The 100,962-nt window shown below is 39.2% G+C and overlaps 1 protein-coding gene across 1 annotated transcript; it reads right to left on the reverse strand.

Annotated features, from left to right (window-relative positions):
- Positions 1-8,691: 8,691 nt before the first annotated feature.
- On the reverse strand, positions 8,692-74,109 carry LOC120533754 (speedy protein A-like). The gene is made up of 7 exons (XM_039760690.1): positions 74,039-74,109; positions 70,047-70,232; positions 69,655-69,713; positions 22,157-22,242; positions 19,579-19,750; positions 18,925-19,186; positions 8,692-9,037 (listed from the first exon to the last, which is right to left on the reverse strand). The coding sequence occupies exons 2-7, from the start codon at positions 70,222-70,224 to the stop codon at positions 8,973-8,975; spliced, it is 822 nt and encodes a 273-aa protein (XP_039616624.1). The 5' UTR covers positions 70,225-70,232; positions 74,039-74,109; the 3' UTR covers positions 8,692-8,972.
- Positions 74,110-100,962: the final 26,853 nt, after the last annotated feature.

A 100,962-nucleotide genomic window follows, 5' to 3' on the forward strand; every position in this document is an offset into this window, starting at 1 on the left:
TCTTCACTTGATTTTCACAAAGTTCAGCTGCATTTTTTAATAACATGGCCATCATGATAAATCAAAATGTGTACCAACGCTATACCGTATATTTTGTCGTATTAGGGCCTTAACCATCCATCCATTATCCAACCCGCTATATCCTAACTACACGGTCACGGGGGTCTGCCAGAGCCAATCCCAGCCAACACCGGGTGCAAGGCAGGAAACAAACCCCAGGCAGGGCGCCAGCCCACCACAAGGCGCATGCGTGCGTGTGCACACACACACACACACACGAGACAATTTAGAATCTGCCTTAACCATATTCTCTAATTTACATTCCTTATTATATAGACTTCCACAACTGTCCTACTCTTACTAATGTCAGGTACTGCAGCTCAACACTTCTGCCTTCCCTTTTATATTTAGAACCATAGGCAACTAGACGGAGTAAAAGACTGAACAGGAAAAATATTTACACTTTTAATTATCATGGATTATAGGTAACATACCCAAACAAAGTACAAATGTAAGCGTGGGAAAACTTCTACAACCTAATATACAATCTAGACATGTAGTTTCAGGCGACATAAACTTGTAGTTACACTTTATTTTATTTATTTAGCACTTTCATCATTTTTATAGAAACAAGCAGCCTGTCTGAAAATGGCTACCGAGCAAGCGGTCTTCTCAAGGACAAGAATGGCAGAAGGAAAGAGCTTGAGTGACAAAACTTATACCAGTTCCTGTCACATATCCCGGGTCAACTGGGCATGGTGGTACACAGTGGCCCTCTAATTTAATCCCAATCCACCAGGACCTGCTGCATACAAGTTCTTATTTCATCAAGACTCATGGCTAAATACCATGCCATTCCATCTAGATAGGTTACCCATTCATCTCAGACTAGCTGGCCTGATTATGCTCTACCTAGAGGGGATCCATCCATCCATCCATTTTCCAACCCGCTGAATCCGAACACAGGGTCACAGGGGTCTGCTGGAGCCAATCCCAGCCAACACAGGGCACAAGGCAGGAACCAATCCTGGGCAGGGTGCCAACCCACCGCAGGACACACACAAACACACCCACACACCAAGCACACACAACGGGCAATTTAGAATCGCCAATCCACCTAACCGGCATGTCTTTGGACTGTGGGAGGAAACCGGAGTACCCGGAGGAAACCCACGCAGACACGGGGAGAACATGCAAACTCCACCCGGGAAGCGAACCAGGGTCGCCTAACTGCGAGGCAGCAGCACTACCACTGCGCCACCGTGCCGCCCTACCTAGAGGGGATGGCTCTTAGAATGTTCTGCATAGAGTTATAATAAAGCACCTTACAGAACCAGTTACAAGTAGATGGATGGATGCCCTCAACACTCCTACCACAAATTCCACTCCCAAAGCAGTACTTAACAAAAAGGTTCTTAGCAGTAATCGCATTCCTAAAAGTTTGGGGAGTTCACACTGACTTGCTTTAAAAAACCATTTTCTTTAACTCACTAAATCATTCATAATTTGCAATTTACAACAATAATCAAAATGTTAATCTACTTCAATCATAACCACCAGACACAAAAAATGGTGGTACCCTTAAAAACAAAAAACACACAAATTGTGATGCCCTTATTAACAAGCAAAAATAAACAAAATGTTAACTGTATAATCCTAATAGCTGTACAAAGTCGTATACTACTGTATGTTTGGTAGACTGATCCAGATTTGCCCTCGTGAAAATGTGTGCTATAGAATCCATTTGCCAATCTTACTTATCCCAATTTAATCATTCAATTCTCAGTTCTTTTATTTCTTTCATTCACTGGATGTGTTTCATCCATACCAGTTATTTATCCTAACCCCCCTCTTAAGCATAACTACCATAGTAGTTAGTGAACTTTAAAGCCAACTAGAAGTTAATTTTAGAATCAGGAATGCTTGTAAAATGTCTTGGAACTGCCCAAGATCTTCTGACAGCTTTAGGTATTCATAGATTCCTCAGCTTCTGTTTATTATTTAGAGTCCACCATCCTTAGGAGCTTTTGGATTACACATCCTCCATGTAGGTCATATCTGATCATGCAGGAACCCCTGTTTGCTACCCCTTGACTTGAGACAGTTCTGCAGACATCATCACCTCTCTCATCCTGGCCACTACTTAAGCAAAGAGGGCTTACTAGTCTCGGCATTCTGCGTCTACAGGTACTGATAAGGCTCACTTTTATGCACATTTCAAGACATCAGACCCAGGTGTTTTAGTGTAAAGATAAGCTTAATGGAGTATTCTAGTAACATGTTTAGAATATAAAACAAAAGAAGCAATCAGAGCACCATTAAATTGTATGACACAAGTTTCCAGTCAGGTATACCCCTGCTGGCCTTGCCACGAAGCAAACTGCTAACATGCGGGGCAAAGTGGTTGTGTGTATTCACAAAAATATATGAAACACTGAGGCCCCCAATTTACTCACTCCAGTGAACCGGGCCTGTGTCACATGTTTGCTCAGCCAATGCAACTCACAGTCAAGTACCTGAGATCTTTGTTACTTTTTGAAGAAATTAAATCAGCGAAAGGAAAATATTTGTTTAGTAATACCTACAGATCATTGAGCCAAGAGAATACCAATACGTTACATGATGGTCAGGCACAATAATAAGAATAAACCTGAGTTTTGATGCCCCTTCTGGTCTTGGTGACTCCTTGACAGTATAAATAAATATACACTGAATGGCCAATTTATTAAGTTCACATTCCTTTTCCAATTATTTGACTGCTCTGTCAGAGACCGTGATTCAATGTACAAGGAATAATTAAAGCACATAAGCCAAGTCGAGATCATGTGCATGCAGTGTCGGTGGGCTTAACAAAAGGATTTTAACATGGCATGGTATTGGATTTAAAATCCAAAGAAATGAGTTACAAACAACAGCAACTCTGCTGACATTTTCCTTTGTAAGAAAATAATGGGTGTATGGAAAATGGGTCATTACAAAAAAATTGTCTTGTGGCATGTTGTTAGAAAAAGACTCATAATGAAAAGGGAAAATGAAAGGACTTGTTTAGAATATCGGAATGACCACAGTCAGTCAACAGAAAGGTTAACAGTGATAAAACACGAAGCAAAACATATACTGTACAAGTTTACATCTATCATATACAGTACCTTTCCACAAATAAGATATGTAAGCCAATAACCCAACCAAGTTCTACTAATGACAAACAGTAATAAAACAAAGTGCTGCTGCAGTGGTCTAAGGAAGACAAACTCTGGAGAGCTGAATCAATATCCCCTGCACTGCTGAACCTGCAGCTACTATGGATTTCTGCTGAACGGTAGGAATAGCATATAATGAAAATGCCATGAGGCAATAGATAAATCCCAGCCAGTGTCAACAAAGGAAACAGGGGGTAATGGAACTTGGGGTGTTCTTGGCAGACTGTGATGCCCCGTGTAAATGCACGTTGCACGCAGCTCAAACAGACCTCTGTAGTCATACCTGAGCGACCAGTGTGAGAGGACAGAGAAACACACACAAAAGCTTCTTAAGAAAAATAAAAAAGCTGTTATGTCTGCTATATCACAGTCTTGTGCCAAGTAATGCATTAATAAAAACAGTCCTTGTGCTCTGATACAATCAAAAAAGCAAAATGCTATTATAAATGAATTTAAAAAAAAAAAAAAAAAGTCATGATTCTTGTACTCTTCACCCTCCCTAAAATCACTTGGGGCAAAGAGACTTCACTTCAGCAGGATACGGACCACCAGCTCCCAACACTGCCTCTTCTTCTCAGGACTATTAGAGGATTTCAATTAGCAAGTGCTACCACACCATCTGTTCCCTCACAGGACTGTTAGAAGAATATTAGTAAAACTGACCCATTACCTATAGCAAGTACCTGTCCTCCACCTCAATAATCAGCCGGAAGACTTCACCTCAGGCACCGCATCACCTTCTTTCCCAAAAACAGAGCCTGCAGAAAGTTATGCTATGCTTCACCAATGCACCACACCAACAGATGTTCCTCTTGTTATAGCAGTGTTTCAGAGGTCTTCCCAGGATGTCTGCAGCCAATCCCGGTCAGACAACTCCCCGACCCTATTCATCGCATTCAATCTTTTCATTACAACTTTTGTTTCATGGGGTTTAAAATCCTCACATGGAACAGTCCATTCTTCTTTCCTGAACCCTCTCCAGGCCTTCACCTGTGCAGGTGACAGAGCATCCCCCAAAGAACACGTGTGCAGCCCAAAAGGTCTTTTACGTTCACACATTTATTTGCATGCGCTACCTTCACCCATGTAGTTCTCCTGTGCAGCTATCCAGCCCCTTCCACTGACACCGCACCGTCCTGCCTCATTCCACTGAGGAAAGTACAAAACTTTTAATATTCTAATCAAACTGAAACATAACATGTTGTTTAGAATATTTTATTTATGTATTTTATTGAACTATTGTCTTGTCACAACGGATTGGCAAAACAATACAACCCATCTCCTCTGTCCCTGGCTCTCTGCTAAGCCATGACACAACCTTACTAAAAGTACAGTGAGCTCTTTGACAGAAGCTGAACATATTTCAGAAGTGCTGTGAAATTTAAACAACAGAGCCTATCAGGTTCATCCCTTCATGGCAAACATGAACAAATCTGCAAGTAGACTATTCAGCAAAATAATGTTCCACTCCAATTCCATCTGAGCATACAGTACTGTATGTTGGAAAGGACAGGATAAGCTGTTCAGTGGAGACCCACCCAGATATTTTGGCTATCATCCCTGTATTATACCTTTGGCAAATTTTTGAATCCGTGTCTCAAAGACAGATTGAGGGCTACCTCGTTATTTATGGGCAGAGAGTCTACATAGAATATAAATGTATGCTTTATTTTCTATACTATTAGTTTTTGTATTTTTGTTGGTTCCTTTTTTGTGTGCAACCCTTTACTGAAAAAACAAAAACAACAAAACTAAAAGCAGTTTTTTTTAAATGTATTTTTGATGTATAAATGTACAGTTGAACCCATTCTATCAATCTGGTTACAGAACCCAATATTTGGCTGCAGTTGTAGCTTTGGGGCAGTACTGTAACTCTAAATCTGCTCCATTCATTGAGTTAATGCACACCTAGATATATTTTGAATAGTTTTAAACGAGACACATGTGTGTGATGTACAATTTTTAACTGCTCCCAGTGTTACCTTAGATTATCTAGGAGTGCACGCTTTAAAATAAGCTTATCCTTGAAATAATGCTAAAATCTTCATTATTATTATTATTACAGCATCTGATTTTAGCCATTAATATTTACAGGAGAATAGAAAAGGTGGAGCACTTAAGAAAATAGAAAAGATGAGCAGGTTTATTTTAAAAGTTATAGATCTACCCCGAATACAATGTGTCTACTGCATGGCCATATTTAAGGTATCACTTTTCAAAATATGCACATATTTGGTAGCTATGGAGGTCTCTATAGGTATATTTTATGATGATTCAGTAAAGTATATCTATACATAAAAAACGGATGACATCTAGTATTATTATGCAAGAAAACTACTATAGAATCTCGGCCTTAATGTTTCCGATTCTGTACAATGTTTGTCTGGCTATTTTGCAAAAATGATGCACCACTTTTATTAAACTGGCAATAATAAGTTTAATAATAAGTACAGTAATAATAATAAGTACAAAACATACACAGAGGAGTTTGGCCAATATTTTCTCTTTATGGCTACCATGCAGGTACAGTTCACTTGCCTTTTACTTCTCAAAGTAAAGGGTAGGCTCATCTGGTTCTGCATTCTGCAGTAAAGAATTAAGGCATTTACAGTATATGAACTGGACTGGAAAGTACTGGTTTAATCCATGCACACAACCATTTTATACATACACACAAAATCTAGAGGCACTTGAGAGGATGTGCCTGGAAAAACGGGATCATCTGCCCAAATCGAGGCATACAGAACCTTACCCCAAGAAGCCTCAAACTTGAAATAGGCTTCTACAAAGCACTGAATTAAGGGCCTGAAAATGTATATGACAGAGATTTTAATTTTTAATAAACTTGCTAACATTTCTGAGAATAGGTTTTTGCTTTGTCATTCTGAATTACTGTGTGTAGGCAGATAGGCAAAAATGGCAAATTTACCCATTTAAAATGAAATCTACAATACAAAGTGTAAAGAAAGTGAAGGGATCTGAATACTTTCTGAATCAACTTTATATTGGATTTACTTGTATTAATGTAATATGTTAAATTAAAATGGAACATATCATACTAGCTAACCTTAGACTAAGAGAGAGTTAAACCCTTAAAGGCTCATGACTGTATTTTTCACTTTTCTTTAATGCACAAGATTCACCCTTAGTGATTTAGTGGACATAGAGGGAAGGTCACTCTTAGGGGTGGCTGGTAATTGTGTTTTGGTTTTAAGAATAACTGTGGCAAAGGAAGACAGAAAAGCAATTATTTCTGCATGAGAAAATATTGGTGGTACAGTATATATACATTTTAGGAATGTGTTTTTGGAGTCATAATGATGAAAAATGTTCAAGTACAAAAGAGATACTGATAAGACCCCACATCAAGACCAACATAAGTACTATCAAGCCTGTCTTTTTCCAGACAACCTGATGATTTAAAGAGATTCAGATTAGCTCCCTTCCATTCTTCATAGCCATCATGTCTGCTTCACCTGCTATTTTTGAAACAGTCAAATAGCTTACCTAAGTACGTATACATACAGCATTCTGGTCTTTCTACATCTATTTTATGCACTTAACATGAATAAATTACAAATTTAATGACTTCTTTTAATTTGGGATATACAGTACTTATTACACTGCACTCACTATGGTTTCCTGCTTACATGCAGGGTTATTTTAATGTACTTACATTAATTGTAAACTGTTGCTAAATGGCAAAAAATGAGGGTAAGAGGCCAATATTGCTAAAAAGTGTTTTACAGGGATTTAAATATGATTTATTTTTCTTTTCATGTGTTGTGCTTTTCTTGACAAATCCTACATTTTTTCAGTAGATGCAAGATGAACATTATGAACTGATTTAGTCTGGTGCATGACAAAAAAAGAAAAAAAAATCTAATTATTGCTTTAAAAAATGTCAGTCAGGCACATTCATGTTTCACAGTGTTGTGTAAAATAAGGTATCCATTACAAAATCAGTTCATTGGGCTTTAATGCACTGTGAGCTAGAGAATTAAACCAGCAAATACTGCCTAACATAATTGTCATGAAATAGTGAAGGTACTCCTGCAGTTTACAGGTGAAGTGAAAAACCTCCACACACAAATCTCACGCCTTCAGCCTATTTAACAGAAATAAATATTCTATGCAATCACTCCAACTCACCCATACCTTTTTAGTTGAAGGAGTCCGGCTGCATCAATAGTTTTGCTGTTTCACCTTCAGTATAAATTCTATATAGACCTTATATTTCAGCTACATTAATACTGCAGTTTTCTCCAAAACCAATAAAAAATTAAATTTTTTTAATCTAAATAGTCACGCTTAGACAGTTCCATGGTTATTTATGCAAGATTCTCTGAACATCTCTCTAACCTTCCATCCTTCTATTAATTTTCAAACCTGCTTAATCTGTTGTGAAAGAGGGTCTGGCAGGGATTGTAACAGCAACACCACTGACATAGTGCAGGATAGAAACTAGGCTGCAAAGCCAGCATTGTCTGTGACAAGAGACTACCATCAATTGAAGACACTATGCCCCCAATACTGTTAATACAGCTCCAGAGATAAGGACTCCTGTGGCATCAATGCAAGTCTAGTGCATGGGGTGGAAGACTAGGTAGCATACCTGAAGCCCCCCATTCTATTAGGTAAGTCTCTTCTTGCTGCTACCTAACAGAGGTCTCGCTGATCAAATTGTGAAAGGGCACTGCCAGGCCCTTCTAACAGAAAGAATTTCAGGGATTACATGGGGCTGCTATAGTAGTTTTAATAGAATGACACAAAAAAAAGATCCTTAATCCTTTCCTATCCCCAGATGTCACATCATCTGCAGAGTTATGGGGTGCTGGAACATATCTCAGCAACATTCAACATGCAGCAGGAATTAACCCCAGTTGGAGCAACAAATATTCTTTTATTAATGGAATGACTAAAGTATTCAGGCTGATCTTAAAAGCTAACAGTTACAAATGCTGCACTGCCAATATTAAAAGAGAGCAAATTATCAAAATACTTTGTATTTCCATATTTTAAAAAAATTGCAAATTGATGTTTACTTTGGTAATTGTGACTTCCACAGATAAGTATTTGCCTGACATTTACTAGACACAGATTCTCTCTATCACCTATCTAGTGGGAGTATCACCTAGTCAAATAACACCACAGCCTTTCAAGTCCTACTAAACAGGGCAGGGAATTAACAGCTTGAAACATGAAACACTATAATAATTAAACTCATTCAAATACCAAGTAGTTCATCTAATTTCATCTGATCTGTCTTTCTGCTACTAGCACCACAATTATCAGTTGCACTGAACACTTTTTCTGCTAAATACAGAAAGAGTTTACAGCAATTAACAGATCAAAAGCAGAAAAAAAACCCTCAGAAGCAGATAGAAAAAAAAATTATGTATTTTTTCTGTACTGTTTAGATAATAAAACATTTATAAACCACATGTGAATATTTTTAAAAGTGCATCTGATAATCAATATAAACACACAGGCTAAAGTGCAGCCAATTCATAGTAACTTTAACAGAAAGTGTAACAGCAGTGAAGCAACAATAGCTTTACTGCACCAGCAAATGTAGAATGGATGACCTCGGAAATTCTTATTGAAATTTAGGAAAAGTTCTTAGACAATCACACACTGCTCAAGCACAAGCTGAATGTATTAGGCTCCTTAGCAAAAAAGGACTCCACAGCCTATTCATATGAACTCCGTTTTCAGGACCAAGTTCAACAACAAAAACTCAAAACCAGGCAGCTGTTCATATTGATGCGGTTATTGATTTCCAGTTTGCTCACAACCATGAAAGTCTGATTCAACCACTAGAAGTCTTTGAGAAGCTAAAAACAAAAAAGACAAGACACAAGGTTATGAACACATAGGTTATTATCAGTCATCACTGCAGCCTGACCAAATTAAAAGCAAATCAACACATTTCAATATTTGAAAAAAATGTAAATATACCATTTATATTTCAAAATTCAATATATACTAAAACCCAAATTATAGTTCAAGAAGCACTTTAAACAAAAGTTAAGCAACAACGCATTAATTGACTTCAATACATCTTACTAAAACATGCACAAGTGAAGAACAATTAAAAAAAAATTACACAGTATATTGCAAACACCAAGGAGGATTTTCAGCTTTAAAAAAATTGCAGCAAAAGCCACCCCAATCCAAACAGGAGGATACCCCAAGAAAACACATACAATGAAGCAAGGAACACTGTCTTGGGGATTGTTCTACTACAATCTGGCACTCTTCTACAAGAAATTCCACTTGTTTCAATTGGGACTGAAGACGACTGAAAGCATTTTTGCAGGTGCCTCCCAAGAAATTACCTCATAATCTTGAATAGCAAGTGCCAAGGCAGCAGCAGAGTTTGCAAACTATAAAACTAACAGTAAATGATATAACCACTGTCACACCAGAAGATGCATTACTCTGAATCCAAACATCTCCTGTTTAAGTTAAGCATAATCCTCCTGACCATGCTTGTAACATGCTCCTGTCAGGACTCTTGAACACAACCTTTTGTGACATGTTAGCAATAGCAATAACTTGGTCATTCCCCGAGGTTTATCATCCTGCCACTTATCAGTATTTATATGCAGGCCATTGTCAAAAATTCACATTTATTTGGAAATACACATTCTATCATAAATTCTTGATGTTTATTTAGCCTTGAAGGAAAGATTGCATATATGACTAAAATAGACTAGCTCATAAGTCAAAGTGCTTACAAATAAGATGACAGAGGAATCTACAATTAGAAAAAGGTATACAGTATATACCTGTACATGTTCTTTAACTCAAAGCTATATTTTTGTTTTGAACACCCGCTAGGCTCTCAGTTGAATTGGCAGTTGCATATATTCAGATTCCAAATTTTTAAACCAGTACGGTGACATGAATTGCCTGGACACTATAATATTTATACATACAGTGGCATCATTCAGAATTAAACACAATATACCTCAAAGTTCTTGAACACTGATGCTTCCTTTTGTATGATGTAGTAGGTCCACTAGTTTTCCTATGCCATTAGACCTCTCACACATTCTATACATCAGCGATACTGCAGTCTCTCTGCAGACATTGGCCTGATCTCCATCCAATTAAGTCAATTTCCATTCTACAGACTTGCAAAAATGCATATGTTGGCAAATGTATTAAAATGTCAAGCTATTTCTGTCTACTGACAGTGGATTCAGTCCATTTAAATTATACCTTTCAGTACAATAAAAAAAGGATTTGCTGTTAGCTTCACTGGTTAAGAACTATGCAGCAACAATACAGTACAGAGCAAAGATAAATTAGTTAACTATAATAAATAAAAATGGATTCCAATCCTAAAAAACATATTAGGCAGAATAAGTAAGAGGACAGTTAAATTGACTGGCCAATATAAACTGATTAGTAGTGCAAATTACTATTTAGTATTGGTCATGCGTCGATTAGATGGCCTAAGATGGCAAGCCAGCTGAACTTTTAAAGGCCATGTGGAGGAAACCGTTCCACTTGTTGGATAGCAACTGGGCATACAGTTTATTGCTGGGGTGTGTGGAATTAGTCATAAGGGAAACTGGCTAGATTGAAGTGTGAGGCACCTAACCATTTCAAGTTTTACTTCTTGATACCCATGTTTCCAAAAATGTCATAATTTATATAAAGCCATGTCATTTGACAAGAGTGTCATTTTTAGGCTGACTGCTGCAGTTTTAATCCTTGATGGTCCGTAATATCATTACTGCACCAGAAAGAATAAAATCTATTGTGAACAGCTTTTTGTCTTTACCAGCAAACATCATATGATGTCTTGTGGGCTTTTGTTGAGGCATTTTTATTGATGCCTGCTATTTCCAATTAACATGGGTGTAATGTGGGTCAGCTGGATGACACTATTAATTTATTTTTTATGTCCTCAGATGACATCAGAGACTGGTCACCTTCATGCAGATGCAGACTACCAGCTCTTTACATACAGTAAGCATCATAGACTCTGCAGAGCTCATGGCAAAGGTAAATATTAAAAGAACTATTTTCCAAGGAAAAGCTCTCATCCCCACCACCTCCCATATTTGCAAATTCTTGCTAAATGTACTGAGGAATTCAGCCACTTCACCATTTTTAGAGAGAAATAAAAAGTGATATATACATATTTTGCTACTTTATAATAAAAATGATACAACTTGTTAACTAAGTTTTTGTGGATGAACCATTGCTTAATGGTTGGATTGTGTTTCACTTATTTATACATACTGGCCTTTTTACCCCATTTGAACACTCATCTCTTTTTAACTATCACGCCTTAATACGCAATAAACTGACACCCCCATAAAATCATCCCGGGGTGCGCTTTGCTATATGTATCACTACTTATGAAACACTGTATTAAACAATAGGTTGAATGTGTCAGCATTCTTTAACAATGAGAACAATTATATTGTTTTGTCTTAACCATACAGGAGGGTGGTAACACAACATTATCAAGATATATAGATTATACAGGTCTTGTACAACTGATGTAAATTGTAATCCATTTAGGAGATGACAAAGCCAGGCAAGAGATTTGCATATGAACCAATTCTTCATGTGCCGCCATACAGTATATGTTTAACTATATGCTTTGACCCAAACTGTAAAAATGTAAAATCACAATCTTTTTTTTTTTACATCTTTATTACAAATACAGTATATACATGACTTTTACACATATTTTTGCAAATAAACACATTGCTCAAATTATGCTTTTTTAGCAATGTTCAACTTTTCTTTTTTTAAAAATTGATTTTAAATAAAAAAGTAACCCATTATATGTCGTCAAGCCAGTGTTTGAAGATCTTCCACAGGATGCCATCTCTTCATACTGAAACATTAGATAACAGCTGATTATATTTCTTTATACTGGATTTTTTGAGATTAGCCGATTACATTGTATTATACTCTTACTTTTTAAAATGCAGGTATGTTTAATTCAAGAAAATGAATTTCCAAAAAAAAAACTGTTGCCAAATTTTAAAAACAGATTCAATTTCTGTTTTAATATGAGCTAAAGATTAGTAAGCAAGAGGTTTGTGAACCACTTGAGTTTACTTGGATTTCTACAGTTCATGCTTATGAAATGTGGTCTGATCAACTATGTCTGAATCACCAAACACAAACTACATAAACTAAATTACATAAAATAATGAACTACACCTTGTCAATATTAAACACATTGCTTAAACACTGACTGACAAAATATATATATATATATATATATATATATATATATATATATATATATATATCCTTGTATTTAGTAACAGGTAGAACATCCTTTAGCAACGATTTCCACCAAGACATTTCCTGTAGCTGGTGAACAGATTTCATTAGTGATGTGAAGAGAGAGGGAAAAAGACCAGCTAAACAAACAATGACATCAATTAGAGGTAAAAATGATTCACGGATTATGAAACTGGCTTGGACAAAAACTTAGTGCCGTAGGTCTCCACATCACTGAACTTTCAAACCACTGACCCAAGCATATACACTACCATCCCATACTATGAAGGTTTACACAGTGTGTTCAGTATTGACAAGAAGTGCCATTGAGTGTTGCTACTTTAAGCAAATTGTGTTGGTCAATTATAGTAATTTAGTTGACGATCTGACTGAGTTTATGTTATTGCAGAAATTTAGTTCATTCAAAATGATCTGCAAACTTTTTCTTGCAACTGTATATACAGGTGCAAACAAATAGAAACAAAGCCTCCTAGATTTTAGGTCAAGAGAGTTTAATCTGTAGCATTAGACCGAGGGCAACAGTGTCAGACATCATGCATCAACTATTTTTCTGTTAGAGGTCTTCTGTAAATGTTCCTAAAATGTACTATAGATATTTCAAACACCTTGTTCCATTATTATGACAAGCCTAAAGTTCTACATCTTTTTAGCCAATATGTCAAATTACATGTAATAAGGCAATACTGCAGTTATAATGATTCATGTTAGCATTACACTCCTATCAAGACTAAATGTTCCTTTTTAATACTCAAAATGCATCAAGGATATGAAATACTGCTTCAGAAATGTACTACTTAACATGCCGGTCACTGTTCAGAAAAATTTAGTTACCCATAATCAATATTTATTTGTATGGAAACTTTCATCAAGGTTAATATGGGCAATATGAGATGTCCAATATAGAATAAATGACCCATGATGTAATGATAAATACCTCACCTAAATGCACTTTTGAATGAAATTATGAAAACTGCTCTGGAAAGCTCAGAAACATTTTTTTTTTTATTGTTATACATTATGCATTATATGTCGTGAGTGATTTACTTAATGGCTCAGATATCCCCTTTACCCAGAATAACACTATAAATATATTTGTTTTCAATATTCTAGGAATGTGTATGCATATTGGTTAAAAAATACATGGGAGCAATAGGGAGCCTGTTTTAATTATAAAAAATAAAAAAACTTTCAACATTACTTGCAGTAAATGAAGAAAAAAATGACAGCTTTTCCCTGAACATGCTTGACAAGTCTTAAAGTATTTATATACTAAGGGAATGCAGAAAACAGAGCAGTAAGGAGCACAATGTGATAAGTGAAATTTTCACTGATGAAAAGACACACAGAGGCTAGGAAATACAATATGTTGTAAAGTAAAGGCAAATCAAACATTTTAAATACACCAGATAAATGTTGGTAATGTTCACTCATAGATCACCACAAGATGTATACATTTTTGTGGTAATTACACTTAATTTCTGGTTAAGCCATAGTTTTAAGTAAGGTCTCCCAACCTTCAACTAAACCCCCAAAAGTTTTTAATCCCAGTTCTAGCTTTATCTGATCATCATAATGAGTATATATATTACGTTGGGGACTGTGAGGTGCAAATTACATTATTTTTTTTATATATACAAACCGGATTCCAAAAAAGTTGGGACACTAAACAAATTGTGAATAAAAACTGAATGCAATGATGTGGCGATGGCAAATGTCAATATTTTATTTGTAATAAAACATAGATGACAGATCAAACGTTTAATCCGAGTAAATGTATCATTTTAAAGGAAAAATATGTTGATTCAAAATTTCACGGTGTCAACAAATCCCAAAAATGTAAATTTGAGCATAACGAAGAGCTGGAAGACCAATTAACACTAATTAAGTGAATTGGCAACATGACTGGGTATAAAAAGAGCTTCTCAGAGTGGCAGTGTCTCTCAGAAGCCAAGATGGGTAGAGGATCACCAATTCCCACAATGTTGCGCAGAAAGATGGTGGAGCAATATCAGAACGGTGTTACCCAGCGAAAAATTGCAAAGACTTTGCATCTATCATCATCAACTGTGCATAACATCATCCGAAGATTCAGAGAATCTGGAACAATCTCTGTGCATAAGGGTCAAAGCCATAAAACCATACTGGATGCCCGTGATCTCCGGGCCCTTAAACGACACTGCACCACAAACAGGAATGCTACTGTAAAGGAAATCACAGAATGGGCTCAGGAATACTTCCAGAAACCATTGTCAGTGAACACAATCCACCGTGCCATCCGCCGTTGCCAGCTGAAACTCTACAGTGCAAAGAAGAAGCCATTTCTAAGCAAGATCCACAAGCTCAGGCGTTTTTACTGGGCCAGGGATCATTTAAAATGGAAAACTGTTCTGTGGTCAGACGAGTCACGATTCGAAGTTCTTTTTGGAAATCTGGGACGCCATGTCATCCGGAGCAAAGAGGACAAGGACAACCCAAGTTGTTATCAACGCTCAGTTCAGAAGCCTGCATCTCTGATGGTATGGGGTTGCATGAGTGCGTGTGGCATGGGCAGCTTGCATGTCTGGAAAGGCACCATCAATGCAGAAAAATATATTCAGGTTCTAGAACAACATATGCTCCCATCCAGACGTCATCTCTTTCTGGGAAGACCTTGCATTTTTCAACAAGATAATGCCAGACCACATTCTGCATCAATCACAACATCATGGCTGCGTAGGAGAAGGATCCGGGTACTGAAATGGCCAGTCTGCAGTCCAGATCTTTCACCTATAGAGAACATTTGGCGCATCATAAAGAGGAAGGTGCGACAAAGAAGGCCCAAGACGATTGAACAGTTAGAGGCCTGTATTAGACAAGAATGGGAGAGAATTCCTATTTCTAAACTTGAGAAACTGGTCTCCTCGGTCCCCAGACGTCTGTTGAGTGTTGTAAGAAGAAGGGGAGATGCCACACAGTGGTGAAAATGGCCTTGTCCCAACTTTTTTGGGATTTGTTGAATCAACATATTTTTCCCTTAAAATGATACATTTTCTCAGTTTAAACTTTTGTTCCGTGATTTATGTTCTATTCTGAATAAAATATTAGAAGTTGGCACCTCCACATCATTGCATTCAGTTTTTATTCACGATTTGTATAGTGTCAACTTTTTTGGAATCCGGTTTGTATATAAACACATTTTAAACGAGGGTAAAATCCACTAATAGCAGGAACTGGATTCCAAATACAGTATACCTGTATACCCGAGATCACAGACCTTTCTATTGCTCCATATGACTGTAAGCATTGAAACAGACCTCCCAGCAATCATTCTAACTGTTCACATAAGTTACCTTTATGAAAACATGAAAAAACAGCCAACACATTACAATTGCAAGCCTATTCCAGAACACTAAATAAAATGAAAAATAAAGTTATTACTTAAAAAATATAAGGAGTACTACAGCATCACATTTAAATTCTTTTTTTTTTTTCCTCGTTTCTTATTGTTTCAAACAAATGATTACATTTTGTTCTGGACCTTGGTGCCTCCTAAGTGATCGCAGGAGTTTAAGCACACAAGTTTAACTTCCAAAGAAAAATATCGCTACACATCACCCCCATTCCCAGTACAGACTACATGAGTCTAATTGAATTTCTACCCAGAAATGTCAGTGTTTTAAAATGACATTAAAATGCCTTGCTGCTTCTCTATCTCATCCATTCATCAAAGCACTCTTACCAAGATCTGTAGAGTACCCTTAAAGAAAGGTTCCCTGGAAGCATATATACACTGGGTTACACAGGCATACAACAAGGGCTATAGCAGTGGTTCTCAACCTGTGGGGCCCCCCTAGGGGGGCGCGAAGTAACAAAAAGGGGGGCTCAAAGATGTGAAAAAAAGAAAACAAGAATCAAAAATATGAAGAAAAAAAAAAAAAACATCTGCTTAAACCAAAACAAATTAACTTAAACTACATTCTGATACTAGAACAATAAATAGAGTTAGATAAATGTCAATAAAAGTTAAGTAGGTATAATAAAATATGCATCTACATTTAAAAAAAATGTTTGGGGGGGGGCGATTAAAACTGTTATGAAAACTCGGGTCGCAAATACTTAAAGGTTGAGAAACGCTGGGCTATAGACTACAGTGCATAGGGGACTGCCCTCTATTGATCATTAAAAAAAATGTCAACAATTACAGTTACACATTTTATGTTTGGCACAAATGCAATCTATGCAAGTTAAATGTTAATGTAATAATGTTAATTTGTCAGCCTTAACGCATATGTGCAAAATGCAAAAGACAGACAGATGGACACACTTATTCCAAGTAAAGCTACTAAAAGGAATAATGCTGTATTGTATAGTATGTAGTAAGTACAACATTTAAAGTTGGAAGGTACACCGTGTACATGTTAGAATTGAAAAAAATGTTTAAATATAATAATTTAGCTATAGACTATTTCTGTTTGCACACAACTAGACTTACAAATTGTCCAAGCAGAAAGAGTAGCCTAAATAAGTAAATTAAAAAGGAAAACTGCAGTTCTGTAAAAGATATATACACATTTAACAGTAACCTTTGTAGAAAAGGAAAAAGAGAAAAGAGAATGATTTGAAACATTCTGAATTTACAAGTGTAGGAAGTAAAAATATAAATCTACAAGCATTTGGTTACATAATGTTACCAATTTGTTAAAGTTTGGTGCAACAAACCTTTGTAACTCACCTGTACTGTATTTGCATTATGGCATTACCACAATGACTGAAAAATCATATAGCATTTTGCACTAAACTAGCTCTCTGCAGTAGACTTCGGATTCATAGTATTTTAATATTATATTGCTTACTATTTAAATTCCAGGAGTTAGACTTGAGCAGGTTTTGGAAAATAATGGATGAAGTGATATATAAAGATCTAATATAAGAGAGTCTATTCCGGTCTCTAGAAGACAAGGCTAAATGTGTATTGTTTATATAACCCACACAAACACATCAACGTTTCTCTCACCCACCCAAACCCGCCATTCCCTCTCTCTCTTCTGTGCCCTATTACAGCACTTGTATCGGTGCAGGGTTGCCAGCTGAATTAGTACAAATGGAATTGGTTTTCCCTTCTTTCTAATTTGGCTGATGTAAGAAACTATTAGTATATGCTAAATACATGATATAAAAACTAGACAGAATTTCAATGAAAATACTGCATTGTGCATATATTTAGCACTTATTTTTGCATTTGTTTTCCATGTAATTTTGGTTCAATTATAAGTACTCTTCTTCTTTTATAAGTACTCTATATAGGTAAAAATTGAACTGAACATGGTGAATAACAAAATGTCAATATAGTTGGCTTGAGGGGTTCCACGTAATTAAAACTTTACTGCAAGCAGAGTCCTTCTAAGCCTTTATTCAGCACACACAATTTGTGTGTTATGCCTGTATGGTACATACTGTATGTTTAATACATATAATTCTTATTTAAAATGGAACACACCACTGAAGGTTTTTCATTCTGATAGAACAAATGAAACAAAGCAGTAATGCGGACATCAAAAATTACTGTATCTTACTGTTCCTGAAGATTAAAGAAAAAACTAAAATATTTCTTTTATTGTTTCCTTAAGCCAATTTTAACCTTTTACAAAATTACTATAAAGGAAATTAATGGTTACACAGTACTTGGGAGAGTCTTTTGTTTTTGTGAATATTTAAACTTACAGATGCGTCTAAGCTTATTGTCTTGTGAAAAATGAATTCTTAGTATTAATTGAACAGCAAGAAACAACCATTATTCAGCAATCTCAAGGCAGAATCATCTAATACAGACGTCTCTTGCAAGGTTTTCAGAAAGCTGGACAGAAAGCCATATCCAATCAAGAACATTTAGGTAGACGTTTGGGGTGAAAGGTGGAAAAGAATTAGATATGCAACAGGAAAGACTGTAAATATGTGGATATGTTTTCATTTTGTACTATAGACCCGGTTTAAGCCAGCCATTGCAAAGCCCACTCACCGCTATGTCTATGACTGTAGGTCTTAAATTTGAAAATCTAAGGCAGTCAGCTATTGTTAATTTTTATAATTGACCCCTGGTTGATTCCTTTATTTTTTTTTAATGATTTTGTTTTGTAAATCTGATTCAGTGCTATATTTAGGTGTAAGCTAAACAAGCTTCAATTTAGGGCCTTACAAAATGTCAGAACTTTTCTGGCTTTAAGTTTTACATGGCGTTTTATGTGTACTGTAGTTTTAAATATGTAATCCAAGTAATGTATTCATTTAAAAATGTGTATGATTCACCTTGCCTCTATAAACCTTGGTTTTCCAATTACCCATGACAGCTCAATATCCAAATTCTCATTATATGGAGACAGTGTTAGTTAATTTCAGTACTGAAAAGTAAAGAAATAGTTGGACACACTAAATACATATATATTACATGTAGAATACTTACTGAAACAACTGTATCCAGTTATATGGTTCATTGAGAATGCATCCTCCACATCACTGCTTTTGCCAGGTGAAGAGTGACGGGATGAACAGGACAGTGTCACAGGACTTGAATCCAAACTACAGAGGCTACATCTTCGGGGAGACTGTCCTGGCCCCCGAGGGAGTAATTCTGCTAATCCATCTCGCAGATAGTTACGTTGGGCACCACCATGATGCTGTGGTCTTTCTCGCTGCCAGACCCAATGAGACTGGGCAGAAATAATCTGTGTAAAGATTGTGAAGTGATCATTTCAAAAATTAAACTTTCTATTGGTATTAAATTACATATTCTAGATTTGACTTAAAAATCCTTAATAACCCATGGTACTTTTAGAACATTAATGTTTATTATTTTCTTTAAACAAATAATATTTCTATAAGGGAGTGAAAAGAATCAACATAAGTGATTGAGCCCCTCAGACTGAGATAAAGCATCATTATCCCATTAGTAGTTCCCAAAACAATGTGTAGGTGCTAGAAAAATACTGCAATGCTTTAAATATTAAATTAAAATTATGGGTATGTATAGAATCCCCCATGCCCCTAAAGTGGGATTATATATACATATTAAAATAACAAAATGTAATTCACCAGTGTGTTTTTGATTAAAACAGACCTCTTCACAACAGTGGCGACTAACAAATGCTCGGAATTCCATCCTACACCACAGCAAAGCACGAAGTCGCAGGAAACTAGGAAATAACTCTCGCCATTTGGCACCAAGTGCCCAAGGGAATATCTCATATTTTAGTTCCTCCTCCTCTTCCTCCATGTCATTAGCCAAGTACCTAAAAGGGAAACTCACTATTATTATGTTTGTTGTCTATCAGTTATTTTCTGTGAAAAGGTTTTTCACTGGTCTATACATAAACCTTTTCACACATGCTATCTGAGAAATTCAATGGTTACCTTATTGGTGGGGGTTGGATACATTCATACACACACACACACACACACACACACAGAAATGTCTCAACAATTTCCCAATACAAAATTCTCATCCTGGGTAATGGACCAGAAATTCCAAAAGGTATTCAAGGTACACAAGTGTTTTTGTTTGTGTCTAAAATATACTGGTGAGCAGGAATGGTTTAGTGTTGCATCGATTTTCTTTATGTATTATAAACTGTTATAAAGCACACCATACCTAGATTACAAAGACCTTTTTGAGCTCTCGCATAACCATAGCTAGGAAACCAAAACAAAGTAGAATTACTGTAAATATTAAACAGCATGGATGCCATCGTATTTCCACCGAATACAATTGTTTCACAAAGCTGTTGATACCTGTTTGCGCAAGACTTGTACCCTGCTCTTCATAACTTAACCTGTCCTTTACATTCATCTGAATTCATTGGTTGAAGGGCACAATATTAAAACAAATGGCTCATTCCTGCCTGGGCTTAACAGTTTTCATTCTTCCTTCCTTCCTTCTTTCTTTCTTTCTTCGGGCTGGATGGCAAGACACTCCATTATTAATCTCTCCAAATTTACATTTTCCAAACAGTGTATGTCAATTAAGTTTCCCAAAATTAACAAATTTGTTAGGATTTGTAAATGGACTTTAATTCACTGGTAAATTCTTGGGATAGCCTTTAAAGAACACTTGATATTCAAAGAGTCTAATCTTAATTCTGCATCCTTTCATTAAGTACTTGAAAACACCAAATATTTAAAATTATAGAAACAATGTATTTTTTTTACCCCTTGGTTTGGCAGGAATAAAAATGTACCCACTACATGTGCTCTGAAAAACAGTGGACTAGACTGATGGTGGATTTAATTAAAAAATATAAATTCAAAATACCTAAAACACAATAGGAAAACATAAAAGGCCAGCTGCTAGCTACAATGGCAGCATTTGCTTTTTTCCAGAAAGTAAAGCTAAAATGTCTAAAAGACTTTAATGTATTTGCTATGCAAACTAATGCACGGATGGTTATCACACTGTATTTGCAGTTGCTCAAAAAATAAAAATTTGTATAGTTACAGCATACCATTTCAGTTTTTCATCTTTTTTTTCATTTTTCATCTGTTTTTCAAATAAGCACAAACAAAATTGCCAGTCCACAGAATATTACTCTAAAGCAATGAAGCACCTTTATTCTGGCCTTGACTTTCCCCTTAGGTGCATACTAGCAACCATATTAACTAATAACCTATTATGTTGTCCACCTCATTTCTATCACTTCCCCATTGTCAATTAAAGCCCATTTACAACAGTCTCCAAATGCAGACCAACCTAAATTCAAAGGAGTATAATGGAGTTTGCTGTAAAAACCAGCTTACAGTTAAAGAAACTCAATCACTTCACAAGCTAAACTTTTTGTAAGCCATAAAATACATTTAATTTAATATGGTCATATTTGAAAAGTTGAGTAAAAAAGTGAAAATATGAATATTAAAGACAGAATGAAAACAAAAATCACAAGAGATGTATAGCTAGTATACCCATTTAACTGTACTGTTACTTTAAAGAACAAGCACTATGCATATACAGGTATAAACATTAAAACAGGAGAATGAAAAGCATCATGGAATGAGTGGTTAATGAAACAAGAATTAATGAAACAAGAATCATTAGAATGTGTCATGACAATTTTTTGCTGTGATGTTTAGTGTTCTCACTATTAACTACATTGATAACCAAGAAATGCAGATAGCCCTATCAATGAGTAATCTGTTTAAATGACACAGCTATATTAAACCTTTCCAGAACTAAATATACTAAGCATTTCAAAAGTCTATAAAATATTTTACTAGGGAGGAGAAAAAAAAAGAATATGTGATTTACACGATTATTCTATTTTCATTCTTTTTCTATAATAATAATTCTTTGCATTTATATAGCTACTCTTTTGATTAACTCAAAATTATACATGTAAACCTATTCTGATAATGAACAGAAATAGGGAATGATAGCTATACAGCTTCTTCCATGATCCCTTGCCATTTCAAGACTTTAAATGAGAGTCCCTGCCAGGATATATTGCATTGAGATATTATTTACAAGTAGACAGCTGCAAAAATGAGCAATACTTATTTGTACTAAAACACAACAGTTAATAACAAAGGCTCAGATATTTATAGACACATCAAATAATATCTACAAAAGCAAAAAAATGCATCCTAAGAAATTACATTTGGAAATAAAAGGTTTGAACAGCAGCAAATTGATTAAAGTATATACTTACAGCGCAAGAAAAAAGTTCAGAGGTGTGTACTGATTAACAGGTAGACATGCACGCTTGAAATAAACCAGGACCATGGCTAGTAAATACTGAAGAAGGAAAAGATGCATATTAAACATTTAGGATAACAACATTTTCACTTGAAGGCTGTGATCTTATATAAAAAGTACACAAGTAATAAGTCACTCTTACTATTAGATGGAAAATAGTTATAACTTTGCTAGAGTAAACAGACAAATAAAGCAAGGAATAATAAAAGAACAAAGAAAAACTATGCATGCCAAAATGTGAAGTTTCAAAGTAAAATAGTTGAAGTGGTCATAAATCCACCGGATTTAAGATACGACTTGTTGGTATTAGAGAATATAAAATGAAATTAAGTAAAAGGATTCAGTAAACTTAATTAAATTTATGGTCTCTGTTGAGGATATCATCATATAAATTCCTATAAAACCATGTTTTGAACAACACTTAACTTTCCTTGCAGAAAGGGCAGTATTCAACCATGTCAAAGATAAGTGCTATATTAAAGAATATATATATATATATAAAAAAAGGGTCATTTTATCAGAATCGGAGCCAATCTCTTAAAAAAAAAAAACACGTTAAGCACCATCTTTATTATTGGGTAAACAGTTGTTTATTATAAAGAAAAGGCCAACATTCTGATTTTATTTTTGAAAATAACCCACAATATGAATTTAAATTGAACGTTAATACTATGTTGCTTTAATGTAATTTGTAATTCCGAATTAAGACATGTATCTGAAAAACATTTGGCTACATCAGAACTGGAAGATCTAATGTGGTCCCAACAAAGGCTATGACATCAGTTCCAATGCTGCATTTGTTTATCTACAGCCAACCATTCTTAGTCAGTTCAGAGTTGAAAAGGGCCAAAGTCTATACCAGCAGTTCTTGGCATAAAGCAGGAACCAACCTATGTCGTCAGCAGGGCAGGAAAATGATTATATGGTAAATTGATCATAAAGTAATTAAATACTTAAATTTCTTTATACAAACAGCATGACTCATTTTTAATATTACAAACCGGATTCCAAAAAAGTTGGGAATAAAAACTGAATGCAATGATGTGGAGATGGCAAATGTCAATATTTTATTTGTAATAGAATGTAGATGACAGCTCAAACGTTTAATCCGAGTAAATGTATCATTTTAAAGGAAAAATATGTTGATTCAAAATTTCACGGTGTCAACAAATCCCAAAAAAGTTGTGACAAGTAGCAATAAGAGGCTGGAAAAAGTAAATTTGAGCATAACAAAGAGCTGGAAGACCAATTAACACTAATTAGGTCAATTGGCAACATGATTGGATATAAAAAGAGCTTCTCAGAGTGGCAGCGTCTCTCAGAAGCCAAGATGGGTAGAGGATCACCAATTCCCACAATGTTGCGCAGAAAGATAGAGGAGCAATATCAGAAAGGTGTTACCCAGCGAAAAATTGCAAAGACTTTGCATCTATCATCATCAACTGTGCATAACATCATCCGAAGATTCAGAGAATCTGGAACAATCTCTGTGCGTAAGGGTCAAGGCCGTAAAACCATACTGGATGCCCGTGATCCCCGGGCCCTTAAACAACACTGCACCACAAACAGGAATGCTACTGTAAAGGAAATCACAGAATGGGCTCAGGAATACTTCCAGAAACCATTGTCAGTGAACACAATCCACAGTGCCATCCACCGTTGCCAGCTGAAACTCTACAGTGCAAAGAAGAAGCCATTTCTAAGCAAGATCCACAAGCTCAGGCGTTGTCACTGGGCCAGGGATCATTTAAAATGGAATGTGGCAAAATGGAAGACTGTTCTGTGGTCAGACGAGTCACGATTCGAAGTTCTTTTTGGAAATCTGGGACGCCATGTCATCCGGACCAAAGAGGACAAGGACAACCCAAGTTGTTATCAACGCTCAGTTCAGAAGCCTGCATCTCTGATGGTATGGGGTTGCATGAGTGCGTGTGGCATGGGCAGCTTGCATGTCTGGAAAGGCACCATCAATGCAGAAAAATATATTCAGGTTCTAGAACAACATATGCTCCCATCCAGATGTCATCTCTTTCAGGGAAGACCCTGCATTTTTCAACAAGATAATGCCAGACCACATTCTGCATCAATCACAACATCATGGCTGCGTAGGAGAAGGATCCGGGTACTGAAATGGCCAGTCTGCAGTCCAGATCTTTCACCTATAGAGAACATTTGGCGCATCATAAAGAGGAAGGTGTGACAAAGAAGGCCCAAGACGATTGAACAGTTAGAGGCCTGTATTAGAAAAGAATGGGAGAGCATTCCTATTTCTAAACTTGAGAAACTGGTCTCCTCGGTCCCCAGACGTCTGTTGAGTGTTGTAAGAAGAAGGGGAGATGCCACACAGCGGTGAAAATGGCCTTGTCCCAACTTTTTTGGGATTTGTTGAATTTCATGAAATTCTGAATCAACATATTTTTCCCTTAAAATGATACATTTTCTCAGTTTAAACTTTTGTTCCATGATTTATGTTCTATTCTGAATAAAATATTAAAAGTTGGCACCTCCACATCATTGCATTCAGTTTTTATTCACAATTTGTATAGTGTCTCAACTTTTTTGGAATCCGGTTTGTACATCAAATGTGGATGGCAGCACGGTCCATGGTAGTGTTTGATACTGATGGCCAGTCTGTGTGTCAGGAGAGCATTCTCAGTGAATGCATACATTCCATTTCCTAAAATGTAAGAAACCCCGGGGGCATTGGGTTTGGGGACTGCAGCCTGGCAATCAGTTTTTCTACTACTAATCTCAAAACAGTCAAGTCCTGTTTGCTGACTTTGAAAACTTGTGGAAAAACTTGTGATGCTCATTTGTGAATTTTGCGAAGGCTCTGCTGAGAAAAAAGCAGCTTTGGAAGGACTGGATTATTAGCGGTTTATTTTTCCTATCCAAATCTGTATCTCTCTTCCTGTAGTTGTGAAGGCATACAGAGACAGCTAGGAATCATACACAAAAAAAGAATAAAACTTTTAATAACACAAAGGACAGCATTTGTTCACTATTGTGTGTTTGGGCAGGGTGTCTATGTTCCCGATATTCAATTGCCCAATAGCTCAATATCAGTTTGACACCAGAAGATGCCACATAACCTCAGATCTACTTGATATCAGGAAAGCATGTATTGTTAAGTTTCCTGCTGCATTTACATATAAGTTGTCACTCAGACTAACATACAAAACTCAAGGTCTGCAGCAAGCAATTAAGTGGGAAAAAAAATAAATACAGTGGTGTGAAAAACTATTTGCCCCCTTCCTGATTTCTTATTCTTTTGCATGTTTGTCACACAAAATGTTTCTGATCATCAAACACATTTAACCATTAGTCAAATATAACACAAGTAAACACAAAATTCAGTTTTTAAATGATGGTTTTTATTATTTAGGGAGAAAAAAAATCCAAACCTACATGGCCCTGTGTGAAAAAGTAATTGCCCCCTTGTTAAAAAATAACCTAACTGTGGTGTATCACACCTGAGTTCAATTTCCATAGCCACCCCCAGGCCTGATTACTGCCACACCTGTTTCAATCAAGAAATCACATAAATAGGAGCTGCCTGACACAGAGAAGTAGACCAAAAGCACCTCAAAAGCTAGACATTATGCCAAGATCCAAAGAAATTCAGGAACAAATGAGAACAGAAGTAATTGAGATCTATCAGTCTGGTAAAGGTTATAAAGCCATTTTTAAAGTTTGGGACTCCAGCAAACCACAGTGAGAGCCATTATCCACAAATGGCAAAAACATGGAACAGTGGTGAACCTTCCCAGGAGTGGCCGGCCAACAAAATTACCCCAAGAGCGAGAGACGACTCATCCGAGAGGTCACAAAGACCCCAGGACAACGTCTAAAGAACTGCAGGCCTCACTTGCCTCAATTAAGGTCAGTGTTCACGACTCCACCATAAAAAGAGACTGGGTAAAACGGCCTGCATGGCAGATTTCCAAGACGCAAAACCACTGTTAAGCAAAAAGAACATTAGGGCTCGTCTCAATTTTGCTAAGAAACATCTCAATGATTGCCAAGACTTTTGGGAAAATACCTTGTGGACTGATGAGACAAAAGTTGAACTTTTGGAAGGCAAATGTCCGTTACATCTGGCGTAAAAGGAACACAGCATTTCAGAAAAAGAACATCATACCAACAGTAAAATATGGTGGTGGTAGTGTGATGATCTGGGGTTGTTTTGCTGCTTCAGGACCTGGAAGACTTGCTGTGATAGATGGAACCATGAATTCTACTGTCTACCAAAAAATCCTGAAGGAGAATGTCCGGCCATCTGTTCGTCAACTCAAGCTGAAGCGATCTTGGGTGCTGCAACAGGACAATGACCCAAAACACACCAGCAAATCCACATCTGAATGGCTGAAGAAAAACAAAACGAAGACTTTGGAGTGGCCTAGTCAAAGTCCTGGCCTGAATCCAATTGAGATGCTATGGCATGACCTTAAAAAGGCGGTTCATGCTAGAAAACCCTCAAATAAAGCTAAATTACAACAATTCTGCAAAGATGAGTGGGCCAAAATTCCTCCAGAGCGCTGTAAAAGACTCATTGCAAGTTATCGCAAACGCTTGATTGCAGTTATTGCTGCTAAGGGTGGCCCAACCAGTTATTAGGTTCAGGGGGCAATTGCTTTTTCACACAGGGCCATGTAGGTTTGGATTTTTTTCTCCTAAATAATAAAACCATCATTTAAAAACTGCATTTTGTGTTTACTTGTATTATATTTGACTAATGGTTAAATGTGTTTGATGATCAGAAACATTTTGTGTGACAAACAAGAATAAGAAATCAGGAAGGGGGCAAATAGTTTTTCACACCACTGTAAATCAAGCTGCTTGATGTGTGCCAGGCCACATTTCACAGCTAGAGTCTGCTAGTGGAAGGCATGATTACAAACTTGTTTTTCTCCAGGATATATCCCGTTAATGATTACTGATACTAAATGATGATAATTCCATCATTACTATCATAGCAGATTATAGTTGGCCCATACTGCATAAAGTCTCTCATCTATGGCTTTCTCAACAGATATGGAGAAAAAGCTGCTAGTATTCACCTTTTTGTTTTAGGGTCATATTAGCTTTATTGCCAAAAAAAAACCTATAAAAAGAGAAGGTTAAACTTCCACCCGTCAAGGGTGGAGACAGAGCCCCAAGGTGAAGCATATATCCCTTAAACAAAAACCCCTGACAAAGGCTTCACCAAAACTCACTTGGCTTTTGCAGGTATATACCAATGTGCTTATAATCATTCAACAACAACACAGATGATGCATAATAAAAGTATATAATAAATCTTATTTTATATAGCACCTCTCATGGTGGGCACCACACACACCCCAGGTGCATCATATAATGACACATCACACAATCTGATTTTATGAATCAAACATCCCATCTAGGGCTTGTTCATACTATAGTTTGGGCAACTTGAAATGGATTGGCATAATGCATAAGGAAAGTGAGAACAGGATTGCCACTGAAAAACTGTATAAAGCAATCTTGAAGAAGAGTGTGGTTTAGGAACACAAACTTCAATCAGATAGCAAATAAATGGAGGTAAAAAAATTAATTATCTCATATTGTTATATGGTTTTTCAATATATTTCAAATCAAAAACAGCATCACATTTCATTGCTTCAAAGAGTAAAATGTATGCAAGTCTTGCTGCTTGAGAAAACACCAATTAATAACCACAGAGTAGTTAAAAAGATTATGAGGTACTGTATATCTGAACCAAAAAGTCTTCCATATACATTGCAGCCAAAAAATAAGCCAGCCTTTACATTTTATGCAGAAAATGTCACACTATCATGTGAATGGATTATGGAAGTTGGTGCACATGTGCAGAACTAGTTTACTATTGGCACCAAGTTTATCTACCTCAAATAAGACATACTGCATATACTGTCTTTTGGAAGAGAACGTAGCATGACACCTGATGAATCACCTCCAGCGCAGTGCAGATCATGCATCTAAAAGTAGCCAATAAACAATACATTTAGTGTAAAACTTGGTAATGCATTTTTGTAATTAACATTGACTCAAACACAGGAAATAAACATACATATATTAAAAATTAGTAAATCTACTGACTTGACCACACATTATGAGGCATACAGTCATAAAAACACCTCAGAAAAACAAATATATTGCATATGTGTTTTCAAGAATCTGGCACTTTTAAAGTACACCCTCAAACTTCATTTAGCCCATATCTCATATCAAATCAAGTTACAGATCATGTTTAAAAGAATTTTGCATTAAGATGCAGTCTTTGAACCCCGAAGGAGGTAGATATGGAATAGAAAAGGTAAAAAATAAAAATTCTTTAAAAAAAAAAAAAATCAATGAAACAGAAGTTTCCCTGCAGTACACTGGCAAGCTTTGATGTACTTAAGGCATAACACTGAAAACAAGTGTATTTCATCTTATAATTAATTTTAACCGTTTCTCCTACATGATCAATACCCTGGCAGCAAATACTATACTGTTAGTGTGTCTAAGATATTATACAGCTGCATTTGTTTTAATCTATGTATTCACCCATGGATGATGCAGCACAGTGTCCTATATATTAGTGATCCTAATGTTTGAAATAATTCGGTCCACAACTTATGAAACATACATTGACATTTACCCCATTACCCCACTAGCATTCCTAGAAGCTCATCCTAATATATTTAAGGCTTTGGTGCACCTCTTTTTTAAATTTGACTTTCTAAAAAAAATATGGATTAATAAAATAAAACACACATACATACACATTATATATAATACATATTTATATATAAATAAAATCCTGGAAGGGAGACGACACATGATCTTCTCAGAAGACAATTTGACGACTGCGCAGCAGACATTAATGTCACGCGAGACAACATTTAAAAGAAGTTCATGGACATCTATCCAAGCAGTAGTTGGAATGCTTTTGGCAGACAGACATCATGTGCTCCCAGCTCTTAAAACGACAAGTGACAAGCAGAACACGCAGCTGACAGATAATCAGACTGCTTCTCCTTAGTATACGTTCAGCCCGCCCCCCCCCTTGACAATGCCAGTGGCAGAGACGCAAAGTGGCAAAAGAACAGCTGCTGTACAGGCTTTGAAATGATCAACACAAAGCGTGACAAGCAGAAAACGCAGCTTGGCAGCAGAAATAAACCAGCAGATGATCCAACTGCAACTCCTTAGCATGTGTTCAGCCCCCCTTCACAACGCGAGCAGCAGAGACACGAAGAGGCAAAAGGACAGCTGCTGTACAGGCTTTTGAATGATCAACGTGCAGTGGGACAAAAAGAACACGCAGCTCGCCAGCAGCAGCAGAAAGACAGCAGATGATCCAATGGCATCTCCTTAGCGTGCGTTCAGCCGCGCGCGCTCCCACAACACAACAACAACAACAACATTTATTTATATAGCACATTTTCATACAAACAGTAGCTCAAAGTGCTTTACATATTAAAGAATAGAAAAATGAAAGACATAATTATAAAAAATAAATCAACATTAACATCGAATAAGAGTAAGGTTCAATGGCCAGGGGACAGAAAAACAAAAACTCCAGACGGCTGGAGAAAAATAAAATCTGTAGGGATTCCAGACCATGATACCGCCCAGTCCCTCTGGGCATTCTACCTAACATAAATGAAACAGTCCTCTTTGGATTTAGGGTTCTCACGGAAGGGCTTGATGATGATGATGGTCACGTAGACTTCTTCCTTTTAATCCGTCCATCATTGTTGGAGCATCATGAAGCTTTGAGTAGGTGGAGGTGGCGCAGGCCACCACCACAAAGAAACCGGAAAAAGAAACAGAAAAGAGAGTAGGGGTCAGTACCGATTTTAGAGCCACCATGAATAGTTGTTATGATGAATTGAACATACAGAGTATCAGGATTAAGTTAAATTACGATTAAAATGAAGTTATAAAAAGGCCATGTTAAAGTAATGTGTTTTCAGCAGTGTTTTAAAGTGCTCTACTGTATCAGCCTGGCGAATTCCTATTGGCAGGCTATTCCAGATTTTAGGTGCATAACAGCAGAAGGCCGCCTCACCACTTCTTTTAAGTTTTGTTCTTGGAATTCTAAGGAGACACTCATTTGAGGATCTGAGGTTACGATTTGGAATATAAGGTGTCAGACATTCCGATATATAAGATGGGGCGAGATTATTTAAGGCTTTATAAACCATAAGCAGAATTTTAAAGTCAATTCTGAATGACACAGGTAACCAGTGTAGTGACATCAAAACTGGAGTGATGTGTTCTGATTTTCTTTTCCTAGTTAGGATTCTAGCAGCTGCATTCTGCACTAGTTGCAAACGATTTATATCTTTTTGGGTAGTCCTGAGAGGAGTGCGTTACAGTAATCTAGTCGACTGAAAACAAACGCGTGAACTAATTTCTCAGCATCTTTCAGTGATAAAGAGGTCTAACTTTACTTATGTTTCTTAAGTGAAAAATGCTGTCCTAATGATCTGATTAATATGTGATTTAAAATTCAGATTACAGTCAACAATCACCCCTAAGCTTTTTACCTCCGTCTTGACTTTTAATCCTAATGTATCCAGTTTATTTCTAATAGCCTCATTGTATCCATTATTGCTGATCACTAAAATTTCAGTTTTCTCTTTATTTAACTTGAGAAAATTACTATTCATCCATTCTGAGATACTAGTCAGACATTGTGTTAGTGAATCAATAGAATCGGGTCATCAGGTGCTATTGATAAGTACAGCTGTGTGTCATCAGCATAGCTGTGGTAGCTCACGTTGTGCCCTGAGATAATCTGACCTAACGGAAGCATGTAGATTGAGAATAACAGCGGACCCAGGATAGAGCCTTGTGGAACACCATATTGGATATCATGTGTCTTGAGTTGTAATTCCCACAACTAACAAAATATTTTCTCCCTGTCAGGTAGGATTCAAACCAATTTAAGACACTGCCAGAGAGGCCCACCCATTGACTAAGGCGATTTCTAAGAATGTTGTGATCAATGGTGTCAAATGCAGCACTCAGATCTAAGAGGATGAGAACAGATAAATGGCCTCTGTCTGCATTTACCCGCAAGTCATTTACTACTTTAACGAGTGCAGTTTCTGTGCTGTGATTTGTTCTAAAACCTGACTGAAATTTATCAAGAATAGCATGTTTATTTAGGTGGTCATTTAACTGCATAATGACTGCCTTCTCTAGAACTTTACTTAAGAAGGGCAAGTTAGAGATGGGTCTAAAATTTTCAAGAGCGAGGGTCAAGATTATGTTTCTTAAGTAGGGGTTTAACTACAGCAGTCTTAAGACAGTCTGGGAAGACCCCAGTATCTAGTGACGAATTTACTATGTCAAGAACATTATCAATTAGCACGCCTGATACTTCTTTGAAAAACCTTGTTGGTATCGGGTCAAGGACGAGGTGGAGGGTTTTAATTGAGATATTATTTTTGTAAATCAGGTAAATCTATCCTAGTGAAAGAGTTTAATTTGTTTATAACAGGATGTTGGGGTTTAGGGGATCCTTAGTGTTGGGGAGATATACTATGTTATTTCTAATATCATTAATTTTTGATTGAAGAATACAGCGACAGCCTCACAGGTTTCACTGGAAGCACTTAGGAGGCATTCCTTTGAGCTACCTGGGTTTAGTAGGCGATCAATTGTTGAAAATAAGACTCTAGGATTACTAGCATTGTTATTTATAATATTAGAGAAATAGCAGCGTCTCTCAAGACGGACAGTGTTATTGTATTCTGTTATTTTGACTTTTAATATTTCGTGGTGGATAGTAAGTTTACTCTTCCTCCATTGACGCTCAGCTCTACGGCATGTTCTCTTTAAATCAGACACTCTTTGGGTCTTCCATGGTATACCAATGCTAGAAGATTTTTTCACTGTCTTTTCAGGTGCAACTATGTCAACAGCAGCTCTCACTTTAGAATTAAATCTTTCCACCTTACTATTTACATTGTCCTCGCTATTATAGCTGGCACTATAAACGGACTGATTGCTTAAAATGTTTGTAAGTTTTAAAGCTGCTGCGAATCAAAGAAGCGTTTTTTAACAATATGCTTCTCATGAGTGTTTTTTATCATTATTTCTATATTAAAAAGTAGAAGAAAATGGTCTGATAGACCAATATCAATGATCTGTTTTATATCAACTTTCAGTCCTTTAGTAATCACTAAGTCTAATGTATGACCTGCTTTATGTGTAGGCTGATTTATGAGTTGTCTCAAATCAAAAGAATCCAGGAGGTTCATAAATTCTTTTACTTTTAGATCACACTGATTATCTATATGAAAATTAAAGTCGCCAACTATTAGGAGTGTGTCATAATTAGTAATTAAAATTGACATTAAGTCAGAGAATTCCTCAAAAAACGACGCGTTATATTTAGGAGGTCTATACACGGATAGTATTAGAACTTGAGAATCTCCATGAATAACAACGGCGAGATACTCAAAGGACTTGAACTTACCAAAACTGACATCTTTACATTTTAATCGGCTCGAGTAAATGTTAGCCAATCCGCCCCCCCTTTTTCCCTGGCGGTTTGAATGAGTAAAACTGTAATCCGGAGGCGCAGATTCGATTAAAACTGACGCGGCATCTGAATTCAACCATGTTTCATTTAGTGCAATAAGATCTTTTTTTATCACTAATAAGATCGTTGATAAAAAACGTTTTGTTAGTTAAAGCTCTGACATTTAATAGTGCCATATTTAATGTTTCGGAGGTGCAGAGATGAGTACTATGTGCGTTATTGTTATTTGGAATAGGAACTAAATTATTATTATTAGCGCCGCTCTGTGTATATTTTTTGTTTAATCTGTGATCTGTTTTTATAGTTTTAATACATTGTTCCTCTAAAATAGTGATTTTAATTAGATTATTGGAGTTTATGCCGTATTTCCTAGGTTTTCTACGTGCATTGAGATTGCTTATTACAGTATTAATGGTGTGAACTTTAACGGAAGACTCTATTAAACATTCATCATGTCCTGGCACAGCAGTATTATTTCGGAAGGGGTTAAGAGCAGAGATAGATAGTCAAGAAAAACGAATTACAAGCAGCATTATACTCCCGGGGCCGGAAATAAATGACAGGTTTTGTTTTTACAAAAGTTTTAAAGTGAAACTAATGTATATGTAACAATTCCCATGAAAATAATTTCTTTAAATTGTATATTCGGTTAACCAAACCCAGGGGTAGGCGAGTGAAGCCCCCTAGTGTATTTAACATACATACAAATATAAAATAACTAGGATAATCTCTGTTTTTTAAATATACTATTGCAGAATACAAATTCATCTCAGTCTTCTTCTAGGACAAGAACTACAGAAAATCCTCAAAAGAGTCTATCAATTGACAAGTCAGCATGGCTAAGCTGGTCAGACAGTTTTCATCAATGCCACTCATACTTGAACAATTAATTACTGCATTAGGCATAAGAAAGAACAACAGGAACTTAATTTCAGAAGGAAAAAGGGGATAAAATACTTAAACTATTTCCAAGATAGGGACTGTATAAGGGTCAACTGGCAAGCGCGATATAGGTGTCATGCAATTTAAGATAAACGTCATTGATGCATATAAATATGCCCTGTCAAAATCTTGAAAAACAAAACAAACAAAATTACAGATCAGCAAAAAAATGCTGCATTTACTAAAAAAAAAAAAAAAATTCAAAGTTCATTAGTATTTAATAAGAGACATTACACTGGAACATTGGTTTACACCACTGCCTCACTGGTTCAGAAAGTTGAATTTGAATTCTGACCCAGTTGATGTCTACTATTTGGTTTACTCCTGGGGTCTAGGAGTGGTCTCCCTCCAACATTCCAAACACATACGTTAGGCTGGCTGGAGACTGTCAATTGGCATGATGTGAGCAGATGTTGTGTTAGGGACTTTCACTCCATTCAGCTCATCTCAACTCCCAAGACCTAACGTTTTGGTTTGGTTGGTTGGTTTAAATTTTCTGATAGATGCTTTCAAGATGCATTTTTGCTCCACACAGCCCTAAAATTCTTTAAAAAACAGGAAAAGTCAATGGATGCATATAATACCAATAACTTACAAACTGAAATTGTCATTTTTTACCAAAAGACCTCAAAATAGTTATATTATAAAATAGCTAATATGCACTTTTAATGTAACCAAAGAAAAGTTTTTTTTTTGAAGACACTGACACAGAGCTGCATTTAACATTAATGCAACAAGCTTTATGCATATCCTATGGGTGCAGACAGACAGACAGACAACGGTTTCTGCCTAGATAGAGATATATATATTTATAAATATAAAAAAAGCTTACAGCCAATTTGTCCTTATTACTAAAAGGAATACTGACCGAAAATCTATTCATTACTCTTTTATAGTTTGTAGTGGTTGCCAAGAAAAATGTAATCTCATGTTTTAATGCAGAATAGAGAGAAACATTCTCTGCTATAACAGATGTCTATAGTGACCAATGCTGGACACTGGCAAACAATATCAAAAAATGTCCATGAAAAACTGTTGATTCATATCACCTGACCCAGATTTCAGGTTGTCCAGTCATGCTTTTTCTATGTTTCAAACACATACTGTTATCAATATCAGAGGATAAAATCCATGAGAAAAAAAAAAAAACAAAAAAAAAAACCAAAATGATAAACCATGATAAAAATCTTTCAAATCCATATTCAGAAACATCACTCAACAAAAATGTGTTCAAAAATAAGCATTTCAATTGCATAACCATCTTCCATCATTACAACTATAGTACCTTAGGAATATTTAGTGGCAGTGAGGGAAAACAGGTGAATTGGCCGCCTTCTCGGTGAAGAACCTCAGATATGCACAAGAACAAGGCACATTTCCTCCCTGATAAAAGTTTTCACTTTTCATTCATTTTTAATGTTTAGCTTTTACATGTCTTTCAGTACATGCATTTATGAACCGTAATGCTAACAATGAACATGTGGTTTCTTAGCTGGACTCCTGAGCAGTGAAGAAGGCGCCTGTTGGGTCTCAAATTCAAATGTTTGTACACATATGACAGTATTCATGAAAGCATTTTTCAAAAAAGTGGCCTAACACTATTTTAGTAAAAATACATGTGCTTGGGTCATTGTGAGAACATGACTGGATGACTTGACATATGAATAATATAAGACGGGTAACACAAGATACCGCCCTACACCCCAAATAGACTGTGATATTGATTGCAGTTCTCCACTGTTGGTCACCATAGGCCCCCATTATATTGGAAACTTACCTCCATTCTGCACGAGATTAAAAATTCTTGGCCATCACTACCAATGCTGACATATAAAAAAAATATGGGTGGAGAATTTCTTTAGGTAGAGGGGAATATTAGCAAAAACATTACCTTAATAAAGAACAAACAGCTTATTCAAAGTACCCTGGTGTCTGTCAAGTTTGCAATGTATACTTGTAAAATTTGAAAGGAAAAAAAAAATGAAACCAACTACATAAAATGTCAGAGGTTAACACGGTCACACATATGCACATGGAAGATGGCCAAAGGGCTCAAATGAGGGTAATTACACACCAAACCGGGGCTGGCAGAGTGCACTAACCCGTTCTCTCTTTCCTCTGCAGACCAGTTACGGGAAATTCTGCCTGGCCCCGATGACATCACTTCTGGTTCTGACTCTGCCGACTTCTCTTCCTCTGCCTAACCATAAAACCGCCATTTTGTTTCATCCAAGTCAGTTCTGTTTTGGACTCGAATCTATATGCAACTTGCATTTAATTGCCTACTTTACAGCATAATTTCAAGTATATGTGTGGCTGCCCGAAACTTTTTCTGTTGCATTGGCAAGTTTGACAACACACACAAAGAATTTGGTTTTTTTTTTGGGGGAAAATTTACCAAGTGAAAGCACATTGTGAAACACATGCATACAGTTTAGTATAGACCAGTGTTTACCAAACTCAGTCCTGGGGACCTCCTGTGGCTGCAGGTTTTTGTTTCAACCAGATTCCTAATCAGTGACAGCTCATTTAATTAGCTGGTTTTTTTTTTCCTTTTATTTAACATTCAGAAAAGCACAGCAGCATGATTTTTACATTTATAAATATTTCTGCTTTTGCTATAGATTTAAATGCTTAACTCTCTTTTGTTGATTTACTTTGACCTTTCTCTGCAGTTTTCCCCCTTCGTTGTAATAATGCCAATTTAAAAACGAGCAGATCAGACACGCTGGCAAACACTGAATAAAGGCTGCAACTAGAGTCAGACCCACTAATTAGTAAATGGATTAAACAAACAATTAGAACACCTTGAAAAGCAGAATTAAAATCAAGATGAAAATACTGTTAAAAAAATATTCATTATTCTTCTAACACTGCTTGGTACAATATTATATATATATAATTTTTTTAAGGAAACAGTTTTCTAATTTCTATATTGTTCCCTACACACAGAATTTGGGAAATAACAGTTAACTTAATTAGCCCAGGAGTTCAATTAAAAACAGAAGCTGGTTGGAACAAAAACCTGCAACGACAGGGGGTCGTTTGGGACACACTGGTATTGACCATTGTGAGATAGGGACTCTGTGGCTGCAGGGTTTTGTTTCAACCAGTTTTAGTCAGTCAGTCAGTCATGGTTACCTTTAATTGATCTCAATGCTTAATTAGAGGACCTCTTCCTTTTATTTTGAATTTAGAATACAGGGGTGTCAGATTTACACGTGCATAAATTAAGACATGTACGCATTTTTTCTGTATATTTAAGTGATTTTTTTATTATAAAATATATATATATATATATATATATATATATATATATATATATTATGCAAATAATGCACAAAGCAGCTATTGAGTCCATGTCTGTCTGGCCTCATGAAACTCTTTAGCCTCCAGCAGACCAATTTAGACGAGATGTATTTGAAGAATAAGTGTGCTACATTTGTCGAGACAGTTCAATTTTTGTTCAGATCTCTCAAACAGATCTCACCACATGAGCTTTTAAATTTTCCCATCCATCCAATTGAAAAAGCATTGATGAATTTGCGAACTAGTACATCTTAAAGCGTACAAGCATTTTGTGCAGCTTCAGCTATGAATTAGTTTACTGTTTCAATTTCACCTTTAGAATGGTTGCTTGGACTTGTATATTTTCATCTCTTACTGGTTTGACAGCCAAATCAGATGCCCAAAACAAGTGAGTCAAACACTAGGCAGAGCTCACATGCAAACAGGTCAGGTGGCAGCGCTCTTGTCCTGCTTTTTTTAGGCAAGTTAACTAACAGAGTACAAAAATGTCACTTCTCTGGAAATAAACGAATGGGAAAAGCAAATTGTGTAAACATACAACACACTGAATTAATTGAACAATATTATCTACAGATTATCAACCTCCTGCTACATGAGGTTTAATCTAATTGACAACACTGGAAAGGTGCAGTTGCCCTAATTAGTATAATCATAGAACAGATTTAAAAATGGCTTTAGATGGAGTGAGGCTTCAGTGGCTTAAGCCCGTAATCTTTCGGTCCTAGATATACATACATGATCACAGCAAGCCCCTAATGTACTTACCCATTGTGTACCATTCATATTCCTGTTACACAATACATCAGATCCATTCCAAGTTCTTACTGTGTTTAATGTTAATAGCTGGATGGGCAAGTTATTTCACTTCCTTTGCTTTCATAGGGTAATATTGATACTAATTTTATGCCAAAATTGGTTGTTTTGTATTAAAAGATTTTTCAAATACTAATTATTAGATGGCATTCTTTTGAATACACTTTCAAAAATGTCATGTTTAAAAAAAATTGAACAATTAGTCATATACCCTCCACAACTAGCACATTAAAAAATGATGCCCTTTTTTATTTATTTGAAGCAAACAACATTCTATACAATAATGTCAGACACACCAGAATTCAACCCTTGTTTGAGAAAATGAGGAGAGCCAACAGCATGAGCAAATCTTTAAAAACAATAAAGCAAAGAGAATGTCCTCTCTCCCCACCTCCCATATAAATGTTTATTCTAAGATCTGATTAATTAGATTTGCCATTTTTAAAAAAAAGTTTTGAACAGATCCTCCAAGAATTTAAAATTTTTCCCCAAATTCAAATAGTATAGAAAATCAGCTACTCACTGGTTTATAACAGGTGGGCCGGGATTCTTCTAGTTGAGCAAGGTAATTTTACTTGCTAGTGTAGTATAAGTAGTTACAATCAATTTGTCCTCCACCTGAAGTTAAATTTTCAAGCGTATTTTGTTCATAAGAAACGAAGAGAATTGTCTAAGTGTTTTAATCCTGGACACTTTACAATCATTAAAAACTGTAGGTTTGAGAGGGCGATTGTTAAGTAGAGATGCAACAGATTAAAGCTTCTCTGCCTTAAAATGCTTCCTGAACTGGTTCCATATTTAAGTGATTGGTGGACAATTAGTATATTAATGATAGCTTGTATTTACTGGGGCACAAAGAAGGGCATATAAAGAAGTGCAGTAAGTTTATTTCTACTGCAGACCAGGCAATATGCGTCAATGTCCAGATCAATGCCATTTTTAAATTGGGTTGTGGTGGCCCAATAGCTTTCATACACAGCACATTGCAATTCAAGTGATATGAAAATCGATTCCATTTTCATATCACTTGAATTGCGACATGCTGTGTACGAAAAGCTATTGGACCACCACAAGCCAATTTGTGCTCAGTTTGTAATTCACTGTTAACGTTAAAAGGCACATTTAGTGTAGTCTATTAACATATGGAACTACATTCTATTATTGCTAACTTTTGACTAAGATTCACTGTTACAAAACTAAAAATGAAAATGCAATAACTGACTCTTTGATGAATAAAATGTGAAATGCCCCAACTTTCATATCAGTTAATTTAGTCAGTGAACACATCTTAATGTTATGCCATGCATACACTGCCTAACTTGTTTAAATTTATTTTTGTCTATGTAGTTGAATACAGGCAATTAATGTTGACTAGAGTAAACACCAACACACAACTCTGAAAGGAACAGCTACTTCAGTGTTACCCACTTACCTGCTTATTAGTAAATTGTCCAAATAACCAGAAAATATAAAAAAAAAAAAAAAAAATTCCAACTTCATTCAGTAAAAATAAAGTATAACTAGTTTGTAATTTTTGGATGATTGTGCAAAAAACCCCTAACAGAAACTGGGAAATAATGGCTTGCATAATTAAGTGGGTTGGAACAAAAACTTCCAGCTACAGTGGGGCAACCAGGACTGAATGCTGAGAACCGCTGGTCTAAACATTAAACAACTGGGAAGAAAATAATGTACATGCTGTATCTTTTAGTGTACCATTTACTTTGGTTATTAATGCTAAAGAACTTCATAAATTCATATGGTTTTTTACTACATTTTAAGCTATTCTATAGGTATTACAGATGTAACCAATACAAAATAAATGTATAAACTATTCAACCACCTTCTTATTCTAATAAGATGTTCTCAGCTAATCATTCTATGAATATCTCAACTTGAAAAACATGTTTATACCCTTAGTTAAAGCCAATCTTGTTGTTTTATTAATTACTGTTAATGAATATTTACCAAGAAAGAGGTGTTGCTTCAATTAAGATATTTAATTTAAAAAAATTTATTTTGCATAGGTGTATATAATTCTAAAGTGAGTTTCCACTTAATTCACAGTTTACATAAAAACAGAAGATATGAATGTGCATTATTGAAAAAAGGGCGGCACGGTGGTGCAGTGGTAGCGCTGCTGCCTCGCAGTTAGGAGACCTGGGTTCGCTTCCCGGGTCCTCCCTGCGTGGAGTTTGCATGTTCTCCCCGTGTCTGCGTGGGTTTCCTCCGGGCGCTCCGGTTTCCTCCCACAATCCAAAGACATGCAGGTTAGGTGGATTGGCGATTCCAAATTGGCCCTAGTGTGTGCTTGGTGTGTGGGTGTGTTTGTGTGTGTCCTGCGGTGGGTTGGCACCCTGCCCAGGATTGACTCCTGCCTTGTGCCCTGTGTTGGCTGTGATTGGCTCCAGCAGACCCCCGTGACCCTGTATTCGGATTCAGCGGGTTAGAACATGGATGGATGGATTATTGAAAAAAATACTACATTGAAATTTTTACCATTGGAGAGCAGATGCAGTGTCAAAAAGATCTCAGCCTAATGTTATTAAATGTCCATTTAAATCTTGACATACCCATTCCCTTAGATGAAAATATTCAGTGTAAGGAAGCAATGTACATTGCACTCAGAGAGAGTGCAAGACATAAATGAAGACCGCAATGCAAGTAGTTTTAGTGCCATCTCTTGGCAACTACAAATATCACAAGTCTCCAAAGACCAAGCATTTCATTATTTTTATTACATTAAAGCAAATGTGAAAAATAAATCACAAAGAACTTTACGAGGGAACTAACAAATCAAAAGGTATACAAATACATTCATGGGACTCTCAATCATCTTTCAACTGCACTACTTCTAAAAATCTCTTTTTGTGATAAAACTCTCTACAGCTTATTGGATGTATACTGTACACACTATGTAATGCCAGGCAACAGTGGATTTAGTCAAATATACAAATATACTGTAGGCTTAAAGATTTATAGAGCCATCACTCTCATGAGTACAATGGAATTCTTACTTGCATGTGCTAATCAACACTCTCCAGAAGCATATCAACTTAAGACATACCCCAGGAGACAATATATAGCCATGGCTTTAATTACACTGCCCTGTGTTATCTTTTAAGGGACACAATCAATGGCAAAGAAAGAAACACACATTCAACCACATTTTATTATTCATGCTAAATGATGCACATTGTACATGGCAAAGTTTACAGTGTTGTCAGGTACATACAAAGTAATTAGATGTCACCCAAAATGCATTTAGCAACTATTCCCGCAGGACCGGAAGGCTTGTTACATGGCTGAGGTAGTCCACACCTTCAATTTATTAAATATAAAACTATTTGTCATCAGGGGGAATTTGGCTTTTTATAGAAGCTCTTTAAAGACACACACACAAACCTCAAAAATATTCAACAAAATATTCACATGGAAAATGTAATACCCTGATACTGTGTAATCCGTTGACAACAAAATGATGCAACAATGGTCAATGAGAACCTAAATCACCAAACCATTGAGGGCTGGATTCAACATCACACTGAAAATCTAACTAAAAAACTGAAACAGGCTGATCCAACCTGCATAAATTTCATCAAGGCAACTGTTAAATGTGACTCAGTAGTGTTTATGGCCCCCATGTCCCTGTATGCACTCCCAATAATGTCTAAGTATGCTCCTGATGAGATTGCAGATAATGTCCTAGGGCAGGGGTGCCCACACTTTTTCGGCTTGCAAGCTACTTTTAAAATGACCAGGTCGAAATAATCTACCTACGTTAAAAATGAGATATATAGATATAGCGAGAGAGAGAGAGAGAGAGAGAGAGAGAGAGAGAGAGAGAGAGAGATAATATTCGGAGTATACTTTATACATAAAATATATGTTGTCGTACCTTGCATAACTGAATAACCTTTATGGCACAATAACAATTCAATACATTTATGGTCACTACAGTATAATGCAGTCAAGGAGCTTTTGAATTCAGCCGAGTGAAAAATGATGGCTGTCCGATTAACTGCGATTTTAGTTCCCTCTCCTTTTTCTTTCTCAGATCGCTTTTCGGAAGGAAGTTCGTTTCATAGTTTTTATGAACAGTTCGAAAGTGCCTTTCCACATTTTCCTTCTTTGGAATAGCAATGATAGATTGACAGATCAGACAAACGCACTTCGATTGTGACAATGTGAGAAAAAAAATCCTCTTCCAATTCCACATCCAGCCCATACCCTCCCAAAACAAAAATTATTATTTTTTTTTTCAAATCCCTTCTTTAGTTGATATAAATTGGAAGGCTAACTAGATCATAGTCGGAGTTTTGCAATAGCTCGCGCGTTTGATCGTGCGTGTGTGATGACCAGTGTGTTAGAAGTAAGATCTCAGACTGGCCGCCCTGTATGTCAATCAAGTGGCAAATGCCATAGGGAGGATATATGATGGACTAACGTTAAAAAAAAAATTTTGAAAGCAACGTGATCTACCTGCACTACCTTTGCGATCTTCCAGTCGATCGCGATCGACGCATTGGGCACCCCTGTCCTAGGGGATCTCCTACCAGACCTGGATCAGGACATCAGTGAGCTCCTGGACAGTCTGTGGCACTACTTGGCAGCATCGGATGCATCAATATAGTACACCCCCAAAATTTGTGGGGGTTACGTTCCTAGAGCAACTGCGAATTATGCATGTGGTTAAAAAAAAATGCCTATTTTTATAGTTTAAACCCTAAATATGCCCCCAAAACACTTTAATTTCATCCTCAGTCGTCTTCTTGCTGCTCCCGTTAAGGGTTGTCACAGCGGATCATCATCTTCCATATCTTCTTCCATATCTTTCTGTCCTCTGCATCTTGTACTCATTTCTAATCCCATCCATCCTCGTCACACCCAGTGCAAATCTTAGCATCTTTAACTCTGCCACCTCCAGCTCTGTCTCCTGCTTTCTGGTCAGTGCCACCATCTCCAACCCATATAACATAGCTGGTCTCACTACCGTCCTGTAGACCTTCCCTTTCACTCTTGCTGATACCAGTCTGTAACAAATTACTCCAGACACTCTTCTCCACCCATTCCACCCTGCCTGCACTCTTTTTCACCTCCCTTCCACAATCTCCATTTCTCTGTACTGTTGATCCCAAGTATTTAAACTCATACACCTTTGCCTGCTCTACTTCCTGCATCCTCACCATTCCACTGACCTCCCTCTCATTTACACACATATTCGGTCTTGCTCCTACTGACCTTCATTCCTCTCCTCTCTAGAGCATATCTCCACCTCTCCAGGGTCTTTTCAGCCTGCTCCCTACTATTACTACAGATCACAATGTCATCAGCAAACATCATATAGTCCACTTAGGGGACTTCGGTCTAATCTCATCTGTCAACCTGTTCATCACTATTGCAAATAAGAAAGGGCTCAGAGCCAATCCCTGATGTAATCCCATCTCCAACTTGAATGCATCCATCACTCCTACTGCCGACCCCACCACTGTCACACTTCCCTCGTACATATCTTGTACAACTCTTGTGTACTTCTCTGCCACTCCCGACATCCTCATACAATACCACAGCTCCTCTCGAGGTACCCTATCATATGCTTTCTCCAGGTCCACAAAGGCGCAATGCAACTCCTTCTGACCTTCTCTAAACTTCCCCAATATCCTCAGAGCAAACATTGCATACATTACCTAAAAAAAAAAGAATGTAAAAGGTAAACCCAAATATGTACTGTTCTGATGTCACCCGCAGTGCTAGAATGTAAAATACCAATGTTACTGCTATATGTACTGTAATTCATGCAAGCGCATTTTCATTGCCAGAAGCCTTAGAAGGTGCAGGGCATTTCAACGGCATCTTGGGGCTTTAACCCTTAAAATGCCACATACTTGGGGGTTAAAGCATCCCTGGATGCCAAATACTTTTTGCTGCACTTTAAGGAAACATCACAATTCACAAAGAAAAAGTGAAATTTTAATGGAACACTTTTTTTCATGCAAAGAGCATCACCAATTACCACAACACTGATCATTTTACACACTGCTAATGAACTGTAAACACTATTTAAAAAAATACTGGAACAATATGTACAAGGTGCAACTGACGCCACTGATGAAATTTAGTAAGTCACCGCGCCAACTGGACTGAACTGGCTGCACGCAAGCACACAGAGGTAAACGCTGACGCTGGCAGGCTAGTCTAGTGCAGCGGCTCAATCCCAGAGACCGTGAGGCTGCAGTGCTGCAGGGGCCGGCCGTGGTCATGAGCTGCCTGCACAATGAATGTACGGCACGGACTGATCAGCTCCGGCATGCTGGTAAATTGCACTGGGAACAGGCAATAGCTGGTTGCGTCGTTCAATAAATGTACGTCGCCGACTATACGTGGCTCCTACGTGCTGGGAAATGGTATACGAAAACGACTATAGCCGGTTGCGGCAGTTTAAGGATTAAGAACAACAAAACGGAAAACACAAGAACACTCAGCTGGAGATGCGTCACAGGACAGCAGTCAATGAGCAGCAAGGAGAAATGAATAACGCTGTAGCAGTCCGGTGCCGCTAAAATTCACACCATCGAGTGGATGGTGATTTATTTATTTTTTTGGTGGAGATTCCAGGGACGTACCCAGCCTTGATCCGACCCGCACCCACTCACAGAGACAAAAACAAAGCAAACCGGTAATCAAACAGCAAATAAAGAATGTAATGAAAACAAATGAAAAACGATACCACCCCTGTTCCCCTTATGGCGATTATACATTAAATACAACAAAGCACCAACAAAACACACGCAGTAAAGTCCATGAAAAAAACGGCAACGGATGAAATGTAATGATGAAAATAGATAATCCAGAGATCCGCATGTTGAATGGGGATGTAAAGATAGTCCTACTGGTAGTTATTGAAATGGTGAAGACGAGTGGACGGGTTCAGGAGCACTCCTTTCTTTGCAGGATGGCAATGAATCCACTTCATGTACACAGGCAAACAGCAGACAATCCAGACCTCAACCACTAAACGATCCAGGACAAAACAAAGTACAGGTAACCCAACAGAAGGCAGGCAGAGAGAGACAGGAACTTGAAACACAAATTACAATTTTTTTTTTTTTCTCTTTTTGTCACCGGCCCCCTTTTTAAAAGCCGTGCTGACATCCTTTGACCCCATCAGCCCCTGCAACCTCAGCCGAAGACCAATCAGAGCCACTGCAGGGAGTTGCAGTTGCAATTTCTAGTACAGTACAACACTCTCGGATTGGCTACTTTCACCATCCTCCCAAGCCGTGTTTTCCTCTACAGTTGCTTCCTTTTCTCAGTATTGCCACGAAAAAAGCCATAAAAAATTGCAGAGGATATTTGCTGTTTCCGCTAACAATTATTAGTTAGGTTCTAAGGAAAAATCCGCAAACAACTGAGGCCGTGATCCCTGAACCACATTTTTATGGGGGTCTACTGTACAGAATGTCCCAGTGGTTCTCTGTTGGATTCAGGTCTGGGGAACGTGTGGTGCAGTCAATGGGATCAATGCCTTCATCATCCAGGAACTGCCTACATAAAGCAAAGCATTGTCCTGCACCAGGAGGATTTCTTCCTTGTGCCTAGCACATGGAGGTCTCTATGACCCTCCAAGGATATGCCTCCTCAGAAAATGATTGACTATCCATAAAACAGGTCATGCTGGATAATGTGGCAGGCTGCAGAACTTCCAACCTGGTGTCTCCAAACTCACATCTATCACATGTGCTCAGTGTGAATCTGCTCTCATCTGTGAGGAGAACAATTGTTATATTCTGTGATGAATGCCAATCTATCTGCAGTGTGATGGGCTGTCAGCACAGGTCCCACTAGAGGATGTTGGGCCCACATGGAGTCTGTTTTTGACAGTTTGGTCAGAAACATGAACATCAGTAGCCAGCTGGAGGTCATTTTGCATGGCTCTGGCAGTACTCCTCCTATTCTACCTCACACAAAGGAGCAGATACCAGAGTCCTGCTGCTGGGTTGATGCCCTTCTACAGAACCTGTCCAACTCTCCATGTTAACAGCCCATCTCCTGGAATCTCCTCCATGCTCAAGAATGTGCTGAGAGACATAGCAAATCTTGCAACTGCACGTATGGATGAGCCATCCTGGAAGACCTGAATCGGCTGCATGTACCTCCTCATGCTAGCGGTTGTTACAAGGACACTAGCAAAATGCAAAAATAAAGAATAATCCATCAGGAATGAGGAGAGCAATTGTCTATGACCACCTCCTGCAAAACCATTCCCTTATTGAGGGATGTCTCACTGTTGCCTCTCCAGTACACCTGTTGTCACTCTCATTTGCACCAAAGCAGGTGAAGTTGATTCACAATTGTTTATGCTTCCTAAATAGACAGATATCCCTAAAGTTTAACTGACTCCGTGTTAAGACTGTGATGATTAAATGTTACCTTAATATTTTAAGCAAGGTGGGTGGATGGATGGAGATATTATACACATACATAACACGCTTCGACCGTTCCTGGACGATATTGCTATACGTCAACACCAAAGGTGGCATATGCAAGTCGGATAGCAGGTCAACCTCAAACCGCTCTCGGACCCTTTCCTGCGATACTGATATGATAAACAATATAACCTGCACAATCTCAACAAAGAAACCGTGAGAAACAGACAAGGTGAAAATAACTATTAAATAAATATTAAAATCGCTCTTAGCTCACCCAAACCACACAGTGTGGAATGTGCTTGAGCAGAGCCGATCGGAAGCGTTTATGTATTTCACTATGGAGGTGCTCCTTCTACAGCTGGTCTTGTCTTGTCTTTCCAAACACTGCACAATATCCCACTCCAGTTCTAATCTTATATCTTCCATGTATTTTTACCCTTTCATGCATTTCGTGCATGTGGGTTCGAATGGCATCTTCAGATGAATTAAATTGGCTGTTGGATTGATTCGGCTGTTGTACCATGGACAGAAGTTTAGATTTTCCAGCTATGTCTGGTAATCCTCCGGTTGAAATGCTTCAAGAAAAGCCACTTTAAAGCTGTCCCAATCCCTGATTGTCTATCTAGTAGATTGCCACCAACTTTTTGCGTGACCCTTTAGCACTGCATTAATCACCTCTATAAGTTCTTCCTTTCCGAGAGGAGAAATGACCAAAAAAATGCATCACCCCGTTCCACAAAGTTGGTGATGTCCTCGGTGGTATACGACTCACCACCAATCTAAGGAACTGCTGCAGGCTCCCGAGGTCTGAAGGAGTAGGGTAGTCCTTTATAGCCCGGGTCTTTTCTGGGTCCACTTCAACTCCCTTTGCCGACACTATTACAAAAAGTGTATTTGGGGTTGAGCGAGGGAACATTTATTCACATTCAGCAAGAGCCAACCTTGTTGGATTCTCTCGAAGACTATGTTCAAATCCTGAATACATTGTTCCAGTGTGAGAGAGCCAACAATAATGTCATCAATGCAGACAAAACACTTTCCCACCAAACCCCCAAGATCCTGTTCCATGAGAGGCTAGAATGTGGCCCCAGTATTTTTCAAGCCAAAAGACATGATCCAGAAATGGAACAAGCCCTCAGGGGTCATCACTGCAGTCTTGAGCTTGCTGTCATCTCCCAAGCATACCTGCCAATATCCACTATGCATGTCCAGTGTGCTGAAGATGGTAGTGCCATGCAGGGATTCTAGTATTTCATGACCTGGGGCATGGGATAAGCATCTAGGTGGGTCTTAGCATTCAGCCCTCTGAAGTCCACACAAAAAGGAAAGACCCATCTGGCTTTTTTACTAAAACCACGGGAGCAGCCAACGGGGATGTTGAAGGCTCTATAATTCCCTCAGTAAGCATCTTGTTGACATACTCTTTTATAATATACTTCTTCTGAGGAGAAATCCGGAAGAGACGGTGATGAACAGGGAGTTTATCAGTAGTGTGTATGTTGTGTGTTATTACTGAGGTCTGTCCTAGGTTTTCCATCCATACCTCTTGCCACTGATACAGCAAAGGTCATATCTCCTCCAGTTGATGCATGCTGCTTGCTGTTGCAGTGTTCGTGGGGGGGGTCTTAATCTCTACTGCAAGTAATCCTAGGTATGCCCATCAAAGCTCCTCATGAGCCTTAACCAAGAAGGAACATTCCCCATCCTCAGGCACCACATATTTCCAGGGTTGAAAAGATATGCTCATATTAACAGCTGTAGCCGAATCCAGCCCGAAGAGGACTGGAATGGTCAGGTATACATCTGAATGTAACTGGAGTTCCCAATGTACTTTGCTTTTGGCACTGTTCTTTGTCCCATCTGCTAAAATACAACCGAGGCTGGCTGTAGTTTCTCACAAGGCTCTGTTATTCGGTCCCACCAGCTCTCCTACATTAGGGTATACCAGCTTCCAGTGTCCACCACACCATCCAGCATCCAACCCCTCACCTGGACAGGAACCACCGGTTGGGTGGGTTGTAAGGAGGAAAAGTCAGAAAGCCCAATGTTGGACTGGCTGCCCTTTATCTTGGTGGTTTTGGGAACTGGAGCCTCCTTTTTAATTGAATGCACTTTACTTCAGTAAATCTTTAAAAGGAGGCCCAGTCCCACTCCACAAGCGAGCCAATCTTCACCAGACCATCAACACTAGTCACACCACCCCTCTGTCCCCCCAGCCAGACAGGGATTGCATGCGTTCAGTATGCGGCAGACTCTCTTGTCTTCCTGCATCTCAGGGTGCCACTTCAAGCACAGAGCCCGACAGTCATAAAGCAAAGTCCCGGATGTTTTGATTCAGCTGTTGTACCATGGACAGTTTATTTTCCAGCTCTGTCTGGTAATCCTCTGGTAAAAATGCTTCAAGGAAAGCCGTTTTAAAGCAGGCCCAATCCCCGCTCGTCTATCTGCTAGCTTGCCACCAGCTTTTTGCAGGACCCTTTGGCGTTGCGTTAATCACCCCTATCAATTCTTCATTGCCGAGAGGAAAGACGGCCAAACATGCATCGCCCTGCTCCATGAAGTTAGCTATGGCGTCAGTGCTGTCCTATCTCAGAGGAGGGATGGAGTGGACAGAGCAATTGTTTATGCCTCACGAAGTTTACATGGAGCAGAAATGAATTACTCCACTTCTGAGAAAGAGTGTTTGGCAGTAGTGTGGGCGGTGGAAAATTGGCATCATTTTCTGGAGGGGATGGAGTTCGATGTATTCACAGAGTGAACTCACCTGGATATTTAACCAACCCAGGATGTCCTCTCAAATGACCAGGTGGGTGCTGCAACTCCAGGGTTTTACTTTCAAGGTGTTCTACCATAAAAGGGTGTGGCAGCATGGTCCCTGATGCATTGTTATAGATCCCAGAGTCAACGGGCATAGTGTGTGGCTACAACCCAAAGCCAGTGGACTCATTTGCCTCTGGGCCTCTAGGACTTGGCTGAAGCCCTTCATGCATGTCCTGTGTGCCCGGGGTATAGGGAGGCTCCTGGTGAGCCAAACCCGGGTCACATACATTTTGAAGAACTACATGGGGTCCTAAACCAATCAGTGCGGGAAAAACATGAGCAATCTAAAAACTCCAACTGGTGGTCCCCAAGAGGTACATCCCTGAGTTTCCCCAATAGTATCACAACAGCCCATTTGGAGAGCACCTTGGTCAGCTGAAGACTCTGAGGCTATTGAAAGTGGCATGGTGGCACTCGGTACGAAAGGTTATACGCGATCACGTGAAAAGTTGCCAGACATGCCAGATGATGAAAGGCCCACCTGGAACACCACCAAGACAGCTACAATCAACCATGGTATCAAAACCAGGAGAGATGCTGCGACCCTTGCCTTCCACTTCCATCACGAAGATGGTCATGGTGGATTATTTTTTTAAATAGGTGGAGCCAGTTTCCCCAACAGATGTTAACGGTCAGATGCGTTCCACCCTGAAGACTTAAGTATTCCCCCGTTTTTAGGTACCGAAATACGTAGTGTCAGACAGAAGTCCGCAGTTCACTAGCGATTTAATGCATAATCTATACGTGGTCTGGGGTGTAAAGCAGAAATTGACCACAGCATACCATCCCCAGACAAATCTTATGGAGAGGGTGAACCGGACCTTTACGACTATGCTGGCCTACTACGTAGGCGACTGCCGTCAGGACTAAGACAAGTGCAGGGGTGTGGAAATCAAATTTATTTCTACTTGTCCACGGACAAGTAAACTTAGAAAATCCACTTGTCCGCCAGTTAAATTCACTTGCCCATAAACAAATAACAAAAGTGAAAAATAGTTTATTTTTTCTGATCTCTTTTATTGATACCAAAACTGCCTTCCATTTCTTTCAGGGAGTAGTATTTTGCCACCTTGCTCTAGAACATTATATAAAAGATTCCCTTATTTTAACTGGCTAATAAACAATGCCTTCATTATAGCTGCACTAGTTCTTTTTTCATATATTACAGTTACATAACAGAGCACTGTCCCGATCCATGTTCTTCAGCTTTTGTCTTGCAACATCTTCTCCCCCAAGAATCTTTACCATCTCGGACAGCATGGGCTGAATGCTGTTCATTTCTGCTTGAACTGAACTGCATGGTTCCTGGACTGATGGTCCTGCAGAAGGGGATGCTGATGACTTTTCAGGTTTTTTATGAGTGATGTGCCTGTTGCCAGGTGACAGCCACACTTCCACAGCTGGTCATGGGTCAAACTCTTCTAAAGAAGCAGTATTGAACAGCCTAGCATAACGCTCAACCCTTTGAGCGTTCAGCTTTAGTAAACGCTTTTTCAATTGAACCAACTTTTTTCTTACTTTTAGACTCATGTCTCTGACGTACTAAACCCCCAGTTCCTATCCTTTTTCTTTCTGCACATAACCACTCACCACACGATAAACGTATTTGTGAAATTTAAACTAGTTATAAGCTTAGACCTTTAAATTGATGGCATAATTAAACATGTATAACGAAAATTGTTTTTAAAGTTCTGAAAACTGAGGTCTAGGTTTATAACTAGTTTTAATTTCACAAAGACGTTTATCGTGTGGTGATTGGTTATATGGAGAAAGACAAAGGCTAGGAACTGGGGTTTAGTACGTACGATAGACACAGCAAACATGCAATAAAGAAAAAGCCTGCTCAGAAAAACATCCATTGAATTCTTCGTTCGTATCTCCGACCTCCAGATCACGAGCCCAACATTTACACAATATTTCAGTTAAACCTGTGCGATACCCATTCAAATACAGTATCCAGTTTTTTGGAGCCTCGTCACACCTGCCATAAACTTCTCTATACTGAACGTAGACCTGAGAACCCCTTAATGCAAGGGAGCAGCACTACAGTCACGCCACCGTGCCCCCCGCCACCCATGTCTAATACATGCTTTAATGCATTTCATCATGAAAAAGATATGTATTTATCTTAGTATTCTGAATGTTCATTGAGCAGGAATATCATGAAGTCAATGTGCGCCGATTGCTGCCGGCACCTCTCACTGCAAGAGAAAGTCAGTTTAAGAAGCGCGCAAAGATTAACAACTGGGTCGGGGAACACTTAATATAAAGCATTTAATGTGCTACATTAATTCATGACGGGGTTTGAGAAAATCTAGGTAATGAAACATTCATTTTAAGATGAAATTTAGTTTGCGACATTCAACTGACAAAAACTACGAGAATAAAGTCAACAGATCGATTTTAATCTCGACATTTACATTTTTTTGTCTTCACTGTGTCCGTATTTTTTTCCACAGTGGCCTTACTACGCTTCCTTAGGTTTTTCAAGGCCTATTCTGCCAGTTTTAATCAAGAAATGATCCATTTCTCATCCGTGATGCTACTTACTTCAGTTTCAACAACACGCATATAGCGAGAACAACGTGCTTACCGCAGTGCATTATGGGTTACGCAGGTAATTCCTAATGACGTATTCGAAATTCAGCAAGAGGTTACATTACCAAAGAATATTACCGATGTTGTCGGGGGAAAAAAAAATAATCGCGTGTAAGTGAAGATTTTTATTGATATTTCATAACATTTGAAAACCGTTAGAATGTTTTCTATATTTTTAAAAAACCGACTGTGGTTTCCAAGGATTGTCATGGAAAAAGGAGGCCAGGATACAGCTAAAAAAAGGCAGCGATTACCATAATTTTGGACCAAAATTTTTAAGTGCCTTTCAGACAGTCTTGGTGTCACAATCCCTCCTAACCCATTAACAGCGGCATTTGGTGTTCTTCCAGATGGGTTTAAAGTGGAGAAGGACAAATAAACTATCATTGCATTCACTACACTTTTGGCACGCAGACTTATTTTGCTAAACTGGAAGAATCCCAACTCTCCAATTTTAAGTTGGTGGGAAACCGATGTTTTATACTATTTGAAATTGGAAAAAATCAAATACTCAGAGAATCTGTACAGATTTTTTTCAAAACATGGCAGGATCTAATCAGTAATATTTTAGAATAAGCTCTTAAAACACAGAGGAAGCAATTATTTCTGCATTTCTTTTTTCTTCTCTATTGGCTTATCAAACTCATCAATTTAGGTATGTTTACAAGCATTAAGTTTTACCCTGTTGGCCATGCTCCCTCTCTCTCTCTCTCTCTCTCTCTCTCTCTCAGGGGTGGAGGTCGTACTTTTTGTAAAAATTGATTTGTATGGAATGATCACAATTAATAAAAAAAAGGCAGCAAAAGGCAAGGAGGAGAGGAAAAAAAGGTTTTCAAACATACTGATAAACAGGACCAAACAAAACAAAACAAAACAAAAAAAAAAAAAAGACCATCCCCCACGGCCAGAGAAAGGACTACCTCACCAGCTGACGGATGTGGCCACCTCAAAGACTTTGCCAGCCGACTCAATCTAAAGTAGAGACAGGTGGGACAGTCAGGAGAAATTAAAGTGGGTAAGCCAAGAGCAATACTTTTTATATATACACATATTTCTACATATTCCTATATACACACACATGAAGTGCCAGGAAGGAAGGACAAGCATTCTGTCAAAGATAAAAGGAAGACTTCATACCCAGCCATGAGGTCATAATGGAAGGACCAGGTAAATAGGTTTACCAGGAGCTAGTCATTTCCCTAAACGACAGGGGGTTAGGGAGCATTGGAATTGTCATCCGGAATCCCAGCCCTGGCAGGGACTTTGGGGACCGCCAGAGAGCAAAGGCGGGGGAGGATCATCCTGGCTTCCACATGCCCCGGAAGTGCTACAGATGACTTAGGCAGGAGACCAAAAGCAGTTCCCAGGTCGACTTTAATTGAGAGCACACTTCCTCACTTTAATGAGTAAGAAGGCAATGGGCTACACTCTCTTGGAGAATGAAGCAGAATTGTGGACGGTTTATTTTTGCTGATGTTCCGTAGAAAAGTTGTCTTTATCAAATAAAAATAGTTTATTTGAACCTGAAATTGTGTTGGGTATTGCTGGTTCTGTGGTTTGGGGCTCAGTGGTTACAACTAGTATAGTCAGGTGGATTTTCTGGCTGTTGGTTGGCAGGGTCCTGGGAAAAAAAAAATTATAACCAAATCTCAGACCTTAAACCCACAAATCCAACACCTGGGAACAGAAATGAGCAGAAGAACCACCAGAAAAGAAGGCAGTTACATTAAGCAACTGTTCACGATTGGGAAGCACACTTTTGTATGAGGACAGCTGGCTAATGTACCAAGTCCAATTATGGGATCCCTTTGCGCAGGAAGAGTACTTTGCTTAAGGAAAACTGATTGGCCACTTTGACAGAGCTACTTAATAAAAGCAAGCATGAGAAACATACCATCGAAGAACCAAAATCCCTCCAAAGTGTTGCAGAAAACCTCAAGTACTCCAACCATGAAAACTGCGATCCTGTGGTGGGCCATTTGTTATGTATTTCAGCATCCCGACCAAAAGACAACAAGGCAAGAATAGAACAGAGTGATGAGGATGCCATTTTTAAAACTCAACCTGCCAGACCCATCACAAAGGAATCCCTGATGTCCACACCGCAGGTAGGCGACTCTTATTTCTTACCGGTAGATAAGGGGGTCACAGGATACATGTTTGAATTTCATTACTAAAATTTGTGACAGAACCTACTGTTCATGAAACGGAACTTCCGGACTCAATTTTCCTGCAGTGCCACAGGATACTCGGCCGCACATGTGGTATATCAGTTATTGCCGAACTCACGAAGATGGGATGGGGACTCCTGAAGATCCACCTTAAGTCAGGCAATCCATGCTGAAAGCCGAATCAACCTCCAGGAACTGCAGCTGTTATTAAAGCAAGGGACAACACATCAATCTGTATTAAACAGCTTGGAAGCTCTAGTAAACAGAACTGAACAAACCATCAAAGGACTGCAGTAGGCACTTTACTATCTACAGCTTTTGGGCATCGGATTGGTACCTGGAGTTGGATTCAGCCATACAGGTGAGCATTTCTAGTATGGTAAAGCAGAAGGGAAAGCATTGTGAAGTGATGCCTGAACCCAATGAAGGAAACCAAGTAACACTTCGTCAAATACATATGGAGAAAAAATTCCCCATAGTTGGACTTTGGTTCATGGAGGCTGTCTCCAGACCAATGAAATCAACATGGGAAAAGAAAGAGGGATGCAGTGTGAAGGGGCCAGTGACCATCTTGAAGGAAACCGAGTAGCACTTGCTCCTACAGTGCAAATAGATATCAGAAATAAGTATCCCCCCGTTATAATTAAGGGCATGCAAATAGTAAAGGGTCCCATCTTTAACAAGTACAGGGTCCAAAAATGCTCACAGGCCACAAAATAATTAGGAGTCTACCATAAATTAAAGACTCTCCCAACAAAACAGAGGTGACCAATCAGAAGTATTGTTGAGGTCACATCACTTCATGCCTCTGCCTTCATTAGCCACGACAGCTGACAACATGACAGAGCAGGGTGTAACACAGAAAGAAAAAAGTATTGGACAGGGCAGTCCCTATCCAGTTCCTTGTCTGTTTTAGCAGTCAAAGAGGGCTAAACACGGGAGACACGGTTACTGGCGACAGTCCACCGGGACAGAGCCACCTCTGAGGCAGCAGTGGCTAAAAACCCAATAAGAGGCAAGCTGGCAGCAACCCAGTGACGGTTTCTTTTTGCAAAGGACGGACATTAAACCTGGACATCACACAATTGCCTCTGCAGTATTTTACCCCCTTGTGGGACTGGACACTGACCACTACAGGGTTTAGCCGAGTGGGAAGAGGGCAATGCAGGTGACAGGAAGGAAGGACAGGTATCTTGTTCCAGATAAAGGAAGATTTCACACCCGGGCAGGAGGCCATAATGAAAAGGACTGGGCAAACAGGTTTACCAGGAGCAGGTCACTCCCCACAAGTGGTAGACACCCGAGGGCTGAACCCAATTAGGACACCAGCAGGGTGGCATGAGAATTGGAGTCTGGAAATAAAGCACTGTCGGGATATTTGGGGACCACCAGAGGGTGCTTCCAGGGGAGTACTACCCCGATTTCTGCACAACCTGGACATACTCCAGATGACTTGGGCAGAGGATTAGAAGCAGTTCCCGGGTCGACTTTAAAAGAGAGCCTGCTGCCTCACTTTAATTAGTCAAGAGTTGGGAGGCAGTGGGCTATGCTCTCTTTCAGAAGCAAGGAGAATTGTGGAAGGTGCATTTTTGCTGGTGTACTGTAGAAAAGATGTCTTTGTCCCAAAATTGTGTTGGGTATTGCTGTGTCTGTGGATTGGGGCTCAGTAGTGACCCCTGTGGTTACAACACATACATCACACACTAGAATTAGTAAAAAGGAATAAAATTTAGAAAGAACTACTTCTGACATGGACAGTAACAGTGAGGCATTTTGCAGGTATATTGGCAATGGTATAGAAAAGCTCCAGTCGCATTTATTGACCTACTTCTGCTGAATTTGTTGGTTGAAAAGTACTCAATGTGGGTGTAGCTTGTTGATTCATTGGAACTCACTTAAGGTAAAAGTTAACAATTCAGGGGCCTCATGTACAATGCTCTGTGCAGAAGTCACACAAAAACATGGCATACAGACAAAACTAGAAATGTGAGTACGCACAAAAAAAATTCATATCCATAAAAGCATTCTATGCACTTTCCCCTTTATAAACCCTAATCAACATGAATTTTAACACGCACACGTGCGCGCCTACAGTCCCACCCCAACTCCTCACAGAATTTCACTTATTTAAATATGCAAATCAATATAAATAAGCCCTTCAATTCAGTGTGAATGGCAAAAGTACATGTTTTAAAAAATAAATAAATAAAATTTCAGTAAATGCTAAATGAAGATCCAGCTCAGTGAAGTGGAGGCAAGGAAAAACATACTATTTTGTACTTTAAGCAGTGGTACAAGTAACAAAAAGGAACTGATGGAGAGGCACATTGTGGAGAGATGCAGCATTGCGGTTTATTCTGTTTTAGATAATATTACAATGGTGACCCCTGTGCCAGGGATGTGAATCCACAGGGTGATAGTGCTGCTGTAGCAAGCCCATCTTCAGGCACTGACTGCGCACGCACCCCTGCCTTGGAAACCTCTGGGCAACCATCTGACCATGTGTTGACAGACATGGTTCTGGAGTCGCATAATGCAATAGCTGATGCTGTAAAAGTTGGAGAAAGGACTTAAGGAATATAAATTCTGCACTACTGTGTACTGACCACAAATTAAATGAATTGCCTTTATAATAATAAAAAAAATTTAAAAAAAAAAGCCTTGCTGCATCTGTTTACCCGTTTTTACATTGTGCTAATTACATTGAAATTTAACACAACACAACCAGGTTGTATGATTCTTTGTATCACTATATACTTGCTATTATTGGTTTTGATGCAATTTTTTTATAGCAAAAGCCTTGATTCCATCTTTTTCCTGCATCACTTAGAACTTAGATTGTGATCACTCATCTAAATGCATCTAAATCCTAAGACAGCAGTTTCCAACTTTTTTTAGCTATGGACTGGGCAAAGCATGTATAATATTCCCACTGACCAAATAAGTTTATAAATAAAAATAAAAAATAAAATATACAAATGAAATATTGTCACTTCTTCAAAAGTACTAAATTCAGTATGAGCAATTGGCTTGACTTTTTTTTTCTTTTTCAAGATCAAAAACTAAGAGATACAAAGACAAGACAAGACCAATACTGCTTTTTTACTAATAATTTGAAAAGCCTGAGAGAAATTACAAAATATTTTTTGGCTCTAAGTCCAAGATGCCCTGTATGACTTTTGAAAGTGAAATATTGGAAAATTACCTGAATAATAATCTATGGAAGACATACTACCAATTAATTTTAAAACAGAAAATAGTCATAAAAAAAAAAAAAACAGGCTTAAGAGGACTTTTCAAATTGGACAAACCATCAGGATTTCAGCAAACAGATGTCTAATGGAGAAAGCAATGGTCAGATGACTGGACATGAGACATTGCTTAATTACAGTATATTATTTTAATAAACAATGTAATTGGGTTATAATAGTGAAGTCACCACTACATCAGAACATAAGCAAAATTGCTAAACACTTTAAAACAGTAAACCTGTTTTAGTCAGATTTCTACTATGGCAGCGCCACCCACATGTTGCTTATTTGCCATCCTTTTTTTCTTATTAGTAATTACATCATTTGCAGCCAGGCATTTGATTTGTGTATCTCATATAAATAAAGCACCACTTTTTTTTTGGAATAGCTTTGCTTTTCAAGCCACATACTTCGAATTTGCAGGTACTTTTGCCAATAGGTCAGGTTTCTATGCCTCTTGGGGAGAAGTGTGTTCCGCTACATTGGGGCCAGAGCATGTGGCATGAAAGAACACTGTGATCTATGAACAAAAAACGGAATCTCACAGGCTATAGTGATAGGGTAATGATCAGTGCATTTGCAATTTAGGCAGGGAATATGGTTTGCACATTGCACCACCACTGCAAACTTTCCAGCTCTGTTTCTTTGACTTATTCAACCTACATTCTGCTAAACAGTAGCCATAAACCCTACATCAGAGAAAAATCTCAAATTATAATTGCTCACCATAAACGACGTCATGGACAAAAGTTTACCTCTTGGTACATCTCCCATGCAGATCTAATTTGTGCAGTTTCTTTCAAATGGGACAATAATGCATTTTGACATCAACAGTGGTAACAGCGATCTTTAGGATCAGTGATATGGTTCTGGCACTCCTAAGAGAATTCTTTGCAGGGCAGCCTGGCTTCTGCACTTAAATGAAGATGATCTTCCAGACAGTAGAGAGGTTAATTTCCAATTGTTTGAAACAGCTATTTGAGGCCTTTAGAAAGAAGGTTCTAGATGCCCACAAGTCTGCAAAGGGATTTAAAAAGCTCTCCAATTTAGGAAATGTGATAACATACACTTCAAGTGCAAACCAAACTAAACATCTGAAGTATCAACGAAGCAGATTCCACAAAAGATCCTCTCTAATGATGGATAGTCATAAATGCAGGGTCTGTACTTACATTTTGTACATGCAAAATTTACATTTATATTTACTTAACATTTCATATTCCATTGTATAAGTTAATGTGACATGATTTTTTATAAAATCATTAATTTTATAATATTAATTGTTGGAGGGAATGATGCCGATCACAACAATATTTTGTCATCATTTAACTCAGTTGGAATCCTCATTCATTTCACTGAATTAGCCCGAAATCTAGGAGTTATCTTTGTCTCTAGCATGTCATTTAAAGCGCATATTACAAAGTTGTCCAAATCATGTTTCTTCCATCTTAAAAATGTTAGGAAATTAAGGAACTTTCTAAATAAACAGGATTCTGAGAAATTCATGCATTTATTTCTAGTAGGATTGACTACTGCAATGAGGTGTTCACTGGATGTTCAAACTGTTCTTTATACAGCCTCCAGTTAATCCAAAATGCTGCTGCAAGAATTACTACAAGAACAAGAAAATACAAACACATAATTCCAGTTCTTAAATCCTTACACCAACTCCCGGTTAAGTTTAGGGCAGATTTCAAAATCCTCCTTTAAACATACTAGGGGGCTTCGCTCGCCAACCCCGGTGTTTGGTTAATCTATACTAATAAATGGCAAAGCCCTCACTGACTCACTCACTCATCACTAATTCTTCAACTTCCCGTGTAGGTTGAAGGCTGAAATTTGGCAGGCTCATTCCTTACAGTTTACTTACAAAAGTTGGGTAGGTTTCATTTCGAAATTCTACGCGTAATGGTCATAAATGGAAGCTATTTTTCTCCATATAATGTAATGGAGTTGAGCTCGATGGCCGTGGGGGGTGGAGTTTCGTGTGACATCATTACGCCTCCCACGTAATCACGTGAACTGACTGTCAACGCATTACGTAGAAAATCAGGAAGAGCTCCAAAAAGCGCTGAAGAAAACATGCATTATACAATTGAGAAGGCAGCGAAACAATAAGAAGCGAGTGAGTGACATATACAAGCATATTCATGCCTGCAGCTACTTCAGAAACAAAGCACGGTGTAAACCTAAAGTTTAAATTAAGTTCATAGACAGGCTGCTGCTGGCGTTTGTCATGCCCACGGGTAATGCGGGATACAAGTTTAATGAGAGGACGCAGGGTATAAATGACAGTTTTGATCACTTTCTAACTAAGTTCAAATTGCTGGTCAAAGGCTGTGCTTATGCAAATTCTGAGAGACTGTGTTTGTGGGGGGATTGACAGTTAAGGCGGGTGGAGAAGTGACGTCATCATCTCCCCTCCCATTCACTGCATTTCGCTCTGAGCTGAGCTCCGCGGCTAACGCCGTCTTCCGAAGCAACTTCGTCAGACTGCCACCAAATACTCACAGAAAAATCCACAAGTTAATACACAAGCTGTCTCTAGAGTTTCTCCACACTGAATACTCCAGGCACTACTCCTTACAAAAGGTTACTCCTTACAAAAGGTTACATTGACAATTGTGTTACATTGTTTTTAAAATGTTTCCTTTTCTTCTCGATTCATTTTACCCTCGCACCCCCTTGGTTTGAGAAGAAGTATGAAAAAATATGAACTTAACACAGAAAAACAGATCACCAATTGAAGCTTTATGAATAATCGATTCGCCATCAATAATTGTTTTGGTAAAGCCATACTCCGTGTAATCCTCCTTCCATTTTATAATTTTTCCTCTACAAGCCATGATTAAATGAACGGTAAAAAAAGTAAGAGCAAAGCGAGGGTGACTTATTCAGGCAGGCATATATATGACAGCAAAACTCATGACAATGTCAATCATGTTACGTTAATATTAAAATGTTTCCTTTTCTTTTTCATTACTTCTTTAACACACTACTTCTCCGCTGTGAGGCGCGGGTATTTTGCTATATATATAATATATATATATATATATGAATGAATGACCTCCAAAGAGCGCCGAGACTTTTGATCACGTGAACGAGTCTGCAAAAAAATGGGGTCTCCTGCACAGCGAAAGTCGAGCAGCCGGCGCGCGCACAGCTGTGCCGGCCTTTGAGACGCTAACTGCACTTCTGCCTTAAGTCAAAGTGAGCACTTTTAATTTTTTTCATCCTCCCCCTGAGCTATAGCCCAGACAAGTGCAAACAGGGGACCCCTTTTCTACACTGCGGCAAACTAATATTAAGGCGATTCGGACTTTCTTTTCAACGTATACGATTATGAGGTCGTCAGCTCGGATTATGAAGACACGCACAGGAGTGGAGGACTGACAGTGCCATCACAGTCAATTAATGGCAGGGACGTCTCACCAGTCTACACAAGACCCACCGCGACTGTCCCCAAAAGGCGCTCATATCGTCAGCGAACACATCTCTCTATATATAAAAGAAAAAGGCAAAATTTCCTTTCTTTACACCTTTTTTTCCTTTTATCCCAAACCAAAGCCTTTCTCTCTTACCACTGCAGAGGACACAAAACTAATTTTCTTTAACTGCTGGTAATGCCGGTAAGGCACATTACCAGAGGCAGAAATTTGGATGTTCACATAGAAAATGTAATTTCTATACCACAGTAGTCGTGTAGCGCCTTTCAAAAGGGATCAACTACCGAGAGATGATCCATATACATTTCAGCTGCTGTTAGTACTACTTACCTGTTCTGTTACACCGTCTTTAAAATGTAGTTTACACGCAACCACTCCAGTAGTGCTCAATGTATCCGTACTTCTTAAAACGTTAATGTTTTACTGTTTAAGAACTTATAGACTACACTTTATTATTTTTCCCCTTGCACTCAGTGACCAAAGCTATACACACACATATATACACCTGTGTGTGTGTGTATACTCAAACCCATTATGACAACAGCAATCCAAGCTGTGAGAAAACAGTAAAAAGGAGGCGTGTCAGACGACGTGGTACATTTTCTGATGCAGCTAGACAAAAACAACTTTGTGACGCTGCCGCCAAATACACAAAGCAATTACTTTGACAATCATGTTACGTTATTTTTAAAATGTTTCCTTTTCTTTTTCATAACTTCTTTAAACACATGACATCACTGCGAAGCGCAGGTATTTTGACATATATATATATATATATATATATATATGACAGCAACACTCGTAACAGTGACAAAACACTTACATTGACAATCATGTTTTTTTTTTTTAAAATGTTTCCTTTTCCTTTTCATAACTTCTTTAACACACTACTTCTCCGCTGCAAAACGCGGGTATTTTGCTAGTCGGATATACAATTTAAATTTTTTTTTTTCCTCTTTGGAATTGTTTCAATTTCATTAATTTGCACTTTTACTTAAAAGCTTATCAATATTTTTTTGGAGACACATTGTGACAACGCAACATAACTGCCCATGAGTGAATACGTTTTTCTCTAACAAATAATCCGACTTTTTCTAATGTTTGTCCCTGCGATTTGATTGTCATAGCAAAAGCTGTTCTCATGGTAAACTGTAAACATTTTAATATGAATGGCATATCACAATCTCTTTTGGCATGTAATGTTATTCGCGGAATATATACATTACCTTTCTTTTTGCCTGTTAAAATTTGCATCGCTTCTCCATGATCATAAATATACACCTGACCGAATTGTGCATTCTTTGAAATTCAACTTGTTGTTGCTTCATCTGTTCTGGGACCATCGAATCTCATAGCGTATGGTCTATTATTGTGTAAATCCACATTTTGTGCATTGAATGATGCAAATACGAAAAAACTTTGTTGTCTACTCTTTGCCTTTTATTTCTGACCTCGATTTGTCTGGCTCTTTTTTTCAATTACACCTGGTTCTGATGGTTAATCACCTTTTGTTCTGCAGTAATGCATTCTTTTCTATCTTTTCTTTGATACTGTAGCGACCGACATGATAAAGTGTCACAAAAGTTTTACTTGAACAATCGTTGACTTCGTAACCCCAAACAACTTTCTAGCACCCTCTCCAATCCCGCATCTCCAGTGTCTCGCCCTGTCCCCCCCCTTACCGCATCAATACATACCTCACTATCAGTCTTCCGTGCTGTACTCCGCCCTCCCTTGCACTATCGTTTGTTTGAGCCTGTCGAATTACATTGCTTTCATAATCTCTTATCTGCCTTTTCTTCTCTCCAACACCTTTGGGTCTCTATTCTCCGTATAGTCCTTATATGCTTTATATATGTTCAGAGCACAGGATCTGTGTGCACTACATGCTTGTACTGCAACTGATTGTTTTTTGATGGGTGTGCTCTTATAGGATCTTTTGTAAGTAGGTCGTGTCTTTCAAGAATCTCATGTTCCACGTCCCAGCGAGACGGCCCTGGGACAATCTCTTGGCACCAAGTCTCATGTTTACGGTCCCCTCGAGACGCTCCGTGGCAAGTCTTTTGTCTCGCAGGACTTTTAAATGTCTACCGAGAACTTCTGAGAAGATCACGTATCGTCGCCTTGCTTTTGCTTTCCAGGATTTCTTTTTATAATAGAGAGATAAAGCATTAAATGGCCAAGGTCTGGCTTACTTGTCTGAACTTATGACGTATGACAAACCAGAGCGCACATTAAGATCTCAAGATGCCGGTCTGCTTAGGATTCCAAGGATTAATAAAATAACAGTGGGAGGTCGAGCTTTTAGTTACAGGGCCCCTAAACTGTGGAATGGTCTGCCTGCTACTATAAGAGATATCCCTTCGGTCTCAGCTTTTAAATCCCGGCTGAAGACTCACTACTTCAATTTAGCATATCCTGACTAGAGCTGCTGATTAACTGTACAGACTGCATCTATGTTGTTAGTCATTAGCACTAAAACATAAGTAACATGATAGTTATAATTGGATACTAACCCTCACCTATTCCGTTTCTCTTCCCAGTACTCAAATGTGGCACTTGGTGGCACGGCCCACCTGCCAAATTGTTTTGCCTGCCTAACGTAAAGTCATCCCTGATGGAGGATCGTAGGAATTGTGGGAAAGAAGGGTCCCGTTCATTGGATTGGCTGGCCCAATGCTGTTTCAGCTGTGGAATGGCCAAATGGGAGAGGCAGCTTGATGGATGAGGTCTCCAGGACTCTAAACAAATCCAAATCATATTATGTGATATCTACTGTTAAATTCTGCTACGTACTTCTAAAATTTGTATACTGTATTGAGGATTTGTTCTGTGTATTGTATTGACCCCCTTCTTTTTGACACCCACTGCACGCCCAACCTACCTGTAAAGGGGTCTCTCTTTAAACTGCCTTTCCCAAAGTTTCTTCCCTACTGGGGTTTTTTGGGAGTTTTTCCTTGTCTTCTTAAAGAGTCAAGGCTGGGGGGGCTGTCATGAGGCAGGGCCTGTTAAACCCATTACTGCACTTCTTGCGATTTTGGGCTATACAAAAATAAATTGTATTGTATATCTGTAGAGACTGTCACTCTGAATACTCCACATCGAAACTCAAACACCACAAGGGTGTTCCCAGATATAGCCTAAACCAAAGTCCCAAAGAATACCCTAGACACAAAGGCTGACAACTTCAGTGTTGCCAGATGTAATCTAAACCTCAAGTGTAACATCTTAATCCCAGAGAATAACCTATAAACACATGGAGGCTAATGTACCTTGGCAATTGGTTTTAACCAACCAATGATTCTTTACTCTCACTCTCCCCACTGGGGAGGTTCCTTCAGCATGCTAATTCTGTAGGACACAAAAAGGTAATCTCTCCAATACCAGGTGCCCTTCATTTACTTTAAATCTTCAATCACTCTACAGACAATGTTTAGAAATTTAAAAACAAAGTAATATTTATTAAAATAGAATAGCAACAAACAATATCAATGGGTAGCTAAGTCTGGATATATGTAGTTCTAAACACAAAAATGAATAATCCTTTAAAGTCAGAAAGTTTACTTAAGATTTGCACCAGTGTCAAGATAGCAGCTTTTAGATTCAGATGTTTAGCTGATGAAATTTCTTGCCATCTCCAGTTCCTTTTACTACTAGGTTATAAAAATTTTCTGGTCGGTCTAAAGTAAACATATATACAGAAGTGCCTGCTGTTCTAAAATTATGATTTTATTCCTCCAGGACAATGGAGAACAGTCCAACTTGTAATATATCATACAAATAAATGTTATACTAGTGAAATGGTTAGGAAGGTTTGCTAGATCATATATGATGGATTTCAGTTGTTGAACATTTAGGTCCCTCACAATCTCAGAGGCAAACTTTGCAAGTAGGCTGAAGGTAAATGATCATCCAACCAAATGTCTCTGGAGCAGAATGCGTTACCACAATCTTAAAACCAATCTCTGACCCCGTGTCTCACAGCTAGTGACTTCTCTTCACAACTGGCATACAGAGGTAGAACATTGGTAGCACTTGTGCAGGTCACTGCACTGGGACAAAGGTGGGATGTGGGTTTCCCCATTTACCAGGTGCTGCATATTGGATTAGAGCTCAATTATATCAATCTAATTTTCTCCCTTTTTACTTAGGCAGGACACTCCATTTCTTTCAGCTCCTCACTCAACCAGAGCAGAGGTCAACTTCTTAACTGCCAAGTATAAACCTGGAGAGCAGCCAAAGAGGATGATTTTCTTTAGCTCAATCATCATACACCACAGTGGTAAACAATGGGCATTCATAATTGAGCAACTCTGCAAAAGCTGAGCCTCAGCAACCAAGGGTGGTAGCAAGAAAGTCTTCAACAGCTTGTACAGAAGCATGTTTACCCCTCTAAATGTATTTTACCATACATTCTTTTCCATCTTCTTCAGTACAAGTAAAACCAGGGAACTGTGAAGGATTACATTTAATTTTGTCTGCACAAGGTTACATTTATAGTCTGTGTGTGCATATTAAAATTTATCAGCAATGTAAAAAGAGGTGGGTGACTCAAGTCACATGACTTTGCACACGGCTTGCATGACAATACTTAAAACATGACTCGCTTATTGATGCCTTGCGACTTAACTTGGACTTAAGATAAATGACTTGCATTCTCATGTTATAGCATACCAATTATTTTTCAAATTGCATTCTTTTTATTTAAATTCTGTTAATATATTCCAAGCACAGTCATCATGAATAATCCACATGCTGGAGGGCAACAGCACTGAGGATTGGCAATTTAAAATATTTTCAATTTACTGAAGATTATAAAGAATGAAAAAGTTGTCCACAATATCAGAGTCAAAAAAAAATCACCTGTAGAACACCTTCAAACTTTGTCATTTCAAGATTCATCAAGACAGTTGCACTTGCTAGAGAGAAGACCTCAGATATCGTGACTGATGAGTAACTGTGGAAACTGCTGCATGTCTACTTGATTGGATGTCATCTTTACCAATCCGGTTTCACACTGCTCCATCTAAACCACTCCACAATTTCCCACATAGACTCAAGTCAATTATTCTACTCAGGGGGCGACACTGCGACCCAATGTATACTTGGTTTCCCCATCTCTGGAGTGCTGATCCAAGCCAAGGCCCTGTCCTGCTGCCAAGTCCCATAAAGGGGATGTTGCAGAGAAGAGCAGTATAAAATGCTTTATCATACAGTAGTAAGTAATGTCCCATAGGTGTAACACAAGGCTGCTGATGTTATGGCCAAACATAAACCAAGATATCAAAGTAAAGATTTCTGTTACTAATTCAGTATTTAGTAGAAGCACCCTTTTGAGCTAATACAGCCATGAGTCTTCTTGGGAAAGATGCAACAAGTTTTTCACACCTGGATTTGGGGATCCTCTGCCATTCCTCCTTGCAGATCCTCTCCAGTTCTGTCAGGTTGGATGGTAAATGGTGGACAGCCATTTTTAGGTCTCTCCAGAGATGCTCAATTGGGTTTAAGTCAGGGCTCTGGCTGGGCCTTTCAAGATCAGTCACAGAGTTGTTGTGAAGCCACTCCTTCGTTATTTTAGCTGTGTGCTTAGGGTCATTGTCTTGTTGGAAGGTAAACCTTCGGCCCAGTCCGAGGTCCTTAGCACTCTGGAGAAGGTTTTTGAATGCGGCCAAGTACAGGGATATCCTGGACAAAAACCTTCTCCAGAGTGCTAAGAACCTCACTGTAGACAGAGAGCACCACCTTAATGCCAATCTATAACAGTTGGAGAACAGTGAAAATATGTTAGGATGTCTGACTGAAGAAAATCACTGGCATCATGGTGCAAGTTCCATTTTTTTTGGGTCACGATTTTAGTTATGCTCCAGATACAAAAAAATAAGACTAAAAATAAACACTATGTAAGAGATAAACATTTGTTTATTCTTCCACAAAACTAGAATTCGTAAACACTATTTTTAAGAATCACCATTTCAACAATATTCTATTAAAATTAATAAATCAAAACTATCCCTTAACATTTGATTAAGCAGCATTATGCTTTATGAAACATTCGATTTCTTTATACAATTATTTTAAAAAATACAAATACAGAAACTTTAGTTTCATACACCCATAACCACCTAAAATTTCTGATGCATTAATAAATAAATTTGTCTCATTATACTGTCTGAAACCACAATATGTTATTGCTGTGAAATTTTGCATACAAGTTGATAAATATTTTGTTTTGTCTTTATTTGTATGGTTAAGTATGGGGGTACTTTTTAGGACAGGGTTTTGGGTGCCTCGGACCAGTTTGGCAAGCGATTCTCTGCAGGACTCTCTCAATCAACCTCCACGGGAAAGCCAGACAGCCTAGCTGGCAAACATCAGCTCAACAAATGGTTTTGGGGCACGTGTGAAGGTATTCTGTGCCCCACTGGTCTGAAGTATGGCCATTAGGAACTGGCTTGTATCAGAAACCTTTAAGTACCATGATACCCTATTGGCTGTAGGGCTTGGACACAGAGTCTATAAATTTGCTTGCTTTACCTCACACCCTCTCTCTTACCAACTGGTGAAGGAGCATCTCACACACCATAAACTAAAAAGGACAAACACAATGAAGAGCACAGCTCAGAAGCCATACTGAGACAGGCATGTGGCCTGTTCTAAAGAAAGCTGACCAAATTTTAATGTATTATTACACCTAACTATCTGATATTATAAATGTAGAAGGGAAGGTGAGGAGAAGTTATATGGAGCAATACCTTATAAAAAGTAGTATATCTGTGTGATTTGAGGCATTCTGACAAAGGCTACATAATACAAAAGGGGAAAGCAGAGTGATATATTACTCTACCAAGAAAACAGTTATGATTTAATTTTCCATTTACATCTTCTGTATTATGCAATTTATACCAACATAACTAAAGAAATCAGAACCAGTGCCATCTTGATCTAGTTTGCATTATTAGTTCATCTCAGACTTCTCCTGCACCACCATGATAAAAATGGTTATCCATTCCACAAGAAAAAACAGTTTATAGAATGCAATCCTTAATTTCTACTAGTATTACACAATCTAGTGGATTCTGTCCAAGATTAAGTTTAATATTCCATATCCCAATTCCCTTCCTTATGTAAAAATTTCCAATTTAATTTAATTAAGTAATTATTAATTTACTTAATTATTAATTTTGTATTATGTAGCCTTTGTCAATTAAATTAAATTAATTTAAGTTAATCGTTGACATTCTGCAAAGGTATAGCGCCGCCAAGTTGAAACCCTCGTTTCAAATGTTACCAGAAGCTAGCTTCCTAAACTAAAATGTAACATATTTAAAATTTTCTAACTTCCGTGGTATTGCTTATAACTAGAGTTAGCAAAAATTCTACACCAGAGTGTTTTCTTTTTAAAAAAAAAAAAAAGTCTTGGGGGATGGCTGGCTGCTTTTATTCTTGGACTAATAAATTGATCCATCCAGAAACCTATTTGCAAATCTAGGAAAATCTACCTGTTCTGTTCACATACAATATACACTCATCTATGAGGTTTAATGACTGGCCAGTTTCTACATACATGTACTACAATATGTAAGTTAGTAGATTTACAGTGCATTCAGGAATGGGTAATCTAGTCTACCAGTGTGCCATGAGTTTCATGAACAATTACGCTGAAGTTTGCAAACACTTAATGGAAACTGCATTTGCAGATTGTGCTTCATACAAACCTTGTTTACCGACATGAATCACTAATGGCTTGTGCTTCACATAATGTGCTTAATTAAAAAGGTTTTGAAAAGCAGGACTTTCCAAAAAGATGAAACCAGGACTTGGCTCTTAGCATCTGTTTGACAAATACCAAAAAGCTAAACATTTATTACTGTCTCCAACCATAAAGCTTCCATATATGACAAGACTCAATGAAATAGTGTTTTAGCATTTAATCTGTCCCTTTTTGCATCAGTCCTCCTAAAACAGCTTAATTTTGGAATCTGTTTAAATTGGAGTACCTGCTCCAGTTCCTCTGTCATGTCTACCAAGTCCTCAAACATTTAAAAGGGAACCACAAGCGAACCATTTTTGTCCAGTAGAAAACTACTTGTCTGTACCTCTCATTATTCTTAGGAAGCACAATCCCCTTTTAAAGGATTTGCAGGCAAGTTAATTTACTTCCATGGTTTTAAAGCCAACCACTGAGATTTTACTCCATTTCATCAAATCTGAAAACATATGCACACTCTGGACAAAACTGCTCTGATACCGATGAAGACGTACCACTTATAGCTTTTACAATATTTTAAAATAAAAAAATAAACAAACACACCACACACCCCAACCCCAGCTAGCATCTCCAAATGTCGCAATGCATGTTGACAACTACAGGTTACTGCCTCCACCCAATGCAATCTTAATGAGCAGTATAGTCTTACTGTGATGGTACTTAAACCTAAAATCTGCTCTTAAGTCTTCATGCCTTGTGGCACTTGACCAGTGGATCTGCAGCATTACAAGCTGTGCTTTTATTATGATTTTCTTTTACTTAATTATTATTACTACATTGTGAAAGTTATTTCATGGTATCATCATTATACTATATGATCATTTACATACTAAAAAATGATAAAATGCTTATAAAAGTAAGATTGCTTTGTAAATTTGGATTTGAACATATCTGGATTGTTTCTCCTGTAGACAGCAGGTTTAACTTATGCCAGTTTTAGGAGAATTCTCTGCCCCTGGCATCTGTTGATCCATCGCAACATCACCATAACAAACACAAACCTTGACCCACCACAAATTTAACCTCCATTGCAGCAGTACAGGAGTATAATTGGATGTTCTCTCTTTCCCTTGAATGAGAAGATCTTGCACTAAATGTTTGAAAATATTTCTTCACTCAGGAGGAATTGTAGATGCAGTATATTGAATATGCTTTAAAAGGTGAATGGTTGTCCTTAATATTTCTACAAATTCCAACTAGTTAAACACACATTCTAATGATCTATAGTACACTAATTTCATTTTTTACAACCCCTTGATATTTAATACAGTGAACTTGCTTTGTAAAGCATCTGATGGTGCTCACTATGAAAGATTCCAGAAAATGACTGAAATAAATATCACTAAGCAAGCCAGTACCTTGTCCGATATTCTGCAGCATACATCTGATCGCAAAAAATCTTGGATTATCTTCCAGTCTGGAACAAGAAGCAAAACCAATGCTAGCACTGACATGTGAAAAAATTGTTATCCAAGACTTGAATAATAGTGGTTAGAAATGTGTGCAACATAGCAATTTCAATTACAAAGCAAAATGTAATTAACAAAATCAGCATAGGACAGAATTACAATGTATGTGGTCAACAGCATGTTAGAGAAACACTGCTATGCAAGATGTGGTTTTTGGAACTGAATTTAATACAACAAATAGTCACACTTTAAAAAAAAATAAAGATATGTAAACAAAATAATCATGAAGAGTACAAGTTTATTCATTCAGCCTATGGGAAAGTTAAATCAAATTACTTTACCTAGCAGCCTGTAAAAGGCCCGGATTTCCAGCATCCTTTCAGATGACACAAGAATGCGGTTATTTGCTATGCAAAAACTCCCCTGCTTTTTTTCTTGATGCTGCAAGTGGCATATTCTCCTCTTCACTCTAACTGTGGCCAGAGAAGCAGCATGTGAACAGCTCTGTGAATGCCTCATGGCCAACACTGTGGGTGGATTATAGCACACAAATAAAAAAAATACTTTATGTAATTAATTTATAAGTAAAAATACAATTATATGAAATTATGTATGTTACGTGTTAAACACACATTTAATCGCTTATTTCCAAATCCTACTGTTCTAATACAGTACAGGCCCAGACCACAAAAGGGACAAAGTTTATCCTGGCAAGATAAGCCAAACAGCATGAAGCAACAGTGGACCAGGTACAAGGACACCACACTTACTCATTGAGTAATTTAAAAAAACCTATTAAACTTAATGTTGTTGGTGCATCGTTGAGATGTGGACTATAATGACAAACAGAATATGGGAACATATGGACAATGACCATACTTGACTTTTAATGCAGGACTCAGGAGCAGTACGATACTGGGCCAGACTGACATGTTCAATTAATCAACCTTTTGCAGCAACTGCAGAAGGATTTTTGGAAAAAAAAAAAATGACCAGTCCCATTAGTAGCAAAACAAAAAAAGCCATACAAGAAACAAAAGAGGTGGATGGCTACAACATTTATAAGATAACAAGAAACACAATAGCGACATTACAAACAAAGTTAGACATAAAGAATGCCATACTATAGTTACAACCGTTTCCTTAGATATTAGCCAGTCTAGAATTAAATCCTGGTCTTAGCTACTGCCCTGGTAGAATTTACACCTTCTCTCTTTCTACATGGGTTTCCCACACACATACCCGAACTAACATTAATTAGTAATTCCAAATTGGTCCAGTTATTGGTTCTTGCCTTGTGTCCAATGCTGCCAGGATAAGCTCCTCTATAAATCCCTCAAAACCCACACCTCTACCTTCCTGGAGAGTTAAGTGGATTTGAAAATGTTATTTGAAATTAAGAATACAAATTAAAAAGACATGAAGCATAATGTTAATAGAACAATGAGGTGTAATAACTGCTCATGATTAGTGCAACAGTTTAACAGGCAATACAGATTGTACTGCTCAAAAAGGTACCCAACCCGCAATACAAATGCTTAAAAAAAGGAAATGCACACAACAACTGTAGAAGCAAAAGGTTTCCTTGGCAATTAACTCACCGTTTTTTTACTTAATATACCAATACTGGAGGACTCTTGTGTCTGTTGTCCCCCCTCCACCAGCAAGTTATTTTACCTCTAACTGATCTTATTGTTTAAATGACTGATCTCCTCCCCGTCTTTCTGCATTTAGAAAAGAGTAATAGTATGAGATTTAAAGCTCCTAAAATATAGTGGCCCTTCTGTGACAGTGTTAAGCCCTTAACCACCCCCGTTTTATCAATTCACCTTTTTCAGTGGAGTTTGATCCTTTAATTATAACATTTAAAACGGGAAAGACAAGAGTAAGCTGAAGGGTTGCAACTACTTCAATGTCAGTCCCATGAACATGGTCACTAGGAATTGATAGCTTAAATAACCAGAACACCTAGAAAAGCAGAATGAAAATCATAATGATGACGATAAAAACCAATATATTATCCCTTTGCAACATACATAAATGCCTACTACGTTTAAAAAAAGAAAATAGCAAACCCAAATTTGGAAATGTATCATTTCCCCAGTTATCTTCTGTTTATTGTTAAACGTCATTATTGTGTAACTAAGAGTACAACCAACACTGGGGGAAAAAAATTACAAAAAGAGTGTCAAGAACATAGAATATGGAAAAATGTGAATCTCATACTGCTGCTCTTTTTTAAATACAGAATGGGGGGCAATGAGATCAATTAGCAGTAAAATGATTTGCCATTTCTGAACCTGGTTGGAGCAAAAACCTGTAGTCACAGGAGCTCTCTAGAACTGAACCAGGAAACCACAGATATAGACTCTGCTACTGATTAAGTATAAAGGGGAAACTCCACTTTAAACTGATTTGCAAATTATAAGACCTGGGGTTATATCCATAGCCCCTCCTTAAACCCACATAATCTAAGTATACACTATGAGCATCTGGTGCAAGAGAACATTCTTGCACACTTTAACACAACTATTCTTTTTACTTTACAAAAGTAAAACGTGAGGTTAGTTTGTGCTTTTGTAAGAATGGAAGAAAAAGTGGTCAAAACATTTGAATAAAAGTGTAAATCAGCACCTACATTAAACAACAGTATTTATATTAAATATTTTAAGCCATGTTAAAGTTTCATATACATGAAATCCTTACAAAAAATTAAACATTTTATATTCTTGCAATACATTACTGTTGCACTTTAATGGATACGAAACTAAAAAAAGTTTGTTTTTATGTCACCTAATGTCCAAGAGTCTGGACTCTATATTGAATATGACTAATAGATCTTTGTTCCAAGCGGTAAGTTAGGCTTTTTACAGAAACTTAATAAACAAATGAATATTATAACAAACTAAATACACACAGCAATTACTAAAAATAAAGAAAACTTCAAACTCGGCTAAAGATAAAAATAGCAGTCACGGTGGTCCATCATTGGGGTGTAAGTAATAATGGAGCCCCGGTTGCGCATCTTATGACACTACTTCAGTATATCTCGTTGGCTGAAAGCACTCGGTGTTGGTGTGTCAGAGAGAGTGTAACTGGCCAACAAATAACAGTGACATCACAAGTTGCAGTTTTTTTCTTCGACTGCCAGCGAAAAAACAAATCATAAACGTTATTTTGAAAGGAGTCTACAATACATTATGGCAGTCTTTGATTATTTCTAAACAAGCCAAGCCCATTTTGCATGTATTTAAGCAATTATCCCCCTGTTCTCTACAAATTAACAAGGACTAGATAGATACGCCCTGTAACATTCATTTTTACCTCTTCTGCTTTTTAAAGATCGCAGTGTAGGGTTGCGAAAGCAGATCTTGTCGTTGAGGAATATACGGTAATTTGTAAGCGAACAGCTAGCTTGTTCAGTCACCCATTAGCGATCGGCTACTGGCAATTAAATCACGGTTAAACTGTGATGCCACAGCATGCTGTAATTTACTGAGCAAATGAATTATACAATTTATGTTTATAATGAGTGGCCCATTGTAGTTCCTTTGATAAACTTAAATTGACATCAATTATTGAATTGTACGTATCTGTGGTACTTCTGAAATATTTCCTCCATGTAGTTTGCAGCCCGATTATTGCCATTTGTCCGAACTGCCGCCAATCACCCATACTGCGTACGACCATGCTCACCTACTGACGATGTATGAAAATCCACCTCCGCAAACTCCCCATAAGCTAGTGGAGTTAACGGCACTTAAACGGCACTTTGTGACGTCATACCTAGGGTCAATCGGGATAATTAAGCTCATTGAACTTATGTGGTTGATTCTTTTTTATAATATTATTATTATTTAATAATAATTTATTATGCTGTATATCTGCCGATGTTCTTCATTTAGCACAGTGTTTTAGCAGCGCAAAACTAGAGCTGTTAGTAGGTCGTGGGCGTGGCTTTACGCATTCGTTTACTTGGGCTACACGAAAGCTTTGACTCCTCAAAAACGTTGACTTTTTTTGGCATTGTCAAAAATTAATAGTAGAGGCTTATTTTTATATACCATTTCATGCAATCTACTGCCTTAAATGGTTGCATATTTTGAGAAATTTAAGATGAGAAGAAGCTTAAGTTTATTTCTAAAAAGCAGTATTTATAAGCTCCGCCTCTGGTCAGCATCATTTAAAAGACACTTTGAAAAGTTTAAACTCCCTAAAGAAGCAGCACGTTTCCGATTTATCATTAATTTATTAATGATTTTTCTAAATATAAAACATACGGTATGTAAAATATGGTAATGGCTAAAACATTTTACTTCTTTAAAACGCTTACCTGAAAAAGTAACTGCCGCGTTCCTGCTCCGACGTCGCTTACTGAACAAGCGATTGTAAAAACGCGCATGCGGAGGCCGTGAATTAACGCAAATCAGTAGGTGTTACAATTGGCTAGCAGTACGATTTGGTGATATTGTAATGTATTTTCAGCTTACTTTTAAATTTGACCGTTTAAAAAAAATAATGCTGCTGTAGCATTTTACAAAAAAAAAACATACTTTGTAGTCTTCTTTGAGCGAGGCTGCTGTAGTGCCATCACAATTGCGTTGTCCCCACCTGCAAGATAGAGATGTTTAAACACAAAATGTTAGAACAGAATGAACTTCTGTTACCATTCATACATGTCAGTCATTGATATTCTATTTGCTTTTAGGCAAAAATACATTTGGCTTATCTGTTTTAATTTTCCAAAAGTAATTCTAGGTTCCATAGGTTAATTTTAGTTAAAATATCATTTGTGACTTGTCTTAATCGCTATACTTAAGTAATTTTTTCTTCAGTAATAGCATTGGTATGTGTGTAGAGTAAAGGGAATTTTTACTTGCTTGTTCACACAACATGCAACACATTGCCATGTTGGTGCAATGATAAACTAATGCATTAAAATACATATATTCGATATATTGGACAGAAAGCACAAATCACTTTAAACATCTGTGGGCATGTTTATATTCATTTATGCCATGCAGGAGAGTGGTACAATACCAAAGGATGATTTTTGTCTTTTGTCAATTGTTTATGCAATGGCGGTCAGTTTCAATGTGAAATAGCATTACCAAACCTGCTTAAACTAATGCAAGACGGAGCAACCCTGGACAGAACCCACTCACACAAGACCACTTGTAATCACTAAATCGGCAGGAGATTGCCGGGAAGCACCTGGAGCACATCCGGGGGAACATAAAAGGGGCCGCCTCCCTTCATTCATGGCTGGAGTCGGGTGGAAGAGGATGAGGTGTTGGAGAGGAAAGAGGTGGCCTGAAGACAGGAAAGGCAGATAGTGTGAGAGGCCTGGACTTTTGGGGAAGTCTTGGGGTTTGTGGTGCACTTTGAACTTTGTAAATACTGTATAATAAATGTATGGTGGTGAATTTGCCATGTCTTCCTGTCTGTGTCCAGGGCTTAGTCCGCACTGTATAGTCAGTCAGTCAGTCATTATCCAACCTGCTATATCCTAACACAGGGTCACAGGGGTCTGCTGGAGTCAATCCCAGCCAACACAGGGCACAAGGCAGGAGCAAATCCTGGGCAGGGTGCTAGCCCACCGCAGGGCACTCACACACCAACTAAACACTAGGGACAATTTAGGATCATCAATGCACCTAACCTGCATGTCTTTGGACTATGGGAGGAAACCCACACAGACACGGAGAGAACATGCAAACTTCATGCAGGGAGGACCCGGGAAGCGAACCCAGGTCTCCTGACTGCGAGGCAGCAGCGTTACCAGTGCGGGAGTCTTCAACCAAAAACACAACTGCAAACAAAAAGCCATAAAGACAGTTTTAGAACAAATTGAAACTGAACTATCGCTCAAATCAAGCAATATTAATGACGATGTGAATTGGTCATCAGACGTTTATAAGGACAAGTGAAACTGACATTTGTTCAGTAGATTCCCACCTGCCAAGTTTCAGTGAGTGATGTTTGGTTTGGTGTTGGCTTCATATTACTGCTGACATCCTGCACTTCCTTGTTGCCCATTTATGGGATAACTAAAGATCTGGACTATTTACAATTCATCAATGAGACTCTGGTGGAGAAAACAGTTGTTGAAATAAACTTCTATGCTGAGCAGTGTACGAAAAGTCACAGTAAACCATATCTTGTCGCAGCTGCTGGCAGCCTGTCACTGCAGACAACATGTGGATGTTTTTCAGTCTCCTGATGCTGCAGGGAACAGAGGGTAAACTCATCCAGAGATGGTACTAGTCCACAACCTGGTTGTTGCAGACTCCCATTTTTGGTGAAGTTATGAGTGAACATTATTTTTCACTCATTATAAAATACCTACATTTTACTAATCACGATTACTATGATGAAGCTAATCACCCAACACCAATCTGTACAAACTGTGGGATGTATATCAGGTGATCAATAAAAATATGCAGAAGGTGTGTTCCCAATCATGACATAAGTAATGAAGTAAGTCTCATTGGTTAAGAGGGAATTCTGTCATGGATACAGTACATTGCATTGTAGCTTTGGGTACTTCTGGAACTCAATACATTACACTGGTAGAGAGACCAAGCAGGTTGGCAAGTACCCAAAAGGTTCATGATCAGGGCAGTTCTAGGTGGGTTTCATTTATATTTAAGTAAGAACACTAAGAAACACTATACGTGTTATGTTTCTTTGTCATTGCTCTTTTCAGAACATTCAACACTATAGCATTTGGCATGGAACATTTTACAGTTAAAATGATCTTTAGGGATAATCAAGAAATGCATTATGAATTATTATAATTAGTGATCATCGCTTCAGTCTAAGATAATTCTTCCTTTAAGAAAGGAAGAACTATAAAGATTTAGTACACACATTAACTTTAAATTAAGTCCAATTTTCACCTCAATACCTTTCCCTAAAAATTCACCCACAGTACTACTTGTCTCAACAGCACATTCTATAACTCATTGCACAAAACAGAAACAAATCAAGAGTAGGGGAATGAGGAAAAATCCTAACATAACAATCCTACCGATGTGTGGAATTCCAGACAGTTGTGGATGACAGAAGTGTTGGAATGTCACCTCCTCGGGATTTGGTTAAAACTATAAAACTCTGGAAACAACACTAAAACAACCCCTCCTACAGGTTCTGGCTGAGAGGAGAAGACTGCAGACTCAAAGAGTGCTGGCAGATCAACAAGGACTGAAGGCTACAAAAACGCAGACAGAAGAGCAAGGACTGGAGATTATATCTACTTGAGCTACACAGCAAAAACAGCAGATTATGTCAGTGACTTGTACAGCAGTGACTGAAGATTATGAAAACTAGGGTTGGACAGCAATGAGTGAACACCCTGGAGACACTGCCTGATGAGAGAGTACCTGCAACTCAGAAGAGACTGGCTGAATAGTGAATACTGGACTTCAAAGAAACAGGCTGAACAGCTAACACTGTGGAGACTCTGAAGTGTAAGGCTGAACACCAGAATCTCTAACATGAGTTCATTACTATCCAAAATATCAAACTGATCCATTAAAGTGCATTCACTCTTTAAATTTTTTCAGCCTTTTAGTTAAATCCAAGAGACGTTGTGTACTGCAATTCAGTTGCAGTTTATTCAGTTTAGAACTTCTAAATTTAGCTCACCAAACAGTTTTGCTTTCTGCCTGGCCATCATCCAGGTCTGTTGCTTTGTAATGATTAGTCAAGTCATGGAAGGGTCGGGCAAATGAGAGGCAATGAGAAGGACTAGAGGCAGAGTCCTTGCCCATTCCTAGCAATTATCGTAGAAAGATCCTTAAAGAAACTGCTGCCTGCTCGTATCTTTTTACTACTACTTGAATTCATTTATTTGACTTTGGAGATTGAGATTCAAAGAAGTACTTAAACAAATGTGAATGAAATACACAGATAGGACCACAGACCGATATACAGCTGGAGTCCTTTGGGATGCCCTGTTTGCTGTCCCAATTATCCAAAAGAATGATAAATAATTAATCACGAAAAAAAAAAGACTGAGGTGACCATCGTAGTTCATTCTCAATAGCCAACAACTAAGCTTCTCTCTCCAAGATCTCTTTTCTCCTCAGAAGCTGGTCCAACAATGAACTCTGACTTCCATGTAAAGTGTTGATTTAAATACTATTAGTGTCAGAAGGGGAAGGCCTTTTAGTGCTAGGGTAGGTGACATAAGGCATCTTCCAGCAATTTCTTCTCTACTCTACAGAGGGAGTGTCTTCCACAGTTCCTGGTGGTTCTTTGTTAATGCGCTTGGGAGTGGGGAGTGTATTGCTTGTGCTTAATGATTGATTGCTCTGCTTTTCAACTATTCCTGGGTATCTGGATTGGGACTCTGATTTTTGATTTGCCTTTAACAGGCATTATATGCCTTTTGTAATCTTCACAGATTCTCAGGGTTATAGAGCATTTTTCTTGTGAAGAATAAATAATTTTATACACTTAGATTCTTTTTTGCCTTTTTTAATATCTGGGTTTGATGGTTTGTCCCTCTCAAAATTCACAACTCCAAGTTCACGACAAATGAAAAAAGAAGTGTTTTCAATTCTCCTAGGTCAGATGCACTCTGCAAAGGGTTGATCTGTGGTCAATCAAATGACTGTTTCTTTCAACAGAAGACTACAGACAAACAGGTCACTCATATGTGATGTAACAAAAGCGCTCTCTTGGCACCCGACCCAACACAGATGGACACGGAGGCACACATAAAATAAACCAATTATTTATTCTTCTTCAGCTGGAGGGCACGTCTTCCCCGTGTCCCCCAGCCACAGTACAGTCCCAAAAACACCAACAAATACAAAAAACACACTGATTCTTCCTCCACTCCTCCCAGGCAGCTTCGTCCTCCTCCACCTGACTCTTGCGCCTTGATTAGTGGCTCTAAGCTTCTTTTATAGCCCACCCGGAAGTGCTTCAGGTGGTAATTAACCCAAATTAGGCTGCACTCCTGGGTGTGTCTGCGTTACAGCCCACATGGGCTCAGGAAGCCTTGCAGATCCCCCTGGCGGTGGCCATGGAGCCCAACGGGGATGAACTCCAATATAACATAATTGTGACCCTGATGCAACCCAGGGGGGCTGCCATTAAGTGTTCCGGAAGGCGTAATGTGCATCCCATGGCTGCTACCCTGGATCCAGTGCCAAAGGGGCGTCCTGGCCGGGCATGTGTCCCGGCCATCCGCCACAGTGACTATGCATTCACTCCAAAGCAGAGCTACCACAGACACTGAGAAGAGAAAGAAAATGGAATAATTTCCCACCTGTAAAGATTAAAATTTTAGTGTTATTATAGGGCAAAAACTGCATTGCTGGTAAACAAACGTAACTGTTATTGTAGGATTACAGTTTCTGTTGAAGGCTTTAAATACATTTCCTGTGATCTGTTGCATTGTAGAGCAGGTTTAAAGCATTAAAGCAAATCACATTATTTGATTCCCCTTTTATTTATCTTCTTCTGGTTATGGTTAAGCATTTTCATGGCCATCACTGCAGACCACTTTTGCTTAGATGACCAAATGATATGAAGTTGCTCCTGAGCAGTATTCTTTGTTTCTTAGAAGTTCTCTTCATTAAAGTTTTTTAACCTGGTGACTGAACTTGCACTTTACTGTTTAACTTTTTCTTAATTTTGTTTTGGGTTTATTGTTTTTGTTTATTTAACAATATTTTTTGATTGATGCTGTATTAGGTACAGATCCCATTGCTCAAAATCTTATGAGGCTGCAAAGAAATCTACACGCTTCAGTTAAAAAAAGCAAATAAATCAAATTCTCACTTAGAGGATCTGCTCAAAACTTTTCAAAAATATGACAGGATCTAATCAAAAACATTTTAGAATAAACTTCCATTTCTTGGAAAAAGGATACCCTTCCTTTTTTATTCCTTTTATAGAGTAGCATTTTGTCATTGGTTCTCCTGTTTTTCTCTTGGGCGGGCGTTGAATTTTGATTTGCCTCTTTAAGTTTGATTCAACTGTATGGAATGTTATCTGCTTCTAAATAAAATCAATAAAAAAAAATTAAAAAAGCAAATAACAAATCAGGCTCATCTGTTTATGATCATATTATTTTATGTTATAATAGCTAATATTCTAGCTTAACTTTTTATTAATTCTAATATATTTAATTAACAATAAATGACAATTCAGTTATTTAAGATAGTCCACTTTGGGTAAACGGGAAGCATTGTGCTAGGCACCTGCAATAGTTAGATGGATTCTTTCTTGTAGACTACACTAGGTTGATAAAATGATATAACGCATCATATGACCATGGAAATGTAGATGGAAAATGGTTAAAAGTACATTTCTCTCATTCATTAGAAAGTTTTCTTCACTCACAGAAGCAGAAATATGTGGAACTAGTATGGGTATCCAGCACTGCCCAGAATGGAGTAAAGTCCAAGTTCAGTCACTAGGTAAATTTCCTGGGTTGTGAATTTTGACTCTAAACAAAAATGTCATTAACCGTGGGGAGCAACAATGCATTACACGTGCCAAGGCCCAAAAATGTCTCCTAGGGACACCTCCTTATTAAATTCAGGTACAATCACCAGATCAAGTTCCCCAGTAGAAAACTTTCAGAATGAAACATAGCTTACGGTCTTCCACAGTACAAAAAGGAAATCCATGCAAAATGTGGTGGAGACAAGTTCAACAATGTGGATTTCAATACCATACATTTTATTTTGATTTGAAATACTTTTAATTTTACTATTAATTTTCAAGGTTAACATTGTCTTTTAGCATGACCTTTGGGGGTCAGAGTCCAGGGTCAGCCATTGCACAGTGCCTTGCAGCACTTTTCATGTTAAGGATTTAGCATTATATATTAGGATATCACTTACCAAGCAGACAGTAAAACTTCAGGATAATTTGCAAAAGTCAGCTGAATAGGTTTTGATGAGCTATTTTAGGTTCAGTGGCCTATTCTTATTAAAATTGTTCTCATGTGCTTCTTCTTATGTGTAAATAGGGGTTTATATTTTGGCTGAGCCTATATCATATGGGCATAAACAATTAAGCTCACTGTATGATGTACTAATTTTTGATTCATCTCTTACTCCATAAATATAAAAGTCATATACTATGTTTTAAATTCTTAATCAAACACCTTTCAGTATTATATTTATAATTAATATACTTGCATAATTCTGTTTTGATTAAATTTTGCAACCATTATTTATATAATCCCCTACAAGAATTAATTGGTTAAAAAAATATCACTTTAATAGTTCTTTTATGTTGAAAATTATTATCAGTAAATATGATAAATTACTTATAAACTGTGTCATACACAACATGGATGGTGGACATCTGGCCCAGGATGGATGGTGTCTTACCCAGCCAGGAAACCTTTGTACTGTAAGGTTCTGTATGGACATTCCTCCTAGCCGAGTTGGTTAGCGATATGTTTCCTGGTCAGGAGGTTGTCATAGCAGAAGGACAGAGTTAGACTGCCAAACTGGGCCATGTGCTCTGCAAATAAGCTAGGTGGCAGCATCCTTCTGGTATGACTTCCATTTGGACACCTGCAGGGTTGCATGGGTGTTGTAGTTCTGGTGCCCAACCCTGATGGGGTCCTCAGGTCCCACTAGAGGGAGCTGCTGAAGTCAGGTTCTTCTGTCAGGGAAAGGTTCTGCCTGACTCAGAAGTGCATTCAGGTGTTTATCTTGTTACACCAAAGGCACTGCTGGGTCCAGGTTAAAAAAGAGCATTTCCATCTTCCCTAGGTAGCTGGATTCAGGAGTGGTGGAGGAGGAGGACGAGGTGGAAAAAGCTCACCTGGGAAGGGGCAGCGGAGTGACAACAGAAGGAAAAGAAACTTATGGTTAGTGAAGCACTTATGAGAATAATAATAATAATAATAATAGGCTTTATTTATGTAGCGCTTTTCATACACTCAAGGACACTTTACAATTCAATACAAGACAGTAGAAATTATATACATGAAGAATAGTACTCATTGAAGAGATGTGCTTTTAACAGATGTTTGAAATTAACAATAGACTTTTCCATGCGAAGGCTTAGAGGGAGAGAATTCCAAGTTTTAGGGGCTATCACTCTGAAAGCTCTGCCACCCACAGTTATTAACCTGTATTTAGGTAGAATGAGTAACTTAGCGTCCGATGAATGTAATGCACGGGCAGGAGTGTAAGGAAACAGCAGCTCAGACAGATAATGAGGGGCTAAACCATGAAGGGCCTTAAAAGTGAGAAGGATAATTTTATATTTGAGTAGCAAAATACCAGTACTGCCTTAAAATACCAATAATTATTTGTTAAGGATCTCTTTGTATACAACGTTGTCAGTTCGGCCCTCCGATTGTAATATGACCAAGCTGTGCGCTCTTACTCTTGAGCATGCAACGTACAGTTGGCCATGTGAAAAGCAATCTTGTCTCAAATCTCACAGCTTGGATTGCTGCTGTCATAATCGGTTTGAGTTTCATAGTTTGTTTCAATTACGTCAGTATTTGCAGGATTTGTTGTGTTGAAGTGACATTTGGCATCTGTCAAGCATTGTAAGCATACAACCAGTTTCATCGATAACTTCACATTCAGCTTTTGAGAGTTTAAACATTCATAAACATCAAAGTGTCCACTACTGAAATCGTCACCTGTCAATCTAAGATGTTTAAGAGGCATTGGCGGTTGTCCAAAGGTGTAAAATATACGGCCATTTCGGTACACTTGAAAGCGACAACTGAACAATTCAGCGGCAGCCATCAACTCGCATGCAGAACCATAGGTGAAGGGCTTAAGCATTTCACTCTTCTAGTGCTCCTGTGTAGTCTAATTATCTCCTGTATTGTCATCAGTCCACACCTTGAACCTGTCCCAGTCATTCAATACATAAGACACAATGTTCCTCCGGATATCAAGAGTGAGCCTGATATGGCCTTGCAATATGTAACAAAGAGAATGGAAAAGGCAGGTGCCATCTCTGGGCATGGAAACCAATCGGTAAGTGACAGTTCTTTGATCAATGGTGATCACCTCGATAGACATGTTAATGGGGGTACGGTTGGAACAATAAAGGAAATGGGTACCTGAACAATGTAAAGTAAGTCTAAAATACCTACACAATAACTATAATTGTAATAAACGAACAATAAAACAGCGGAGAAGCCATGGATTAAATAAAAAGGCTGTAGTTATCAGCAGGGAGACGTGAATCCCGTGGTGAAGCAAGGAAGGGAATGTAGAGACCGGAGTGACGGACAGCCTTATATAAGGAGGCAGCCAACAACGTGGGAGACGTTGGGATGCGGGACCCAATGCTGCCTCACATGGTGACCGAGCTGCAGGCTATGGACGTATATATGTAGACAGATATATAGATATATATATATAGATAGATAGATATATATATATATATAAGTGTATGTAAATGTGTGTCTGTATATATATATGTATGTATGTGTGTGTGTGTCTGTGTCTATATATATATATGACAGCAACACTCATATCAGTGACAAAACAATTACATTAACAATCATCTTACGTTATTTTTAAAATGTTTCCTTTTCTTTTTCATAATTTCTTTAACACACTACTTCTCCGCTGCGAAGTGCAGGTATTTGGCTAGTCTATACTAATAAAAGGCAAAGCTCTCACTGACTCACTCATCACTAATTCTCCCACTTCCCGTGTAGGTAGAAGGCTGAAATCTGGCAGGCTCATTCCTTACAACTTACTTACAAAAGTTAAGCAGGTTTCATTTCGAAATTCTACACGTAACGGTCATAACGGTCAACAATGTCCGTCATGTTGAACTTTCTTATTTATGGCCCCATCTTCACGAAATTTGGTAGGAGGCTTCCCTGCACTAACCAAAACCGATGTACGTACTTATTTCGGTGGCATGATGCCACTGTCAGCCGCCATATTGAACTTTCCAACGTCACTAATTCTCCAACTTCCTGTGTAGGTAGAAGGCTGAAATATGACAGGCTCATTCCTTATAGCTTACTTACAAAAGTTAAGCAAGTTTCATTTTGAAATTCTACGAGTAACGGTCATAACGGTCAACAATGTCCGCCATGTTGAACTTTCTTATTTATGGCCCCATCTTCACAAAATTTGGTAGGTGGCTTCCCTGCACTAACCAAAACCAATGTACGTAATTATTTCAGTGGTATGATGCCACTGTCGGCCCATATTGAACCTTTCAACGGTCTTTGTTACTTATGGGCCCATCTTCAAGAAATTTGGTACGCGGGTTCCCAACGCTAACTGAATCCTACTAACGTACATATATACATCCATAGCCTGCAGCTCGGTCACCGTGTGAGGCGGTGTTGGGTCCCCCATCCCAATGCCTCCCACGTTGTTGGCTGCCTGCCTATATAAGGCCGTCTGTCGCTCCAGTCTCTACATTCCCTTCCTTGCTTTGCCACGGGATTCACGTCTCCCTGCTGATAACTACAGCCTTTTTATTTAATCCACGGCTTCTCCGTTGTTTTATTGTTCCTTTATCACGATTATAGTTATTGTGTAGGTATTTTAGACTTACTTTACATTGTTCAGGTACCCATTTCCTTTATCGTTCCAACCATACCCCCATTAACATGTCTATCGAGGTGATCACCATCGATCAAAGAACTATCACTTACGAGTGGTTTCCATGCCCGGAGATGGCACCTGCCTTTTCCATTCTCTTTGTTACATATTGCACGGCCATATCAGGCTCACTCTTGATATCCGGAGGAACATTGTGTCTTATGTATTGAATGACTGGGACAGGTTCAAGGTGTGGACTGATGACGGTACAGGAGATAATTATACTACACAGGAGCACTAGAAGAGTGAAATACTTAAACCCTTCACCTATGGATCTGCATGTGAGTTGATGGCTGCCACTGAATTGTTCGGTTGTCGCTTTCAAGTGTACCGAAATTGCCAAATACTTTACACCTTTCGAAAACCGCAAATGCCTCTTAAACATCTTAGATTGACAGGTGACGATTTCAGTAGTGGACACTTTGATGTTTATGAATGTTTAAACTCTCAAAAGTTGGATGTGAAGTTATAGATGAAACCGGTTGTATACTTTTGTATACTCTTCAACACAAGTCCTACAAATAATGTTGTAATTGAAACAAACCATGAAACTCAAACCGATTATGACAGCAGCAATCCAAGCTGTGAGATTTGAGACAAGATTGCTTTTCACATGGCCAACTGTACGTTGCATGCTCAAGAGTAAGCTCAGCGCACAGCTTGGTCATATTACAACCGGAGGGCCGAACTCACAATGTGGTATACAAAGAGATCCTTAACAAATAATTATTGGTATATTTTAAAAAGGTTTAATTTTCTTCTTAATAAAAATTTTAAGGCAGTACTTTGCCGCTGCGAAGCGCGGGTATTTTGCTAGTTTAGATAAATAAACTGCAAATTTAGAAGTATGATCAGTCGACAGAGATGAGGAATGATTAGTAGGGAAACTTTGATATATGGTCATCATTTTTGTCTGAAAATATTCCAAAAATAGGTTACAGTACTCAACAGAGAAATACAGAGTTTTACCAGTGGGCTGACAAAGTCTGTTAACTGTATTAAAAAAGGATCTAGGGCAACAAGTACCAAAGTCAATAATAGTGGAATAGTACTTTGAGCAGATAACACACATCTGTATTCCTTCAGGCGTTTAGTGTAAGCCAGGGCGTGAATAGCCAGACCACTCTTCTTCCAGAGCCTTTCCAAGCGGCGACCAGATTGTTTCATGGTAGGCAATTCTGCTGTAAACCATGGAGATGATCGGGTAGTAGGAACATTCAAGGATTTAATAGGTGCATAATGATCCAAAATTTGTGACAATGTGGAATTATATAGAGATAAAAACTGTATAGGGCAAGACAACCCAGTGACATCATGGAGACAGGAAGCACCAATAGACATAGAGAAGGATAAATGATCAATGTTATTGATATTACGATAGGTTATTTTTGATTTTAGACTTACTTTAGGGAGGGGATAAGTGAAGCTAAATTCAATCAGCTTGTGATCAGAGATACCAATAATAGAAGGTACTCTTGTTAAATAAAAAGTAAGTACTTTTAAATTCAGGACTGCTGTAGTAAAATTGTGTAATGGGTTTGGGGCAGTTAAACAGAAACTGTCAAGCAAACAAAGATTCACAAATTTCAGGTTAGATGTGCCTAAATTTCTTTTTACAAAACAATAAAAACAGATAATAGACAGAATTAGCCACTATTATCAAATTAATATTTTAGTAAATCTGTGCAGTTTCGCTGAAAGCTGCTAGATTAAATGGAACTGAGCAATGTATGGTATATTCCTTTTAACTAATTGCACATTGTAAGAAATGACAAAAAGATCATGAAGAGCTGAGGGACCAAAAGACAAATCCCATATAATTGTTGGAGAAAAAAACAAAACAAAACATGAGTTTATAACAGAAGTGATAAAGTCTTCTAAGATGCAAGTTCACTCATGAAATGACTTAAGATTTTCTGGAAGAGAAAGACAAGTCTAAGTGAGGAAAAAGCCAACCCCTGGAGTGGCGGGATATCACCACAGCCCTTAAGCAGTCCCCCTATGCATACACACATGACAACATGTATTCTTTTTCCAATGTGCTTTCCTCTATGAAGAAAAAATTAGGCTTTAGCAAGCAACCATATACTGAACACAAAATCTCTCTACTTAATATACACTCATTGGTGACTTTATTAGGTCAACCTTCTCATCAATGTAAATGGCCAGCTTCTCTAAGTAGCCATTCAGATACCCGAAACTTAATACTTATCACATGCTGATATACTCAAAAGAATTAGTTGATTTTCAACCTGATATCAGCATGAGTAAAGCATATGACATAAGTGACTGTGACATTGGTATGGTGCCAGACAGGGTGGTTCCAATATCATAGAAACAATGGTTCTCCTGATATTTTACATCAGTACAATGTGTAAAGTGTACAAAGATAGGTGTGATAAACAAAAATATTTAGGGAGCGGTAGTTCTTTGGACAAAAAAATCTTGTGAATGAGAGGGGTAAAAAGGAAATGGCCTAAGTAGTTCAAACCAATAGAAAGCCACAAATACTCAAATTAATAGTTCTGTAAAGCACTGATGTACAGAAGTGGGTATCTCTGAATACACAACATGTCAGACCTTGAAGTAGATGGCAGGAGAAGACCAGACACCAGGTTCGACCCTTGATCAGTTACAAATAGAAACATGAGGCTACAGTCTGCTGGTGATCTCAAAACTTGATGTTTGAAGATAGAAAAATAGTATGTTATCTGATGAATCTCAGTTTCTGCTGCAACATACAGAGTGTACAGTTCACATTTGGCATCCACAACATGAAAGCATGACTTAATTCTACTTTGTGTCACTGGTGCAGCCTTGTGGATGTAGTGTTACAGTGTTTGGTACTTTTTCTTCACACATATTTGGTCTCTAATACCACTTCTCATTTTGGAGGCTAAAACATATCTAAGCATTGTTGTTGACCATGTGCATCCATTTATGCCAGTCTACACATTTTTCAGATGGATACTTCCAGCACAACAATAACACCTGTGACAAAGCTTGCAGTTCATTCCAGTTCTGCAAACATAACAATAATTTCACTTCAATGCAATGACACTACAAGTCTCAGCCCCACAGAGCACCTTTAGTCTTGCAAACAAACAACATATGTTGTGATCTTATTGGCCCAGCCCGGACAAGAATCCTTAAGAAATGTTTCCAACTCCTTGCTGAAGCCATGCATCACAACACTCAGTGTTCTGAAGGCAAAAAGGAGTATTAGTGAGTGCTAGGTAGTTGCACTTAATAAAGTTGTGTACTTACATGCAGATGTTTGAAACATTTAGACCAGGGGTCACCAACCTTTTTGAAAGTGAGAGCTACATCAAGGGTACTGAGTAATACGAAAGGCTACTTGTTTGGTACAAATTTCCTGAATAACATAAAGTTGTATTAATTATAATAATAAATATTCATATATCATTTCCTGTTTGTACAAACCACTACCTTTGTAACATTTTTGAAGAAATCATTAATTCTGTACCATGTTTGAACAAATTATTAGTTATGTAAGATCACATTTGTACTCATCACCAAATCTGTAGCATTTTTAACTAATCATCACATCTGTTACACTTTTTGAACAAATTATTTTTCACATTTTTTTACAATATTTCAGTTTAACATTGCCATTGTGTTTCACTAAAACATCTATTATTCTTTCTTTGTCTGTAAATGTCTGTAAGTGGGAAGCCTGGCATTTCATGCTGTTCACCAGTGTACTGTAATCTGGGGTATAATTTGACACTGTAACTCTAAAAGAGTCTTGTAGATGTGCATCAGTAAGGCTCTGTGTTTGTTCTTGATGAAGTCAAAAAGGGCCAATTCACAGAGATAGGTTGAACCAAAAAGGCAGGCAACTTTCATAGCTGCTGTGCATACACCTTGGTACTTTTCTGTGTGCACAAGACACCAAAAGTTTGGTGCACCCTGATGGACTTTGAGGTGGAGGTCATTTTGCAACATTAGGATTTCAATCTCCACCTGTCCAGCATCCAAGTTGAATGTTGTACTTAGTTGCTTAGCAATGCATGTCATGTCCGCTTGCATGAAAGGATTTGAAATGAATGACACATGGCTCAAGTTGATCAAAATCACAAAACCTGTTCTCAAACTCTTGGCCAAGTCTGTTTATGATTTGAGAGTATTTTTCTGCAGCTTTGTTAAAATCACCAGATGTAGAAGCATTGCCATTCAGCACTGACTGCACGGAGGGAGTGCAGAACTTTTTTTCTCTGTAAATACATACGGAAAATGTTCATCTTAGCTTTAAATCCATCCACAGCGCTTATCATGTCAGTGATAGTCTTACAGTTCAAATGGTTCAGTTTCCCAGTGATATCTGTTAAAAATACAAGGTCAAGTATCCACTCAGTTTCCTTGAGCAGCAAGGTGTCTTCCCCTTTGGATTGCATGAACTCTTTGATTTCACCCAAAAGTGACAAAAAATGCTCCAAAACGTGTCCCCTACTGAAACATTGGATTTTTGTGTGTAGTAACAGGTCACCATATTCAGCTGACCGCTCCTCCAATAGCACCTTGAATATCCTGTTGTTTGGCTTTGGAGTGGATGCCATTTATGATCTTCATGATGGGAGTCATCACATGATCAAAGCTGGTCACTTTTGCACATATCACCTGCTGGTGAATTATACAGTGGTAATGCAGACATTTTGGGAAGTCTGTGTCACCTTTGCATTGCGCAATGAAGCCTGCATGTCAGCTCATCATGGCGGGAGACCCGTTCTTTAGTCACCAACACCATCTTTTCCAATGGTACCTTTTTCTCCAAGAAGAACCTCTTCAGCACATTGAACATGTCAACTTCCCTCATTGTTTTCTTCAGGGGCAGTAGTGTCAGGAGCTCTTCATTTGTGGAAAAATCATTAAAAACCATTAGGATAAACATCATCAGCTGTACTTCTGCTGTCCACAGACTCATCACATTGGATGCTAAACCACCTGCATTTAACCATATCTTGTCAAGTTCCTGGACATAGCCGACACTCTTCTAACCATTGTACTTGCCCCCAGTTGGACATCGGAGAGAGTGGAGATGACATCAGGACCATCTTTGAATACAGTGTTCATCATCATTGCTCCTTTCAAGACCTTCCTGTCCGACAAGGCTTTCTTGTTCATTATCAAAGAATTTGCAGCTCTAAATAAAGCTTCAATTGCTTTTTGTGACTTTTTCACTGGCCTTGTGTAAATAGACTTCTGTTTGCCTAAAGCAGCCTTTAACTTACAGGCTATTTTCTGCCCGTAGTGCAATGCCAGGTGGGTAGTTAGCATGGAGGCTTTCGTGACACTTGCTGAAGTGTCTCTCTACATTGTGCTGCTGTGCCGTCACCACAGTCACCCCACAAATGAGACATACACACTTTTTTTTCACTGTTGTAAAAATAACTCTTTCTCCCAATCATTATAAAAAAGGCGAGTTTTCTTTTGCTTTTCTGCCGTGTTTTTTTATTTTTTGGGGTTTTAAACTACGTCTAGCTCCCCATCATAGCTGCACCTGCTTGCTTATCTCAGCCAAGAGTGAGATGAAGGTTTGTCTTGCACACAATGTTGAACTTTGACCCAGACTTTCCCCCAGTCTACATCAATGCAAATGTTACTGGTTCAAAAAGAACAGCAACACAGTTAAATACAATTTTTAGATAGAACTCCATGGTGACTAATGCTATTTTTAGAACATGCCCTGTGGGCACCATGTTGGATACCTCTGGTTGGAGATAAAATTTTGATGCTTCTAAACATCCTGTAAATACAGGCCTAAACAGTTTTCTACTTTTGTTGAAACCATAGTGGAAAATTCATGTCATGTAGTAACCCGCTTAGTCCAGACCAGGGTCGTTGGCTAGAGTCTGTCCCAGCTAGCATAGGGTGCAAGGCTGGAACAAAGCCTGGACAGGGTGCCAGTTTATCATAGGCCAAACACACACCCACACATCAAACACACACTGTGGCTAATTTAGCATTGCCAATTCACCTAATGTGCTTGACTTTGGACAGTGGGAGGAAAACAGAATACCCAAAGGAAACCCACCCAAACATAGGGAGAACATGCAAATGCCATGAAAGGAGGACTTGGGATGTGATCCAGGGTCTCCTTACTGTGAGGCAGCAGAGCTACCACTGCACCACTAATGGTGAAAAGTAACAGAATCAAACACAAAATCTTTTTAAATAGTTGTATATTAGTGTTCTTGGAAACAAAGCTCAACATATTGCAAGGCCATTGCCAAGGTCATTTCTGAAGACATCTTTCTCATTGATGGTAACTGTTACACTTATTATACTTGAAGCTACAAATGTCCCAAACCCCCCAAGCAACTGCAACACAATACACATATACATTCCCAATACAAAAGGAAATCGACCGCCTTGCTTGCCCAGCGCAAACAGTGAACGTTACAGAATTACCCACAATGCACCATGTTATTACACAACCCCCCCCCAAGAGGGTTAGTGTCCCCACAACCAAATGTCCTGGCCGGCGACGGACACACTTCGGCCTGCCTGATGTTCCATCACCCGTGCCAGGCTCAGTCCTGAGTCTGTCAATGTTCGTCTCGGCTCCGAGGGTGGAGGTTGGAGATCTACTTTGGTTTTCAGGTCTTTCTTGTACTGGGGTCAATGGGTGGTATGGTGCTAACCGGTCCTTATGCAGCACCACCCGTCTGCCCCATCCAGGAATTCGGGCCCGGAAAACTACCTCTGAAATTTGGTCCAAAATCTCCCCAGGTCCCTGCCAATGGTGAGTCAATTTGGGAGACAGTCCCCGCTTCCTTTGTGGGCAAAACACCCACACTTTGTCCCCTTGTTTCAGAGTCGGACCATGAGCCCGAGTGTCATATGCCCGTTTCTGGCGGGCTCCAGCTTCCTCTAGGGCCTCGCTGGCCAGTTGATGAACGGTGTCCAGACGCTCCTTCAACCGCCTAAAATAGTCCAGTTCGGGCCCACCAACAATCTCAGGCTCAGGGGGCGAGCCAAACACCAAATCCACTGGCATGCAAAGTTCTCTCCCGAACATCAGCCCCGCCTGTGTGCACTGACTTGACTCCTGTACTGCTGTCCTATACGCCCACAGGACCAGAGGCAAATGTTGGTCCCAGTCTCTCTGATGCTGACTGGTCAGGATTGCAAGTTGGGTGGCCAGGGTACGGTTAAAACGCTCGACCAGTCCATCGCTTTGAGGATGAAGGGGAGTGGTTCTGGTCTTTTTCACCCCAGCCGCTGACAAACCTCCTTAAACAACCGACTCTCAAAATTCCGCCCTTGGTCACTGTGAAGTTCGTCCGGTACTCCGAATCGGGTAAACATTTCATCCACTAACCGCTGAGCTGCTGTGGAGGCACTCTGGTCAGGAACTGCATATGCCTCTGGCCATTTTGTGAAATAATCCATCGCGACCAAGACAAAACGGTTTCCGGCTTCGGTGACAGGAAAAGGACCCAGTACATCCACCCCAATCCTCTCCATGGGTGCCCCGACTAGGTACTGCTGCAATGGCGCGTGAGAGCGTTGGCCGGGTCCTTTCTGCGCGGTACAGATATCACAGCAGTGGACATGCAGCTCTGCATCTTGCCGACACCCAGGCCAATAGAACCGCTGCCGCAGCCGTCGCACTGTCTTAGCATTCCCAAAGTGGCCGGATCCAGCTGCTCCATGAACCCAATGGAGGACCTCTGTGCGCAGAGCCTGGGGAACCAGAAGTTGTAAACGGTCAATTCCCCCCCTTGGTGCTTGCCACCGTCTGTAGACCACGCCATCGTGCAACTCCAGGTTGCCCCACTGGGAGTGAAGTGACTTGATCTCAGGCCCCTGGGAGGACACGGTTTGCCAGTCGGGACATGCTTGGGTCTCCAGCCAGCCCTTTACCTTCACTAGCACTTGGTCGTTCGCCTGCAGTTGCCTCAGCTGGTCAGTGGTGAACGGCTCCCCTGCTCCATCAGTGTCATCTAGCCCTGCTGATACTGATGATGGCCCCAGACCTCTTTCTTCTTGTCGACGGCAATATCGACACTCGACTGGATGCCTGGAGAGGGCATCAGCATTGGCATGCTGCCGTCCTGGTCGGTGCTGTACCTCGAAGTCGTATTCTTGGAGGATCTCCATCCACCTTGCCACCTGGCCCTCTGGTTGCCGGAAATTTAACATCCAAGTAAGGCTAACATGGTCAGTCCGAAGCGTGAACCTAGTACCCAAGAGGTAGGGCCTAAAGTGCCGTACTGCCAGGATCACTGCCAACAACTCCCGCCGAGTGACGCAGTAATTTCTTTCTGGTCGACTGAGGCTGCAGCTATAGTAGGCCACCACTCTCTCTCCGGTCTCCCCCCTCTGGGAGAGTACGGCCCCAACCCCCACATTGCTAGCGTCAGTGTCCACAAGGAAAGGTTGGTTGGGATCAGGGTAAGCCAGGACAGGTGCACTGATGAGGGCGGCTTTTAGTTGCTGGAAAGCTGCTGCGCAGTCCTCAGACCACCCAAACTGCTGGCCCTTACTTGTCAGCTGGTGCAAGGGGCTGGCAATGGTTGCAAAGTTTCTGACAAACCTTCTGTAGTACGAAGCTAAGCCCAAAAAGCTCCGCAGCTCAGTGATGTTGGCTGGTGGGGCCAGTTGCTCACGGCAGCCACCTTTGCTGGGTCGGTAGCCACCCCACTCGCTAACCACGTGTCCCAGAAACTGGGTCTGTCGGGTGAGTAGGTTACACTTAGCGGGGTTCAGCCGCAACCCGGCGCTACGGATGGCTGTCAGGACCTCCCCTAAATTGTGAACAGCCTGGTCAAAGTCTCTGGCATGGATCAACAGATCATCCAAATAGACTACGCAGCGGGTTCGGGGAATGTCTTTAAGGACCCGCTCCATCAGTCTTTCAAAGGTGGCGGTGCGTTACAAAGTCCAAAAGGCATCACCTTAAACTGCCACAGCCCTTGTCCGATGGTGAATGCAGTTTTGGGCCGGTCCTCTGATGCCAGTTCCACTTGCCAATACCCACTGCGCAAGTCCAAGGTGCTGAACCAACAGGATCCAGCCACATAATCCAATGCATCATCGATGCGTGGCAGTGGGTATGAATCCTTGCGAGTGACTGCATTTAGTCTACGGAAATCCACACGGGGCGCCAACCCCCCGTTTTCTCCGCACCATGACCATAGGTGCAGCCCAGGGACTGTCCGAAGGCTCAATAATGTCATTAGCTGCCATGTCACGAATCATTTCTTCAGCAGCTTGACGCTTCGCAAGAGGCAATTGGTGGGGGCGCAAACGAATGGGAGCGGCGTGGCCAGTGTCAATGTGATGTTTCACTAGAGCTGTCCTGGTACAGTCCTCCTCTCGAGCCGCAAAAATGTCCACAAAGTCTTTCAATAGGTGCTGAAGTTGCTCCTGCTGTGGCGCGCTCAGATGTTCACCACTTCGACGGCCCAATTCCTCTACAGCAGCAACTGTCTCAGATGATGGGGGGTCGTGTGATGAAAGCAGTTGGGAAGCACTGGTCTGAGCTGCAATACTCTCCTGGGGGTCCTCTTGAGTCCTTGTAACTTGCAAGCAACGGTCGGGAGCCGGTGAGCAGGGGTGTCCAGGTGAATTTAAGTTAGCAGTCCTTCCAGGACTGTTCCAGCCCGACCGGAGCGGCACAGTCTCATTACCGAGGCAGAGGACGGCCCTTGACACATCAACACGTGCTCCCCAGTGGCCCAACAAGTCCAACCCAATAATGCACTTATCTCTGATGTCAGCAAGCCAGAATTCGTGGCTGGTCTGGCTCATCCCCACCACCACAGACAACAGTTTCTTTCCGGGCATTACTGTCCTTTCACCTGTAACAGTGCGCAGTTCGATATTGGTGGGGGTCCAGTCCTCTGGAAGAGGACCAGCTGTTTCGGGCAACACTCCTTTTTGTAGCAAACAAATAGTGGACCCCGTGTCCACTAAGGCACTGCATGGCCGCCCGTCAATAATGCAGTCTAAGTACAGTCCACTGGAAAACCCACAGCGCTCCACTTTAGGGCAGTCATTGTGGAGGGGTGCTGAAAAACGGAGCGAGGGTCCCCTCACGGCCTCACTCCGAGGTCGTTTCCCGGAGATGATGTTGTACGAGGCAGGGGACTTGGAGCAGAGCAGTCCCTGGCAAAGTGCCCTGGTTCTCCGCATCGGAAACAGCGGTCTAGTCTTTGTCTCTATCGGGGGGTTGATGTTGGTTGGGCGCGACTGACCTCCACTCCCTCAGGCTGGTCTCCTTCCACCCCTCGTTCAACTACTCTCGTTAGCCGACGCGGGCGTGGCAATTGACCCGTCGGTGACCCAGCCTGTAGCACCACCTCAGCCCGCTCAGCCTCCCGCAGTGCCTCACTCAAATCTCGGGGTGACAACAGACGGACATGCTGGCGGAGACGCTCTGGTATAAGGCCCCGCAGGAAAGCATGGAGGCTGAGTTCCTCCCTCGCTGCTGTCGAGAAAGTAGGGTAACCTTTTCGTGCATAGACCCTGATGTCAGCTGCGAATGCTCCCACACTCTCACCTTCACGCCGACGTTGGTTAGTCAGCTCCTCTCTGCTGTGTTCCGCTGAGGTTCTCTGTCCAAAGAGACGGGTGAGAGCAGCGGTGAGGACCTGAAGATCATGACACTCCTCAGGTGGCAGATCAATGAGTACCTGAAATGCGGAACCCTCCAAGGTAAGGGCCAAGTGTGTCGCAGCTTCCTCGCAGCTCCATCCATCGTGGAAGGCAGCCAGATCTACCTGTGCAAGGTATGGCTCCAGGGGCGTCAACCCACTGTATCGCGGTAGCTTAGCAGGTGACCGTGTGAGGAGGACCGGTCGACTGGTGACTTGGGGTGTCGTTGCGGCAGCTGAAGGTTCATTCTGGCCATGCCTAGAAGAGCGTAACACTGTCCGGGGAATACTGGCACCATCAGGCCAGTGTGACCCTTTTCTCCGCATAGTTCCACTGATCAGGCGTTCTAGCATAACGCTGTTCTCTAGGATGGCACGCTCTAATTCGTCAATACTCTGTTCCATAACGGCGTCTTCTAAACAGCCTGGAATCCCACTTCTGACACCAATGTAGCAACCCGTGGTTGAGTATTGAAGTTTTCGGAGCGAACTCTGCCGTGCACTTCCCCAAGCTATCGGCTAGCAGAATGCCAGCGTCATGCACGCAGCTGTACCCAGCTCATTAAGTAGGCGAGCACTCGTGTCCCATACACTGCACGACTCCGAGTGTCTCCGTAATAATTGCATAGATGAAATCTAGCAACACACAGCTCTGTCCTTTTGTATCTCTTTATTAGAGCAGATAGAAACAAAGCTCAACATATTGCAAGGCCATTGCCAAGGTCATTTCTGAAGACATCTTTCTCATTGATGGTAACTGTTACACTTATTATACTTGGGCTACAAATGTCCCAAACCCCCCAAGCAACTGCAATACAATACACATATACATTCCCAATACAAAAGGAAATCGACTGCCTTGCTTGCCCAGCGCAAACAGTGAACGTTACAGAATTACCCACAATGCACCATGCTGCCAGCGCTGACTGCTGGGTCATTACAATATGCTGAACCCAAACAACATAAATTAAAGGGTCAAAGATTGTTAACATTAAATTTGTTCTGTATTTTAGTCTGTAATATTTTAAGGGACAGGCACATTAAGTTAACTGGAGATCATAAATTGTCCCATAGTTATGTGTGGAAATGTGCAAATGGGTCATGTTATGGACTTCTGCCTCATTTCCAAAAATGCCTACTAGAGGGGGGATATACTGCCAAACCCAAGCTAGATATAAGGGCATCACAGAATTCAAAGGTTTATTTCCACAAAAATGCTCTGTCTCACTATGAAACTCTGAAGAGCATAAAGGCATAAAGGAGGGATTGCCAGAAAGACAATCCAAGGCACACAGTCTCAATACAATTACAGTTACAATTTACCTCTGCTAGGCATGCTCTCCTCAGTCACAGCCTTTACAAAGAACATGTCATCATTGTCGCTGGTGCTGTTGCTTTGTTGCACAACTTGTACTATTCTTTTGGAGAAACAGCACATTGAAAAGTCCGCATTTTCAACACTCTTTGCCATAAGCTGGACATTTCTTTGTCGCATGCTTGGTGCCACAGCATACACAATTCCTGTTGTCCGTTTTCTGTTTAATTTTGTGCGACTTATCCTTACTAGCCCCTTTTGCACATTTAGACACTGCGTCCACGACCGCATACTAGCCATCAGGATCAAACTTCGTTAGCTGTGTTCTCGTGCTTTCTGAAGCCTGGCATTTTTTTATTTTCTTTACAAGGCTGAGTTAGGTTTCTCCAAGTAGCTGCATTCTTACTCAATTGTCTAAAACACCCATGACAATCTGATCTCTTACCTTTGACTCACACCGTGTGCCAAAGTTAGCCTGTTATATATTGCTCTATGGATTTTGTCTGTTTTTGCATTCTGTTGTGAAAAACTTACTGTTTGTATGTTAATTTTTTTATTGCCATGCAATGCTGCTCAAACTTTGCCATTACAGCTATGTACTTATCTCCTGCTCTGGAAATTCAAACATTTTGTTGACTTCCTATGCTGCTCAGCCCACCACCATAAGAAGCAGGGTAATCTTTTGATGTTCATTTCTTTCATTCAGACCTATAACCAGAATATACAGCTCTGTCTGAAGGATTTCCAATTTTTGTGAACATTTCCACTCAATTTTAACTCATTTGCCTTTTAGATGCTAATTACACCCATTTTTATTTTTTTCGTTTTTAAGTCCTGGGACCATGTACATTCACGCTCTGATACAATATATCTTTAATGAAAAACGCTTCTATACATACATCATACATAACAGCTAGAGTGTCTTCTACTGTTTCTTATCAGTACACACACACAAATATTATATATATATATACTGTATATGCAGTGCATCCGGAAAGTATTCACAGCGCATCACATTTTCCACATTTTGTTATGTTACAGCCTTATTCCAAAATGGATTAAATTCTTTTTTTTCCTCAGAATTCTACACACAACACCCGATAATGACAACGTGAAAAAAGTTTACTTGAGGTTTTTGCAAATTTATTAAAAATAAAAAAATTGAGAAAGCATATGTACATAAGTATTCACAACCTTTGCCATGAAGCTCAAAATTGAGCTCAGATGCATCCTGTTTCCCCTGATCATCCTTGAGATGTTTCTGCAGCTTAATTGGAGTCCACCTGTGGTAAATTCAGTTGATTGGACATGATTTGGAAAGGCACACACCTGTCTATATAAGGTCCCACAGTTGACAGTTCATGTCAGAGCACAAACCAAGCATGAAGTCAAAGGAATTGTTTGTAGACTTCCGAGACAGGATTGTCTCGAGGCACAAATCTGGGGAAGGTTACAGAAAAATTTCTGCTGCTTTGAAGGTCCCAATGAGCACAGTGGCCTCCATCATCCGTAAGTGGAAGAAGTTCAAAACCACCAGGACTCTTCCTAGAGCTGGCTGGCCATCTAAACTGAGCAATTGGGGAGAAGGGCCTTAGTCAGGTAGGTGACCAAGAACCCGATGGTCACTCTGTCAGAGCTCCAGAGGTCTTCTGTGGAGAGAGGAGAACCTTCCATAAGAACAACCATCTCTGCAGAAATCCACCAATCAGGCCTGTAAGGTAGAGTGGCCAGACGGAAGCCACTCCTTAGTAAAAGGCACATGGCAGCCCGCCTGGAGTTTACCAAAAGGCACCTGAAGGACACTCAGACCATGGGAAACAAAATTCTCTGGTCTGATGAGAAAAAAATTGAACTCTTTGGTGTGAATGCCAGGCATCATGTTTGGAGGAAACCAGGCACCGCTCATCACCAGGCCAATACCATCCCTACAGTGAAGCATGGTGGTGGCAGCATCATGCTGTGGGGATGTTTTTCAGCGGCAGGAACTGGGAGACTAGTCAGGATAAGGGGAAAGATGACTGCAGCAATGTACAGAGACCTCCTGGATGAAAACCTGCTCCAGAGCGCTCTTGACCTCAGACCGGGGCGACGATTCATTTCAGCAGGACAACGACCCTAAGGACACAGCCAAGATATCAAAGGAGTGGCTTCTGGACAACTCTGTGAATGTCCTTGAGTGGCCCAGCCAGAGCCCAGACTTGAATCTGATTGAACATCTCTGGAGAGATCTTAAAATGGCTGTGCACCGATGCTTCCTATCCAACCTGTTGGAGCTTGAGAGGTGCTGCAAAGAGGAATGGGCGAAACTGGCCAAGGATAGGTGTGCCAAGCTTGTGGCATCATATTCAAAAAAACTTGAGGCTGTAATTGCTGCCAAAGGTGCATCGACAAAGTATTGAGCAAAGGCTGTGAATACTTATGTACATGTGATTTCTCAGTTTTTTTATTTTTAATAAATTTGCAAAAACCTCAAGTAAACTTTTTTCACGTTGCCATTATGGGGTGTTGTGTGTAGAATCCTGAGGAAAAAAATGAATTTAATCCATTTTGGAATAAGGCTGTAACATAACAAAATGTGGAAAAAGTGATGCGCTGTGAATACTTTCCGGATGCACTGTATATATATATATACAGTGAAGGAAACCAGGGTGTCAATAGCCCATACCCCCAACACAAACACGAGTCCCAGGTTCAAATAAAGGATGGTTTTTATTCACCACAATACCTTCACTGTAACACAAGCACAGATTTCCTCTCTACACAATTCACCTCTCACCACAGCAATTCACTCCTCCAGTTGAGTGTTGCTTTCCGTCCTTCCAGCTCCGACTTGCCTGGAAAAGGGAGTGTTGTCACTTTTATTATGGCCCCAGGAGTATTTCCGGTGCCAGGGCTACTGCCGGGTCATATGAAAGTCCATAATAACAGGGAGCTTGTCTACTTGCAGTGCCCTCTTGTGGCACCTAGTGACCTCAGCAGGCCTGCTCTGCAGGACTACAATTCCCGGCATGCCCTGCTGGCTTCCCACTGGGCACTGATATCCAGAGCCACTGCCATCTTGAGTGCTGGCGGAGTAACAAAACCCCCAGTAACATCTTCCCTTTACAGTGAACTGTCAGTTCATACCTTTTGGTCCTTCCTTCCAGGTCTGATCCCCTCCTCCTCTCTGGCCAGGATGTCTATCTGCTTGTTAGGAGTGTCCTGTCTGGGTAAGGAATTATCCCTTCTTCTGGCTGGGATGCACATCAATCCCATGTGGCATCTACTATATATATATATATATATATATATATATATATATATATATATATATATATATATATACACATACAGTTAGGTCCATAAATATTTGGACAGAGACAACTTTTTTCTAACTTTGGTTCTGTACATTACCACAATGAATTTTAAATGAAACAACTCAGATGCAGTTGAAGTGCACACTTTCAGCTTTAATTCAGTGGGTTGAACACAAAGATTGCACAAAAATGTGAGGCAACTAAAGCATTTTTTAACACAATCCCTTCACTTCAGGGGCTTAAAAGTAATTGGACAATTGACTCAAAGGCTATTTCATGGGCAGATGTGGGCAAGTACGTCGTTATGTCATTATCAATTAAGAAGATAAAAGGCCTGGAGTTGATTTGAGGTGTGGTGCTTGCATGTGGAAGATTTTGCTGTGAACAGACAACATGCGGTCAAAGGAGCTCTCCATGCAGGTAAAAAAAACATCCTTAAGCTGCGAAAACAGAAAAAGCTGATCTGAGAAATTGTTACAATATTACGAGTGCCAAAATCTACAGTTTGGTACATCCAGAGAAAGAAAGCAAGCACTGGTGAACTCAGCAACGCATAAAGATCTGGACATCCATAGAAGACAACAGTGGTGGATGATCGCAGAATCATTTCCATGGTGAAGAGAAACCTCTTCACAACAGCCAAATAAGTGAACACCACTCTCCAGGGGGTAGGCGTATCAATATCCAAGTCTACCATAAAGAGAAGACTGCATTAAAGTAAATACAGAGGGTGCACTGCAAGGTGCAAGCCACTCATAAGCCTCAAGAATAGAAAGGCTAGATTGGACTTTGCTAAAGAACATCTAAAAAAGCCAGCACAGTTCTGGAAAAACATTCTTTGGACAGATGAAACCAAGATCAACCTCTACCAGAATGATGGCAAGAAAAAAGTATGGAGAAGGCGTGGAACAGATCATTATCCAAAACATACCACATCATCTGTAAAACACGGTGGAGGCACTGTGATGGCTTGGGCCAGATTTTTTTTAATCTAGACATACATAAAGCTGTTTACAACTCTTCTGAAATGTGTAAATGGTAAATGATAATATCTTTGTGTCCAAAAGCATACTAGTGGAATGAAAGCCTGGAAACCATATTCCAATCAGTAAAGGTTTTCTGCTTTTCTATAAAGGCCAGGAGGATATGGAAAAAGATGATCCGCTGTGGCAACCCCTAAAGACAGCAGCCGAAAGAAGAAGAAAATGAACATGAAATAACATTTTACAGCTCACAAAAGCATTAACGTTTGACAGAATAAGTGCAGTTTATAGTGTACCGTTCATGACTAACGCAAGCAAATATTAAAAACAAAACAATACATAGGTTAGAGACTTCTTCAGTGTTGCAAAGAAAATGGTCGGGAAAATGTTAATTTTAAAAAATAATAATAAAGAGCAAGTAAACAACGTGGAAAAACACTGACAGGATTGGCA

This window comes from Polypterus senegalus, chromosome 8, assembly GCF_016835505.1.
Source record: "Polypterus senegalus isolate Bchr_013 chromosome 8, ASM1683550v1, whole genome shotgun sequence".
In the NCBI taxonomy this organism is placed as follows: Eukaryota; Metazoa; Chordata; class Cladistia; order Polypteriformes; family Polypteridae; genus Polypterus; species Polypterus senegalus.

What these genes read in the sequence shown, in the direction of transcription:
- LOC120533754 (XM_039760690.1), bottom strand. Translation starts at nt 70,224, where the DNA reads ATGAGGCATTCACAGAGCTGTTCACATGCTGCTTCTCTGGCCACAGTT. An exon ending in CTGAACTTTTTTCTTGCGCT is followed by an intron (nt 19,751 to 22,156) that starts GTAAGTATATAC and finishes TTTCCCTTTTAG; the next exon opens with GTACTTGGCTAATGACATGG. An exon ending in GTCGCCACTGTTGTGAAGAG is followed by an intron (nt 19,187 to 19,578) that starts GTCTGTTTTAAT and finishes ATCTTTACACAG; the next exon opens with ATTATTTCTGCCCAGTCTCA.